At 34.0% G+C, this 144,179-nt stretch overlaps 11 protein-coding genes, 3 long non-coding RNA genes and 3 other non-coding genes across 21 annotated transcripts; 11 read left to right on the plus strand and 6 right to left on the minus strand.

Annotated features, from left to right (window-relative positions):
* Positions 1-6,740: 6,740 nt before the first annotated feature.
* LOC144555018 (small nucleolar RNA R71) lies at positions 6,741-6,847 on the plus strand. Its single transcript, XR_013511938.1, has one exon. It is a non-coding gene; the product is annotated as a small nucleolar RNA R71 (small nucleolar RNA).
* A 4,628-nt stretch (positions 6,848-11,475) lies between these two features.
* On the plus strand, positions 11,476-14,437 carry LOC144554679 (uncharacterized). 2 transcript variants are annotated; one of them, XR_013511701.1, is made up of 5 exons: positions 11,476-11,906; positions 12,204-12,292; positions 12,626-12,668; positions 13,422-13,525; positions 14,205-14,437. It is a non-coding gene; the product is annotated as an uncharacterized LOC144554679 (long non-coding RNA). The 2 variants fall into 2 exon arrangements; XR_013511702.1 differs by lacking the exon at positions 14,205-14,437 and having other exon boundaries at positions 13,431-13,762.
* A 737-nt stretch (positions 14,438-15,174) lies between these two features.
* Positions 15,175-45,049, plus strand: LOC144554754 (monoterpene synthase 8, chloroplastic-like). Of its 3 annotated transcripts, XM_078303080.1 has the most exons (8): positions 15,175-15,383; positions 41,769-41,784; positions 41,877-42,135; positions 42,476-42,857; positions 42,961-43,179; positions 43,254-43,392; positions 44,282-44,530; positions 44,734-45,049. In XM_078303080.1, the coding sequence occupies exons 3-8, from the start codon at positions 41,889-41,891 to the stop codon at positions 45,022-45,024; spliced, it is 1,527 nt and encodes a 508-aa protein (XP_078159206.1). In that variant the 5' UTR covers positions 15,175-15,383; positions 41,769-41,784; positions 41,877-41,888; the 3' UTR covers positions 45,025-45,049. The 3 variants fall into 3 exon arrangements, with proteins under 3 accessions (XP_078159206.1, XP_078159205.1, XP_078159207.1); XM_078303079.1 differs by lacking the exon at positions 15,175-15,383 and having other exon boundaries at positions 41,526-41,784; XM_078303081.1 differs by lacking the exons at positions 15,175-15,383; positions 44,282-44,530 and having other exon boundaries at positions 41,526-41,784.
* Positions 16,469-24,991, plus strand: LOC144554515 (fatty acyl-CoA reductase 3-like). Its single transcript, XM_078302832.1, has 10 exons — positions 16,469-16,676; positions 19,971-20,074; positions 20,694-20,893; positions 21,012-21,112; positions 21,388-21,595; positions 21,892-22,053; positions 22,289-22,370; positions 23,422-23,688; positions 24,387-24,514; positions 24,645-24,991. Exons 1-10 carry the CDS (start codon positions 16,595-16,597, stop codon positions 24,796-24,798), a joined length of 1,488 nt encoding a protein of 495 aa, XP_078158958.1. The 5' UTR covers positions 16,469-16,594; the 3' UTR covers positions 24,799-24,991.
* LOC144554761 (uncharacterized) lies at positions 32,889-45,192 on the plus strand. The gene is made up of 2 exons (XR_013511729.1): positions 32,889-33,258; positions 45,128-45,192. It is a non-coding gene; the product is annotated as an uncharacterized LOC144554761 (long non-coding RNA).
* A 1,254-nt stretch (positions 45,193-46,446) lies between these two features.
* On the plus strand, positions 46,447-46,567 carry LOC144555007 (U5 spliceosomal RNA). Its single transcript, XR_013511928.1, has one exon. It is a non-coding gene; the product is annotated as a U5 spliceosomal RNA (small nuclear RNA).
* An 8,735-nt stretch (positions 46,568-55,302) lies between these two features.
* LOC144554755 (monoterpene synthase 8, chloroplastic-like) lies at positions 55,303-58,606 on the plus strand. The gene is made up of 7 exons (XM_078303082.1): positions 55,303-55,556; positions 55,638-55,896; positions 56,203-56,584; positions 56,673-56,891; positions 56,967-57,105; positions 57,799-58,047; positions 58,255-58,606. Exons 1-7 carry the CDS (start codon positions 55,374-55,376, stop codon positions 58,543-58,545), a joined length of 1,722 nt encoding a protein of 573 aa, XP_078159208.1. The 5' UTR covers positions 55,303-55,373; the 3' UTR covers positions 58,546-58,606.
* A 3,728-nt stretch (positions 58,607-62,334) lies between these two features.
* LOC144554670 (putative laccase-9) lies at positions 62,335-67,244 on the plus strand. The gene is made up of 5 exons (XM_078302986.1): positions 62,335-62,517; positions 64,934-65,088; positions 65,177-65,550; positions 65,745-66,719; positions 67,088-67,244. Exons 1-5 carry the CDS (start codon positions 62,410-62,412, stop codon positions 67,216-67,218), a joined length of 1,743 nt encoding a protein of 580 aa, XP_078159112.1. The 5' UTR covers positions 62,335-62,409; the 3' UTR covers positions 67,219-67,244.
* A 4,250-nt stretch (positions 67,245-71,494) lies between these two features.
* Positions 71,495-73,643, minus strand: LOC144553769 (uncharacterized). The gene is made up of 4 exons (XM_078301968.1): positions 73,381-73,643; positions 72,798-73,323; positions 71,892-72,677; positions 71,495-71,563 (listed from the first exon to the last, which is right to left on the minus strand). Exons 1-4 carry the CDS (start codon positions 73,641-73,643, stop codon positions 71,495-71,497), a joined length of 1,644 nt encoding a protein of 547 aa, XP_078158094.1.
* Positions 73,644-77,341: 3,698 nt separating this feature from the next.
* LOC144555006 (U5 spliceosomal RNA) lies at positions 77,342-77,457 on the plus strand. The gene has a single exon (XR_013511927.1). It is a non-coding gene; the product is annotated as a U5 spliceosomal RNA (small nuclear RNA).
* Positions 77,458-79,256: 1,799 nt separating this feature from the next.
* On the minus strand, positions 79,257-80,855 carry LOC144554597 (Tetratricopeptide repeat (TPR)-like superfamily protein). The gene is made up of 2 exons (XM_078302910.1): positions 80,078-80,855; positions 79,257-79,637 (listed from the first exon to the last, which is right to left on the minus strand). The coding sequence occupies exons 1-2, from the start codon at positions 80,500-80,502 to the stop codon at positions 79,418-79,420; spliced, it is 645 nt and encodes a 214-aa protein (XP_078159036.1). The 5' UTR covers positions 80,503-80,855; the 3' UTR covers positions 79,257-79,417.
* A 56-nt stretch (positions 80,856-80,911) lies between these two features.
* Positions 80,912-85,413, minus strand: LOC144554598 (putative glutathione peroxidase 4). The gene is made up of 7 exons (XM_078302911.1): positions 85,205-85,413; positions 84,619-84,710; positions 84,312-84,388; positions 82,758-82,819; positions 82,382-82,500; positions 81,712-81,879; positions 80,912-81,252 (listed from the first exon to the last, which is right to left on the minus strand). The coding sequence occupies exons 2-7, from the start codon at positions 84,673-84,675 to the stop codon at positions 81,220-81,222; spliced, it is 516 nt and encodes a 171-aa protein (XP_078159037.1). The 5' UTR covers positions 84,676-84,710; positions 85,205-85,413; the 3' UTR covers positions 80,912-81,219.
* A 2,422-nt stretch (positions 85,414-87,835) lies between these two features.
* Positions 87,836-101,945, minus strand: LOC144554794 (ARM repeat superfamily protein). Of its 2 annotated transcripts, none has more exons than XM_078303141.1 (5): positions 101,645-101,945; positions 90,180-90,286; positions 89,581-89,734; positions 88,785-88,979; positions 87,836-88,308 (listed from the first exon to the last, which is right to left on the minus strand). In XM_078303141.1, exons 1-5 carry the CDS (start codon positions 101,891-101,893, stop codon positions 88,054-88,056), a joined length of 960 nt encoding a protein of 319 aa, XP_078159267.1. In that variant the 5' UTR covers positions 101,894-101,945; the 3' UTR covers positions 87,836-88,053. The 2 variants fall into 2 exon arrangements, with proteins under 2 accessions (XP_078159267.1, XP_078159268.1); XM_078303142.1 differs by lacking the exons at positions 87,836-88,308; positions 88,785-88,979; positions 89,581-89,734; positions 90,180-90,286 and adding exons at positions 98,736-99,215; positions 99,755-99,949; positions 100,472-100,625; positions 101,068-101,174.
* On the plus strand, positions 92,926-94,037 carry LOC144554396 (F-box protein At2g26160-like). Its single transcript, XM_078302718.1, has one exon. The coding sequence runs from the start codon at positions 92,946-92,948 to the stop codon at positions 94,035-94,037; it is 1,092 nt and encodes a 363-aa protein (XP_078158844.1). The 5' UTR covers positions 92,926-92,945.
* Positions 101,946-105,969: 4,024 nt separating the features above from the next.
* LOC144554257 (SPX domain-containing membrane protein OsI_17046-like) lies at positions 105,970-109,626 on the plus strand. The gene is made up of 10 exons (XM_078302579.1): positions 105,970-106,044; positions 106,417-106,537; positions 106,633-106,944; positions 107,062-107,166; positions 107,302-107,780; positions 107,901-108,214; positions 108,304-108,491; positions 108,594-108,784; positions 108,876-109,009; positions 109,137-109,626. Exons 1-10 carry the CDS (start codon positions 105,992-105,994, stop codon positions 109,373-109,375), a joined length of 2,136 nt encoding a protein of 711 aa, XP_078158705.1. The 5' UTR covers positions 105,970-105,991; the 3' UTR covers positions 109,376-109,626.
* A 1,743-nt stretch (positions 109,627-111,369) lies between these two features.
* Positions 111,370-112,684, minus strand: LOC144554429 (uncharacterized). Its single transcript, XR_013511611.1, has 2 exons — positions 112,448-112,684; positions 111,370-112,021 (listed from the first exon to the last, which is right to left on the minus strand). It is a non-coding gene; the product is annotated as an uncharacterized LOC144554429 (long non-coding RNA).
* Positions 112,685-118,323: 5,639 nt separating this feature from the next.
* Positions 118,324-122,516, minus strand: LOC144553770 (disease resistance protein RPP13-like). The gene is made up of 4 exons (XM_078301969.1): positions 121,688-122,516; positions 119,408-120,205; positions 118,771-119,157; positions 118,324-118,408 (listed from the first exon to the last, which is right to left on the minus strand). The coding sequence occupies exons 1-4, from the start codon at positions 122,305-122,307 to the stop codon at positions 118,324-118,326; spliced, it is 1,890 nt and encodes a 629-aa protein (XP_078158095.1). The 5' UTR covers positions 122,308-122,516.
* Between the last annotated feature and the right edge of the window lie 21,663 nt (positions 122,517-144,179).

The following is a 144,179-nucleotide window of genomic DNA, read 5'->3' on the forward strand; positions in this document are numbered from 1 at the left end:
CTACCCAATTCAACTACCCAAGGCATGACTACCCGCTAATTAAACCTAAAAATTATAGTTGCCACATGGCTCCCTTAAATTTTGAATAGTCTTCTAATTTGTTCCAATGTTGCACAAATAGCGTTTCAGACCTACACTAGTAGAAAAACTAGAATCAGGATCGGCCTATCTGGATCGCCTATATGAAACAACTGATCCTAATAACTATCTATATCGGTTTTCTAAAAAAAACCGATCCTAAAAACTATTAATATCGGTTTTTGTAAATAACCGATCCTAATAAATGAACTATTAGGATCGGTTGTTTGTTAGAACCGATCCAGATCCTATCAGGATCGGTTTTTACAAACAACCGATCCTAATAGTTCATTAAGTAGGATCGGTTATTTGTAAAAACCGATACTGATACTATCAGGATCGGTTGTTTCAAACAACGGATCCTAATAGTATAACTATTAGGATCGGTTGTTTCATAAACAACTGATCCTGATAGTATCAGTTTCAGTTGTTTCATAAACAACCGATCCTGATAGTTGTACTATCAGGATCAATTTAATTTTTTGTTTTGCTAATTTCATAAAATTATATAATATGTGGTATAAATCAATCTTGTCATAAATTAATATTTTTTTTATAGAATATTGTATAAATAAATGTCATCATAATATTAATGCTCCTATAATTGCCTCTGCAATTAATTTCATTTTTTGTATTTTCCAAGTATTATTTGTTATACTATCAGTTGTTTCATAAACAACCGATCCTGATAGTTATACTATCGGGATCAATTAAAATTTTTGTTTTGCTAATTTCATAAAATTATATAATATGTGGTATAAATCAATCTTGTCAGAAATTAATATTTTTTTATAGAATATTGTATAAATAAATGTCATCATAATATTAATGCTCTTATAATTGCCTCTGCAATTAATTTCATTTTTTGTATTTTTCAAGTATTATTTGTTATACTATCAGGATCAATTTAATTTTTTGTTTTGCTAATTTCATAAAACTATATAATATGTGGTATAAATCAATCTTGTCATAAATTAATATTTTTTATAGAATATTGTATAAATAAATGTCATCATAATATTAATGCTCTCATAATGGCCTCTGCAATTAATTTCATTTTTTGTATTTTCCAAGTATTATTTGTTATACTATCAGGATCAGTTGTTACATATACAATTGATCTTGATAGTATCAGTATTAGTTGTTTCATAAACAACTGATCCTGATAGTAACTATCAGGATCAGTTGTTTCAAACAACCGATCCTGATACTATCAGGATCGGTTATTTCGAAACAACCGATCCTGATAACTCACTAGGGTTCTTATTTTCATTCCGCGCCTCTCATTTTCAACTTAGCGAAAATCAAACCCGCCTCTCAACTCCTCCGTCTCTCTCTCAGTCTCAGTCTCTCCCTCTTCTAGGGTTCTTATTTTCATTTCGCGCCTCTCATTTTCAACTTAGCAAAAATCAAACCCGCCTCTCAACTCGTCCGTCTCTCTCTCTCGATCATGTCAAAAAAAAGGCGAAGAAGAAAAAAACAGACAAGAATGTCCCATCCATCTCTTCCAAGTTCATGGAATGAGATGAAGGATGATGCCCCGGCTTATGCCCTTAAATTATACTTAAGGTACATACTGTTTATTTCCTCAAATCTGTTATGTACATTTGAGCATCTTTTGTATTTTTAATTTACACTAAATTGCATTCATGGTTTCAATTTTTTTTTTCATTTGAGCAAGGCCTTTTGAGATTATTCCATTGGCGGTGAAGATGTACACTTTGAGGTATGCTAGCTAGGTTTTTCTTGTCTTTCAATTTAAATAATACATGTATCGAAGATGCACAAGCAAGAAATTAATGATATAAATATTTGTTCAGATTTGAAGTTTGCACTGGTGGAGACGATAAAAGGGGGAGTGCCATACATGTCGCTGAATTTTATTTTGCTATTGCACCAAATTTCTTCAACTATTGTACTTCTTTTTGTGTTTCATGAATTTTATTTTGTGTTCTTAATTGGTTTTGAGCTCCAATAAATCAATGGTAAATGAAAAAACTATTTTATGCTGGCCAGCAAATATATATGGAAGCTGGTCAAATAAAAACATATATTTTTTTTATATCCAATATAACATCAGGATTGGTTGTTTCAAACAACTGATCTTGATAGTTATACTACTGATCCTGATAGTTACTACACTATCAGGATCGGTTGTTTGAAACAACCGATCCTGATACTATTAGGATCGGTTATTTAATAACCGATCCAGATTAGTGTAGTATCAGTATCGCCTTCATCAGGATCGGTTGTATTCCGATACTAATATGCGTATATAACCGATCCTGATTCCATATTTTCCACTAGTGCTACCAAGTTGAAACAACCAAACAAATTCAAATATAGGTAAATCATCAATTTGCCCTTTGGAAAAAACATATTTCTACTAAATATAGGTAAATCATCCATGCTAATGAAAGTTATGGAAAATAAATGTAATATTAAGTTGTTTATAAATACTTTCAATGTAAGAGTAATATTACCTCGCACTGGACCATCTTGATGTGTGGCACCTCCTTAAGTTAGTCTCTTTTTTAACTTTTAAGTTTGGTACCAATATTATAATTTATTCAATATCAGTTGAAGACAAGCAACATAATTATCAGTAAATAGGAAAACTACATAATATTTCAATGGTTGGAATTTTTTTCTGTATAAATTAATATAAAAGAAGACAGAGAAATAGAAAAAAATACATTAGGTTTTCCATTGATAGAAAGATTAGTAGGATTTTTACTAATTCTAAAAATCAAAATGTTTGAATTGGTAGGAATTTTACCAATTCAAACTTAGTTATCATTTTTTTTTTAATTTGATGCATAGATGGAGGGAATTCTTCTATTAGATCTCTGGTAAAATATTAAATGTTTTTCCAAATGTAGATGGAATGTGTCTGTTATATATCTAAATTTTAAGATACTATATTTCTATTTTAGTAAAGAAAAATTACAGTTTACTGGAGAAAATTAAAAGGAAAGATGAGTGGCTTGATCGGTCCCCTGTGGTTATAAAAATGAATATCTCATGTATAATTTCTTCTATTTTTTTAAATTATATAGTTTCCCTCTCTTATTAATGAAGCATTTGTTTAAAGTAACATATATGTTATCTTGCCACCTATATATTATTTTTATTAAATTCAGCTTCCGTTATAGTAAATTTCTAGTTTCGCATGCGGATTAATTCCATGCATCCTATATGTTTTATCTAAATCTGACTTAATCCGAGTTCTAAATTTTCAAGTAGTCTATTGCTATATGAGGAGGGTTCAAATGCCTCCATTTTTTGTACCTCCACCATGCCTTCATTTTTTAAAACTTTAATAATTCAAAATTTAAAATTTAAAAATCAAAATAAAACCGTTGGATATGATCTACATCATTTTATCTATGCACATGTAAAAAATTATGACATTTCAATTTTATTTTGATTGTCATCAAGAGCTTGTAAAAAATGCACTAATTTGGATGATTTCTAGACGTTGATTTTTGAACTTATTGATTCACATAAAATCAAAATTGAAATGTGATAATTTTTTATGAGCACATAGAGAAAATAACATAGATTACATCTAACGGTTTTATTTTGACTTTTAAGTTTTAAATCTTAAGTTATTAAAGTTTTAAAAAATAGAGGCATGATGGAGGCACAAAAAATGGAGGCATTTGAACCCTCCTCATTGCTATATAGGATATTCCGAATAATATTGTAATTGCAAGCTGTATATAAGATAAAGAATAAGAATAATTATACAAATTCCCTCATCCCTGTCCTCTCTTTATCCCTGCACTCTCTCTCTTTCTCAATATTAACTTTCTTAACTGTCATTTATCTCCCCATTTATTCTGCTAATAATTTTTATTTATCCCCGTATTAAATTAGACTGTCATTTAATAACAATCACTGCATTAATTATGTTGTCCTCTAATAACAATCTCTGCATTAATTATACTGACCTTTAATAACAATCTCCGCATTAATTATGCTGTCATCTAATAACAATCCCCGCTAATAAATGCTCATATGTTTATTGATGTTCAAAAAAATATTTATCATTGTTTCTGACAAGTATTTATCATAATGTTTGAGAAGTATTCATCATTGTCTCTGACATGATAATATTTTGATTTGATTAAACATTACTTATTAACAAGTTGAAGAACAAAGTGTTGGCTTTTGGAGCCCTCGACTTACTCGTTTGACTGGATTTGCAAAACATACATAATTGCAGTTTATAGTTTTCCTTATTGAGACATGTGCAGGTTCATGACAACTGGAGATACAATAAATACATATCGAGGATGAATTGATGAACTGCAATATAACATCGAGGATGTGGTCATGAAGCACAAGAGTATGGATGACAAAAGTATAACTCAAGATTAAGGACAATTAATCTGTAAAATTGGTAAAATAAGCTTGAGACTGAACAAAGTGAGGCTTACCGTTGCAACAGAATAAATCAGGTCACAGAAATGACTGCACCGCATTAAATCAATTCACGCGGTCCCAACCGGAAAATAAGTCAGAGAGTTTCCGTTGTGGGAACCGTTGCAACGGTCCTCTACCGTTGCCTATCCAAACCTGTTCGGACTACCCTATTGTTGTAACGGTCCATGAACTGTTGCAATGGTCAGGGTCACTTCCTTCCTTTTTGGCAGCTCTCTATAAATAGAAGTTATTCCAAGGTTTGGATTGACACTCTAGCCTCTCCCAACTTCAATATTTCGTATTTACAGATCTAGAGAAAGTCATTGTTGCTTGTGTGCTTAAACTTCAATACTCACAATCAATCTCAAGCTTATTCAATCAATTACTCAACTCCTAGAGTGATCCTGTGTGATCAAACCATTTACTACTTCAAGCCTTTGTGCTTACCCGACAATCCTTGAGTCCTCGCGAATCAGATTGACCAACCTGAGCCTTTAGTGCTCCTTGTTAGGGCCGTGTGACTTTCCAAAAGATTGTAAGGGCTCACCGATTCCACTTTGTAATCCTTTCTCATTGGGTAAAGAAAGGCGCGCCATCTCGAAGGTTGCAGGCCCCGAAGACGTAGGCGTTAGTGCCGAACTCCGTAAACAACTCTCGTGTCAAGTGTCTCTAAACTCTACTCTTTACTTTATTTATTTTACACTTTTAGTTTAGGACAAAGTTATTCTAAGTTTCCGCCAATAATAACTTTAGGACACACTCGAACTGTATAACTTAGATTAAAAAGTTTAAAAAGGACCTATTCACCCTCCTCTAGGTGCCTTTGGGAGCAACACAAAGTTCAATAAAGTATTTATCATTGTTTCTGACAAGTATTTATCATTGATTCTGAGAAGTATTTATCGTTGTCTTTGACATACATATGTTTTACTGAAAATTACAATTATGTGTGAGAAGTATTTATCCATGTAATATAAAGTATTTATCCATGTAACTTAAAGTATTTATCATTATGTCTGAGAAATATTTATCATTGATGTTTTACTGAAAGTTGCAATTATGTCAAAGAAATATTTATCCATGTAACATAAAGTATTTATTCATGTAACATAAAGTATTTATTCATGTAACATAAATTATTTATCATTATGTTTGAGAAGTATTTATCATTGATGTTTTACTGAAAGTTGCAATTATGTCTGAGAAGTATTTATCCATGTAACATAAAGTATTTATCATTATGTCTGAGAATTATTTATTATTGATGTTTACTGTAAGTTGCAATTTTGTCTGAGAAATATATATCCATGTAACACAAAATATTTATCATTATGTCTGAGAAATATTTATCATTGGGTGAGGGGATTGTTTATTTAATGGTCCCTAGTTGTGTGGGGATAATCCAGAAAAAAAGGAAATTTTGTGCAGGGATAACTGACAAGTATTTATGAGGAGACTGTTTATTTAATGGTCCCTAGTTGTGCGGGGACGATTCGAATAAAAAGAAATTTTGTGCGGGGACAACTGATGGATTTATTTATTCTTTCATAAACAGAGATCAGTGCAGAGAGATTAATACTTTGCAAATTCAAGATAAATATTTTTGATGCTTCATTTGTTGGGTTAGCTCATCATTCTTTTTACCTTGGGCCTCAATAAAATTTTCCAACATTTTTTCCAAATTCGATTTTTGAGGCACCCCGTACTCAAACTGACTAAAACCTTGATTTGGGCGAGTTTGATTCTGATTCGGTGCATTTTGGTCATTTCTCCATGAGAAATTTGGGTGGTTCCTCCAACCGGGATTGTAAGTATTTGAGTAAGGGTTGTTTTGGGGCCTAAAGTCGTTATTCAAAGCATTCACTTGCTTTACTTCCCCTTCACCCGACATTCCCAAAGTACAATTTATGGGCAAATGGTCTATTCCACCACAGATGGCACAAGGATTGAATTGACTTACATCGGAGACATTCATTTGATCGAACTTCCTTTGCATTGCATCCATTTGCGCACCAAGCTTAGTTAAGGCATCAGTTTCATATCGGCCCGGTGCTCGGATAGTTCCCCTCTTTGATGACCATTGGAGTTGGTTGAGAGCCATCTCTTCGATGAGATTAAATGCATCTGTTTGGCTCCTATTCATCAAACTCTCACCTGCTGGTGCATCAATATTCATCCTAGTGTTATATGTTGACCCTTCGTAAAAAGTCTGCAAAATAAGCCATTGCTCAAGACCATGGTGAGGGCATAGACGCAAAAGTTCCTGATATCTATCCCATGCCTCACTAAGCAACTCTCCCTCCCTTTGTTTGAAATTTGTAATTTGATTTCTCAAAGCAGATGTTTTAGAGGGAGGGAAGTACTTAGAGAGAAATAAGGCAGACATTTGGGGGCCATGTGGCGACTGATGCAGGTGCTAAAGATCTTAACCAATTTTTTGCTTTATCTCTAAGTGAAAATGGAAAAACCCTAAGTTTAATTGCATCATTAGAAACACCATTCATCTTGAGAGTATTGCAAATTTCTTTGAAAGTTGCTAAATGTTGGTTCGGATCTTCATGTGCTAGACCGGAGAATTGGTTCTGAGAAACCATGTTTATCAGGGCCAGTTTGAGCTCAAAGTCATTTGCGGCTATGTTGGGTACTGTGTAACCCATTCGAACTTCTGCGGCTTTAGGTGCCGAGAAGTCCCGAAGCGGACGGTTGTCAACATTCCCCGCCATTCTCAGCTCGTCGAAAGCTGGTTGCTGAGGTCTGATTGGGGTAGGGGAAGTCACCCTTCTAGTTCCTCGTAGTCTTTTCCTTTAGTAGACAATAAGATTGGGATTATCGACCAGAGTGAATCCTGCAAGAGAAAAAAAAGGTGACACAATGAAATAAAAAAATATAGAATAAAAGAAAAATGTCTAGTCTTAATTACTAAAGCTACAACCAATATTTACCGTTGTCCCCGGCAACGGTGCCAAAAGCTTGATGGTATTTTTCTATAGCTAATTATGAACCCTAATACACCTAATTTGGTTGCAAGCATACAACCCTGTCAAGTAGTAGTTCGGGTGTCGAATCCACAGGGACAACTCGCAAAGTACTGGTTCTCGCCAATTCACTAAGCTAGACTACCGGAGTTTGGGTTGGTTTCTAAATCTAATTAAATCGAAAGAAGCAAATAATAAATGTCTTGGGTCTGATTCAAGTGTAGGAGTTCCAGGGGCTTTGGTATTCCTATCCACTAGGGTCTCAATCTACTTGATTCATGTTTCTAAAGCATACGTGGGTGTCCTGTCTAAGGTGATAATAGCGTACACTTCACGGTTAAGTACTTCGTGGGCTATTATCTTACCTTTAGGTTACTTCAGACTTCTCGGTTAAGTACTTCGTCCTAATAACCTATTCTTTACTCTTTTTGTTCAGGGAGTTAACACAAGTGATTTTTAGTCATTGATAATACCGTACACTTCACGGTTAAGTACTTCGCGGACTAATATCGTACTTTTATGGTACTTAGGACTTCTCGGTTAAGTACTTCGTCCTAATTACCTATTCTTTACTCATTGGATAAATCCCTAAATCCATGTATCGGAGGAGTAAGGTTAAACCACCCAATCCATGTATAAATCAAGCATTAAAAGAGCAAATTGCTAATAGTCAATAAAAACCACAAATCGAGTAAGATAGAGTGCACCTAGTTTCGAGTTTCACATGCCATCGCCCCTAGAGAGGAGATTAGCCTCTCATAGGGGCGCAAATAGTTACAAATGAGATAAACAATTTGTTACCAAAGTCTAGAGAAAGGAAAATAGAGTAGAGAATACAAATCCAAGCACAAATCTCTTCTCCCTCAAGCTTTTCCCTCTCCAAATCGCCCTAGATCTGAAACCCTAGCTCTTGAGGTTCTTCCCAGCTGTGGTGAAGTGTGAAAATGGCGGCCTCCCCTTTGGGGAAGGAGAGATAGACTATATATATCGTTCTGGGCCCATAGCAACTCAAAAATCAGAAACTGTGAAGAAATTGCGGGTCGCAATTTAAATTATTGCGGGTCGCAATTTCAGTGCAGAATTATGGCAGTGAGCTACTCCAAGTAGTTCTGGAATTCCAGGTCGCAATTTAAGAGATTGCAGGTCACAATTTTCCTCTGATTCTTGCCTCTTCATGTCGTCTAGGTTCCGATCGCGTCCAGATTTGCTCCAAATTGTTCCCCTTTGCTTCTAATACCTGAAAACACATCAAAATATAGCAGTATCTCGAACTTGGTACGATATCTAAACAAAACGACTTTAAACTAATAAAAGGGGATAGTTTTAGAGACCAAATTCTACCAAAAATGTATATGAAATTTAGGCTTATCAGTTAGAAACATAGCCTTAAATGTTGGATATTAGCGCTAGAATGGAAGTTAGACAACATTGAAAGTTTTTTATGTTAAACTACTTGGAGGACACACTCGGGAATTTTGTCTGGGGTACAATTATCAGGCTCCTATAATAATTACTTTTATTATATTTTACAAATATAACATCAAAACTCATTCATTTCACATATATGCAATCACATTATTATTAAAAAAATATTCAATCAAACTCCAACTAAATTGTTTTTTTTTTTTTGTAAAGCAAGAGAATTTAAAAACACCAATATCTTTTCGAACAAATTCATTATTTAACTAAATAACAAAACATGTAAATAAAAGTAACATGATTAATATTTTTCTTATAGCAAAAAAATATTCACTTAATAACAAAAGAACATCACTAATTATTGCTCAAACATTATATTACGAAGTATCATGCAAATAAATTTTATCATCACTAATTATTGCTCAAACAATATTATATAATTTTATTTTATATAATTACCCTATAGGATAACGGGTACGAAATAGCCTTTACCCGTACCCTTACTCTTACCCATTAGCTAACGAAAAAATCCTTACCCATACCAAACCTTCACTAGTACAAAAAACCCCTTCACCGACCCTTAATCACCGACTATTTTAAGCAAAGCATCAGTGTTGCTCACACTACACTGACTCTTTTATTAAATAACAGTCAGTGTTGTTGTTCAACACTGACGCTTTATAAACAGTCAGTGTTGGTTATCAACACTGACTGTTTTTCAAAAAAGAGTCAGTGTTGAACACCAACACTGACTGTTTTTCAAGTGTCAGTGTTGATTATCAACTCTGACGCTTTAAAAAGAGTCAGTGTTGGTACTCAACACTGACTCTTTTGGAAAACAGTCAGTGTTGAGTACCAACACTGACTCTTTTTCAAAAGAGTCAGTGTTGAGTAGCAATACTGACCCTTTAAAAACAGTCAGTGTTGGTGTTGAAGACTGACTGTTTTTTTTTTTTCAAATATCATAATTAAAAATATATTATTTTGTTTTGAACATTTCATTGAACACATGTAATACATGAATTTATTTAATAATATCAAGTTAAAACTTAAAATCTTTCAAGTTTTTACAAATACGAATTTAATAATCACAAGATAATACAAAAAGACGGAGAATCCTAAAGAAAATCACGAGTTAATTATATGAAATTTGATAAGGGAATCCAATTAAGTAATTTGTGAATATTTTACAATACAATGAAGTCTTCCAAAATTTATAATATATTTTTAAACTTTGATTAGTTGTTAAGAAAGTATGTACATAAATAAATAATATGATAATACAGTTTATGTTGAAGAGCATAAAAATAAAAATATGTTAATTAGAGACTTAGAATTTTGTAAATTTAAAAATAAATTGTTAAATAATTTTGACACATAAAATTATATAGCATTATATGCATGTTGCATATATGAATTTTGCATAAATTAAGGTGGGTTGTTCTAAATTCAATTTAATTCTAACTTCAAATTTTGCATAAAATTATTCTAATGTTGTGTATATATTTATTGCAGAAAAAATTGGATTCACCCCAAAGGGAAGGCAACAGTTGAAATTATGTTAAACACAAGCAAAACAGAGAGCATGCTAAAAGAATTACCATTCAAATTGGATTCACTCCAAATGTCGTCCGTGGGTCGATTGGAACCGTTTCAATTAGTAGTACAATTGTTTAATTGTTTAAATTGATTAAGTAGTATGATATGGACTCCCACCCACAACCTCAGAAATGGACACCTCCTTTGAAATCAAGACCATTCATCTCCTATCAAACGGATATAAATTTACAAATCTAAATTTAGGTAATAATTGTACAGAAAATAGTATGAAAAGAATTAAAAATAAATATTTTCTACTATTTTTACATCTTACATGTCAAATAATACTTATAAATGTCAATTTTATATAATTTTATCGTTATTTGTCTCTTGAAATTGAGCCAATAATTTCATACCGTTCATTTTTACGTAATCAATCAACGATCGATGTGCAATGAAATGAAATTTTATTTTCATTTACCTATCAATCAAGAGGATGAAATATTGAAACATCGAAGCACTATAAACACTTCTAGTTGGATTGAAGCTTAGACATGATCGAACTTCGAAAAATTTTATTTTGATTATGTTTAATATTTTTTATCTCATAAACTTTTGCAAAGAATATATCCCTTAAATAAAATTCAATCTATATAATATAATTCTATATATACAAAATTATTTTGCAAACTTTTTTATTTCTCTTCCTTGCAAATTTTTTAACTTTCTGTCGAAAAAAATTACCGACGGTTTTTAAAGAAACAGTCAGTGTTGGTGTTCAACACTGACTGTTTTCGAAAGCAGTCAGTGTTGCTCTCAACACTGACTGTTTTTCAGAAAACAGTCAGTGTTACTCTCAACACTGACCTTTTTTTTTAAAACCGTCGGTGTTGCTCTCATCACTGACCCCTTTTTAAAACCGTCAGTGATTTTTTTTGCAGATGCCGCTGAAATTTTCGTTCCCGGTTATATGTTTCGATTTTAGCCGCGAAGTCATTTCCCCTTCTAAATTTCATTTCCCTCTTCGCGATAAACCCTCTCCATCTCTCTCGCTCTCTTCAGACCCTGTAGCCGCCAGACCTCACCCTTTTCGCCTAGCCCTAAACCCTCTCCGCACCATCCCTCTCTCTCGCATCAGATCGGCACCATCCCTGACGCACCATCTCTCTCTCGATCTCTCACCAGCACAGACGCATCAAATCGGCACCATCCCTGACGCACCATCTCTCTCTCGATCTCTCACCATCGCTGGTTCAGTTCAACCTTTCATAACATTGAATAATTGGCAAGCATATATTCTAACTCTGGCAACCACCTCAGCCCTGACAGGAACCAGCGGTGACGCCACAACACGATGCCACAGTGCCGGACTCTGACTTCGGCCACCACCTCTATGTCACTGCGTTGGAACGCGCTCATGCCACGCAAGCTGCCTGCAATTGAAGCTGAGGAGAACTTGTCAAGGTTTATCTCCCTTCCTCTATTCTGTTCTTTCCAATTTTGCATGCACAACCCTCTTCCTTTTCTGGCACCAGATTGTACAGTGTTGCACTTTTATTGTTCTTGAACTGTCATTACACCCCTTTAAGGCTCGTACCAGCACCTCCCTTTGTTTGCTGGTACAGGTTTCCATGCCTGCAGCGCTGATTTGAGAGTTCCAGTTCAACAGTATTCTGTACCAGTAAATCTGTCCTAAATTTAAATTGATTATAAATTTTGATTGACAAATAATTTTTGAGTGATTTCTTCACTAAATTGCAGCATTTGCAATGTACTCTCTCTGTCTTTTGCCGTCTCAGCCTTGGTACCGGCCCCTTCTTGCCCCTCTTTGCGATTTGCTCCTCTCTCGGGTAATTAAAAAGCACTCACTTTTATTGTTGCTTGTTGTCGATTTTATTTAGTAATATGATGTTTTTATTTTGTTTGATTAACCATGGATTAAGCTTCACTGTTCCATAGAGACTTTGTTGAGGCCAATGTTGTCTCACCTAACCTATTTTTTTCACTTATGATATGAGGCTCAATCAAGCTTTAGTTTAGTTCTCGCTTTATTATCCATATACAATTAAACACCAAATAAGCCCATGTAACAATCGGTTCATAGTTTCCAAATTTATTTTGCATAGCTCTTTGCTATTCTAGCCATGAAATACTAACTACTGTTATGCTGTTTTTGTAAATAGATGATTATGATCAGCGTATCAATGAAGCCATAAATCAAGCAAAGTAAGTTCCTAAATTGAGTTTCTTGCTTGTTGTGATGCGGGTATATTGTTTTGGTGGTTCTGGATTTATCAGTATATGGCTGTCCCTGTTCCAAATTCAGACCTTGAGAAATAAGTTCTGGGTTTATCAGTATACCGATGAATAATTAAAGGGGTTTGAGGCTGAATCAAGTGCTCAGGGAGGTCATTCAGAACATTTAAAAGGTTTCAATGGTTACAGAGGCTACAATTCAACCTGAACCAGGTTCTGGTCAAGCTCAGGTCACATGACCATGCATTTTCAGATTTGTCTGATCCATTTGCTCATGAATTTTGTACATGGGTTGTAAATTTTGTTTTACGGAACCAAAGAGACATGGATTAAGGGCTTGTATACCAATTTTTACCATTTTAGAGATTTTATTTACATTTTTAGGAATTATTCTCCTGTCAGGGGCATGGACTGTCATTTTGACAGGAAAATTCAGAATTCTCTCATTTTTAAATATGAACTTTGAAAATTCATAACTTTGTGTAGAAAAATCAGAAAAATGCAAAGTTTGCGTCCATTTCATGTATTTTTAATTCTTTATCTGACTGTGGAATTGGTTTTGCAATTTAGTCCTTCAATTTGTCAGTATCAGCTGATTTGTCAGCAGAGGTCAAAATAATGCTTTTCATTGCATTTCATTGTGACAGTAGCAGGCCTATTCTCACTAGTTGTTGTCATTCCTTACTGGTAAAATCATTTTTGGTTTTATAATTTATGCTGTAGAAATTGCAGATGCTGAAGACTCCAGAAGTTGTGGTACATAAACACCGGATGTAGATTGTTTAAGCTATACGCCGAGAGATTATCTACTGTTTCATGTGTCTAAGGTTGGTTAGATACTCCCTGCAAATATCTTAAACTATTATTAACTATCCAACATGTAGATGTAATTAGTTACGAAAGTCTCTCTAACCCTGAGTATTTTATGAATTTAAACAAGAGAACTCTACTCTTATTCATGGTAGTACCTAATTTGTTAAATATTGGTAAATAATTTATTTTGTAATTAGTGGTGTACAATGATACCATTGTTAGTTGGTCAAGGGTTAAAAAAAAGTTCGTTCATTTGAGGCCTCCACGATTAGGATGCTTCCAGTAGAAATAATTTCTTGCATCATTATGCGATTATATATTTTTTGTGTGGAATTGTTCTTATTATATATTTATTGTGGAGATGACCTCTGTGATTATAATTTAGAGTTTTCTTCATTTCATTGTGACTTGATTTTAATTTGTATGCGATTTTACTTGAAAAAGGTATGTTTGAAAAATGCTTAACAAATGTATAGTTCAGGGGCAATTCAAATGTCACGTTCAACTTTTGCCTACAAATTTTCAAAGTTAATTAGTTCAACTTTTGCCTATAAATTTTTGAAGTTAATTATAGGCATGGAGTGAATACACTTCTACGGTATATTGTCATACTACCCTCTTGTCATTCACTTTGTCATTGTGATATTAAATTTAATGGCACAGATTCTAATTTTCACTAATTGCTATCCGTAGGTTGTACTAGGTGAAGTGGCAATGTGAGGTTGATTACGTTGAATAGGCCTCGTCAATTGAATGTCATCTCTTCTCGGGTGGTACTATCCTTTGTATTAGTTATAGGTTGCAAGAAAGAGAAACATTTTTAATTTAAGTCAAGTAAATAGATTTTTGATGGCAATTAACTTGGATAATTTGGTGTCTTTTGTGTGTTTTGTGGATATATGGCATGTAATTTGGATAACATGAAATTTGATAATTTTTAATGGCAATTAACTTTTTTGTTGTCTTTTGTTTGTGATTGTGGCATATTAATTTTTTAATGTCAATAAATGTTGAATGGTAATATATGGCTAGCAAAACAGAATCATGTCAACACAGAAAAACAGTCGGTGTTGATGCACAACACTGACTGTTTTGAAAAGAGTCGGTGTTGGTGCTCATCACTGACTCTTTTTAAAAAGAGTCGGTGTTGGTGCTCATCACTGACTCTTTTTGAAAAGAGTCGGTGTTGGTTCTCAACACTGACTCTTTTTGAAAAGAGTCGGTGTTGGTGTCAACACTGACTGTTTTTTAAAAGAGTCGGTGTTGGTGCTCAACACTGACGCTTTAAAACAGTCAGTGTTGAACCCAACACTGACTGTTTTTAGAGAGTCAGTAAAAGGTATTCTTCACTGGCGCTGGTTTTACTGACGCCGCTATAACAGTCGGTGTAGGGGTATTTTAACAGTCAGTGAAGAGGTTTTTTGTACTAGTGCTTATACCCAATAAGCTAACGAAAAAAACTTATCCATATCCGTCTTATGAAATACAATACGGGTAGGATAAACAGTTAAAATAGTATCATTGACACTCCTACTATTTTCAATGATTTACCACGTGGACCATGTGTCGTAGAGTTGTTGGTTAATCAGTATGGACTAAGACTATATATCTATAAATGGAAGAGTAGTCTAGCAATCTGAAATTTATATATACACAGCCAGAAGTATCTCCTATAATTTAATTACAGCTCCTTGCATTAATGGCTCTATGCTTTGCACTTACATCTTTCATCCCGGGTCGCCAGAAACAACTAAGAGTGATTTCATGTAGGTTTTGTATTAACGCAAATTTACAATCTGCAGGTTCGAGCTAGCGACAGTCGGGACACTATCAACCTACCATATGGAATGATAACTTCATCCAATCATTAAAATTGGAGTGACAGATAAACCGAATACAGTTCGGTGATAACAAAAGCTTAACATCTACCCAATTCAACTACCCAAGGCATGACTACCCGCTAATTAAACCTAACAATTATAGTTGCCACATGGCTCCCTTAAATTTTGAATAGTCTTCTAATTTGTTCCAATGTTGCACAAATAGCGTTTCAGACCTACCAAGTTGAAATGTCATAAATTTTTATATGTGCATAGATAAAATGATGTAGATCATATCCAACGGTTTTATTTTGATTTTTAAATTTTAAATTTTGAATTATTAAAGTTTTAAAAAATGGAGGCATGGTGGAGGCACAAAAAATGGAGGCATTTGAACCCTCCTCATATAGCAATAGACTACTTGAAAATTTAGAACTCGGATTAAGTCAGATTTAGATAAAACATATAGGATGCATGGAATTAATCCACATGCGAAACTAGAAATTTACTATAACGGAAGCTGAATTTGATAAAAATAATATATAGGTGGCAAGATAACATATATGTTACTTTAAACAAATGCTTCATTAATAAGAGAGGGAAACTATATAATTTAAAAAAATAGAAGAAATTATACATGAGATATTCATTTTTATAACCACAGGGGACCGATCAAGCCACTCATTTTTCCTTTTGATATGTGGCATGTTAGTATTTTGGTAAATCTTATATGATTGGTAAACAAAAAAAGTGTATGTTAGATGCTATATGGCATATATGTTAGCATTTTGGCAAATTAATCATATGATTGGTAAACTAAAAGGTGCATGTTTAGATGCTATATGACATATATGTTAATTAACATTTTGGCAAATTTATCATATGATTGGTAAACTAAAAAGCATCTTTTGAATGCTATATGGCATGTTGTTGGTAATCTTAATGCCACCTAAAACATTTCTTAGCATTTAAACTTGAGTATAAAATGGTAGGAGTCTTAATTTATTACTTCCACTCAAAATCCTTCTCTTTATTCATTATTTCCTCTTTTAGAGTATAAAATAACAGGAGTAGGACTTAGCTATAGGAGTATAATTATCAATTCTCTGGTATTCTTTCATACAAAGGCTATATATAAAGCACCCTAAGCATCCTTCTGTTGTATTCCTCAAACACAGCCATCCATCTCTCTTCTCTCTTCTCTCTTCACTCTTTTTCTCCTCTCCCTGTCTTCTCTCTCTTTCTCTGACTGTACATAGACTGATGGATCAAGAAAGTAAAATAGCAGGTTACTTCAAAGGAAAGAGCATTCTCATCACTGGCTCAACTGGTTTTCTAGGCAAGAGTATGTATTTATAAATATATCTCTCTCTGATACAAATTATTCCTAGCTAGTGTATATAAAGTGATCACCAAGTTGTAGAGTTCGTAGAACATTATTTCTTTTAATGAATTTTAGATTTTTTTTTCATTGCGCCATTTTTAATGCATGCAAGATAAATTTTGCTTAGATATTTTATACGTGTGTGTACATGTATGCGTATGTTCAATATGTATACTATTATACGTATATGTATTTAATATGTGTATACGTATACGTGTGCATGTGTGCCTTCAAAGATGTTGAAAAGAATATCAAAGAAGGCAATGTAGCATTTTTCAAACTTTGGGTAGTTTACATTAAATCAAAAAAGATGACAAAGAAAGAAAAGGGGAAAACATCAATGCTTTGCTCCATTTTAGCTTGAATTCACATCCCCAGGTTACCTACCTGAGGACAATTGAAACGGACGGTCCACGATTGTTCTATTAACTTGGCACAAATCTTAAAGCACAAATAATACGGACCCCTGAGCTATCCCGAATAGGCATCGGCTGAGAGTAAATCTTGGCCGTCTTATTCAATTTGCTTGAGTCAGATACTGAGAGGATACAGATCCTTCTAGCTTAGCCATGATGCTTTTGTTTCATTTTTTTCTATCTTATGCATTTCAATGACTATTCTTATGTACAACTATAGTACAATATAGAAAAATAATAATAAATTAAAGGACTTGATAACAGTCCTCCAACTCTTTTTTTGAGTCATCCAACTCAGATTCTTCAACTCAAATTCACCAACTCTAACGGTTAAAGACTTGGACGGTTGGACCACCTTTTAGAATGCCGGCGCTTCAACGCTCACCGTATTCAAGAACGTCAACGCTAACTAGCTGCACAGAATTGATCCAAGTCTTACTAGTTCATTAACCAAGTCTAAATAGTTCCTTAATCCAAGTCTTTTTTACAATGTAAAATAAACTATTAAATTTACAGTTGGTTTAATAGTACTTTACCTAAGTCTTAATAGCTCTTTTCACAAGTCTTAATAGTTTTATTCACAAATTTTAATAGCTCTTTACTCAAGTCTTAATAATAGTTTTCCCAATTGAATATATCGAATAAATAAACTATTACATTTACAAATGACGTCCAGAATTGATTATTTAGTCAAAATATTTTAGCATTCTCACTGATTTCTTAATATCTGTTAGCTTCCTTCTATTAATTCTATTTTCTAGCTTTGTCATTTCTTACGGATAGATCAATTTTTAATTTTTCTTATATAAGGCTGGTACAGTTGCGATATGTTGCAATATTTACTGGTTTTGTCATTTCTTATGGATTGATCAATTTTTCATTTTCTTATATAAAGTTCATATTTGCTGGTTTAGCCGTTTCTTATGGGTTCATCAAATTTTCATTTTCTTATATAAAGTTGCTATGTTAGCTTCGTTCTTATATACAAGGCTAGTACAATTTCATTTTCCTTCCTTCTGTTAGCTTCCTTCTTCTATTCAATATAGTTGTATTTTGTAGCATAAATAATTGTGAGGATTGCAATTTAGCTAGATTATTCTTATTTTTTGTTGCAATTTTACAATGGGGGAATTTCACGTATACCCCTCAAAAACTTCAAAATTACGTATTTCCCCCTCTAAACTTAAAAAACTCACATATTTACCCATTTCATTGTCTTTTATATTAAAACTCATTATAAATTTATAAAATACATATTTTACCCTTCATTAAAAGTATAAAACGCTCCATGGAACTCCAATTTGAATCTGAAGGATTTCTCTACCATCCGATCCGCGCGCATCGCAATAAGATTATTGCGTGTTTGCTTCAAGATTCGTAATTTTGATCCGTGTGCATCGCATTAAGATATGTGCACATTGCTTCAATTTCAATGTTTGTTTGCTTCAAGATTCGTGCTGATCTAGCGTGCACGGATCTCAGAGCAAATCGGACAGTAGATGAACCTTTAGATTCAAATTGGAGTCAGATGTGTGTTTTATGCTTTTTAATAAAATGGTAAAATAGGTATTTTATAAATTTAGAATATGTTTTAATAGAAAAGACAATAAAATGGGTAAATATGTGAGTTTTTTAAATTTAGAGGGGGAAATATGTAATTTTAAAATTTAGAGGGGGGAAATACGTAATTTTGAAGGTTTTGAGGGGTATATGTGAAATTCCCTCTTTTACAATTAATCTGAGCTTGTTTCAGTTGGTACCTGTACTTGTTGCATAGATATGTTAGGACAGAATGCTGATACTGTGAAACACACATCAGCTGTTAATCTAGACTGGTACACTATGATGGAAAACCAAAGCACTCGGTGCAATTTTTTATGTATGATCCGGAAATTATTTATTTTTGTCATGCATTATATTTGTGTGCATATTTTTATAATAATTATCATCTCTGTTTTTTATTAGTACGTTTAATTATTTACAGTAACTTATGTATAATATGTTGGAGAGGATGATTATATTACATGGTAAAAAAATGTGAGGAGGGTATAATTAAGTCTTTACATACTATAATTAAGTCTTCATTCTTAATTTTACTATTTTACTAAAAAATTGCTCCTTACCAAGGATTAAATATTTAATCCCCTCCCTCTTAAGGAAGGTTGACGAACAGCCTCAAAAGTCCAAAGGAGTAAGTTCTAAAACTGATCAATATGTCATTACATCTTTTCATACTAGAGGACACAAGTCTTAATAGTAAAACAAGAAAGTCTTGATACTATATACACACCATGTTTTTGTTTTCTGTATCATCTCTCTCATTTTCCATCTCTTTCTCCCTCTCCTTCTCCCTCTCCCTCTTCATATACAGCTCTTAATTATTTCATCTTGTTCATCTATTATTTCAAATATGAGAGAGTACAAAGATATCGGGGTAGCACGGCGAGGGGCGGAGATGGGCTGTTGCACGGTGAAATTTGATTTGAAATAGAAGTTTTGTAATCGGAGAAGAAGTTGTTTTCTTTTATGGAAAGTTTCTTTTACAGAGAGCCGTTGGGGGTTGGGAAACCGAGATAATTTCTTTTTCCACTAAAAAAACAAAAAAAGGAGTTTTTTTCCATTCAAAAAAGCATGCACCTAGTACAACATGAACTATTAGTTCAAGTACAAAAAAGGGACGAATTAAAGATACACCATAGAATATTTTGAGAGGAACATAAAAAAATATGGTTTAAAGACATACATGAATTATTAATTACATTTGATGTTTTTTAAATTACACTTATTTATTTAAGTGTCATGAATTTAGTACATTTTAATCCTGATTTATAATTTGCAGTTTTGATGGAGAAAATTCTAAGGGTTGAACCACAAGTAAAGAAGATATATCTACTAGTAAGAGCACAGGACTCTGACTCAGCTAAGCAGCGTGTGCAATCTGAGGTTTGATTTTTTTTTATTTTTTAATATATAACATAAAATATAGAAAAAAAGATTACCTTTTAGAAAAGAAGCTTGCAGGAATTTACTTTCATTGTTTCATGGAATATAGCTGTACATACAATGAAAGTAACAGTACAAGCAAAACATTTTAAATATGTATTAATATGCTTTTTAGTGGGAGGTACTTTATTTTTTTAAGGTAAACAAACATACCAACAAGTACTAATATATTATTACCATCATTATTATGAGATGATTGTTTATTTTTTCTGTTGTAAGTTCCAAATCTGATATATTGAGAGAGACAATTAATATTAATTTGTACCAAATCTAGATTTTTAGCCACAGCTTCTTTTTTTTGGGTATCTTCCTAAATGGAAATAGTGTGAGAAATATACCTTTACAAAGTTTTCATATCCAAGGTACTTCTAGAAACAAGATTGCAGATAAGAAATTAAGACCAACCATAGCTATACCAATAATTAATACAAGCAAAAATATAGTTTAGAGATCGAGTCCTCTGTCATTGTCCCAAAGTATACTTCATGCATAGATATGATGTTACAAAACAAAAACTTAAAGCTGTATTATTTAACAGACTCTCTCTAATTTATTATAGGTGATTGGAAAGGAATTATTTAAGGTTTTAAAAGAAGAACATGGGAAGGGGTACAACAAGTTCATGGAAGAAAAGATTTCTCCAATTGCAGGAGATGTCATTTATGAAAATTTGGGAATTGAAAGTTCTCAAGTTGAGAATTTAATCAATGAAATTGACATAATTGTTAACAATGCAGCTACTACAAACTTCTATGAGAGGTAAATATAATATTACATAGCTAAATAATTAATATTTGTTATTATTTCAAAATAAAATTGTTAAACAGCATACCCACTAATGTGATTAATAATGTTATTATTACTTGTTTGTACTTAGGTATGATGTTTCTTTAGATGTTAATACATTAGGAGCCAAGCATGTTTTGGAGTTTGCAAAGAAATGTGTTAACTTAAAGGTGCTTCTTCATGTTTCAACTGGTAAGCACCAATTTATATCAATATTTCATTTACCTTAAGAATTTTTTTGCATGATTTAGCTGTGACAAAGTTGCTACATAGTTTCTTTTAAACTATGTAAACAAATATATATACTAAAGCCTCAAAAGTTATATCTGAATTAATATCTATGTAGATAATATAAAGTAAGTTCAGAGAAATTGTGTTGAACAAAGAAATATTTCCTATATTTAATACATATAGGTGTATATGTGTATATATGACTATATTAAATACATATATGTGTATATGAACAGCATATGTTGCTGGGTTGCAAGAAGGTCTAATTCAAGAGAAACCACTTAAAATGGGAGCAACATTGAATGGTAGCTCAAACTTAGATATTGAGTCGGAGCTCCGATTGGTCGAAGAAACAAAGAGAGAACTCCAGTTGTCTGAGACGGATTCACTTAAAAGTACTGAGAAGTTAGAGAGAACCGCCATGAAAGAACTCGGCATCAAGAGGTTAGAAAAGAGAATTGTTCTTGCAAAGGCGCCAACAACCTCATTAACTATATTTATATTTTATTTCTTTTTTCTCTTTGTTATTTTTTTTTTCAATTACTATTCAATTTAAAAAAAAAATGCAAATATAGCAAATAAGCATTTGTGATTTCTAGTACTATTAATATCATCTACAGTGAGATACATGCATAAACACTGAGCAAATTATATGCTTGGACCACATGATTTGATGTTGCTTTAATTAACATTTATTGAATGTAATTAATTATGTGAATTTACTTTTTGTATGTTTAAAGAGCAAGGAAATTTGGATGGCCAAATACATATGTATTTACAAAAGCACTGGGTGAGATGGTACTAGGTCACATGAGAGGAGATGTACCTCTTGTTATCATAAGACCTACTATTATTACTAGCTTGTACAAGGAACCCCTGCCTGGTTGGATGGAAGGAATCAGGTACCTTTCATTGTTTTTCTCATTTATTATTTAAATAATTGAATGGTTTTTGAAACAAATTAATAATCAGTATAAAACATTTGCATTGATTGCAAGCACAACTGGATTTTACATGCAACAGTAAAAATGCTGGAAATTTTAAAAAATGTAAATAGAACATAATTATGGGTGCAATTTATGAAAAATTATGATTAATTAATTTGTTGAACAGAAACAATTACTGTTTTTGTTACAGGACAATAGATAGTTTTATACTTGGATATGCAAAAGGAAACCTTTCATGCTACCTAGCTGATCTTAAGGAGATTATGGATGTGGTTAGTTCACAATTTATTTAATTAATTAATTGATTGATCTATTCTCAAAGTTTTCAATGAAGAGCTTCAATTTTTATGTATACATTCTCAAATGATTGAGGCTATGTTACTATGCATAGTGCAGATTGGTCCGTACTATAGATCAATATCTTCATTTTCAAAATCTAAACAGTCAATTTGAATTTTTCAGCATAATCTCGATATAAAAATATACTTGTAGATCAAATTTTATATTTTTTATAATTTTTTACTTTTTTTTTACATAGGTAGAAAATCACTTGATGTAACCATTCAAAAGTAGTGATTTCTAACTATCTAAAAAAATAGTTAAAAGTTTTAAGAAATATATAAATTTAGTCTGTAAGTACATTTTCATAAGAAGATCATGTTGAACGATTTCGATCAACTATTTGTATTTTGAAAATGAAGATAATGATCCATAGTACCAACCAATTCGCGCAATGCATAGTACCATATAGAGGTGCTACCTTTACATGATTATCCGGTACCAAACCAAATCCGAACCAGGTCCGATTAATTGGGATAGGATATAGTTTAAAAAATATAACTGGTTAAATTATGGGTACAATTACAAAATTAATACTTAAATATCAGAACCGAAACCGATCGATATTGTAATTGATAGAATATATGAGTTTGATTTAATTTTCGATCCACAACTAAACCCGACCCGATACCCAATACAATTAATGCTAATACATTTTTTATAATTAATTAATAGAAAATCATAGATTAATAACTACGAAAAGGCAACTACCTATAACATTTTTTAGGAAACCAAAATTTAGTTTAGTAAGCTATATATACTAGAAAGATACCGAAAGTTTCCTTCTTTTACTATTTGACATGCAAAATAAAAGATTAGGAATATCTTGTCCAATATTCAATATGATTCGGCAAGTTCGTCTTTCATTCAAGTAAAGGATTGCAGAAAATTAAAATAATCTAATCTAATTAATTCATAGATCATTTTGATTCCATTAGAAATAGCTTGATTGTTTTACAAAGCAAATGAAAAATATGAATGCAGATACCAGGAGACATGGTGGTGAATGCCATGATAGCAGCAATTGTGATGCATTCTGGGGAGGATGCCGAGATGATATACCATATCAGCTCTTCTATGAGAAACCCAGTACGGTTTGTCACATTCGAACAGTGCTTGTACCGGTACTTCAGAGAGAACCCTCGCATTGGAAAGAATCGCATTGTCATCGGATTTAATCGAGTACACGTCTTTAGCACTGTCAGTGCTTTCAAGGCATACATGACTCTTCGGTACAAGCTTCCTTTGGAGGTTCATTTCTTCTTTCTTAATCAATTGCTATATTTATTTGGAAGAAAAAAAAAACAATAGAATGCTTGTTACTGTATTTGGAGCTTCTGTTAGCAAATTACAACAAATTCTTTAAGTGAAAATTTCAAATAACAACCAAAATTACTTCTCTCTTGTAAATGTTGATATATTTACTTGAAAAAACAATAGAATGTTTGTAACTGCATTGAAACTACTGTTAGCAAATTACAACAAATTATTTTAGTGAAAATGTCAAGTAGCAACCAAAATTTCTTCTTTCTTAATCAATTTATATATTTTGGAAAGACACAAAAGAATGTTTAATTGTGACTGTATTTGGAACTTGTGTTAGCAAATTACAGCAAATTCTTTTAGTGATATTTCAAATAACAACCAAATTTTTTGAAGTGTTTGTTTAATCTAACAGCCACAATTTTTTGTATGATTTGAAATCCCAGTTAACCACTGAAAAAGTTTGGGGTTGTCTTCGTGCGTGTCAGCACATATGATAATATTTGGGGTTTTCTGCATAAATGATCCCAATATTCATAAACATGATGTATAAGCACAGAGTTTTACATTACGCTTCCTAATTGAGCAACAGAAATATCATGAAAAGTGAACATTTGCAAAATGGCCATCTAAAATAAAATAAATTTTGTTTCTGCTTTTTGAGTTCACTAGTTACTAATTGGCAGGCATTGCACATAGTAACCTTGCTATTGTGCGGGCGATTTTCACACCGGTATAATGAATTAAGCCAGAAGTACCAGTACATTATGCACCTTGTTGACCTCTATTCCCCCTATACCTTTTTCAGAGGACGGTACGCATTTCTTCCACCGAATTATAATTCAAAATTTATTCAAACAAAATAGCATGGACCAATTCAAAAATCATATATCAACTATATATTATTTTGCATCAGTGTTAATACAATTTTTTTTTCATTTAAGCTTTGATGACATGAATTTGCAAAGGCTGAAGCTTGCGACCGAAAAGGACCTGACGGATGAGCAACTTTTCTGTTTTGACCCGAAAATCATCGATTGGAGCAACTACTTCTACCGAACTCACATTCCTGGAGTCCTTAAGTTTCTCCCCAAGTGAATTACTGTAAGCACCATTTGCTGGTACAACAAACATGGATACATTCTTTTCTTGTAAACTGTTGAAATTCTAGTTGTTTTTATGTTGGTTCTTTTAATTTCATGTAAATGTATTCTTTGATGTTTTCTCATCAGTAATAACTATTACTAATGTATCTTGTCCAAAGAACTTAATTATAATGCAAAATTATTTTGGTGAATCTTTTGGTAGGATTTGTTTGAAGGGGAATTATTTGAGATCATAACAACCGTCATTCCATAGAAATAGCTGAGAACACATCTATAATTTTATTTTAAAAATTAAACAATATTTTTTAAAATATCAATAAGTATTCCATAGAAATTGGATGTACTAATTTCGAATTAAGTCACCAACCATAGAAAAATGAACGATGTTGTATTATAATTAAAGGCGGTGAGAAATTGCTTTGCAAAATGTGTTAGTCCCCAAAAAGTCATCATAATTGGGTCTTCTAAAGATTAGACAAGCCCAAGTTAAGAGATGAGAATAGCAAGGTACTAACATAAATTAGGTAAAACAACTCGTGGCTCGTGGCACATTTGAGATCAGTATGGAAAAAAGCTCGTAATTAGCTTGTTTGATTCTAACTTGTTATGACCTGAACAAGCTCAAGCTTGCCTCAGCTCGGCACATGTTGACTCGGTTCATTTTTAAGCTCGCTGAAGGTCTTTTCTAATTATTTTATTATCACTCTTTGTGCCCAGCACGAGAGGATGAACCTCCTTAAAAAGATATATATATTTCTCAACTCCTGATCTGTGTGCGACTCATAGCACAAAGCAGAGAAAATCTTTGATCTGTGCTGCTCACATCAAGAACAAACTTTTAGCGAGCTGGCTCGACTCTACTCGTTTATTGCCCTAAAGACAAGTAAGAGTGAGAACCGCATATCTGGTTTCTTTACAAAGATATGTATGTTTAAAATCTCTAATAATTATCTGAAAAAAAGTCAATGTCGGAACTAACAAAAACTCTTGTTTCAAAACAAAACCAAAAAAAAAAAAAAAAACAAGTGGTCTTAGAAAGAGACATGATAATAAAATTATTTTGAATTTAAAGTATATTTTTATACTTTTTTCTCCCAAAAAGATATTAGGTTATGATAATCCCAAATTATCTTGTTAAAATTGTCTTTACCCCATTAAAATCCAATCAATTGTACACGAGTACATGACTATACTAAAATTGTCCTTCGCTATTCTTCTCCAATAAATAACATAAGGTACAAGAAAACTAACGGATCAACACCAAACGTTTCATTTCATACCATCTCTTAATTCTACAATGAATATATTGTAAAACATATCTCTGTTGTATGGATAAGACATAAGAATATCTACATTAGTGTTATTTTGAGAAGAAATTGAAGATCAAGTCATTCAACAGTCTAATATCCATATTAGTTTTGTCTACAATCATTTCTCTTAACCTAGATCTTTTAAAACTAGAGTTTAATCCCCTACAATTCCAATTAAGAATCTTCATCTAAGGAACTATATTAGACTCAGGAGTTTGGATCTGATCTAAAGCTAATGTAACTACTTGGTGACCTTTCTTCTGTTGACTAATTAAATCCTTAATTATCTGCTCAAAACTACATCTATCCATCTGTTGAATATTTTGAATAATTGTTGCACTATCCTCCACGTTATATCCTAGCTGAATTTGATATACTAAAAATAGTTCTACTATTTGATCTACATTTAGTCTAGAATAAGGAAAACTAGTTATTAAAGGAATACCTGAGGAGCCACTCCCCCCAGCTTGCTTTCTTTTTGTTGCCTTACTCATAGTTGTGTCAGTATCTGTGCTGATACTCTGAGACTCCTTCTAGGTGGCCTGAGAGGTTGCACCACTTCAGGGGTCGACTGACTGTTGGGTTCTGCTCCCAGGGAGTTGTCAGGTTCAGAATCTGACAGCTGGATGGCCTTATCTGGAGTAGATCCAGTACCAACTCTCCTCCTGAGACTGGCACTTCTAAGTCTGCTGCTCAGAGATATTGGGGCTTTTGGGTGTTGGGTTAAGCGCGGAAGCGTTCAACGAGTGATTTTGTCGAACACCTTGCGGGCATACACCAATACCCGATCAAAATGGAGAAATATGAAAGTCAAATATGAAACTAACACAAACAAGCAATCAAGCACAAAAAAGAGAGACACAAGATTTTACGTTGAAACTCTTTCGGAAAAAAACCACTGGAGCACACTGCACAAATTCACTATCAAGCCATTAACAGTCACTCTAACACTCTCTTACAATTTCATACACTAATCTATGAGATTTTCAAGTGTATAAGTAAATTGTTACAAGCGAGCAAAAACTCTACAATGAGCTTAGAGGAGAAGAGTAGAACTCACGGCTTAGAGAGGAAGTCTTTCTCTGTCTCCACTTTTGTTCCATCGGAAATTCATTTATGTTAATTAGCGACATGGGCCTTGGCCCATTTTAGTTTAGGCTTCATACGACAACATTGGGTTGTGAACTTGTAACTTTAGGTTTGACATCGGACCATTTGCTCCATGAGTGGTTATAAGGGTCCAACCGTCAAGGATTTGTGGTTGTATAGGCCGGTCCAACTAGATTTAATTGAGCTTAATTGGATTTGGGTTGGTTTAGACATGATTCAGATAAATTGAATTTAGTTCGGATTGGATTTGATTTGATTTGGGTTTGACCAGACTTCATATGGGGCTAATCGGTTTGATTTCAGGTTTAATTGGGCTTGGTTGAGGTTCAGAGTTGAATTGGGGCTATTCCTGGTTTATTTGGATTTAATTATATTTATTTGGACATGATTTGGATTTTATATGCCTATGAAATTGTTCTAAATTAGATTAGGATTGTGTAGGATTTTATTTGAGTCAACTCATAGTTGGTTTGAAAACCGTGCACAATTAGGTGATTCTATTTTACACAACTACCGTAGACACGGTTCGAAAAAGGTAAAAACCCATTTTTTTTGCCGTGGTTGGTAGCGTTTTATGTACTAGTGCTATCACTACAAAAACCATTTTTCTAAATATATAGTCTTTGCACATACAGTACTCTTTTAAATGATTGCTGCCATGTGAAAGTTTACTATTGTCCACGTGAAAAAAAGAAAAAAAGATAATCATGGATATCAATTGAGGTGCAAGGCATCCGTCAGTACCATTTACCAAATCTTTTGTTCTAACTGGTTTTCAATCAAGTTATTCAATTTTTTTGGTAAAATATTAGTTAGCCGTACTTAATGTAGTGTGCTACCTTCGAAATATCTAAAATCAATCAAATTAATTACTATTTGCCGCGTCATATCTGTACGTTATGAAAGGTACAAATTAAACTACTGGATATAGTGCCAAAACTATAACAATGACTATTTCTTAAAACCTTGTGAGATAATCGTGAGAAGAAGCTAGTCCACAAGGAAAAAAATATAGTCTTTGCACGTACAGTTCTGATCTTTTATTGCTTTCTTGTGAAGTTTACTATTGTCTTGGCGTATCAATGGTTACGATACAGGTAGGGTGTAAGCATTTTCAAACCCATGTCCACTAAAAATTAATATATCTTACCCATACTCTACTCTTAACCATTAAGAATTAATCTTATTCTACTCTGTCCTTATCCGTTAAAATTATCGGAGTAACAAAACAATAGAGGGTGAATAACGAATAATACTAATATAATAATAAAAATATTATGGTCTCCCAAGCCATCATACCCGAGCGCATCTCTCAAGTAGTTTAACAGAAAAAAAATCTTTCAATGTTGTCTAACTTTCATTTCCAGTGCTAATATCCAAACATTTAAAGTTATGTTCATAACATTTTAAAATGTTACTCGCAACATTTAAATCTCTATGTGAAATCATTTCTAGATAGCTTTAACTATTTAACTACTTTTTTTTTCAAGTCAAAAAAGGAAAGATTCTTTTCACCTACTTTTTTTTTATTTTTTCTCTAATCATTCTAATTCATTTTCCCGACGATCCATAATGAATTTTATGAATCTAAAAATATAAATATTTTCTATTTGATTTTATCTTTCAAATAAGATCCATGAAGAAATATACTTTTGAGTAATTTTGAAGTCATTTATATTCTTTTAAAAGTAAAACTCATGAGCACTTTAAATTTTTAAGTTTTTAAATCTCAGTCTACAACTATAAAAATTATCAAGGCTTTGTACATGAGATTTATATGCTTTGTACATGAATTTTGTACATACAGTGTTATTATTGAGGTTTATATTCTTTGAAGTGTTATTGTTGAGATTTAAATTCTTTGTACATGAGGTTTATTCACTTTATTCTAGAGATTTAAAGTGTTACTAATGAGGTTTATATGCTTGTACATGGGATTTATACGAAAGGTTTGAAGTTTTGTAAATAGATGTTTAAATTATTTTGCACCAAAATAAAAAAAAACTGAAAGTCACAAAAATTTAAAGTGGTAAAAAAAAATTACGACACAAATATAACTCGAAAGTTATTCTTCATGGATCTCATTGGAAAGAGAAAATCGGATAAAAAATGTTCATATTTTTAGATTCACAAAATCCACACGGATAGTCAGGAAAATGGACGAGAATGATCAGAAAAAAATAAAAATAAAAGTGGGTGAAAATAATCTTTCCGTTTTTGACTTGAAGACAAAAGTAGTTAGGAGTTAAAACTATACAGATTTAGAATTTTAATGCTTGCAGATAGAGCTTTAAATGTTTGCGAGTAATATTGTAAAATGTTATAAACATAGCTTTAAATGTTTGGATATTTGCGCTAGAAATGAAAGTTAGACAACATTGGAAGTTTTTATGTTAAACTATTTGGGAACACACTCGGGGATTTTGTTTGGGTACAATTATTAGGCTCCTATAATAATTACTTTTATTATATTTTACAAATATAACATCAAAACTCATTCATTTCACACATATGCAATCACATTATTATTAAAAACAATGTTCAATCAACTCCAACTAAATTGTTTTTTTGTAAAGCAAGAGAATTTAAAAACACCAATATCTTTTCAAACAAATTCATTATTTAACTAAATAACAAAACATGTAAATAAAAGTAATATGGATAATATTTTTCTTATAGCAAAAAAATATTCACTTAATAACAAAAGAACATCACTAATTATTGCTCAAATATTATATTATAAGTATCATGCAAATAAATTTTACCATCACTAATTATTGCTCAAACAATATCAAATAATTTTAATTTTATTCTATATAATTACCTTATAGGATAATGGGTACGAAATAGGCTTTATCCGTACCCATTTAGCTAACAAAAAAAATCCTTACCCATACCCAAACTCATACCCGCTAAGCTAATGAAAAAAAAAAACTTATCCATACCCGTCTGATGAAATACAGTACAGATAGGATAAACAGTTAAAAGCCAAAAATTTTATAAATACCCAAAAAAATATAAAATTACGGAATCTACCCACTGTTTGAATGAAATTCGAAAAATATCCAATCTAGTTATCCAATAACCGGATTTGTGACAAATTTCCGGTCAATGGATTCCCAGACTCAAAACAATATATCCGGTTAACCATTCACTGGAAAGTTGTATTTGTTTTTTGTTTTTTGTTTTTTTTGTAAACAACATATCCGGTTGGAAAGTTGTTCTTTTTTTTTTTAAACCCAAATTTTTTTATTTATTTTTATTTTTTGTATTGAAATATTAGAAATGTTGAATATATTTCTTTAAAAATAGATGGAATACAATATAATTTGATTTATTAGAAAAACTGCAACAAATAACCCGGATCAATATTTTTCAGGCCGAATTTTTCGCAGCTGTAAGAAAAATTAATATATTTCTTTTTGTGTTATTGGAAAAAAGTAAAAATGCTTAGATTCTGAGTTATTGATCCTGGTTCAAAAGTCATTTCTATGTAATCTAGAAAATATTGTTATCCTTCTAGGACATTTAATTTATAAAAAGTTGTATCTATTTTGAGAATTCTTTTTGAATAATAATTATTAAATAACTTAAATTTTTTTTTTTTTCAAAAATAGATACAACTTTTCATAAATTAATAAATAGTAAAACCGTTGGATCAGCGATTTTCAAAGTGGCTTAACAAATAGTAAAAAAAATCAGAAAAATGTAAAATTTGGTCTCCAAGCACATATTAATATGGAGAACAAGATGAACAGTTCAGATCGACTTTTTGGATTTTGAAATTTCAAATTTGGACCGTGTCTATTTCGGCCCATATGCTACCGAAAGCACATGAGCCTATCTCTGTATATATATGTATATGAGGAGGGTTCAAATGCCTCCATTTTTTGTGCCTCCATCATGTCTCCATTTTTTAAAACTTTAATAACTCAAAATTTAAATCTTAAAAGTCAAAATAAAACCGTTAGATGTGATCTATGTTATTTTCTCTATGTGTTCGTAAAAAAATATTACATTTCAATTTTGGTTATATGTGAATCAATAAGTTCAAAAATCAACGTCTAGAAATTATCCACATTAGTGCGTTTTTTACAAGTTCTTGATGACAATCAAAATAAAATTTAAATGTCATAATTTTTTACACATGCATAGAGAAAATGATGTAGATCATATCCAATGGTTTTATTTTGACTTTTAAGTTTTAAATTTTGAATTATTAAAGTTTTTAAAAATGGAGGCATGGTGGAGGCACAAAAAATGGAGGCATTTGAACCCTCCTCTATGTATATATGTATATATGTATATATGTATATATATGGAGGTTGGCTAATGTCAAATCAATTGTTCCTGAAGTCTCATGCAACTAAATCGTTTTTCAATTTTCAAAGTCCAAAAAGTCGATCCAAACCGTTAGATGTGATCTCTATATTAAAATGTGCTTGGAGACCAAATTTTACATGTTTTTGAATTTTTTTACTATTTATTAAGCCACTTTGAAAACCACTAATCCAACGGTGGCTTAACAAAACAGAAAAACCAGAAACCACTGTTGGATCAACAGTTTTCAAAGTGGCTTAATAAATGTAAAAAAATTCAGAAAAATGTAAAATTTGGTCTCCAAGCACATTTTAATATAGAGATCACATCTAATTGTTTGGAACGACTTAGTTGCACGGGACCTCAGAAACAATCGATTTTATATTAGCCAACCTCTATATATATGTATATATGTATATCACATATATACATATATATATACCTCTATATATATGTATATATGTATATCACATATATAAATATATATATACATATTCAGAAAAATGTTCATTTCTTTGACCGCTTGACCGTGTAGCAAATAAAGTCGAAACTTTCAAAATTTTGTATGTACATACATCACTCATGAAGTACATGGATTTTAACGATTTGGTTTCGGCGTTTGAAGTTTTGGAGTTGTGCTCACCACACTTTCTTGGTGAGCACATCACACCCTAGCTTTACTAATATATACATATACATATACATATACATACATATATATGGTTTAGGGTTTAGGGTTTAGAAGAATATAATGGAAATGAAGGCTGAATATATATATAGACATTCGCATTATTCAAGGAGTCAATGATGTATTGGTTTGTAGTGTACATTTATTGTTGGAAACAATTTGGCAGTGGAAATATTTATGCAAATCTTACATAGTGGAAGCAAGATGGTATCACAATGGATATGCACCAACATTGCAGGAATACCTTGAGAACGCGTGGGTCTCAATTTCAGGCCACATAGTTCTTTCCTACGCCTACTACTGTATAAACGATTATGTTACTGCCAAAGATCTGGAGCAGTTCTCATCTGGTTATCCTTACATTGTTCGATATTCATCTATGATTTTTCGGCTTCATAACGACTTAGCAACATCCACTGTAAGTGCATATATTAAAACAATATGGATAGAACAAGGTAATAATAATGAATTTTGTGTTGTTGCCTACCCATCTGAAAAGATTTTTGAAAATGAGGTTGGTATCAAAATTAAAGAAGAAAACAATTTCTTGTATTGTACACCGCATTTCAAACAATTTTCTTGCATTACACATCACAATTTTCATTTCAGGACGAGATGGGTGGCGGGGGGGGGGGGGGGGGGGGGGGGGGGGGGGGGGGGTACTGGCAAATTTAATCAATGTTATATGCGGGACAAAGGTGTCACAGAATCTGTTGCTCGCCAAGAAAGAAAGGAATTGATTTTGAAATATTAGACAATGCTCAACGGTGAAGTCGGATGCCATTCTGCTTTTGAGAAGTACATCAATAATGTTGCTCTCAATGTCTCACGTATGGCACAGCGTATCTTCCAACTTGGCGATGGATATGGCAAGTCCGATAGTGATACAAGGATCTAGTAACCTCAATATTGCTTGAACAAGTTAATTAACAGCATGTTTTCTTTACTTTGTTGCTTTCTTAATTTCTTTCTTTTCTCTTTCTCATTCCTGTAATTTACTTTGAGAAATTACTGGAATATTGAGGTTAACTTCCTTTTTTCTTGGTAATTGTGTCCTCCAAAATAAGTTAGAAGCATTGCTAGTTTTAATATGCACGTGCACAATACTAGTAATTTATAATATGCACACTTATATATATGTATTCCATTACAATTGGAATTCATTTATATATGCCACAATAATATATGCTTAAGGAGAGAACATGACCTTCTACAAAAATATATTAATGATTAGAATAAAGCTAATGTTAATTTTTGTAAGACAAAAGAGGAGATTTAAGAAAACAACTTATTATTGCAATCTTATTTTCAGGTTTGCATGTGTCTCTATTTATAAAAGAAATAAAAATTAGCCATTGCATTATTCCCTATTCTATTTAATTACAAGCACTATTTCTTAGTTTATTAATTACAAGCACTATTCCCTACAACTAGTCGTTACAAATAAAATTTGAAACTAGCCATTTATTTTAATACTCCTTCTCAAGCTAGGAATGTATATATATATCGTACAATTTCTAGCTTGCTTGTAATTTTCTCAAATGGACCCGGATCCAAGCCTTTGGTGAAGATATTCGTGAATTGAACTTCACTTTTTACGTATGGTGTTTCAATTTAGTTTGCTTGAACCTTTTTCTCTAATAAAGTGGCAATCCACTTCTATATGTTTAGTTTGCTCATAAAATATGAGATTTGAAGCTATATGTCTTTCCAAATTGTAGTGGCAATACATTTTCATCGGCTTTTGAGTTTTAAATTCTATGTCTAATAAGAGTTGCTTAATCCACGTTAGTTCACTTGCGGTTGCGGTTGATGCCAGTGCACGATATTCGGCTTCGGTGCTTCATCGTGCTACAACGTTTTTTTTTTTGTTTTTCTATGTGACTAGATTTCCGCCTACAAATGTGCAAAAATCAGTAGTCAATTTTCTATCGAAACTTTCGGCCCAATCTGCATCGTTATAGCCACATATATCATTAGAATTTTTATATTTCATCCAAATACCAGATTGTTTTTTAAGAAACTCAAAATTCTATTTACTGCTTCTAAATGAACCTCATCTTATCCTAAATTCATGCCTCCGTATCTATATATCTCATGAGGAAATAAAATGTGAACTTTCATATGTATATGAACACATGAAACTTTTAGATCATTTGAGGTTCATTTGAGGAAAATTATTTTTTTTTGTAATATTATTTTTAGATCATTTGAGGTTCGAATATCTTTAGTGTTAAAAGATATTCTTATTTTTTTTATGAACAACCATATTAAAAAAAAATTGCCGTACGATCAAATATATTTGTATTTGGAATTTGGCATCGTTGAAAATTGACATTTAGAATAGTTTTGCACGTACAACTTGTATACATTTATAAATATATAATGTACATACACACATAGACGTGAGAGAGATGAAGAGTAGAACATTTTGCATCATATCATGCATATGTTACTTAAAATTTCTTTCACAATTTTTAATAAATTAAATGTACTAGAAAGATCACAATATTTTTTGGATTACCTAGAAGTGACTTTTGAACCGGGATCAATAACTTAGAATCTAAGCATTTTTATTTTTTTCCAATAACACATAAAGAAATATATTAATTTTTCTTACAGCCGCGAAAAATCCGGCCTGAAAAATATTGATCCGAGTTATTTGTTGTAGTCTTTCTAATAAATCAAATTATATTGTATTTCATCTATTTTCAAAGAAATATATTCAACATTTCTAATACTTTAATACAAAAAAAAATTCTGTTTTAAAAAAAAAAATTATGTTTAAAAAAAAAAAAAAAGAGAGGCCAAAACCGGTGCACCATTAACCGGTATTATTTCATTTAAAAAAAAGAAGCACATTTCCGGTTAACCAATAACCGGATCCATTTTCACTATTCTGGGAGTTGGGCCACCGGAAAGAAGGGCTCAATCCAGTTATTGGTTAACCGGATTGGCTAGTTTTCGAATTTTCACCAAAAAGGGGATAGATTCCGTAATTTGTTAATTATTTTGGGTATTTATAAAAATTTCGGCAACATAAGTCTTCATCTTGTTTTTTGTAATTTTAATATAACATACGGAAATTTAAATATAGAAGTGTCAAAATTCCTCAATTTAGACCATTCAGGTAGTCTCCTCTAAAGCTCTGTTTCGTGACACATTTAGGAATACAAAAAAAATTACTGTGAAAGAAAAAAGAAGAAGAAAGAAGAGGAGGAGAGAGAACCTCAATATAAAATTGGAGTAGTGAAAGGGTTGGGACCGAATAGATTATTGGATACAAGAAGATATGGATATTTTTTGTGTTGGGACTGAATAGCTTATTCGGTATATGGAGAATATAGATTTTCTGTGGACACTGTCAAACAAAAAAGTAAAAATGAGAGGTGCCGAATTAGTTATTCGGTATAACTTGAATTTAGATGGGAGACCGAAAAAAAATCATCACGTTGGTTCTATAACTTATGGTTTATAAAAAGAATAATTATATTGATCCCCTCACCCCTGTCCTCCCATTTAACCCCGCACTTTCTCTCTCCAAATTAACTCCCTAAACTGTCTTTTATCCCCGCATTAATTCCTCTAAAAATTTTTATTTATCCCCGCATTAATTACTACCCTTTAATAATAATTCCAGCATTAATTAACAATCTCCACATTAATTATACTGTCATCTAATAACAATCCCCGCATTAATTATACTATCCTTTAATAACAATTCCCGCTAATAAATATTTATCTGTTTATTGATGTTCAAGAAAGTATTTATTATTGTTCTGACAAGTATTTATCCTTATGTCTGAGAAGTATTTATCATTGTCCCTGACATGATAATATTTTGATTTGATTAAACATTACTTATTGAGTACAAGTTCAAGAACAAAGTTCGAGAAAGTATTTATCGTTGTTCTGACAAGTATTTACGATTATATATGGGAAATATTTATCATTGTCACAGATGTTTTACTGTAAGTTGCAATTATGTCTGAGAAGTATTTATTCATGTAACATAAAGTATTTATTCATGTAACATAAATTATTTAACATTATGTCTGAGAAATATTTATAATTGATATTTTACTGAAAGTTGCAATTATGTCTGATAAGTATTTATCCATGTAACATATAGTATTTATCAATGTATCATAAAGTATTTATCCATGTTACATATATTATTTATCAATATATCATAAAGTATTTATCCTTATGTCTGAAAAGTATTTATCATTCATATTGTACTGAAAGTTGCAATTATGTCTAATAAGTTTTTATCCATGTAACATAAAGTATTTATCAATGTATCATAAAGTATTTATCCTTATGTCTGAGAAGTATTTATCATTGGGTGAGGGGATATTTTATTTAATGATCCCTAGTTGTGCGGGGACAATCCAGAAAAAAAAAGGAAAATTTGTGCGGGGATAAATGGCAAGTATTTATGAGGGGATTGTTTATTTAATGGTCCCCAGTTGTGTGGGGATGATTCAAAAAAAAAGGAAATTTTGTGCGGGGACAACTAATGGATTGATTTATTCTTTCCTAAATAGAGATCATTGCATATGGATTAATACTTTGCAAATTCACGATAAATACTTTGATGCTTCAAGTTAAATACTAACAGTTTCTGCAGAGTATTAATTATTGAGTGGTCCCCCCCATGATATTTTTCACAGTTTGTGCGGGGTTTTTTGTGGGGATTGTTATCAGGATCTTTATAAAAAATGATCCCTTATATTGCTGCCATTTGAAGTTTACTATATATTGTCCCACGTGAAAAGAAAAAAAAATAAATAGGGCAATCAATGACATTAATTGAGGTGTACCATTTACCAAATCTTTTGTTCTTACTGGTTTCCAAACAAGAGATTTAATGTTTTTGATGAAATATTAATTGGCCGTTAAAATCAATCAAATTAATTAATTACGTACTATCTGTACGTTATGAAAGGTACCGAAAGACAGCAAAGGTGGATATAGTGCCAAAACTATAACAATGACTATTGTGTGTAATCTAACTTCCTTAATTAAACCTTGTGAATTGTGATAATTAATCGTGAGAATATGTCCACAAGGAACAAAATATAGTCTTTGCACGTCACAGTACAGAAACGCAAAGTATACACTGCATATTATACACATTTATTCAAATATTTCATGCATTAAATCTCAGCGGTGAAAGCAAGAAAACATTGTTCCGAAAATTTGCTCTGAAAATTTACGCACATTATACACTGTTTTAATGTTTACAACCCTATATAAATGTGCTCCTAAATTGTACACGGTTTATTATTTAAAATCGTACGTGTATGAATGTTGGAGGGTATTTTCGGAAGTTCTGGAGCGCATTTTCAAATGTGCATATATGAGATGCTCCAACAAGTTTACATGGTTTTACTACATGTTCCGTGTGTGATAAAAGAAATATAAACTTTTTCACGACATCAATCCGTGCCTTCCTATTATAATTCATCTCTCCCTAGCTTTTTTTTCAAAGTTATTTCTAAAGCATCTTCCCTGTGGGTTGTACATGGACTAGTGTCGGAGAAATAAATCTAAATAGGTGAGGCTAGGGCGAGGGATAAGGCAAGAGAGGCGATATCTTCACCGAAAAGGTGATTAATTTTCGACAAACAAACTCCAAAAAGGTGTATCTCAGAGCTCAAGTGTTCGATTTTACTATATGTGTTACGTTACGGAATTTTAACAATTAAAATTCTAAATGTTTTAAAGGCAAGAATCGAAAATCGTGCTAACGAAATAGAAATTTTAAACCTTAAATTAGGCTTCTCTAAATAAGTAAGCCAAGTGTGAATCGAAACCGCGTCGAAATTTCAAAATTCTGACACTTTATAGGCTCAGTGCTTCCGCACTGGGGGTGAGTGCTGATGGGTGATCCGCACTGACTCCAGTCTCTTTTGTTCGAAATCTGACTAAGTCCTGAGTGCGGGTGTCTTGACCCGCACTGAAATTCAATGCGGACGCATTAGGCTCAGATTTTTTCTTGTTCAGTGTCATTTTGATGAAAATTTGACTAAGTACTGAGTGCGTCCGCACTGTAGTATTTTTTTTGTTTTTGGGCTGCCGAAATTCCGCCAAGTACTGAGTGCGGGTGGCCGACCCGCACTGAAATTGAGTGCGTCAGCACTCGGGGTGTTTTTAACCCAAAACTCATATTTTCTTTTTCTTCTTTCTCTCTTTCCCCTCTGCCCCCTTCCCCATGTTCTGTGTGTGCTCCGCCCAAAGAGAGAAGAAAATAGAAAGAGAGATCTTTCTCCCTCCAAATCACACCAAATCTTGGGAAATCGAAGGTGGAGCCGAGAAATTGGCCGTAGATCTCTCTTAGTCCTCCTATTCGGTATTCCTTTCTCTCCTTCCTTCTCTCTCAAAACCCGAATTTCTCAATTTCTCGGATTTTCATTTTAAACCCGAGACTTGTGTTTGAATTGCTTGTAGACTAGCACCTTGAGCTTCCTTGGTTATTATTTGTCGATTCTTTTCCTGATTTCATCTCGATTTTGGATGTTGATTTTTAGGGTTTTTGTTCCAAATTCGAAAATTGAGAATAATTATGAATTGTTTAGCCTAATCCGACTAAATAGACTTGTAATCGGTAAACCTCTCCCTCAATCATGACATCTAACGGTTAATTCAAATTTCAACCAAATTAGGGTTTAATTAATCAATAAATCGAACTGTTGTGGGAACCAAAATAGGGAACCGGTAAGTGAAGTGTTACCAAATTAAGATCATATATGGTCTAGAGGACCTAGATGTAAATGTGGGAAGTTTTAGAGATTTTTAGTATGAAAGGAGGAATCAAAAGAATCGATACCAAAACATAGGAATTGGTTAAGGAATGTATAAGCCCTAATATAACTCGAATAAGCATCTCAATAGCTGAACAATGGTTAAACCAAGTGTACATGTAATATAGGTGTAGGCTCGGTCGAGCCAGACTTTGCGGGACATTTCGAGACGTCTGAACCATAACTAAGCGATACGCTCGTCGTAAACAGGTGCGGGATTCTTGGACTTGTTTGATATTTCATTTTCAGGAATTAAATTCTTTATTCGTTTGCCATGTTGAATATCTGATTGATTGCATCATTAAATTGTGTAAATCATTTCCATAGCCCAATCAAAGTAAACTCAAATTGTCGTTACTTGAATGATTTGCATGTATGTATGGTTGTCATTTGTGTCGATCTATTATGATCTGATTTTGGTTGGAAGTCACCACGGACTATGTATGTGAGCGGATTTACGAAGTTGAGCTGTATAGCTGACTTGGATCCGACGAATTGTGTGTGTGAGCAGATTTAGGAAGTTGAGCCGTATGGCTGACTTGGATCCGACGAATTTACAAGGTTGAGCTGTATGACTTTGAGCCCGGGATCCTTCTAGCGCTTTAGGTGAACGACCCTCAGTTTTCCTAGTACTGGTTGGGACGAGGGGTGAGTGATTGTATTGATATGTGGATTGAAATCGTGGGTGACAAGTGTAACGTCTGTGGCTCGGTGGCATTCTCCTACGTGTTAATGCGTTTGGACGGTCGATTGAATATTACGATAATTGGAATGATCTCAGAGTGAATTTTCTTTATATGACTTGAACCAGACTTTAGGAAAGGATTAAGCCGACCAATTACAAATGGGTGTCAGATAAAGGGGTCTAGCTCGGTGGAACGTCTGTAGGTGTCAGTAACCCTACAGACGAGGGTTAGATAAAAGGCTCCAACTCGATTGAACATCTGTAATTGTTACAAGCCCCAATAATAATAGGAGAGTTAAGCCAATAGGTGTTGTGTTTGAAAATTCATCTTGGAAATTTCGTTAATTATGATTCAGTTGGTTAAATTGTTGTCGAGCATTTGCATTCTTTTATTTATGAATAGGTATCTATTTGAATTGATATTATATGGATTTCATTTCTGAATATGGAGCTTGATTGCAAGTCCAATAATCTAACTGTGGCAAATTCGCACTAAGAATTTATTCTCACCCCCACCCTTCGGGTTATCTTACAGGTTCTGGTGCGACTAATTCCGGGGAGGCACGCGAGTAGCAGGCCTTTGGTAGTTTACCTTTATATGACCCTAGAGATATTTTGTTGTATAGTTCTAGCTTGGGCCTTATGGTTGGTATCCGGATGAGATACCTTGTTGTATTATACTCTGACCAGACTGTGTACTCTGATTTATATTTAGAACTTGTTTATTATTATTTGGTGGTTTATTTCTGAGCGATTTGTTAATTGCCTTGTAAGCATACACGGTGTTGTATGCTTACAGCAAGGCACTGTCGCGACCTGTGGCCACTTTACAGAAAGCTTGCTAGAACAAGATATTGATTTTGATCCCATTGTGGTTTGGAATTTTAGAATTGCAAAAAAAAATAAAGGGAAGAGACTCAAAACTTAAGTTGAAGTTTCCGATTAGGTTTTTCATTTCTAATTTTCGATTTTCTTGTTCTTTATCAAATTTTTTCTTAGGCTTTGTTCATGTAAATGTATGAAGTCTCATATCTAGGGTTCTTTGTTTTGTTTTAATTTTTTAGTTAGAGTGTTATTCATGTATTTAATAATATGTGATGTAATTGTAATTGTAATTGTAATTGTTGTTTATATATTAGTAAATGTATGTGTTGTGTTTAAATTTAGTAGTGTTTTGAAATTTAATTTAGTGTTTCTGGTATTTGGATCTAGGGTTTAATTTGAATTCAGATCTAGGATTTCATGTGATTTTTTTTAATGTTACAAATTATACATGGATTTTTTATTAAAAACCGTTTAGGTTGTGTACATTAATACACTGTTTTCCTTTAGAAACCATGTATGATATATTTTGGCAAAAAAACGACAAAAAAATATGAATTATACACAATTTTTTAATTAAAAAAAACTGTGTAGAATTTAGTGTTTTTATACACGGTTCGAAAACCGTGCACAATTAAGCGACCCTATTGTACACGATTCTCGTAGACATGATTCGAAAACCATATAAAAGCTCATTTTTAATTAAAAAGTGTGATACTCTCTCAGTATACCCTCGCAGATAGTTACTTTTCTGTACTAGTGTACTGTCTTTTTTTATTGCTGCCATGTGAAGTTTACTATTGTCCAACGTGAACAAAAAATGAAATCAATGATTTACCAAATATTTAATTTGTTCTAAATATAGCACGATATCTTGGTGGATCATGTGTAGGACAGTTGTTAGGTAATCAGACCATGTGTTACATGTGTAGGAGAGTTGTTGGGTACTCAGACTATATATCTATAAATGGAAGAGTAGTCTAGCAATCTGAAATTTATATATACACAGCCACAAGTATCTCCTATAATTTCATTAGAGCTCCTTGCATAAATGGCTCTATGCTTTGCACTTCTACCTTTCATCCCAGTTCAACAGAAACAAATGAGAGTGATTTCACATAGGTTATGTATTAACGCAAATTTACAATCTGCCGGGTTCGAGCGACGGTCGGGACACTATCAACCTACCATATGGAATGATAACTTCATCCAATCATTTAGTGGAAACAAACATGTAAGCAAATAAACATATATATCAGTAAGAAACTGTTCATGAAGCTTATAAACTGTTTGTTTCTGTTTCTGTTTCTGTTTCTGTACATGAAGGAGGGTAAAAACATGGAAAGAGTATGCAAGCTCAAGAAAGATGTGAGTCAAATGATATACAAGGAAGAGTTGCTCAGCGATAAATTAGAGCTTGTTGATACGTTGCAACGGCTCGGAGTCGCATATCATTTCAAGGACGAGGTAAACTGTGTGCTTACCAACATCCATGAATCAATGGGATTTGCAATGCCTGATGACCTTTATGAAGTATCGCTTCTTTTCAGACTGTTGAGGATGCATGGATTTAGCGTACAGGAAGGTATATTTTTAGTATCTTTACATATTTCTATGACAAGATTAGTTGTCAATTCATGTATATTTCACGTACTTTGACAATTAGTGGTTCAACTTTACATGAATTATCAGGTTTGAAAGCTGGCGGAATGCCTAGCCTTCAATATTTTTAATAGAGAAAATTGTACAAACACATTAATTTGTTGTTAGTTAATAGTTTTAATGGAGAACTGGTCTTTGTTGTTGTGAAAATAATCACATATTTTTCGTGTAGAAGATCGGAGATTTTACATGTACAATTTTACTATTTTTTATTTCTTTTAAGAATAATTAAGATGGAAATAAAGTCTTTCAACTTTGGGCAGATATATTAAAAAATTACTTCCACGAAAAAGGAAACTGCAAAGCAAAGCAATATTCAGACATGAAAGAGATGATCAGTTTGTACGAGGCTTCTTTTCTAGCAAAAAAAGGAGAAAATGCATTGGAGATGGCCCGACACTTCACAACCAAACACCTAACAATTTTTTTGGAGAGCTCTATTGTTGATAATTCAAGGATACAAGAACATGTTGCACATGCACTGGAGCTCCCTTTGAATTGGAGGATGCAAAGAGTTCATACTCGCTGGTTTATCGAGCAATACAAGATGGACGAGCAGATCAGACCTGCACTGAGGGAACTGGCTGTTTGGGATTTCAATTTAATTCAAAACTTGTACAAGAAAGAACTAAAGCAGGTGTCAAGGTAAATAACAATTATAACACCTTGTAAATTCAATAAAAAAAGAGAGGAAATGAAGTATATATTAACCTCTTTTTAAATTTCTTTTCACTTATCTTTTATCCAGATGGTGGAAAGACTTGGGGCTTTATGAAAAACTACCATTTATTCGCGATAGGCTGGTTGAGAACTACATCTGGAATGTAGGCTTCGCTTTCGAGCCAGAGCATTCAAGTTATAGAATAGCAATGACACAAGCAAGCTGCCTGATTACAACAATTGATGATATCTATGATATTTATGGGTCATTGGATGAACTTGAGGTCTTTACTAACGCCATCCAACAGTAAGTGTTTTCTTTTAGATTTATTCTAAATTATATTAGGATACTTCAATTATTAATTGTCATTTGTTTTGAAGTTGGGATGTCACTGCTACAAAGGGACTTCCCGAAAACTTTCGGATGTGTATTTTAGCTCTCTTTAAGACCGTCGAAGATCAGGGTAATGATATCTTGAAAGAGAAAGGGCTTTATGTTATTCCTCATCTTAGGCAAGCGGTAATTAATTAATCCATATCACTGTTTTTTCCTTCTGCATAATTTGGGGATTGAATCGTCTGCCCCCCTGGGAGCAGGAATTTCCTGCCCCCAGAGTCACTGTTGGTGGACCCCCTAAACCCTAAACCCTAAATCCTAAACTCTAAATTCTAAACCCGGCCCCACCCCACAGTGATTGAGGAGGCAGGATTTTCCTGCACCCCGGGGGGCAGGTGATCTGCTTCCCATAATTTGTTTGCCATCCAATCATTAAAAGCAGGCGGAATTTCATGTATGCCCCTTAAAAATCTTGAAATTACGTATATCTCCTCTAAAATTCATATATCACATTAACCCTTCTAAATTTCAAAAACTAACAAACTAATTGAATTTATTACCTTTTTCTGATTGAAATCAGTTTAAATTTATGAAGTTCTCATTACCATTTATTAAAAAATGAAAATATGTAGTCCATGTAAAAAAAGTGTGGTCAGTCTTCTAATTTATGAGGTTCTCTACTTGTAACGCATACACAATGGTATTTAGGCATTCGCTTGTTTCATATCACAAGAAGAAAATGAGTCATGTGTCATCATACCTAATGGATTAGAAGACTGAACATTAGTCTTAAATATACTAAATATTTTATTTTTTAACAGACGGTAAAATATATAGATACTTTATAAATTTAAAAATTAGTTTTAATAGAAAAGAAAATAAATTGAATAAATTTGTGACTTTTTGAAATTTAGAAGGGTAAATATAATATTATGAATTTTCAAGGGGGATACATAAATTCAACATTTTTGAGGGGTATACGTGAAACTCTCCAAAATTATAATGAAAATGAAGGCTGACTGAACATCAATTGGTTTTTTTTGTGCATTTATTATTGGAAACAATTTGGCAGTGGAAATATCTATGCAAATCATACTTAGTGGAAGCAAGATGGTACCACAATGGATATGCACCAACATTTCAGGAATACCTTCAGAATGCATGGGTCTCAATTTCAGGCCACATAGTTCTTTCCTACGCCTACTGTATGAATGATTATGTTACTGCCAAAGATCTGGAAAAGTTCTCATCTGGTTATCCTGACATTGTTCGGTATTCATCCATGATTTTTCGGCTTCATAACGACTTAGCAACATCCACTGTAAGTGCATATCTTAAAATAATATGGTTAGAACAAGCTAATACTAATGAATTTTATGTTGTTGCCTACCCATCTGAAAAGATTTTTGAAAATGAGGTTGGTATTATAAACCATCTAAAAATTAAAGAAGAAAACAATTTCTTGTATTATACACCGCATTTCAAACAATTTTCTTGCATTACACATCACAATTCTAATTGCAGGACGAGATAGAGCGGGGGGATACTGACAAATCCATTCAATGTTATATGCGGGATAAAGGTGTCACAGAATCTGTTGCTCGCCAAGAAATAAAGGAACTGATTTTGAAATATTGGACAATGCTCAACGGTGAAGTCGTAGGCCATTCTGCTTTTGAGAAGTATATCAATAATGTTGCTCTCAATGTCTCACGTATGGCACATCGTATCTTCCAACTTGGCGATGGATATGGCAAGCCGGACAGTGATACCAAGGATCTAATAACCTCAATATTACTTGAACCAGTTAATTAAAAACATGCTTTCTTTTCTTCTTTTCCTCATTGTTATCTTAATTTTTTTTGTTTCTTTCTCAATATTACTGCAATTTACTTTGAGAAATTACAGGAATATTGAGGTTAATTTCCTTTTTTTTAGGTAATTGTATCTTCCAAAATAAGTTAGAAGCACCGCTATTTTTAATACGTACGGTCACAGTACTAGTAGTTTAATACGCGCACTTATAGAAATGTATTCCATTACAATAGGAATTCATTTATATATATACGACAGAATAAGACATGCTACATGCACAATGAGAGAACATGAGTTTTTACAAAAATATATTAATGATTAGAGTAAAGCTAAACAAGAAGAAAAAAATATTTAGTTTCCTTGAGTTATTTGTTGTAACTAAATTTGAATTCACTTCTCCAAGGATAGTGCAGCACCAAAAAATATATTTTGAGAGGAGAACATCGGGCGGATTTAATAAGGAGAAATGAATTGACTTCCATCTTTTTTTATTAAAAGTAATTGTTTTTGTTATTATTTTTTTAAATAAAATGCTATAAAGCCTATTTTATTGCTGAAATAGAAGTTAAGTTACATTCAGTTTCAATCTGTTAACTTCTCTCAAAAACAGTAATAAATTCCAGTACTGGAGCTAAAACATAGCACCAGCCAAAATAACCAGATACTGACATAGAGTACCAGACCAAATAGCTTCCAATTAAACTGTAGCTGAACACAAACATATTCCTAAAGGATAGTACTAAGCCACATGATACTGGGCTGACAGTAATACTAACTACCTACTAAGGTTAATTAGTGGTAGTGGCCCCATGTAATTTATGGAAGTCATCTCTGAAATACTCATCATTAGACTGCTGAAAGAGTAATAACAAAAGAGATTGGAAATAAAAAAAATAAAAAAACTGAAAGAGAACATTACTCTAGTTAGGTGACTTGACTTTCAACTTTATTAAAAAATTAAAATCACACTTCTACAAACCCAAAATTAATAACAAAATTCTGATTCCATGATATGCTAATCCTTGTACAAAACCAGTATGCACACTTGTACAACATACAATGGGTTACAATATACCATTCAGGTTATTATATTTATTTGAGATATCCTTATTTTGCAGCTCAAACTAATAATAACAAAAGGCCCATAATAAAATTCAAATGACAATCGATTTTATTCAAAATTCTTAAATGGGTAAAAAGAAAATGCAGTAATAAATTTTAGGAAATCTTACCATTGACATAAACGCCCACAAGGCCCATAATAGATGACACAGCTAATTTGGGCCCAACAGGCCCATAATGAACCATTAAAAAAATTGAAAAATAAAACGCCAGCGGCTTAGTCCCACATTGTTTTCGATAACAATTGACCGCTATCCTTGTTTTATAAGTAGGCAGCGTTGGGATTGAGTGAAATTCATGGAGCTGTGTGGTGAATACAAAGCGAACTATTCTTTCGCCTTTTACTAAAGAATACCGTGTGTTCTCCACTTTTAAGCAGCATACTTCAATTTTTATAGGGTGCTTAACAAATTTAATAAATAATAAATATTTTTATAGCTAACATTTAATTTCAAATCCTATCAAATTGATTTTAAATAATAAATTTAAACTTATTTCAAAACATATCAAATTAATTTTAAATAATAAATTCAAACAGATCAATCACATATCAAATTAATTTTAAATAATAAATTCAAACTGATCTATTTTATTTAGTTATGTCTTTCAATTAGTGAATTGAAAAAACTCGGACGGGTCAGATCTAACCCAGTCGAACCATGGACCGCCTCTGAACCGTCCTGATCCTAGCTAGCCCCTCGAACTGACTCTAGGATCAAATCTAACAAGAATTTGGACCAGTTTTTTGAACTAGACCCCCGACCCACCCAAACCTTCGACTCGACTAGCCCCGACCCGGACCAATCCGAGACCTGTCTAAACCTGGGCGAAACCAAACAGACCGGACTAAACAGTAACCAAAAACAGTGTTGTTTCAGTCAGAAACAGTCGTGTTTCGGTTAAAAACAGTTCATTGTTTTAAAACAAATAAAAAATCAGACCTGGAACCCGACCTACACCCTAAACCATAAACCCTAAACATTTAATTCAATTATATTACATAGTAAGGTACTCGAGTTAATTTAATTACCTCGAGTTTCAATACCCGCTGGAGATTGAGTCATAGGGAAGCGCCGCGTAATTACATTGGTAAAATTGGAGATTGGATGCTGAATTATGCTTTTGTATTTAAACAAGAGCAAACAGTAGAGAAACAGATATCAGAGAAGCCAGGTTTCTGTCCTTGGAAATGCCGATCTAGCGAAAAATAAGTGTACTGTGAGGACTTTGATTCATTGAGGCAGACTCTTTATATCCAGCGTGTAACAAGAATCAAAACTAGCTTCTCTGACTCGTGACACAAGATTGCATTATGTTTATGCACAACAGAGGACTCGGAATAATTAGTGAAGAGAAACAATCGTTTAGGTCCTCTGCAATATACCTTTTTCTGCTCCCTGTAACAGGCATATAAGAGCACGGAAATCACATGCAAGGTGAACAAAAAAGAAAATGGAAAAAAAAAAAAAAAAAAAAAAACGATTTGTGACTGTGTCACCGTGATCTACACTGGAATTTTCCTACACGCAAAGGATCAAGTGCATTTTTCTTATAATCTAAATTTGTAATCTATCGAATTTATATTAATTTGATAATGTTTGAATATCATAAAATAATTAAATGTTTAGCGGTGAAGATTAAACCAAACAACAAAATTCTAATTAGATTAAATATATAATTGTATTTAAATTAATGAATGACACATCTCATAAACTTAATTTTTATTTAGATCATTTGAGAGACTCTTGTCAAAAATAATAAATGGATGCTAACGTAAGAAACAACATTGGATTGGCAAAAACTTATATATTCAAAATATTACAATACCGTTTGTTAATTTCTATAACTGATGGAGAGTATAATTGTATAAACCCCTGAGGTCACAATTTGTAAGTGAAACGAAAATACATTGGATTTGCCAATTTGCCATACATCTCTCTTGAATTGTCATTGCCAACCTGCATCGTAGAGCTCGATCAGTAGCTATAAAAATGATTTGCACCACTAGACAAGCATTGTTGAGCTCATTCGCCGTAATAAGATTCAAGCCTCCAACCTGGGTACACCTGAACATCACTGTCGACAGACAAGGGAAATAATTTTTTTCACTGTTAAAATAATTAGTTGAAGCAGATCTACAATAATGGGAGGGTATCTGCGGGGGATATTGTTGGTATACCGTCGCTAATAGAAAAAACACATTTATGTCGGTATACCCTCACGGGTTGTCACTTTTTACTCTTGCAGATGCTCTCCCGTACCGTCTAGAATTTGTCGGATGTATCGTAGGAGATATGTATGGTGCTATTATCTTGTGAGATTAATTTCGTTCATAATTTTATTTCACTGAACTTTATCTGGGTCATGAATATATGTTGTAATTTTAATCATTTTAAGATTTTTTCAAATATTTTAAATTTATTTATATTTTCAACAATAATTCGCTGAAATTTTATATTGTCTGAAATACATTTTTCTTCATTGTCTTCGCTCAAGAGACAAATAATATCATGCACCGAAAAATAACACAAAACTGTTGAATCATGCCAGAGAACGGTCACATACAATGAGACCCTAACATTAATTATGGTTGATATATTGTGCCATATATAGTTGTATTTAATACGAGGCGTGTTTGATTAATTTGCAATATATACAATTACATTATATATCCAAGGTGTAAAAAAGAATGGCCATTGTCATTGGTAAATACAAAATGGTGATAACAAAATGTTAATTGAATGAGTAAAAATAAAAGGAAGCAGCTAACAGTCCTCCAACTCCAGTCCCCCAAAAATTTCCGGATATTTTCAACTAATCCTGTAAATATCAATACTAAATCATGTAAACTAATTCAACAAATCCTGTAAACATAAAAACGCGTGAAAGCTGTAAAAAACGCGTGACAGCTGTTGAAATTAAACACATGACAGCTGTTGGGGACCACCTTCTGTGAACATACACATAATATCCTGTAAACATACACATATTATCCTGTAAACATACACATATAATTCTGTAAACATACATATTGTATTTAAAATTATAGCAGTTAAAATTATAACAGTTGTGGCAGTTAAAAATGCGTCAGAACTAAGCTAAAAAAGATAAGGCTTTTATACACGGGGATTTTTGGGGGACTGTATCCCGGAGGACATTACATTTTCTCAAAATAAAATAGTGATGATGTCTGTCAGTAGAACTTATTAGGACCAGTGGTCACATTTTTTTCTCAAATTTATGCTACCAGTAAAAATAAGACAACAAGCTTGTCTTTTGGTTTTTGCTACCGTTGTTTTCATCTTGTCAATTACATGGTGCGTTTGCAGTTAAACACGTTACATGTCTGTTAATGTACTGAGCTTATTTTAGTAGTATTTAAAAAAATAAAACCAAAGGAATGCAGTTCCGGAAATGACATCATTTTTTTCCTGTCACATATGATAGGCAATAGAATATGACAAGCAGGTTGAGAGGCCAAATTAAAATCAGGAATTTCATCTAACAAACTTACCCTATAATGTTGAGTAAATTAATTGCAAATTGGAATCTTCTTGATTGGTTCAGAAGCCTCTTTATTTTGGGATAAACGGCTTGTGAACAATATTTTAGCCAACCAAAAGAATAATATCCAATACTCTTTAATATCCGAAGTGGAGCGCACACATCCCGAGAGATGAATTCGAATTGCGAAACAATCTCGAATGCCGGATTCGAATCGGATGGTCTTGATCCCAAACTCAAAGATTGGATTACTTCACTGGATTCAAATCGTAAGAAATAAAATAATAATAATAATTGAACCCCACATCACCTCCTTTTATGTATTTTCTCCTGCTAAGAGACGCCACATTATCCTTTTGCCTCTGTGCATGGATCCTATGTTTTATTACATCAACCATTGATTACTATTTTTGAAAAAGAACACATAACACATGGGTTTCGGTTTAAACATAATATTTTTTGAAAAATAGTGGTATAGCCACCGATTTCATAGAAATCAAGCATACTTGATTTGATATCCAAAATAGGTACCAATATCAAATATGAAAAGTCATACAGCAAGTCAACATCCACAGACATACAAGTATACAAGTAGCAATAGTATCACTTCAAAAGCTAATTTGCAAACAAAATGAAATACTAAGCAAATGAAAATCTCAGAAATCAATCACATTCTAGGAGACTAGTAATCCAATAAATCCTCATTCGATGGCTCGTCTCCAGACATATGACCTGGGGGGTTGCCAGCTCCAAGAGCTTAGATTGACTCCTCCTCTTTCTCCAGTATTTGATCTGGAAGGTCCTTAACATCACATGGAAGCATTAGACTTAATTTTAAGAAAGAATTGTCAGAGCTAGACTTACACCAAAAAGTAGCTAAATAGATTATCTTAAATTCTAATGATTTAGCAGAAATGGGAGTAGTATTATCATTAAAAATAACTCTATTTATTTCTAACCATACATTCCATAAGATAACTCCCCTTAACAATTCTGCAAGGAATCTATCCTTTAAGGGGATAGAAGCATCAAGTAACCATAAATTATCTAAAGAATTACACATAAAGGTAAATAAATTGTGTGTGGCAATCCAATTCCAAATCAATCGAACATACGAACAGTGTATAAATAAATGGTCAGCGCTTTCATGTTGGTCACAAAATGCACAAGTAAGATCGCCTGGCCAACCTTTTTTTGCCAAGTTAATCTTAGTGAGAATTTTATCTCGTCGGACGAGCCAAAGAAATATTTTGATTTTTAAAGGGATGTGAGATTTCCAAATGGTATCATATTCAGAATTTGGGATACCATCATATTCTAACAATTTATAAAAAGAATGAACAGTGAAATGATCATCTTGTGACCACCTCCATATCAATCTATCATCTAAATGAGAAGATAAAGTAAAATGTTGAAATTTGTGATGCAAGGCAAGCAACTCAGTCCTATAAATACTAGTTATTTGCCTTTGAAAAGACAAACTTAAATGAGAATTAGAAAATGCCCCGGCCACAGAAATAAATATATCAGTAACAATAGAATAAAGGTTTGGAAATTGATCTTTTAAGGTATGTTCACTACACCATCTATCTAACCAAAAGAAAGTTGTTTTTCCATTACCTATCTCTTTATTTAAGCCTAAATTGATAACCACATGATATTTTAGGATTGATCGCCAAAATGGTGAACAAAGAGAAGGAGAAGTTCTAGTGCCATATTTACTTAGTAAAATATTTTTCCATCTACCAGAAACAGAATTATCTAGAAACCGATACCACCATTTAGCCAGAAGGGCCTTATTCATAAGCTTAAGATCTAAAACCCCCAATCCTCCCTGATCTTTACTTTTGCACACAATTCTCCAAGAGACTAAAGAGTATTTTCTTCTAGTAGAGTTACCCCCATGCCATAAGAATTTACGCCTAATTTTATCTATTTTATGTCTAATTTTAGCAGGCAATCTATATATGGATAGCCAATATAAAGGAATAGCAGAAATAACAGAATTTAAAAGGGTTACTCTACCCCCTAAAGATAATAAAGAGTCTTTCCACCCTTGCAATCTTTTTTCAATCTTGTCAAGGTTTAAACATAATATAGTGTACAAGTTTATATAGACAACAGAAAGCCAGTTTTTATTTTTTTTTTTTGCATAAAAAACTTTTGTACACTAGTGGAAAAACTAGAATCAGGATCGGCCTATCTGGATCGGCTATAAGAAACTACCGATACTAATACCTATCTGGATTATTTTTATTAATAAAACCGATCCTTAAAACTAATAAGATCGGATTTTTTGGTCAACCGATCCTAATTTATGAACTTTTAGTATCGGTTCTTATTAAAAATCAATCCTGATAGTATCAGGATCGATTCTAACAAACAACTGATCCTAATTAGCATATATTAGGATCGGTTGTTTATAAAAAACCGATCCTGATACTATTAGGTTCGGTTATTTGAAACAACCGATCCTAATACTTTTTTTTTTCAAAGTTGGTTCTGCAAAGCAAAAAAAAAAGAAAAAAAATAGTATTAGGATCGGTTGTTTATAAACAACCGATCCTAATAGTATCAGGATCGGTTTTTTATAAACAACCGATCCTAATATTTTTTTTTTTCAAAGTTTGAAAAAAAAATAGTATCAGGATCGGTTTTTTATAAAAAACCGATCCTGATACTAATTTTTTTTTTTTTTTTTTTTTGCAGAACCAACTTTGAAAAAAAAAATAGTATTAGAATCAGTTGTTTCAAATAACCAATCCTAATACTATTTTTTTTTTTTGCAAAACCAACTTTGTGTAGTGCGCTGTATGTAGTCTACATTCTTTTTTTTTTTGCAGAACCAATCAGTTGTTACATTAATTTTTTTTGATGAAAATTAATGTAATTTATATTAGTAAAATTTATGTGATAATATAATTAATTATTTGACATTGATATTTCATTTTGAAGTCATTTTGACTATTGAATTTTTTTATACAATCATGCATGATGCATCAATGACTTGTGCCATATAATAATATACATAGGACTTGAACCCTTGTTGTGTGGGGTTGTGAAGGAACGAATACGAACATTAGCATTTGGTCGATCGGAACCGTTAAAATGAAAGAATGTCATATTAATTTCACCATTATAAAATTTTATACAATTCGGGATTCGTTTACTAGTTCATCAAAGCAAAACAATATAGCAACATTGCACGGCCGTAAATAGTTTATGTTGGATCAAGACTTACAGTTGTCGGGCCTTCGGCACATTTACGTTATTAATGTTCCATGTTATATCTTGATCATTTTAAAAATTATTACATGTCATTTAATTACAGACCCATCATTGGATGATCATGCAGAAATGAACAGTCTGCATTCCATTTAACAATTTGATGCCATTAATAATAATAAAATTGTACAAAATTGATCTTAGTAGAGTTGATTTGGCCATACAAACACAAATAAATAATTTTTATATTTTTCACATTTTTCTTAATATTTATCCGTGTACATGCATTACCAAACAGAAAAGAAAATAAATGGTAGCCGTTTGATAGTTGATAGACCATCAATATGAGTGGGGTTTACCTCAGTGATTTTTCTTATATATAGTATCAGGACTGGTTTTTTATAAAAAACCGATCCTGATACTAATTTTTTTTTTTGGCAGAACCAACTTTGAAAAAAAATAGTATCAGGATCGGTTTTTTATAAACAACCGATCCTAATGATAACTCCCTATATAACCTGCTTAGGGTTCTTATTTTTATTTCGCGCCTCTCATTTTCAACTTAGCGTCAATCTCTCTGTGTCTCCGTATCTCCCTCTCAAATCCTCAGTACTCTGTCTCTCTGCCTCTGTCTCCATCTCTCCCTCTCCTCCGTGTCTCTCTCTCTCTTTCTCTCCGTCTCTTCCTCTCAAAGCCGAGCCTCTCGCACCTCCGGCTCAATTGTGTCAGTTTTTAATTTTTTTATTGTTTCAAAAATTAATTAATGGTGTTTGTATATTGTTTTATAGTCTTGAGGACATCTCGCTCAAGTTACTTAATCATCCGGCCGATCAACTATCATGGTATTAGTTTTATCTAATTTTCTCATTATTATACTTTTAAAAACACATTTTTTTGCATTTTTTATTGGAAAATGTTTTTCCATCTAATTGTTACTTTTGTTTTTGTTTTTGTTTTTGTTTTTAGGGTTTTTTTTAATCTCAAGTGATGTGATTGCAAAAGAGGTAATTATTGATTTTTTTATTGTTGTGCTTTACATTAATTGCATAAATGTGTGTTAATTGAAGAAATAGCCCAATTAGTCACTTGTATGTTTGTTAATTAATTCTTTTTTGGATTTAAATTTCTTGTTATAATATGTAATGCTTCACAAAATGTTGGTTCTTGAAAAAAAAAAAGGAATTAGGATCGGTTGTTTCAAAGAACCGACCCTAATAGTACTATTAGGATCGGTTTTTTGAAACAACCGATCCTAATAGTTACTATCAGGATCAGTTGTTTAAACAACCGATCCTGATAGTTTTTATTTGGATCGGTTATTTAACCGATCCAGATTATTGTAGTATCAGTATCGCCTTCATCAGGATCGGTTGTATTCCGATACTAATATGCGTATATAACCGATCCTGATTCCATATTTTCCACTAGTGGTATTATTTTTATGTTGTTTTGATTAATATCTGAAATTTGTTTTTCCATGGCAACTACATCACTAATTAGCTCTCACATTTAATTGAAAATTTACTATATATTTAAACTATTTATTGAATGACGAAGATGACTCACATCTCTCATTAATTATATATTGTCCACTGGAACTTCAATTCAAGAGTTCTAAAATATTAATTTAGTACTTATTATCTATCAGTTGGATTTAGTGGATTGAAAAAATCCGACCGGATCAGACCTGACCCGGCCAAATCGAGGACCGTCTCCGAACTGGGCCCGTATTTTGAACTAGACTCCCGAAAACCCGATCTGCCCAAACCCCCGACCTGATTAGCCCCGACCCGGACCAACCCGAGACCCGCCTAAACTCAGACCAAACCAAACCTGGACCGGACCAAACCTAGATCGAGCCGGACTAAACAGAAACAAACCTGTTTCGGCGAGAAACAGTCCACTGTTTTTTAATAATAAAAAAACCAGACCCGGACCAAGACCCGGACCAGACCCAGACCCGACCCGCACCAACCTGTGCTAATTTGGGACCGAGGGTCAAGCACAGGTTTGGTCCAACTCTACCAAATGGTACCCACCGGACCCGAGCACCGTGGGAACCATGGCCCGGGTGGGTTCGGACCGACGGGACCTGACCTGACCCGTTTGGTAAACTACTTCCAATACACGGTTCAAAAACCGTGCAAATTTAACAACCCTATTGTACACGACTCTCATAGACACGGTTCAAAAACCATATAAAAGCCCATTTTTTAACCGTGGTTAGTAGCATTTTGTGTACTAGTGCATACAGTCCTCTTTTATTGCTGCCATGTTAAGTTTATTATTGTCCAACGTGGAAAAAAAATGTAATCAATGATTTACCATATATTTAATTTGTTCTAAATATAGTATGATATCTTGGTGGATCATGTGTAGGAGAGTTGTTAGGTAATCAGACTATATATCTATAAATGGAAGAGTAGTCCAGCAATCTGAAATTTATATATACGCAGCCACAAGTATCTCCTATAATTTCATTAGAGCTCCTTGCATAAATGGCTCTATGCTTTGCACTTCCACCTTTCATCCCAGTTCAACAGAAACAAATGAGAGTGACTTCATATAGGTTATGTATTAACGCAAATTTACAATCTGCCGGGTTCGAGCGACGGTCGGGACACTATCAACCTACCATATGGAATAATAACTTCATCCAATCATTTAGTGGAAACAAACATGTAAGCAAATAAACATATATATTCAGTAAGAAACTGTTCATGAAGCTTATAAACTGTTTGTTTCTGTTTCTGTACATGAAGGAGGGTAAAAACATGGAAAGAGTATGCAAGCTCAAGAAAGAGGTGAGTCAAATGATATACAAGGAAGAGTTGCTCAGGGATAAATTAGAGCTTGTTGATACGTTGCAACGCCTCGGAGTCGCATATCATTTCAAGGACGAGATAAACTGTGTGCTTACCAACATCCATGAATCAATGGGATCTGCAATGCCTGATGACCTTTATGAAGCATCACTTCTTTTCAGACTGTTGAGGATGCATGGATTTAGCGTACAGGAAGGTATATTTTTTGTATCTTTATATATTTCTAAGACAAGATTAGTTGTCAACTATCATGTATCTTTAAATGTATTATCAAGTTGGAAAGCTGGCAGAATGCCTTCAATAGTTTTAATAGAGATAGTAGTAGAAACACATTAATTTGTTGTTAGTTAATAGTTTTAATGGAGAACTAGTCTTTGTTGTTGTGAAAATAATCACATATTTTTCGTGTAGAAGATTGGAGATTTTACATGTACAATTTTACTATTTTTTATTTCTTTTAAGATTAATTAAGATGGAAATAAAGTCTTTCAACTTTGGGCAGATATATTTAAAAATTACTTCGACGAAAATGGAAACTGCAAAGCAAAGCAATATTCAGACATGAAAGAGATGATCAGTTTGTACGAGGCTTCTTTTATAGCAAAAAAAGGAGAAAATGCGTTGGAGATGGCCCGACACTTCACAACCAAACACCTAACAATTTTTTTGGAGAGCTCTATTGTTGATAATTCAAGGCTAAAAGAACATGTTGCACATGCACTGGAGCTGCCTCTGAATTGGAGGATGCAAAGAATTCATACTCGCTGGTTTATCAAGCAATACAAGATAGACGAGCAGATGAGACCTGCACTGAGGGAACTGGCTGTTTTGGATTTCAATTTAATTCAAAACTTGTACAAGAAAGAACTAAAGCAGGTGTCAAGGTAAATAACAATTATAACACCTTATAAATTCAATAAAAAGTATATATTAACATCTTTTTAAATTTCTTTTCACTTATCTTTTGTCCAGATGGTGGAATGAATTGGGCCTTTATGAAAAACTACCATTTATTCGCGATAGGCTGGTTGAGAACTACATCTGGAATGTAGGCTTCGCTTTTGAGCCAGAGCATTCAAGTTATAGAATAGCAATGACACAAGCAAGCTGCCTGATTACAACAATTGATGATATCTATGATATTTATGGGTCATTGGATGAACTTGAGGTCTTTACTAACGCCATCCAACAGTAAGTTCTTGTATTTTGTTTCATTCTGAATAATATATAGGCTATTTCAATTCTTAATTATCATTTTTTTTGAAGATGGGATGTCACTGCTTCAAAGGGGCTTCCTGAAAACTTTCAGATGTGTATTTTAGCTCTCTTTAAGACAGTTGAAGATCAGGGTAACCAAATCTTGAAAGAGAAAGGACTTTATGTTATTCCGCATCTTAGGCGAGTGGTAATTAATAAATCCATATCACTGTTTTTCCTTCTGCATAATTTTGTTGCCATCCAAAAATTAAAAGCGGGCGGAATTTCATTTATGCCCCTTAAAAATCTTGAAATTACGTATTTTCCCTCTAAAATTCATTGTATCACATTAACTCTTCTAAATTTCAAAAACTGACAAACTCATTCAATTTATTGCCTTTTTCTGATTGAAAAATCATTTGAAATTTATGAAGTTCTCAGTAAAAAAACGAAAATATCTAGTCCATGTAAAAAAAAGTGTGGTCAGTCTTCTAATTTTTGAGGTTCTCTACTTGTAACGCATACACAATGGTATTTAGGCATACGCTTGTTTCATATCACAAGAAGAAAATGAATCACGTGTCCCCATACCTGGCCGATTAGAAGACTGAACATTCGTCTTAAATATACTAAATATTTTATTTTTTAACAGACGGTAAAATATACAGATACTTTATAAATTTAAAAATTAATTTTAATAGAAAAGAAAATAAATTGAATAAATTTGTGACTTTTTGAAATTTAGAAGGGTATATATCATATTATGAATTTAAAGGGGGATACATAAATTCAATATTTTTGAGGGGTATACGTGAAATTCTCCAAAAATATAATGAAAATGAAGACTGACTGAACAACTATTAGTTTTTTTGTACATTTATTATTGGAAACAATTTGGCAGTGGAAAGATCTATGCAAATCATACATAGTGGAAGCAAGATGGTATCACAAAGGATATGCACCAACATTGGAGGAATACCTTGAGAACGCATGGGTCTCAATTTCAGGCCACATAGTTCTTTCCTATGCCTACTATATAAATGATTATGTTACTGCCAAAGATCTGGAGCAGTTCTCATCTGGTTATCCGGACATTGTTCGGTATTCATCTGTGATTTTTCGGCTTCATAACGACTTAGCAACATCCACTGTAAGTGCATATATTAAAATAATATGGTTAGAACAAGGTAATACTAATGAATTTTATGTTGTTGCCTACCCATCTGAAAAGATTTTTGAAAATGAGGTTGGTATTATAAACCATCTGAAAATTAAAGAAGAAAATAATTTCTTGTACGTATTGTACACCGCATTTCAAACAATTTTCTTGCATTAAACATCACAATTCTAATTTCAGGACGAGATAGAGCGGGGGTATACTGACAAATCCATTCAATGTTATATGTGGGACAAAGGTGTCACAGAATCTGTTGCTCGCCAAGAAATAAAGGAACTGATTTTGAAATATTGGACAATGCTCAACGGTGAAGTCGTAGGCCATTCTGCTTTTGAGAAGTATATCAATAATGTTGCTCTCAATGTCTCACGTATGGCACATCGTATCTTCCAACTTGGCGATGGATATGGCAAGCCGGACAGTGATACGAAGGATCTAATAACCTCAATATTACTTGAACCAATTAATTAAAACATGTTTTCTTTTTCTTCTTTTCCTCGTTGCTTTCATAATTTTTTTTTCTTTCTCAATATTGCTGTAATTGACTTTGAGAAATTACAGGAATATTGAGGTTAATTTCCTTTATTTTAGGTAATTGTATCTTCCAAAATAAGTTAGAAGCACCGCTATTTTTAATACGCACGGTCACAATAGTAGTAATTTATTACGCGCACTTATATAAATGTATTGAATTACAATAGGAATTCATTTATATGTATACGACAGAATAAGACATGCTATTTGCACAATGAGAGAACATGAGATTTTACAAAAATATATTAATGATTAGAGTAAAGCTAAACAAGAAGAAAAAATATTTAGTTTCTTGGAGCTATTTGTTGTAACTAAATTTGAATTCACTTCTCCAAGGAGAGTGCACCACCAAAAAATATATTTTGAAAGGAGAACATCGGGCGGATTTAATAAGGAGAAATGAATTGAATTCCATCTTTTTTTATCAAAAGTAATTGGTTTTTTAAATAAAATGCTATAAAGCCCATTTCATTGCTGAAATAGATGTTAAGTTACATTCAGTTTCAATATGTTAACTTCTCTCAAAAACAGTAATAAATTCCAGTACTGGAGCTAAAACATAGCACCAGCCAAAATAACCAGATACTGACATAGAGTACCAGACAAAATAGCTTCCAACTAAACTGTAGCAGAACACAAACATATTCCTAAAGGATGGTACTAAGCGTCTAAGCCAAATGATACTGGGCTGACAGTAATACTAACTACCTACTAAGGTCAGTGGTAGTGGTCCCATGTTGGCATGTTGTTTATTTTTCCTTCAGAATGTAGTGATGATAGTTTTTGTAAAAAAATAAAAAGTATGAAGCTGTTGGTACCATTTTGGCTGCTCATTGGTGAGCATGGTGAAGATGAGCTGACCCTCCCTCGTGAGGAGGAGGACATGGTGGATCACTGCACTCTACCAAAAAGGGACTTCTGGTTCACCCTCGGATAACATACTGTTATCGGTTGTCAAAGGGAGTTGATTGATTGTGGAGGAAGTTTAATCTTCTGGCAGGCGTAAGCTTCACCATTAATTACCCCGAGAGCTCATATGGTCTCGAGCACCTCGTCATTCTGGGAATTAAGGCCTTTCATGAACTAAATATTAGAATTAGGGTCTCATGCTTTAATGATTCTATTGGATTTATTAATTGGTACACCCGTTATGGAAAACCCGAATTCAAAACCTAACCCGTTATGAAGAGGTGCTGACCTGTTATGAAGGGGTGCAGACTCTTTATGAAGAGGTGCAGACCCTTTATGAACGTGTAAGTGTAACAGCCAAGAAAGAGAGAAGAGATAAAGAGCACCAAGAAACAATCTGTTAAGAATTGAAGGTTTTAGGTTGTGGAAAACGCAAGGCTTCTGGCTTTCGCTTGTGATTTTTTGCAGAACCAGTGATACTGCTACGCTTGTAAGATCCGCTTCCGCACGAAGATTAACGGAGTAATTTGTAAGTTCTATCCGTAAATTAATAGATTCTTTCACCGATGCAAGTCTGGAATTAAAGATACCATGATGCATAGTACTGGCTAAGAAATATGGTATCCCAGTCTGTCTGAGTGTGAATTCCTCAAGTCCCTTTTAGCATGGATTTCAAAGCTTTAAGGTCTGAAAAGGGTTCATATTCCTTTCAGACTATTGTCTCAGTTTAACCCAAGGGGCTCTAATCCTTTGGTTTGATATGGGTGCTTTTGGGTTGTCAACTTGTAACTTTAGGTTTGATATCGGAGCTTAGGCTCCATGAGTGGTTATAAGGGTCCAACTGTCAAGGGTTTGCGGTTGTATGGGTCCAACTAGGTTTAATTGGGCTTTAATTGGATTTGGTTTGGTTTAATTTAGATATGATTCAGATTGTTGGATTTGATATGGATTAGATATTTATTTGATTAGGGTTTGATCAGACTTGATGTGGGGCAATTTGGTTTGATTTCATGTTTAATTGGACTTAGTTTGAGCTTGACTGGGCTAATTGGTTTGGATTCAATTGGACTTGATTAGGACTTTATTGGGCTTGGTTGAGGTTTAGAGTTGAATTGGGCTTGATTTGAGTCTATTCGGGATTAATTGGGATTTATTTAGATTGAGATGGATTGGGAATTATAGACATGGCCCAAAATATGGTCGGTTAGAGGTTCATTCTTTTGGAATTAAGCAACTAAACACAATTAAGCAATATTAATTCTGTTGTGCATGCTTCATATATGATCAATTATGTTGCTCGGCTGTATGAATCTGCAACTTGCACCCATGCATCGCTCTCATATATATATTTAACTGAGCAGAATACTAACCTTACCGCATTTGGTTCCCACTTAATTAATGCCGCAATGATAGTATTCAATTTATAAATGAACCTGCAAATTATAGTTGCCACATGGTTCCCTTAAATTTTGAATAATCTTCTAATTTGTTCCAATCTTGCACAGACAGGGTTTCAGACCTACCAAGTTGAAGAATCCGCATCCTCTGAGATATCTCATATATTGCGTGACTTTTTGAAAAATCTCAACCGTTGCAATACGTTCTGCGCAAATCTCAAAGCTCAAATAATACTGGCCCCATACGTCACCACACCCGAATAGGCACCGGACACGTCAGTCACGCAAAATATGAGATATCTCAGAGGATACACGCTCCCAAGTTGAAGCAACCAAACAAATTCAAATATAGGTAAATCATCAATTTCCCCTTTGGAAAAATCATATTTCTACTAAATATAGGTAAATCATCCATGCTAATGAAAGTTATGGAAAATAAATGTGATATTAAGTTGTTTATAAATACTTTTAATATAAGAGTAATATTACCTCGCACTGGACCATCTTGATGTGTGGCACCTCCTTAAGTTGGTCTCTTTTTTAACTTTATCAGTAAATAGGAAAACTACATTATTTCTATGGTGGGAATTGTTTTTCTGTAGAAATTAATATAAAATAAGAGAGAGAAATAGAGAAAATACATTAGATTTTTCATCGATAGAAAGCTTAGTAGGATTTTTACTGATTCAAAAATCAAAATATTTGAATTGGTAGGAATTCTACCGATCCAAACTTAGTTATTTTTTTTTATACATAAATGAAGGAAATTCTTCTATTAGATCTCTAGTAAAGTATTAAATGTTTTTCCAATGTAGATGGAATGTCTATTATAAATCTAAATTTTAAGATACTATATTTCTATTTTACTAAAGAAAAATTATAGTTTACTAGAGAAAATTAAAAGAGAAAAAATAAAAACTGGTTTGGATTGGTAAAATTCCTACCGATCCAAACTTTATTTTTATTTTTAGAATCGGTAAAATCCTACCGATCTTTCTATTAATAAAAAATCGGATGCACTATTTTTGTCTCTCTTCATTTTTATTAATTTCTACTCAAAAAAAGTCTCCCAATGGTGAAGTATATGGGTCACCCGTAACCAATAAAACAAACATTTATTAATGATCTTATGAGCATTTCTTTAATTAAACGTTTTAAGTATGATGCATGGGTCACCCATAACCAATAAAAATCGCTGACAAATTAAAGGTTGCTTTATTTACACACTTTATTACACTAATCATTATTGATTATCCATTCTTGGAAGGAAAAGGGGTTATTTTATTACAATATATAAAAAAATTCTTCAAGTAGTCGGTGTGTAGAAACTATATCTCACTAAACCAAATTATTTTTCTTCCTATAAAAACCCATAAATGCATGTTCTCTAAAGCTTACTAAACCAAATTGATTGCAAGTATTCTCCTCGGAGAAAGTAAACAACCCAACAAAATATTGAGCATTGGTTTTGGTTTATTTTTAATTTTCAAGCACCATGTTTTTTAGTAAGCTTTTCTTGTTATGGCCAATAGCCGTTGGTCTAATGCTATGTTGTTTGTTCTCCATCCCTTGTGAAGCCAAGATTCAACACCATACTTTTATTGTAAGTGATTTCTCTGCTATCACAATTCACAATGTTTGGTATAATTGTTATTCTATTTTATTTTTATAAATTCACGAGTTCTAGTTTGAATATTCAAGAAATAATACAAAACCTTCAAAAGAAATATAGGGCTTGAAAATATAACTTACTTTAATTGGGACCTAGGTTTTTTTAATGGGCATCAGATTGAAATTTATTCGATGTCCAATGTAAGTGAATGCATATTCTCTGCATTAACTCAAAAATGAATCTTTTGAGTTAATGAATTTCAACCGTCTGATTTTAAACAGAGCCAATTCGACCCCTGCTTATGATATAGGGAGCCCTTTAATATTAGTGTGAATTTAGTCTGCATGAATTTCAAAACAGATCGGATGGTCAAGATTCATTAACTCAGAAGATTTCCTTTTGAGTTAATGCAGAGGATACAAATTTCAATGTAAGTAGTCCGATACATGTCGAGATTTGTGCGAGCGAATTTAAAATTTAAATATGGGTTGATTGTTTACTTTAATCTCGATATAAACCAAACCAAATGTCTTAAATCGGACATCAGGTGAACTTTGGTCCCCCCCCCCCCCCCCCCCCCCTCGCACACCTATCTCAATTAAATTATCATATATAATATTGATCACATAATACACTTAGGTAAAAAGGACGACTGGGGTTTTTGTCCAAAAAGTTTTAAGACAAAATCTTATTTAAAGCTGGATTTAGACCGTCCGATCTATACCAAAATTTATATAGATATTTTAGATTCACGAGACTGTTTAAATTTATTATGTTATAAATTAATTTGTTATGAATCTCAACACAGAACGGCTGATTTAATTTGACTTTAGATAAAATTTGTCTAAAGCTATAATTGGACAAAACCCAATTCCAAAAAGGAACATGCATGGAAATATATGGCATCTGACGGAAATGCTTTACATTTTGATGTCCTTTTGACATTAATAATGTCATCTCAAGTGAGGAAATGGTATTTTACAAATTACGGATCCATCCTTATTATAACTCCATATGAAAATGTACATAGAGATTAAATTTTATATTTTAAAAAAAAAATTTATTGTTTTCTGGATAGATTGACAATCACTATTTTTAGATGGTTCAAAATCTTTAGATCGACCCGATAATCATATTCTATCTATCTAAAAAATAGTAAACGGAATCTAGAAAATATAAAATTTGATCTCCAAGTACATTTTTATATGGATATTATTTTGAAATGTTTGGATCAATTGTTTAAACGGATATATAATTAATTCATAGTACAGTACCATTTCGCTCTTTGTAAAGTACTCAGAGGAGAATCTAGCCTATATGAATTAATGGAGATCAATTGACGCCCATTAATTTTCAATTTTGTTATATTTAGACTTTATTTTTAATATATTTTAAGATAAAATATTATGGATAGTGTGAAATTAATCATCATTCGTAGTAGAAAATCTTTATATGCTTAACCTCTATTTACATTTGATCCCTATAATATCTAAAAGTCTAACTCCGTCCTGAAAGTACTGTAGCCTCACTCATGTGATCTCATCATGCATGTTGCATTCTTTGGTGTTGTTTGCCGCCTCCTAAAAGTACCTACTGCATGCTCTTTCTTTATCCCTATTCTTTTGTTGGTGCCATAGTGCCACCTAACAATAGACTTCCCAGCTCACTCAGATTAAAAAATTCTGGATTTTCTATGAAATCTAAATTTTTTTTGTTCTTACAAAATTTGAAGAAAAACTATAAATTATAATTTTCTTAAATATTATGGTAAAAAGTGATTTTATTCATATAGTTCAGTGCTACAAATGTACAATACTTTTTTTTATTAATGTACAAGAGTGAGTCTATGGTACTATGCATATCACGATTTGGTCCGTAATACGGATTAATATTTTTGTTTTTTAAATTCTAACGGTCGATCCAAACCGTTCAACATGATTTACATATGAATATGTACTTGCAGACTGAATTTTATATTTTTTAGAATTGTTTTACTATTTTTTAAAATAGATAGAAAATCACTGTTTTTTAATGGTCCAGAATTTTCAGATCAAGTGATTTTCTACCTATCTTAAAAAATAGTAAAAAAATTCTAAAAAATATATAATTCAGTCTGCAAGTAGATATTCATATCGAGATCATGTTGAATGATTTGGATCGACTATCAGAATTTAAAAAATGAAAATATTGATCTGTATTACAAACAAACCCGTGATACGCATAGTACTGTAGATTCACTCAATGTACAATACAATCCAAACATACAAAAAATAATTTCGAGGGTTAATCAAGTATACACACTGTGTATGGAACCAATTATACAAAAATACAATCCAAGTATGAACTTTTTACTTGATAGATACTTTTTTTTTTTACTTAATTATTTGGTTTTTTTTACCTTAAACAGATTCAAGAAGCTACCTACACCCGGCTCTGCAATAACACAAAGAACATATTAACTGTCAACGGATTATATCCGGGACCCACTATCTCAGCTCGCAAAGGCGACATAGTCTATGTCAAGGTCATCAACAGAGGGAACAAGAACATCACCATGCACTGGTACAGTGGTACTATACAGTATCTGCACTATTAAGAAAGAATTATTACAACCATGAAAGACTAACATGTATTCATTTAATTTCTATAGGCATGGCATAAACCAGCCGAGGGACCCGTGGTCCGATGGACCGGAATACATTACTCAGTGCCCTATCCAGCCAACAGCCAACTACACACAACGGATCCAATTTACGGAAGAAGAAGGCACACTCTGGTGGCATGCACATACCGAATATGATCGTGCTACTGTTCATGGTGCTATTGTTATCTACCCGAAGCTTGGAACCACTTTCCCCTTCCATAAACCTCATAAAGAATTCACGCTGATTCTAGGAGAGTGGTGGAACAAAAACATAACAGATGTGTACCAAACTGCAGTTGAAAAAGGCGGTCAATTCGAACTGTCTGATGCCAACACCATCAATGGACAGCCTGGTGACTTCATGCCATGCTCAGAAAATGGTAATTTATTGTTCCCGGTACAGGAAGTTGTTTATTTATAATGCAAGTTGTTAATGGATGTTTCATAAGATCGAGATTCTCTTTGACAGTGTTTGTTGCTTATCAATTAAAAAATATATATATATATTATTTTTTTCAAATATAATGTGGTCTAACTCTAACTACATCAATTTTCATTTTTACTTTTGTTTCAGACACTTTCAAGGTACAAGTCGACCAAGGCAAAATGTACCTCCTTCGTGTTATAAATGCAGCCATGGAAAATGAGTTCCTTTTTGCTGTTTCTGGCCACAATGTAAGGTTGGTTGGAACCGACGCCAGCTATACAAAGCCTTACGTGAATGAATTTATCATGATTGCTCCGGGCCAAACGATGGACCTCCTCTTATCTGCTAATCAATTCCAAAACTCATCTTCCCCCTTCCGTTATTACATAGTGACGAAACTATACTTTGATGGATATTCCGCGGCCCCTAGAGATGCCAATATGACCGTAGCAATTCTAGAATACAAAACTAATCATTCTGCGCCAGCAACAAGACCAGTTTTAACCTCCTTACCATACTCCAACGACACTAAAGCATCATCTGTGTTTACAAGTGGTCTCCGCTCACTAGCTAGCTCAGATCACCCAGCTACTGTACCCCAAACTGTCGATGTCAAAATGTATATCATCATAACTGCGGATGAACAATTGTGCCCTAACAAGTCATGTGCTGGTCCACGAGGTAAAAGGTTCGCTGCTAGTATGAACAATGCTAGTTTCCAAACCCTGAAACCCAAAATTGATGTGCTAGATGCATACTACAATTCTATTGCTGGTGTGTACACCACTGACTTCCCTGACCAACCACCGCTCTTCTACAATTTTACTGATCCCAACATTCCAGAGCAGCTATATATTGTTGAAAAATCGACAAAAGTGAAAGTACTTGAGTATAACACGACCGTGGAGATTGTGTTTCAGGGCACTAGCTTACTAACCGGATATGTTAACCATCCAGTGCATTTGCACGGCCACAGCTTCTATGTCATTGGAAGCGGATTCGGCAACTTCAACAACACAACAGATCCTATGAGTTACAACTTGGTCGATCCGCCACGTCAGAACACTCTGGGTGTGCCGAAGAGCGGTTGGGCAGCTATCCGCTTTAGGGCAGCTAATCCGGGTGAGTTCATTCTTTATTTCTTCCTTTTAAATATCAAATGTATTGAATCTTTTTATTGATTTAATTTTGACAATCAAAGGTGTTACACAACTACAATGAGAACAGCTTGTTTAGTAATATTTGATTGGATATTTTATCCGGGCTAATTAAGTAGCGACGAAGTGCTAACAAATATATCAATAAAAAAAGAAATTTTATTTACAAGGTCTTGAAATGTGAACTCTTCAACCTAGCACTATACAAAAGACATCCAACATGGATATCAAACAACCCTAACTCCTCCACCTAGCACTATTGTTACAAATTGTTGTTTGGAGTGTTTTTCAGACACTAATCCTCCACATATTTTGGTTTTGCAATTAAATTAGGAGTTTGGTACTTGCACTGTCACTACGAAGAACACACAATCTGGGGAATGGATGTTGTGTTTATAACAAAGAATGGTAATAGTCCAGAGGCAAAAATATTGCCTCCTCCTGCCGACAAGCCTCCTTGCTGATTCTACTCAAGAATCACTTTATTTTATGATTGTGATTGGGTTTCATTTATAGCCTACCCCAATTTGTTTGGGACTAAAGACTTGATTGTTGTTGTTGTTGTTTTCAAAGTTTAGTTTGCATTGGTTAATTTATTGTATATTGGTAAATAAAATACTTTTGAAATATCGACCTTTTCCTCGTTAAAATTATGGTTGGTTTTTAATTTGTTATACATTTGTAAATGGATAAACAGATGATCAATAAAGATAATATATGAAAACAATGGCAGAGTATGAGTTGGATTGGGGAACATGGAGATCAAAAATTTAAAGGAGGTGTTAAGAGTTGTCACAAAAAACTAAATTAGAAATTAAGTAGAGTTTTTGTCACTTGGGCTTCTTTTACAGCTTGTACTCCTAGCTTGTGGTAATTAATATTTTAGTGGATTTACTTTGATGGTATACAAGATCCATTGATGAATTGTTTCTAGTAATTGGGTTCCGATAAAGAATTATCTAAGAGAAGAAATATCGGAGTGATAAAATGGGCAAAAGTTTGACTAATTCATACAGTGCACCAATTATATATTTCTTATTATTTCGTCTTTATAGCCTGCAAAACCTTTAGAGTTTTGAGCATACCAGAAAATTCTAAATTGAGAAATATAAAAAGATATATGTTTGTGTTGGTACACAACAAAGTGAGGTACTGAATTAATTGTCATCACAAATTAACAAATTAAAAGACTAAATATTTCTCCTACACATGCTAGGCCTCTAATTTGAATATACATACCTAACGTTTGTGTGATAAGTTTCTAAAATTTAAACCCGATTCGTTATTTTCTTACCCCTTTGACAAAAAATTTGAATCCTCCCGTGTGTATGTATCATAGCTTTCAAAAATCAAGAAAATATTATACTCATGCTGCTTCGCTATAGTCAACTATTTAAAAGATTGACATGTTCAGAAAATATAATTTGGCACCACCATATGCATTAATGCATGCCTACTTTGAATTGCAAAAAAAAAAAAAACTGAGTATATATGACTACTTCAGTGGGTGTACCCAATACCCCAGAACAATATATAACATATAGAATCACACATTCACCTAATACGTACATACATATACAAGGAGAATATGTTTTCTATGGATGATCTTTTTTGAAGTATGTCGTGATCAGGGGCGGAGCCAGACTCTCGAACTATGAAGATCAAAAACATATAGAGATCAATCATATAAAAAATTTCTAAGAATAATGGCGATCAATTTTACAATATCATACTATTTTACTCTAAATTATATAGAAAATCATACCTAAATATATATTTTTTTTTAAATGGAATCAATTTGGCCCCATTTCCTCTGCTTCCCTCCGCCTTGGGTCATGATTGCCATCTGTGCTGATGAGTTTAATTTCTTCCTGGAGGACAGGTACCACTGTTATTGGGGCCACTTACTGATAAATTTGAGTCAAGCTAACAACTTTGAGAAGAACAAGAATATTTATTATTTTTGGAGGAGGTTACAGAGTGTTGTTTGATACAATAGCAACTTAATTGTTTTGAGTATTATGTTGCCCTTGTTATAGCCGCCACATACAGCTCATATATCTTCCTAATTACAACTACTTATATATTTCCTTATTTTGTAATATTTTCTCCTTAATACAATATCTCTAAACAAGCAAATAAATCTAATCAACCTAAACTTCTGCTGGCGCATAAGAGAGCTGCTGGATTGATTGTGGCGTCTCTGACATGTGTATTCCAACACTCCCCCTCAAGTTGGTATACATATATCTGTCATACCCAACTTGTCAATTGAATCATAAAACATTTTGCTAGCCACCCCTTTCGTCAAAATGTCTGCTAGTTGTTCTTCTGATCTTACAAACGGGAGTCTCAAAATTTTTCCTTCTAGTTGGTGTTTGATGTAATGCCTATCCACTTCAACATGTTTTGTTCGGTCGTGCTGAACAGGATTCTGGGAGATCTCTATTGCGGCCTTGTTGTCGCAGAACAATGTCATCTCCTCTTTAGGACCATATCCAAGTTCTTCCAACAACTTCTTGATCCACATTAACTCTTGCAATCCATGCTGAATTCCTCTAAATTCTGCTTCAGCACTAGAAAGAGCTACTGTATTTTGTTTTTTACTTCTCCAGGTTACTAAATTCCCCCCAACAAAGGTAAAGTAACCTGATGTTGACTTCCTATCATTAACATCTCCTGCCCAATCTGCATCTGTATAACCCTCAATTCTAAGGTGCCCATTTTTCCTGAATTGTATCCCTCTTCCCGGTGCACCTTTCAAATACTTTAGAATACGATACACTGCTTCCAAATGTGTCTCATTTGGAGCATGCATAAATTGGCTTACTACACCTACTGCATATGCAATATCAGGTCTCGTGTGTGATAGGTAAATGAGCTTTCCTACTAGTCTTTGGTACCTTTCTCTACATACAGGTGCTTGATCAGGATCATGTTTAAGTTTCAAATTTTGAACAACTGGGGTGTCTACAGGTTTACAGTCAAGTAACCCTACCTCAGCTAGTAAGTCCAAGACATACTTTCTTTGTGATAAAAAAATGTCTTGTTTTGAACGACTTACCTCTATTCCTAGGAAGTATTTTAATCCTCCTAGATTCTTCATCTCAAATTCTTTTGCAAGTTGTGCCTCTAGTACCTGGATTTCTTCTAGATCATCACCTGTAATGATCATATCATCAACATAAATGATTAGTACAGTCAGTTTTTTTTTATTCTTTTTAATGAATAAAGTGTGGTCAGAGTCACTCTGACAATAACCATATTTCTTCATGGCACTACAAAATCTCCCAAAGCATGCACGAGGGGATTGTTTCAAACCATACAATGCCTTTCTTAATTTGCATACTAGTGGCCGTGCACTAGAGTGTTTGTAGCCGGGAGGTAAATCCATGTAAATTTCTTCTTCAAGGTCTCCATGCAAGAATGCATTTTTCACATCAAATTGATGTAGCGGCCAATCTAAATTAGCTGCAAGAGACAACAGAACTCGAATTGTGTTAAGTTTAGCTACAGGTGAGAATGTTTCTTGATAATCAATGCCATAGGTTTGGGTGTAACCCTTAGCAACAAGTCTTGCCTTGTATCTTTCAACCTCACCATTTGCACCATATTTAATAGTGAAGATCCATTTACACCCAACTGGCCTTTTTCCCTCTGGTAAGTCAACTAGTTTCCAAGTACCATTTTTTTCAAGTGCTTCCATCTCAACTTTCATTGCTTCAACCCATTTAGGATCTCTCAAAGCATCATTTACCTTTTCGGGTGCAATTTCTGAAGAGATTCTAATGGCAAAACTTTTTATTGGTTCTGGTAAATGTTTGGTAGACACATAGTTTGCAACCGGATACCTTTTTTTCTCATCTATTCCACACTCTGAAATGAATCTTTTTGGTGGTACTCCTCTATTCTTTCTATCTGGTAACCTTATTAAATTTAAAGGACTTACCTCATGGCGAATCTCAGAAGTTGTTCGAGTTGATGACTCTGTTATGTTATGTTCTTCTCTTACATCCCCCAGATCAATACAGAATTTAATTCCAGAACCAGAATTTTCAGTAGCAGTTTCAACCACCACTTGACCTGAGTCAGCTTCTATTTTATCTTTCGAATTCGAATCTGAGTGTGGATTACTCACTTCGTCCTGCTTATCTTCATACAAATCTGAATGTGATTTGCTGATTTTGGCCTGCTCATCTTGACAATTTTCAATTTGTACACCTTTAGATTTTCTATCCTCCTGAAAGTCAGTTTCAATTGCTGCTGGATTTAAAGGAAAAGATGTGTGCTCAAAAATAGGAACAAATGTGTCACTGGAAGTGTCAGATTTTTCATTCCACCATGATTCCCTATTCACTGCAGTCTCCCCCTGAATAGGAATCTGATTTGGTTGAAAAAAACTTTCAGTTTCAATAAACATGACATCCATTGTGACATACCATTTATTAGATTTAGGATTCCAGCATTTATATCCTTTTTTATTTGTTCCAAACCCTAGAAAAATACACTTTTCTGCACATGGTTCAAGTTTTGTTCTTTGAGTTTTTTGAACATGAACATAAGCTACACATCCAAACACTTTTGGTGGTAAGTTTAGAACAGAAGGAATTTGAAAATGAGAAGAGAAAGTTTGTAAGGGTGTTTTAAAATTATTTGTTTTTGACGGCATTCTATTGATCAAGTAAACAGCAGTAGACACTGCATTATCCCAAAAAAATTGAGGAATGTTGTTTTCAAACATTAATGCTCTTGCAGTCTCAAGGATATGCCTATTTTTTCTTTCAGCGACTCCATTTTGTTGTGGTGTCCCTACACACGATGTTTCATGAATAATACCTTTATTAAAGAAATAAGTTTTTAATACTCCATTAACAAATTCTCCTCCATTGTCACTTCTCAAACATTTAATTTCTTTCCCAAATTGCGTGTGAACTATATTACAGAAGTGTTCAAAACTTTGTGCAACTTCATTTTTTGTTTTTAACAAGTATAGCCAAGTCATGCGTGTACAATCATCAATAAAAAGCACAAACCATCGAAAATTCATTTTTGAAGAAATTGGAGAAGGTCCCCAAACATCTGAATGAATTAAAGCAAACGGAACAATACTTTTACTTAAGCTAATAGGATACGATACACGATGGCTCTTAGCCTTAAAACAAGTCTCACAGTTAAAATCAACTTCATTTAAATTTAAAAACAGAGAAGGCATAAGTTTTCTTAGATAACCAAATGATGGATGTCCGAGTCGCTTATGCCACATCATGAGCTTATTTTTGTTTGTAGTAGAAGGGCCACCTGCCAAATTAGCACACCCAACTGTCATATCTTCAAGATGATACAACCTCCCTTGCTTAGAACCACGCCCGATAATCTCTTTCGTGAGAATATCCTGAAACAAGCAAAATTTAGGGTACATTAGTACAACACAATTTAGATCTTCAGCCAACTGACCTACAGAGAGCAACTTTGTTGATAAAGAAGGCACTAGCAATGTATTTGATAGTGTCATGGATGGAGATATTGGAACATCCCCAGCTCCTTTGACGGGATATGAGACACCATTGGCATTTAGAATTTGTGTTCTTCTTGGCGGTACCATATTCACAAGATCCTTTTCTGAAAACGTCATGTGATCTGTTGCACCTGAGTCAATCACCCAATTGTAGTATGCATTAGTTGTATTATTTAGAGAAGGAGAATTTGACTTACCTTCACTGTTGTTACCATTTTCTAATGCACCTGAACCATTTGCATAAGCTCTACCCATCACATCAGCCGTATTAGTTGGTCCAGAGCCATCTTCATTAACTTGGGTTGGTCCAGCTGCCTGAGCCATTCCAGCCCGTGGTTTAGATGTTTGACCCCATTCTGCCTTCTTTTTCTTTTGATGCTCTTCCCACCAATCAGGGTACCCAATAATCTTCCAACACCCATCTTTTGTGTGTCCATTTTACCCACAATTAGAACATTTGATCCCGCCTTGTTTTGGTTTTTTATTGTTGTAACTTTTATTGTTATAATTTTTTCCATTAGGCCTTACCAATGTCAGGTTTGCTTCTACCTCTTCCTTCTTTGCTAGCATTACAACACTAGTTGGCACCTCCTTCTTTAGCATTACGGCTTGTCTGTTTTCCTCTTGACGTATCCGACCATATGCTTCCTCAACACCAGGTAGAGGTCGTATGTTGAGGACCATTGCTCGAGCACTATCCAACCGATCATCTAGACCATCCAAAAAATCATACAACCGATCTTTCTGGATAATCCTGCTGTATTCTTGGATGTCTTCGGCACATTTCATACTGTTTGGGCATCGATAGTCGATTTCTTGCCAGAGTCCTTGGAGATTGTTGTAGTACTCTTCAATTGACCCACCAGATTGTCGAAGTCGATTGGCTCTCCTCTTCAATTCAAATATTTTTGATTCGTCACTGCCTTCGAAATAAGTACGTTTGAGAGCATCCCAAACAGCCTTGGCAGTTGGATATAGCATGAAATTTCCAACCAGTGATGGATCCAATGAATTTAGGATCCAAGTTTTCACAATTGAGTCTTCAGTTTTCCACCTTTTGAGAGAGATAGGATCATCTGATGGTGGTTATAGGTAGGTGTCATCAATATACCCCAATTTGTCTTTGCCGGTCAAGGTTAATTGAACCATCTGGGACCATACTCTGAAATTTTTTTCATTCAGTTTAATGGTAATGAGAGAGACAGGAATATCAATTGGAGGTTGAACTGGTGGTGTGGGAGGGTTTTGATGGCCAAGTTGTTGATTTTGAAGGACGAGTTGTTGATTTTGGGCTAGGATCATTTGTAGTGTTTTGGCAAGGTCTTCGAAGATGTTGCTGTTTTTGTTTTGGATGTCATCGGAAGAGCTATCCATACTCCTTCAAAATTAAGATATAAATCTGGAGAACAACAAGAGTAAAATATCTTTAGTTTTTTTTCTGTTTTTTGTTTTTGTTTTTTCTTCTTTTTATTTTCTTCTGTTTTTTTTTCTTCTGTTTTTTTTCTTCTGTTTTTTCTTCTATTTTTTTTCTTCTGTTTTTGTTTTCTTCTGTTTTTTTCCTTTTCAGTTTTTTTTCTGCAGTTTTTTTTTATTATTTATATAGTCACACAAAAAAATGAACCAAGAACAACAAAAAAATAAAATAAAATGAGGACAACAAAAAACAAAAAACAAAAGACCAATCAGAATGAAGGAAAAAACAATGTTACCCTTTTTTCTTATTAGATAAATCGCCTTCCCTCTCTTTTACTATCTACTTTGTATACTGGGAAACAAAGTTTGTTATGGAGACAACAAAAAAAAAAAAAAAAAAAAAAAAACAAATTACCAAGATAACCTAAGATTGATATAAAACAACAAATGCTCTTAACCTACCAGAAAAAAATATCCTAACTTCAAAAGAAAATTGAAGTTTGTGTTTTACTTTAATTATGCAAGTATCAAGATGTACCAACAGAAGGTTATTCTTAGAGAGACAAAAAATAAAGATCCTTTGGTAGAGAATTCAAACGTATATTTCTTTTTATGTTTTTTTTCTGTTTTTTTTTTTTTTGTTTTTTTTCTGTTTTTTTTCTTTTCTGTTTTTTTTTCTTTTCTGTTTTTTTTTTTTCTTTTTTTTCTTTTATTCCTTTTTTCCCTTTTTTTTAACCTATTACAATAGTGCCCAGCTGATGTTACACAGCAAGTAAGAGAGAAAAAAAAAATAGTAATAGCAAGAGACCCTTTCTTTCTTTTTTTTTAGTTTTCTTTCTCTTTTTCTTTCTTTCTCTCTGTGGATTGTTATTGAGGAAAAAGTTCCTTCAGTTTTTTTAATAGCAGGGTTGCTTATATGGGTAAGAATGGAATGAGATTCTGTTTTTCACAAGAGACCCTTTCTTTCTTTTTTCTAGTTTTCTTTTTCTTTTTCTTTTCCTTCTTTCTTCCTCCCCCCTTTTTTATTTTTTTATTTTTTTTTTATGTTTTTTATAGATCGGGGTTTAAAGAATCACAAGGATTATAAGGTTTTTGCTGTCTATCAGAATAAAACAAATAAAACAAAAGTTAAAAGCACCAATCGCAGAGATGATACCAGTTAGAAGAGAAAGGTATAAACTTCAATCTTCGAACTTCGATTTTGTTGCTTCAATCTTCAATCTTCAAACTTCAAGATCGTATCCGCTCTGATACCATGATAAATTTGAGTCAAGCTAACAACTTTGAGAAGAACAAGAATATTTATTATTTTTGGAGGAGGTTACAGAGTGGCAACTTAATTGTTTTGAGTATTATGTTGCCCTTGTTATAGCCGCCACATACAGCTCATATATCTTCCTAATTACAACTACTTATATATTTCCTTATTTTGTAATATTTTCTCCTTAATACAATATCTCTAAACAAGCAAATAAATCTAATCAACCTAAACTTCTGCTGGCGCATAAGAGAGCTGCTGGATTGATTGTGGCGTCTCTGACATGTGTATTCCAACACTTACACATCGACTGGAACGACTGCCACTGTTGCTTTAGGCACTACTGCTGGCTGAGAGGCCATAAGAATGAGAACAAAAAGAAAAATAAACTTGACAAAGGTTGTACTCATATTATGGATAATATAAAGTATATGAGTAGAACTAGGGTGTTCTTAAGTTCACCAAGCTTCTTGGTGAACTCAAGTCTAAAATCCATTGAATTGGCCTCAAACGATGAATCTGAACCGTTGAAATCTATCTACCTTACGAGTGATGCATCTACATATAAAATTTTTTAATTTTGAAATTAATTTTGCATAGAGTCAAGTGGTCAAAAAAGATTCAAAAAATGAATGCATTAAAATTAATTTATTAACACTCTAATTTTGACCGCATGACTTTATACTAAATTAATTTGAATATTTAAAATTTTTGCACATAGACGTATCACTCGTAAGATAGGCAGATTTCAACGGTTCGGATTCATCATTTGAAGCCGATTCGATGGATTTTAGACTTCAATTCACCAAAGGGATTGATGAACTTAAGAACACCCTAGTTCTAGTATATAACCAATAATGGCTGCTGTGAGGAGCAGCAAGAGAAAAATAGTGGTATTGATTGGTCTATCATATATATATACTGGTGAGACATGAATATTTGTATGGAGGAAAGTCTTTCTTGAGTGAATTGTTTCATCATCAAGTTCAGATTATCACAAGTATCTTATCCTCTCATGTTTAATCCGAACCGTCCGTTATAAATTGAAATCTGTCTATTCCTTGTTAATATGTCCCGTAATTAAATGTCCATTAATCCGATTTTAGACCTCATTCCTTCATATATATAAGGGAACTATCAAATTTATGTGCAAGTTATCCACTGAAACTTTTTATTTACCATGTTAAAAAAACAACAAATTAACTCTATTTTTATAAAAAATTCTATTTTTACAGAAATTGCAGTTTGAAACTACGGTACCAGAAAAAGAAACTGCAGTTTTAAAAAGCGATTCCCAAAAGATACCACAGTTTGAAACTGCGATATACCAGTTTCATTTTTGTGTTCTGAAAATCGAACTTACTACTTGTCAATTTCAAACGTAAATTAAAAAGAATTTGAAGGAACTTTTGTCGCCTTTGTCATTAAAGCAAACCAAACAATCTGTCAAATGAGTGGTTTGGTACTGCAGATCCATGTGTGGGTTGATTATATGCACAAAACTCGACAATTCTAATACTCAGTCTCCAACTTCCACCCAATTTTTTTTCTTGGGTTATTAGCAAATGACAAGTCCTCAGACAAAGAACCACTTAACTTTAAAAAATTCACATTGTCAAACCAATTTACCAAACAACCAAAAGAGGTAAATCTATTTTTCTTTACACCTGCAGGTCGACTATTTGGACTATGAAAACGGAGATATTGATTCATAATATGGACCAATATGCGCTATGCATAGTACCATAGACTCACTCTTCAGTTGTGCTATTTTTATGGTGTTGGTTGGTTGATTAACAAAATTTTGATTCCATGATATGCTAATCCTTTGTACAAAACCAGTATGCACACTTGTACCACATACAATGAGTTACAAGTATAGTTCTAAATAGTTAATTATAGCTTTTTCGGACCTCAAAAGCTATAACGATATTAATCACTTTTCTTTTATAATGATTTTAAATAGTTAGCTATAATTGTACTATAGCGCAGCTATAACTTTTCTATACCTTAAAATAATAGCGCTATAATCGCTATTTAGAACCTTGGTTACAAGTTACAATATATCATGATAATATATTTGATATCTTCGTAGCTCAAAGTAATAATAACAAATGACAATCGATTTTATTCAAAATTCTTAAATGGGTAAAAAAAAAAATGCAGCTTACCATTGCCATAAACGTCCACAAGGCCCATAATATATAGATGACACAGCTAATTTGGGCCCAAAAGGCCCATAATGAACCATTACAAAAATTGAAGACTGGATGAGCCGGTTTATAAGTGCTAAGAAAAAGAAAGCGCAAGTGACATCTTAGTCCCACATTGTTTTCGATAACAATTGAGCGCTCTCCTTGTTTAATAAGTAGGCAGCTTTTGGTTTTTGCCAAATTCATGGAGCTGCGTGGGGAGCACAAAGCGAACTATTCTTTCGCCTTTTACTAAAGAATACCGTGTGCTCTCCACTTATAAGCAGCATACTTCAATTTTTATAGGGTGCCTCTCTGGTGAGCTGGCCCCAACAAATCTGATAAACAAAAAAAAGCTTTTTATATTTATTTTTTGTTGAGTTAATTTCAAAGATTGAACATAAATGTTGAGTCTAATTTGTTTTAAGTTGATTTAAATAGATCTTTTGTTTTTATAAATTTTAAAATTAACTAAAATAGTTTTATAATTAACTAAATTGTTTTTGTATAATATTTTGATTAATATAGTATAAAGTCGTCAAAAAATATGACAAATAATTGTATTAAAATAAACTTCTAAATTTTTATTGTTTAACTTTATATTAAATTAATTTTAGAATAATGGCTTTAATTTTATACAAAATTAATTTGAACATATAATATATTGATTTTCATGATTTGAATTTGACATTTGAAGCCTATTAAGTTTTGAAATTAAAAAAAATAAAAAAATAAAAAAACTTATGAGCTTAGAAATATCCTAGTTCTATTCTTAATAACATAGGTTGAAGTATACTACCAAAATATATACTCTGAAGAAGGTTGACATTTCTTAAAGTTTTATAATTTCACATTATTATTTTACATAAAAATCAATATATAACTAGGGTTATGGATAAAAAAAGTCGATCTCTTTTCATACCAGAAGAATTTTATTTAAAAAAATATAGAATCCGAAATAATTGAACTAAACAAAAATGACATGGAGAAATTTATTTAAAATATATCGTAGGATGTAATAAATTCGTGTTGTGACTAGTCAGATGCCGTGATCAAGTGAAATTTTTACGTGATGTATTGTGCCTAATCAAATTTGAAGGGACGGTTACAACACGTTAGTCACACCGTGACCACACGTACCGTGTCTAGTCACGTTTGATCACATTTAACTAATTTTTTTTTCGTAATTTAAGTTAGTTTATTAAATATTCATCATTCAATTAATTAAGATCTAACAATCTTGATCACGTGTTGTATCATAACTAGATTAGTTCGCATGCTGTGCTGCGCTAATTAATTTTCTGAAAAATATCATATCATGTGAATAATCACAGCACGCAACATACAAGTTACAATACGTGACCAACACGTGTTATACCGTACTGCAACAAAACTGTGCTAATTTTCTACCCAGTCATGATGTGACTTGCATCCCTATAATATAGGATCCGAAATAATAATTTAACTACAAAAAAAATTTGAGAGACCCACATTTAATTAGTTTCAATTTTATTTTAGTTGTATAATTAAATTCTTAATGTTTAATTATACACCATGAAGTGCGAGGATACAATCCTAGTTGGAGAGAATGCTCAAATTGTTCTATGCACCTTTTTCATCCCAGCCCTCTTGTTTGCTCAAATTGTGAAAATGCTCATTTTTTTTTTGCTTTCTTTCTTTCGTCCATGATGTTAAATAACAAATGTTTTATTGACTGTCAGTGGAAAAATATTTATGAACAGATAAACAAATTACTTGGAAAATACTAAACATTCCAACCTTCATTTGTTTTTATTGTTGGTTTAACTATTAAGTGTAATTAAGCACACTTGAATTCTAGAACACAATCTGCATTCATTGAAGAAAAATGCATGCCAATTAAGATAAACTGAATCACATCATATATAAAATAGCAATTTTGTACACATTAAATCAGATTAATTGGTACTCACTATTGTTGTTTGTCCTAATTAATATAATTAATTTTAATACAATTATATTTGGTTGTTTTATTTTTGTTAGTAACTAGTAGTTAGCGAGTTCTCTCCTACTTAATGCTTGTAACTATAAACACACTAGACAATATCTGCATTCATATAGCAATTTTATACACATTAGATCAGATTGATAGTTACTCTTGTTGTTTACCCTAATTAATATAATTAACTCTAATACAATTAAGCAGAGAAAAATAAAAGAAAATTTGAGCTTAAAAAGAAAGAACACTTGAGCAATAATTTGATAAATGTTGATGAGTCCTGCGATAAATTGTGATTGATCAATCATCAGTGACGGTGACGGTTGTGCGGAATGGGGATCATTCCCGGGCAATTGTAGGAAAGCCGACATGTTCTTCCAACTCTAACCATGAAGTTGTGCTTGGGTTTCACCAAGAAAGGCGGCAATTTGAGCAACACCTCGCACACACAGTCGTTGTCAACTTCCTGCAACCATCGGCAACATTCCTTGTTCGCGCTCGATTCGTGATGCCTTTTCTTCTTTCCCCTATTGTGCATGCATTCATTCATTTTAATAACTATTTGCTAGTTGTGTGTGTCTAATATAATCATTAAAAAGGTTAGGGGTTGATCAGAAAACTAAGATTGAGGTGGCTGAATAAATAAGTGTAATATAATTTTATTTAATGAGAGGGATTAATAGTATTACTTATTGCAAAAACTAAAAAAAAATGGATAGACAAAATGAACAAAATTATTATAGGAAAGACTTGGTTCTCTTTTGCTCATAAAAATAAATTCATATCCTTTGAGGCAACATCTTATTTCTATTTAGATTCAAATTGTCCAATCTGGTCCCGAGGTGGAATGCACGGGGCTCATTTAATAGTCGTGCAGATTCTGATCAGATAGTACGGATCAAATCATAAAGATTTTGTTTCCCCAGAGGAGAGGATATATGGATTCTAAAGAAGGTTGATCACTTACTTGCGTTTCCGACGCTTATGATGGTTGTCATCATCATCCCCACCATGATCATCATCACCGCCATCGTGATCATCGTCACCACCATCGTGATCATCGTCGCCGCCATCGTGATCATCATCACCACCATCATCATCACCACCATCATCGTCACCATCATCACCGCCATCATCGTCATCATCATCATCGCCATCACGAGGAGCACGGTGATGTCTACTACCATTAGTTGCCGCAACAAATGAAGAGGAGATTGCCTCAGGTGATAGGATAGCACACGCTTGATTCGCCGCGGAAATTTGCGTGTAACAAAGTGGTCGTGTCGTTTGCGAACGGGTTACTTCAAGCAAGTTGGCCATGGCAAAGAATACAAGGATCAACAAATAACTTTTAATTACTACATTCCTCTCCATTACTATAGATGTTTTCATGGCAATTTTTGTTATCTTTGTTTCATTTATTTACAAGGCAGAAGAAATGATACACCTATATATGGAGAGAGAATTGGATTGAAATAAAAAGATGGTTTATGCCTTGGCCAAATTCCATGCATGTGGTACGCTATATCAACTTATCAAGAAGAGTAGACAATTAAATTTAATTAAAGGCTTGTAGGTGCCCCATGCGTAATGAATGAAAGAGAGCAGAGTATTAATTATAGTTTTCATTTTATTATGTTTTTCTCTTCTTTTTTCTTTGCTTTTCGAGAGGTAATATTCTGTACATGGTCAATTTATTTAAGGCTGTATAATTTTGTTTGTTACAAGAACAACACTTTATTTGTAATGAGGAAAAATAATTTTGCATATTATAAATAAATAATGAATACAAAAAAGGAAATAAATGGAACATGTTGTTTGTATAGTGAAAATATAAATAAAATATTACAAGTTTACAACCAAAGTTCACATAATATAGATTTTGCACTTCATGAGAATTATGTACACAAAAACCCAACATATCACTCAAGAAAGCACCAAAGATGTCACTTACATACTAACACTGGTAAAAACATGCACTTCCAATACATTAAGCTGCTATACTAACATATATAAAGAAGAAAAATATCTAACACTGCTAGTAGGCATAGTACCAGAGACAGTGCTGATATATATATAATTATATATAAATTATGGCTCTATAGCAACTCATACTTCCCCAAGCGCCTTTTGAATGTCATTCTGAAAAAAAAAAAAAAAAAAGGTAAAATTATAACAAAAGCATAGAAGTTTTGTGCAAGTCCCTGAAACTTTTATTAATTGCTACTTATGTATTCAGATCTAAGAGGTTTAAACTTTAAACTACAGTGTGAGGATATAATTGATTATATTTTAGCCTCTCACCATTTTTTGATCAAGTGATTTTCTACTATCTAAAAAAATGTAAAATTTTATCTACAAATACATATTCATATGGAGATTATGTTGAACGGTGCTGATCTACTATTAGAACTTCAAAAATAGAGATATTGATTCATAGTACGGACCAATATGGGACCAATATGCGCTATGTATGGTAACATAGCCTCACTTATATAAAATACATATTGATTTCTCATGTTTACAATATCTAATTTTCTGAGGGGTAAAAATGAAACTACTCAAAGAGTCAAAGAGAGAAAGAGAGAGTGAGTTAAAAACCTCAATGGATAAGGGTTTCGTCATGGTGCCGTATCTTGCTAGCACTTTTCCATCTTTATCTACAAGAAATTTGGTGAAATTCCACTTGATTCTAGTTCCATAAATGCTCGGTTTGCTTGCCCTGAGGAACTGATATAACGGAGCGGCATTTGGCCCATTCACTTTGACCTAAATAAAATTGCAATTAAATAAAAATTATTAAATCGAATTATTCAACAAAGTGTCCTCTGTATACCCCATTTTTTCTAATTAAACAGTAATTAATAGAGAAAAAATCAAGCATCAGTCTAAATAGCATATATATCATACTAATTTATGCCAATACAGGGTTTTGGAACCACTACTTAAGAGCTACCAAGAAAAATAAAAAATTGAATTGACTCTTTTAGTACAATTGCTATGCTTAGTGTGTGTTTCGTTAGTTTTTTTTTTTAAATTTAAAATATGAATTGAAAAAAATCAACTAATCCATTCTAAAAACTTATTTTACAATAAAATAAAACTAAAAACCAACCTATTGCTTCATATTATCAAGATCCCAAAAAAAAGTCACTATATGATTTAAATATGAATAAATCATATATTTGTAGCAACTGAAATCTCTTCTTTTTTTCTCAAATTCATAGAAAAAAAAAATCTGATTATTTAAGTAAAAATAATCGGATTTTACCTTCTGAAAAACTGGATATTCTGCTTTGTATTTTGTGCAAGCGAATTCCTTGACGTCTTCACTTGAACCAGGTTCTTGTGAAAGGAACTGGTTGCATGGAAATGCTAAAATCTCAAAATCTGGAATTTAAACAAAAACAGAAAAGAAAACTAGCACTTAATAATTGCATTATGATATGTATCATGCATTTTGATAGCAATTGCATAGCAATGTTGACTGATACAAAACTGGTACCAGTCAAATAAGGTATTGGTAACAAGTCTTATATATTGAACTTCTTTTAATTTTCCAACTAAGAAATTACTAACCAGTAAGGTAATCTTTGTTTTTCTTAATTATCATGATTAAGTAGAATCAACGAAAGGACAAAACTAACCTTTGTCTTTGTACTTGTTATAGAGCTCAGTTAACTGAGTGTAGTTGACATCTGTAAAGCCACTAAAAAAAAAGTAACATAACATTAGTTAACCGGAGGATAATAAATAGGTTTTACTGCAAAATTTCTAATTGTTTATTCAAAACAAATTCAAGTTTCTGTTTGGCCATGAGGTTAGATCCCTACATAAAAACTACCTTTTCTTAAAAAAAAAAAAATTCTATGCCCAATTTTTTATGGCCATGCAATTTGCAAATTTCAAAAAGTTAAAGTATAGCCCATAGTATACACAACCCCTAACACTTTTCATACTTTTTCTGTCTAACCCAAACTTTACAAATAATAGCAATAATATCCATGGCTTTGAGAAATTCACAAAAGTATCCTTGTAATCTGAACACAAGCGAAACACTCAAATTTTTGTGTTCAAATCCAGGCATAATTTTTTTAGGGAAAATTTCTACTATACACATCTAAACTTCTAAAATAGCCAATATCGCTATGAAAACGTCATAATATTCTATATTTCCATAAAAACTTCAAAAAGTTTCTTCTATCCCCTTTTATTCATTCCACATTTTATTTAGTTATCTCAAAAACTGAATGGACAAATATACCCTCATATCTCCCAAATAACTTGTGTTATTTTAATGATCTCAAAGTTTTGATTTTACTGAAGAACTTTTATTACGTACAATAGGATTAAATTACGAGTAATACAACATTGGACTTCCATGTTGCAGGCTCTAAGTATTTTTTTTGCATCCTAAATAAAACCATAATTATTTTCAAATAAGACAAAGGGGAGGAAAAGAATATCTAATTTCTTTTTTTATAAAAAACCAAAAAACATGGGTCTGGTGTTGATTTTTCATGAGCAGATTTCCAATTCAACACCCAAGTTAAAAACAAATGCCCAAAGCGATGTGTTCCGCAAAGGAGGTTGATTCAATTCAACAAAATACCTGCTCAAATCAAGAGAATACTGTATCATCTAGTCCTAACTGGTGAAGCTTGTCCTGCTGGGGCAGTCCCAAGAAGGAAAACAAGCTTCCATTGTTTTTCAAAAATAGAAGTACATATACATTGTCTGGTATAGACATTCTATACTACTGGATGATAAAACATACAACAATAAAAAAGCGACTCAACAATCACATCTCAGTCCAGAGCACACTAAAATTGCTTTACCCCCTTTCTTCTTCTTTGCAAAAAATTAAATGTTCCAATTCACTTGGGACTCCCGGTGGTATTCAGTCTTCACTCTTCAGTCTTAGAACTTTGAGGTTATTAAAATCACACATGTCATTTGGGAGAGACAAGGGTATATTTGTCCATTTAATTTTTAAAAAAGGCTAAATTAAAGGTTGAATTAATAAAGGGCATGACAGAATTTTTTTGAAGTTTTTATGGGGGTATAACTAGTTCCCTTTATATCAAAAAGAAAAGAAGAAATAAAAAAACAGCCTCGAAAAGTTCAAGATTTAGCAGAAAAAGTCAAGAAAAAAAATACATCATTTCAGAAACAATTAACAAGAGATGCAGATTTTATACCATTTTGATGCTACATTGACCACGAGAAGAACTTTTCCCTTGTAAGTGCTGAGATCAACTTCTTTTCCCCTTGCATCCTAAAAACAACCCAAGAAAAGAAATCTCAGGTTCAACAAAATAAAACAGGGTTTTTTTTATTTAGAGATAAAATCTCATTTTCTACCGGAAAGAGAAGAAATTGAGTTTATTTTCAAAACTCAACTCGATTCCTTAACTTTCCAGCAGAAAATAATATATTATTTCTAAATAAAAAAATGAAATAAAACTGCTAGAGAGAGAAATAATTGAGAAAAATAAGGAGAATTACATTGACTTTAAATTGGTGGATAGAGTTCTTGATCGGGACAGAGGCCGATAAGCCCATGTCTCCTTCTCCCTCTCTGCCTCTCTCCTTTGGTGCTGCAATATATAAAATTGATATTTGTTCGGTGTTAGTGGCATATATTTGATCACAACTATTGATAGAAAAACAATTCAAGCCATTTGATCAAATCAAACGGACCAGATTTACAGGTGCTAGCACATTAAGTAAACCATTTTATAGCAAACTAACACTACAGCTATAACTTTTCTTCTAAAAAATTAATAAAAGTGAAAAAATTCTAAGTAACCAAAAAACCTAATAATTATTCAGCACAATGAATACAATTTTAAAATCACAGGAAATTTTATTTAACACATACAAAAATACTTGAAAAAAGAAGGACCTAATTGAAAAATCCCTGACCAATGAACCTAATTTGCTCCATTGAACAAACAAGAATTTCATAAAAGATTGCCACAAGAACGCATCTCAAACTCAAAACCGTTCAATCAAGCAAGACCTTAACTTTTTAACCCCCCCCCCCCCCCCCCCCCCCCCCCCCCCTAATTGAAAAGGTGATTGATGATACCTTGGTGAGGAGCGAGAGGGAGAGCGCTCAAGTGCAAAAGGGGATGACGAGGTTGAGATCTAAAGAGAGAAAGACACACTTACTGGGTAAATTTAAATCGAAAAAGAGGGGTTCTTAATTAGGAATTAAATCCGATGGAGCGAGAAAGAGGGCAAAGGGCACCGCGGGTCGTACGCTGATCGGTCGAATGGAAATGGAACAGATAGATCGATAATTGGGACAGAAAATTAATCGGCTATCGTTCAAAGGTTTTGAACTTATTTCGTCCAAATCGGATCTAAGCCGTCCGATCTACGTTGATATTCGTGTTTTCGTTATTTTGGTGCTGATCGGACGGTGTTCGTTCGGATTGGATGAGGTTTTGTATGAAGCCATTTGGATGTAATTGTACTAGGACAAAAGGTGCCGTTATTGCAGATCGGTTCAACAGGGTCTTTAATAAGATTCCTTTTAAGAAAGACTTTGGGTGAAGATATTGACAGAGAGTTTTCTGCTTCGTGCAGTGCAAAAGTTATACGCAATACTGTTTTGGTGCTATTGTCTGTGTGCTGCATGAAGTAAAACCTAGTCTGTCAATATATTTATCCAAACTTTTGGGATTACTTGCTGAGATATATCTCTTTTATGTTTTGAAAGAGATAGATTGCTAATTGAGACAAAAGTAATCTGTTCTCGTTCAGTCTTTCAACGTATATTCCATCCAAACCGGGTCTAAATCCGTTTGATTTTCATTAAGATTCGTGTGAATGTCATTTTGGTACTGATTGGACAATTTAGGTTCGGATTGGATGAGGCTTTGTACGAAGATCTTTGGATATAACTCAACCAAGACAAAAGCTATATCAACCATTTGTCCGACCTATACCGTATTCAACAAGGTTGATATAGATAATTTTTTTTTTTATTAGCTTATCAAGTCTGAGTATGGACAATAATTTTTTTTGTTAGCTAAACGGGTAAGGGTACAGATAAAGTATATTTTGTATCCATTACTCTATAGGATAATTGTATTAAATAAAATTTTATAATAATATTTGAGTAATAATTAGTGATAGTGAAATTTATCTGTGAAATATTTCATATATCGTACCCTTGTCTGACACGTATCTGACACTGACGTGCCTCAGATACGGCCACAATACGTATCAAATACGCCAGCTGACGCGTCGCCTTACGTGGCGTGTCCTTAGTCCTTTAATACGGTCTCCGACACGCTCTGACTCGTCTGGATACGCCCTGGATACTGCGCGCCTGGTCCATCGATGCACCGTGCACCGCGCCTGCTGTGGACCGCCCGAGAGGTCGCTGCTCTGTGCACCCGGTCTGCTGTAAACCCCGCCAATTTTTTTTTTCTAGCGCTACAAGCTGGATTCGAGCTGGGATTTTGGCTATAAACGCCTAAGGCCTTAACCACTGAACCAATTTACATTTGATGTTATAAGCTATTAGCTTTTATATTTATAGTAATCTGGAATTTTGATATTTAATTTATATAATAAGCGTGTCGTATCTATGATTTTTGAAAATTGTTGTATCGCTGTACTCGTGTCGTGTCCGACACAATACCCGTATCCATGCAACATAGAGTTTGAACAATAATTAGTGATGAGCTTTTGTTATTTAGTGTTTTACTATACAAAAATTTATTATTTTTCTTAAAAGGAAAGAAATAATTAATGCATTCGTCAGGGTGACCTTGTTTTAATTTTCAATAATGTTGAATTATGAATTGTTTTTTATTTTAAACTTGTGATCTTGAAGCATGATTATATTGTAAATCACATTTCTACTTAGAAGGGTATTATATTAGCATAAAATGAACAATACTATATAAAAAAAAATGAATACTTATGTGAACCTTTTTTTTAAGAATTTTTAAGTGAAAAAAATAAGAAATAAGAAATATATCTAGACAGTGCAATGCCTAAATCTCAATGTAATTTGTGCCACAAAACTGCAAAAAAAAACCTAATAATGTTAGATATTAAATAAAAAATAAAAAAAAACATTTTCAGCAATCCGAGCATTTTGATTTCTTAGCACAGATATTTTTTTTCCCATCACCTTACTATTGGTTATTCCTTGAGTATAATTTTTTTAAATAAAAAAAGGTTCAAAGATGTCAACACAAATATATCACCTTAATTTAAATTTTAAATATCATTAGAAAAGTAAAGTGACAACTAAAGTGGTAACTCACCTATAATAAAAGGCAACCTATCAGATGAACAAAGTGTGTAAACGAGTCTGAAAACTTAAGACCAACGCGACCTCTTTTTAGTTGGCCAAAAACCATTACAAAAGTGAAGCATATTGATTATATTCTATTCACTTCTAAGCTAGCTTCAATTAATACTTTGCAAAGGCGCATCAATTAGGTGACCGCTCTATTAAATGAATTCATATCACCTAAGGTAACTCAAATTTTAGTTCAGATCCAAACCGTCCGATCTGCTTTGGCACGAATATTGAAGTTACCTTATACTTTCCACCTCGGACCAGATTAACCTCGATTTCCAAACTCAAAATTTGAGTTACTTTAGAGGATCTAAACTAAAATTTGAGTTCAGATGACCTAGTAGTCTTAGTACCAAGTTTCACATTTGAGTTCAGATAACCTCTTGATTTCTTTTTCATGCAAATAAGCACTCAAACAGTAACTCATGAACAAACAAGTATCATTGGATTTGTTTACCAGAAAAGAGAAAAATACACTCCAATTAGCACGTAATATCACGAAACAAACTAGGAGCTTACAAATAAGCAAAGCTCTCAACACAACAAAGAAACAAACTAAACTAGTAGATGAAAACCGAGAAGGTTTCATCAAGCAACATATCAAATCAAATTTAAGAGCGTTTTTCAGACAAAATCTTACACACGGATTGTGCTGCCACAGTAGACAAATTTGAAGAACAGAATTGCTCCCACAGATCTTCTGTGGCCTGCTCTGCACTCTCGGTGGTTTCTGTTGAGAAGGCACTGTAGACCGAGTTCACCACGCACCTAGCTGCCTCACGTGCCTCTGGTAGTCGGTCATTTAGCAACTGTGATCCGATTTTGATAAGTGCTGCTAGCCCGAATTCTTTCATTGTCTCATGCCCCTAGAAAAGGAATCAATTTAATATGAAATTGAACTCAAATGGTAACATTGATATACCTTTAAATGGTTGTTAGTGGTGTTCATTGGGTCGGTTCGGTTTTTTCATTGTCTCATGCCCCTAGACAAAAATACAAGTTGTTAATATTATATACATTATATATGAAGCATGGATTTAACCATATAGAGTTTGGTTGGTTCGGTCTTTTTGGTTTTGAAAAATCTAAATCCAACCAAACATAAAAAACAGAAAATATAAAAATTCAACTGAACCAATGCATTTAAACCAAAAAACCAAACCATTTAATCCAAACTTTACAGTTTGGATGAAAACCAAATAAACCAGAGCCAATGAACACCCCTACTGGTTGTTACTACATTTTTACAGCTAGGATTTTAGAATGTAGATCAAGTGAGTCTCTAGACACAAATTACAGCCACAGATCAATAAAAGAAGGCCAAACTAGTGTTGGTTCTTACCATCCTTTTGGTACACTTTGAAATAGCGACAGCAGCTTTAGCCCGAATGCGGAGGTTAGAATGGGTAACAAAAGAGTGCAATTTGTTGAGCAAAGGAAGGGGTGAAATGGAGGTGGCCATTGCCTCCAGTGCCTTCTCTGCCTCTTCACATACAAACCGTTTGTCTTGAGATGCTTTAAGTAAAAGCTGCAACAGCTGTAAATTTCATCAAAAAACAAACTAAAATGTTAACAATATTTCACAAATTGCATCAGTGTGTACCAATCAAGGCTATAGAGTACAGGACTTTTTTTTACGTATACAAATTTTACATTTTTTTATAGTTTTTTACTGTTTTTTTAAATAGGTAGAAAATCACTACTTTTGAATGGTCCAGAATTTTTAGATCAAGTGATTTTCTATCTATCTAAGAAAATAGTAAAAAAATTGTAAAAAATGTAAAATTTGATCCACAAGTACATTTTCATATGAAGGCCATGTTGATCAGTTCAAATGAATTTTTTGGACTTTGAAAACAAAGATATTGATTCATAGTACGAATCAATCCACGCTATGCATAGTACCATAGCCTCACTCCTTGATTTCTCAAAATTCATAGGATGTTAAAACCAGTCATGGTGTAACCAGAGATATCAACACTGTAATAACAGTTCTCAGCCTAAAGACCTACAAAAGCTGATTTTATCACCCGAGTCGAATTAAAATCCCAAATGAACCTCAATTTGTTTTAAATAAACCAAACCAACACAAACTTTTGAATTCTTTTTCCCTTATAAAAAATGGTTGTTTGATTTACCAAACTATCAAATGCCAGGTTTTCTTTTTCTTCTGAAGAAAGAAGCGTGTGGCCAAGGCTAGAGAAGACATCTGTGCAAGCCATTATAGAGGTCTTTATAAGTGCACTTCTTGGATTCTTCATTGTTTTCACAATTACTGCCATTACCTTCTCCCTAATAAAAAAAATAATAACTCAACATACTATCAGCATTTTATCCTATAGTACACAGAATTCAGATTTCCTAAAATAACTCAAAATTTGAGTTTAGATCTGAACCGTCCAATCTGATTTGACACGAATATTAAAGTGACCCCATGAATTCCAGACCCTAGTACACATGGTAAGACTTTTCCTATTGTAACAAGCAATAAAAGAAATATGGATGGTTATCTGATAATTTCTTTACCAGTACCGTCTTGTCATGTATACTGATACAACCAGCCAAACAGATATTCTAACAAAAATGCATATAGTCATGCCAAGCATAAAACAAGTTCTTCACCATTTGTGAACTCGATTTAAATTATTTCAATATAACAGCTGCTGAAGGAATAGGCTACGAATTGAAAACCGACATGATATCAAAATAAGGAAAAGAAAAAATTAAAAGAACTCACAAGATTGGGAGAAGAAGAGGAGAGTGAAACAATGCAAGTCTTCTCACATCATTAAGTGCCCCACAAGCCTTGACCCAGTCTTTCAACTCAAGCTCAATCAACAAATCCTCAAATCAAGATACAAATGTATAAAAGACATTCTATAGTAAACGTTGATAAAGTTAAAATTAACTTGGATTTAAATTGAACCACAGCCTCTTGTAAAAGACAAAATCAATCTAATTTATGTCTTTGATCTCATAAAAAGAAATGACATCACTGTGTACAAAAATTCTATAAAATTGGATCAAAATCAAATCTGAAATATGTACATTTTTGTCCCATGCATGCCTTTGTCAAATATAATTTCAATGAAAACCAAGTCTTCATTATGTCTAGATATACTCTACATGACATATGAAACTCTTTGAAGCATTTGAATCAGCTTCAAAACCTTTGTACCGATCATCGGTACCAAATCGATGTTGATAAGTAATTTCTGATACCAAAGTAATTTCATATTTTGTTTGATACCACCACCACGGCTAATTGGTAAGTAATTTCATATTTTGTTTGATCACATGAATGGATACATCAAAATATCATTCATAAGTTTTGACTAGTATCATACCCGTACGTTGCAACGGTGACATACTATAAGAAAAAAATATCAATGAAAATAATAATAATTATCCAAAAATTAAGATACATGTTAATAGAAAATTTATATGATTTTGTATTTTTAATTAACTTTAATCGTGATCTCTAATAACAATTTGATGATGGGATGATTCTTTATTTTTAAGTACCAATGATATCAAATAATAGCTCGATTCGAATCTAATATCAACTATCGTACAACAATTCAATATCGACATATAATATGATATCAAAATACATAAATAAAAAGTGTTATCATATGTATGTATAGGATATAGATATACACACACATTATAAGAGAAATATATATTCACACACACGTTCCAATTTATATTCTTCTTTGTTTCCAATTTATATTCTTCTTCTTCTTTATTTCCAATTTAGAATATATATACACACACACACATTGATATATTCTATATTGGAAATAAATTCTAAATTGCCCACAACATTATGTATAGAAACAAAAAAAAAGAAATAAGGAAATAAAAAAATGATTTACATTGTGATCCGTATAGAAACGAAGAAGAAGGAAACAAAGAAATAAAAAAATGGAAGGTGGAGTATTCTCAATTGAAGAGGAGAAATATGGAAAGAAAGAAATAAGGAAACAAATAAATATATCTCTAAATTTCATAAATTGTTTAATTTTAATTGTAAAGTATCATGTAGCAGCACATGTGGTGAGTATGTTTTAAACTAAATTTAGACTTCTATACATAAAACAGATGTATTTAATCAAAAGAAGACAAATTATGTAATTGAAGGGCTGAAATCAAATCCGAAGTTTCATCTTTCAATCACAGCCGTTGATTGATCGGACACCCAACGTGCTTAATAATAGAATGGAGATAACCATACATCATAAGCAAATTTTATTAGCAATTTTATATGAACTTATTTTAATTTTAAAAAAAAGGTATTAAATAAGGCCAAAGCAGGTATATGTGTATATATATATATATATATATAAAACGAGAAAAAAAATGTTATTTTAATGATAATTTTTGGTATTTTTGTTAAGATGTCGTGTTACTAAGATCATCTATCTATATTTTAAAAATCATGCAATTTGTGTCTTTTCCAATTATAAGCTACACTTTAATTGGCATCTAATTAAATCCTGTTGTCATTAGGAAAGTTATAGACCAAATATTTATCTTATATATAGTATTACAGTATAAAATGAAATTTTAATATATTTAATAGGATGATACTGTTGTTTGCATGTTTGAAAATATTAAATTTAACCTCGCTTAATGGAAATATATTTTGATAGGGTAGCCTTATTTCTCGTATGCTATGCATTTCACCACTAAAGATGTCTTATCCTCATTCATTTATTTATTTATATTATTGTCATGATCATGATTAATTATATATGTGAAAGAAGAATCACATATTAAGTTTATCTACACAAAGGAATAATTAGAATCAAATAAATTATTATTCATAAAAAATAGATAGTTATTATGTGAAAATGTGAATTGATCTTTTGAGTTATTATTGTTTTAAAAATTGAGGCATGATGGAGGCACAAAAATGAAAGCATTTGAACCCTCCTCTTTAAAAAAAAATGCTTATATAAAATGTTAAAAAAAACATTAAAAGTACTATAAATTGATAGAATTTATCTATATTTTGATTCATTTTCATTTTTGTTTAGAAAAAGAGCAATAAATAATTAAATTACAAAATCAGCATGAAATTTCGAAAAATAAAAAGGTAAGGTATCTATATTTTGATTCATTTTCATTTTTGTTTAGAAAAAGAGCAATAAATAATTAAATTCTAAAATCAGCATGAAATTTCGAAAAATAAAAAGGTAAGGTAAGATCGATATTGAAATAGACATATATATATATTCGGTCATTGATTTCTTTCAACTTATAACCGATTATTTAATTACTATCCTAATTATAACATATATAATTTAATATGAAAGGCAAGAAATAGTTAAATTTATGCTTTGAAAATATATAATTAATTAGGTAACCTTGCTGCCCGCTTCCTATATAAATACCAATCCGTCGCACTAATTAATTAGCAATTACTTGAGAATTTTCTTTAATTAATTAGTCTGCATCAATCCTCATTTCTGTCCTTGTGTTAATTAACTAGAATTTCATGACTAGCTGGTCGGACCTCGACTACGATGTGCTTGGGCACATCGTCACATTTCTTCCCCTGGCAGATCATCATCGATTTAGTGCTGTTTGTCGCAACTGGCGATGGGTGGCAAAACACAAGCACTGCTCTCCTTGCGCGCAGCTCCCGTGGTTGGTGATGCGTCAGGAAGCTTCCGGCGTGAGACGCAAATTCTTCAACCTGACAGAAAACAGGGAGTACTACATTGACATCCCACACTTGTACGAGCAGTATTGCCATGGTTCATCGTATGGTTGGCTTTTCATTGTTGACCATAAGTTCAAGGGCCGTCTATTGAACCCTTTCACTAGCGAGTTGTACGAGCTACCTGAATTTCCAAAAATGGATGCAGAAATGAACCGGGGTAGGATCGTTAAGGCTATCTTATCTGATGACCCAAGCGTAAAATCAGATTTCACCGTAGTATTTTCATATGGTATGGATCGGCAGGCAGTGTTTTGGCGCCCTGGTGATAGTGCCTGGACATACATAAGGTGCATGCTGGGGGCTATAAAAGATGCTGTTTTCTTTCAAGGAAGATTGTATGTTGTTTATTCATTGGGTTCGATTTATACAATCAAACTCGGACCAAATCCAACAGCAAGGTTGGTGGGACCTAAGGGCCCGCCTCCCCCGCCTCTCAATGGAGTTTGTTATCTTGTGGATTTTATGGATGAGTTACTCCTGGTGCATAGGAGTGTAAAGAATATAAGAGATAGCTCAGATAGGTATGTAGTCACAAAACATTTTGATGTGCACAAGGTAGATCTAGCGACCAGAAGGTTGTCTCCATGCATGGACCTCGGTGATTATGCTATCTTTTTGGGTGTTAGTTCACCTGTGGTGGTTGATTCTAAGCAATTTCAAGGGTGCAAAAGAAATAGTATCTATTTCACGGACGTGCATGTGGTTTGTAAATTATCAGAACGTGAATACGGGTGCCATGATCTTGGTGTGTATGACATGAAAAAGGATATCGTTGAACCATATTATCCACCTGAGATCTTCCAACCAATTTCTGAGCCGCCAATTTGGCTGACACCAAATTGCAACAGACGTACTTTTAATTAAATGATTTGATTAATTTATTCCCAAGAGGGTGAGAGACCAATTAATCAATTATGTTTAATTATATTTAGTTATATATCATAATGAAATAAGCTATTTGTAATTTTTAATTTGGAAGAAACAGCTAATTGTTTAGCAATTATTACTTAATGCAATATTTAATTTGTATGAATATTTATATTTGACCCGAACGCATATTATTGTTAGGGGGTGTCAATGGCACCTTTTACATATTTGTAATCGTTCAAAAAACAGTGATTTTCTACTCATCTTAAAAAATAGTAAATAAAAATTTCAAAAAATATAAAATTTTCATCTCTAATCATATTTTAATATGGATATCACGTTGAACGGTTTGGGTCGACAATTTAGACTTTAAAAGCAAACATATAGCATATGAAGTATGATGAGGTATGAAAGACACGAGGCATTGGAAATCTCCTCCTAATATAATAATATAATATAAAAAATAAAAAATAATATAATATAATAATATAAAATAAAAATAAAAAATAATATAATATAATATAATAATATAATATATAAAATGTTGGATTCTTCATCCTTTCCGGTCTGTTTTTTTCTTTTCTTTTCTTTTCTTTTCATTTTTTTTTAACAGAGAAGGCTCGGACAGGTCTTCGTTTCCCGTCCGACTTCTCTCTCTCTCTCTCTCTCTCTTTTCTTCCGCCGCTAAGCTAGTAATTAGATTAAGAAATCTGGACGGGTTAATTAGTCCCGTCCCATGGAACGAGATATTTGAACCCGTTATACTCATATTTTAAAAAAAAATCTAAAAACAATTCCGTATTTCGATATTTTATTTATTTATTTTCTATTAATAAAAAAAATCGATGCTATTGGCTGGCTAGCTTGCGAAGTAAAACGCGTTTATACTTCACGCCATATTTTTATTTTGAAAGTCCAAACGACCGATCCGAACCGTTAGATGTTTAATTCATATTAAAATTGTTGTTTTGCTGTGAACAGTAAAAAAACAGTAAAATTTTATGGACCATCAAATCAGCGACTTTCAAAATTGCTTAATAAATAGTAAAAAAATTCCAAAAAATATAAAATTTGGTCTCCATGCATATTTCAATATGGAGAACAAGATGAATGGTTCGGACCGACGTTTTGAACTTTAAAATCGCAAAATATGAGCGTGAAGTAAAATAGTCGCTTTACTTCGCAACTCACCGTAACCCATCTCTCTCTCTCTCTCTCTCTCTCTCTCTCTATATATATATATATATATATATATAGAAGTTACGTGACTACAATTTGACAATCCCTAATGTTTATATTAAAGTCTTGTTAGATCACTTTCACATTTTGGGCAATTATTTGTTGGTACTTTGAACAAATATTAACTATCTGAGAAACTTGTCATTTTTGATATAAAAAAATAAAGTTAGGATAGTTAGTAATGTTTTGCAAAATTTTGATGGTAGGTCACAAGATTTGGTTAAATGTCACATGTTTTGCATTTTTTTTAATTAAAAATGGGGTTGGTTTCATGAAAAAAAAATGACCACAAAGCTACTTTTATATGGTTTCATGCAAAAAAAAAAAAAAAAATGGTATTGTACAATTTTTTCATTGTAAATGGGGGTGTATTTATGCAAAAAATGTCCATTTAACAGCCACAAAACTACTTTTATATGAAATCACTTATTTTATTTTTAATGTTTTAATTTTTCTGAGTGAAAGAAATGTGTATATATAATATTTTTTACATTACAAATGGAACCTCAAACAATTCGAACGTTACACATGCTTCATTTTGCTTGCACAATATTATCATGAGATTTTAACGGAAATCAAAAATAACAAACATAATCCTCCAGTTAAGTAATATTTCATATTTTTCTAAATAATCAAATAATGTCTTCATTTTGAAAATTTTGGATCAAATTAGATATAGATACTTAGACATTTTCAACAAAATTCCACGAGCAAGTTTCTACTTTTTTTTTTTTTGAAATATGAGTTGGAGGGCCACCCAACACATTTCAAATTTCTACTTTCTTATTTTATAATTTTTGTATTTTTTTTTTTTTTTAAGATTGGAAGTTTAATCTTCCAACGGATTGATTGATCATAAAAAAATTATTCTTACAAAATCCTAGTCTATCATTTATTTACACTCTATGTACAAATTGTTCTTTCTCAAATCCTAGCTTAATACACTCGATTATCTCCTGACTGACTAATCTAGACGGACATAATTTTTTCAACCTTTCCTATTTTTATTCCCACCGCAATTCCTGGAATTTTTTTTATAAACCATAATTAACTAAATTAATTTTAGCAAAGCAACATGATTGCTTTTAATTTTACAAAAATTATAAAGACCAAATCCCTAATTCGGTCTCCCTTTATTTTGAAACATGAGTTGTCCCTGAAAGAAACAGCTTGTTCCTGGCAGAAACAAAGGCTGTCTCTGGCGGAAACAGCTTGTTCCTAGCAGAAACAGGGGATGTTCCTGACAGAAATAGACTGAAACAGGGACTGTCCTTGGACGAAACAGGTCGAAATAGGGGCGGAAATAGAGAAAATATATCACAAAAATACAGGGTGTTCGAGAAAAGACGAAACAGGGGACGAAACAGAGGAAATCCTAAATCCTAAACCCTAAAATCCGAAATAGGCCGAAACAAGAGCAGAAACAGAGAAAAATGTGGAGACCGAATCTCCAATTTGGTCACTCCAAAAAGTAAAATTTGGAGACCGAATTGGAGATTCGGTTCTTGTGGTTTTTCTAAAAACAATAATCATGCTGGTTTGCTAAAATTAATTTAATTAATTATGATTTGTAAAAAATTTCAATTCCTAAATCAGTGCAAATATGTAGGAAATAAAAAGGAACTCATGTTGAATTTATTTTTTTCCTATGTCTCTCTCTGCGCAAGTTACATCACAATTAAAGATCAATGCTTTTGTCTCTTTCCTCCAGTGCTTTGCATCTGTCTGGTAAAGGGTATTATATAAGCATGTTGGCGCTCTCTCTCTATGTATTTTATTCATTGTATAATGCAGATATTAAAAATTAAATCATGATAACGCTAAACTAAGTAATAAGAAGAAGAGGAGAGTTCAAATGTATCCAAATTTTTGTGCACCCAAATGCACTCTATCATTTTTCTCCGTTTTCAAAATCCGAATAGTCAATCCGAACCGTTAGATGCGATCTATATATTAAGATGTGCTTGGATACCAAATTTTACATTTTTTGGAATTTGTTTACTATTTATTAAGCCACTTTGAAAAATCGCTGATCCAATGGTCCAGAAAATGTAAAATCAGTGATTTTCAAAGTGACTTAATAAATAGTAAAAAAATTCCACAAAATGTAAAACTTGGTCTCCAAGCACATCTTAATATATAGATCGCATCTAACGGTTCGGATTGACTATTCAGACTTTGAAAACGGAGAAAAATGATTTGAAAGATAGGATGCATTTGAACCCTCATGTTGAATTATGAATTGTTTTTTACTTTAAACTTGTGATCTTGAATTATTTCATATAGTTTGAGCAATAATTAGTGATGAACTTTTGTTATTTAGTGTTTTACTATACAAAAATTTATTATTTTTCTTAAAAGGAAAGAAATAATTAATGCATTCGTCAGGGTGACCTTGTTTTAATTTTCAATAATGCTGAATTATGAATTGTTTTTTTTTTATTTTAAACTTGTGATCTTGAAGCATGATTATATTGTAAATCACATTTCTACTTAGAAGGGTATTATATTAGCATAAAATGAACAATACTATATAAAAAAATGAATAATTATGTGAACCTTTTTTTTTAAGAATTTTTAAGTGAAAAAAATAAGAAATATATCTAGACAGTGCAATGGCTAAATCTCAATGTAATTTGTGCCACAACGGCAAAAAAAAAAAACCCTAATAAATTTAGCTGTTAAATATAAAATAAAAACATTTTCAGCAATCCGAGCATTTTGATTTCTTAGCACAGATATTTTTTTTTTTGCCCATCACCTTATTATTGGTTATTCCTTAGAGTATAATTTTTTTTAAATAAAAAAAGGTTCAAAGATGTCAACACAAATATATCACCTTAATTTAAATTTTAAATATCATTAGAAAAGTAAAGTGACAACTCAAGTGGAAATGTAACTCACCTAAAATAAAAGGCAACCTATCAGATGAACAAAGTGTGTAAACGAGTCTGAAAACTTGAGACCAACGCGACCTCTTTTAAGTTGGCCGAAAACCATTACAAAAGTGAAGCATATTGATTATATTCTATTCACTTCTAAGCTAGCTTCAATTAATACTTTGCAAAGGCGCATCAATTAGGTGACCGCTCTATTAAATGAATTCATATCACCTAAGGTAACTCAAATTCTGAGTTCAGATCCAAACCGTCCGATCAGCTTTGGCACAAATTTTTAAGTAACCCTAAACTCTCCACCTCGTACCAGATTAACCCCTATTTGAAACAGACAATTGAGATTCAAATCTATGAACGGATTTGAATTCAGACAATTCCAGATCCAAACTCAAAATTTGAGTTACTAGAGAGCATATAAACTAAAATTTGAGTTCAGATGACCTAGAAGTCTTAGTACCAAGTTTCACATCTATAACCAGCTCTTGATTTCTTTTTCTCTCTTTTTGCATTTTCTTTTTACTTCTGATATTTGTTAGCAAGTACAAATTACCAGCTAGAATTTGATCTTTCATGCAAATAAGCACTCAAAGAGTAACTCGTGAACAAACAAGTATCATTGGATTTGTTTACCAGAAAAGAGAAAAATACACTCCAATTAGTACGTAATATCACGAAACAAACTAGGAGCTTACAAATAAGCAAAGCTCTCAACACAACAAAGAAACAAACTAAACTGGTAGATGAAAACCGAGAAGGTTTCATCAAGCAACATATCAAATCAAATTTAAGAGCATCTTTCAGAAACAATCTTACACACAGATTGCGCTGCCACAGTAGACAAATTTGAAGAACAGAATTGCTCCCACAGTTCTTCTGTGGCCTGCTCTGCACTCTCGGTGGTTTCTGTTGAGAACACGCCATAGACGGAGTTCACCATGCACCTGGCTGCCTCACGTGCCTCTGGTAGTCGGTCATTTAGCAACTGCGATCCAATTTTGATAAGTGCTGCTAGCCCGAATTCTTTCATTGTCTCATGCCCCTAGAAAAGGAATCAATTTAATATGAAATTGAACTCAAATGGTAACATTGATATACCTTTAAATGGTTGTTAGTGGTGTTCATTGGGTCAGTTTGGTTAAACCGAATTAAAATAGTCAAACCAAAACTTTACTCGTTTTTCAGAAATAACCGAAGTGAATTTTGGTTTGGTTGAACAAGAGAGATGAAAGTTTAAAAAGTCAAAACTCAATACTTACACAAATACATTTAATTATTATAAAAATAAGTTGTTGACATTATGTACATACATTGTTCAATTCCATACAAAATACAAGTTGTTGATATTGCATACATTATATATAAAGCATGGATTTGAACCAAATAGAGAGTTCAGTTGGTTCAGTTTTGAAAAATCTAAACCAAACCAAATATAAAATCCATTGAAATTCAAATTTCATACAAAACCAATATATTTGATCCAAACCTTTTCGGTTTGGTTAAAAACAAATAAACGGACCCAAAGAACACAAATTACGACTAGGATTAATAAAAGAAGACCAAACTGGTGCTGTTTCTTACCATCCTTTTGGTGCACTTTGAAATAGCGACAGCAGCTTTAGCCCGAATGCGGAGGTTAGAATGGGTAACAAAAGAGTGCAATTTGTTCAGCAAAGGAAGGGGTGAAATGGAGGTGGCCATTGCCTCCAGTGTCTTCTCTGCCTCTTCACATACAAACCGTTTGTCTTGAGATGCTTTCAGTAAAAGCTGCAACAGCTGTAAATTTCATCAAAAACCAAACTAAAATGTTAACAATATTTCACAAATTGCATCAGTGTGTACCAATCAAAGCTATAGAGTACAGGAACTTTTTTACCAGTCAATAGTATCTCACAAATTTTACATTTTTTAGAATTTTTTTACTATTTTTGTAGATAGGTAAAAAAAATCACTACTTTTGAATGGTCTAGAATGTTTGGATCAAGTGATTTCTACCTATCTAAAAAGAATGTAAAATTTGATCTACAAGTACATTTTCATATGGAGGTCATGTTGAACGTTTCAAATTGACTATTTGGAGTTTGGAAACGAAGATATTGATTCATAGTACGGATCAATCCGCACTATGCATAGTACCATAGCCTCACTCTTTAATTTTTCAAAATTCATAGGATGTTAAAACCACTCATGGTGTAACCAGAGATATCAACTTTATATTAACATTTCTCAGCCTAAAGACCTAGCAAAATCTGATTTTAGGCTGTTTGATTTACCAGACAAAAAGGTTGTTTGATTTACCAAACTATCAAATGCTGGATTTTCTTTTTCTTCTGAGGAAAGAAGTGTGGAGCCAAGGCTAGAGAAGACATCTGTGCAAGCCATTATAGAAGTCTTTATAAGTGCACTCCTTGGATTCTTCATTGTTTTCACAATTACTGCCATTACCTTCTCCCTGATAAAGAAAATAATAACTCAAAATACTATCAGCATTATATCCTATAGTTCACAGAATTCAGATTCCCTAAAATAACTCAAAATTTGAGTTTAGATCTGGACCATCCGATCTGATTTGACACAAATATTAAAGTGTCCCCATGAATTCCAGACCCTAGTGCACATGGAAACACCTTTCCTATTGTAACAAGCAATGAAAGAAATATGGAAGGTTATCTGATAATTTCTTTATCAGTACCTTGTAAGGTATACTGATACAACCAGTCAAACAGATATTCTAACAAATATGCATATAGTCATGCCAAGCATAAAACAAGTTCTGGACCATTTGAAAACTTGATTTAAATTATTACAATATAACAACGGCTGAAGAAATAGACTATGAATTGAAAATTGACATGATGTCAAAATAAGGAAAAGAAAAAAGTAAAAGAACTCACAAGATTGGGAGAAGAAGGGGAGAGTGAAACAATGCAAGTCTTCTCACATCATTAAGGGCTCCACAAGCCTTGATCCAGTCTTTCGACTCCAGCTCAATCAACAAATCCTGAAATCAAGATACAAATATATAAAAATCCTTCATAGTAAACATTGGTAAAGTTAAAATTAGCATGATTGATGTTAATCAAACTCAATTGGATTTAAATTTAAATCTAGCCTCTTGTTAAAGACTAAATATCAATCTAATTTAGTTTGCATGTGGAATATTATTTCAACATTTCAGTAACAGAATACTGAAATGTCAGAAATTCAATAACAGAATACTGAAGATAATCTAAATATCCTAATTTTATTTGCAAAAGAGAGGGATTTTCACATAACCTTTCCAAACAAACAGGATCTAAACACATTAGAGAGGACTAGTTCTCAGTGACCTTACTTGTACAGAGAAGAAATAATTCTCAAATTGAACTTAATAAATTGTGATCGGCAACTAAATTATCACGATATTGCTGCATTTTCAGAATAACCTGACATAGAGCAAACATAAATAGCTCAAAAATCAAGTTTTCTAACCTGGATTTTAATTTCTGGATCCGTCAAGGGTTTGAGATCCAGAGAAGAGACGTACTCCACCGATTGTTCTGTAACATTAGTCGGGATCGCGATGGCCGAGTTCTCGTCGTTCTTGCACGAATCACGATGCACCTCTTCAAGCACTGTAGCTTTCGATTTGACGGTCGGAGATGGAGATCCGATCTTGGCGATCTTTTTAGGCCGGTGGATCTCCTCCGGGAGAGCGTTATCAATTGACCTGAGCGCCATTGATTTTCAAAAACAAAAGAAGAGGGAGAACTGAGAAGGGGTTTAGGTGTTGTTGAACACTTGAACTGCAAGTGAGAGAGAAGTGAGAGGTACGCGGTGAGTTTATTCGAATTAAAACGAGTCGGGTTGAGTATCAAATGTTAGTTAAACCTGGTGTATGGTCTAACCAAAGATACTGTAACGTGGGCCATTGTTGTCATTGAAACGATCGGGTTGATTATCATATGATAGTTAAATCTGGTGTACAGTCTTACCTAAGTTTCTTTTATGTGGGCCATTGTGATCTGTCAAACGTCGGGTTGAGTATAAGTTATGTTACTCGTATGTTTCAATGTATTCTCCGTAACTGTGTCGGATAGGTGTTCGATACCCATACTCGTCCGATACAGCATTGATACATATTTTATTACTTAATTTGTATAATAAGAATTAATAATATAATTAAAATAGTAAAAAATTATATATATAATAGATGTATTGTATTGTATTTTTAATTTTTAAAATTTGCCGTATCATTGTATTCATATCGTACCAGCCACCTGGTACGATACTCGTATCTATATCCATGCATCATACTGTATAAGATGTTAGTTAAACCTGGTCGGGCCACTGTAATCAGTGAAACGATCTTATTAATCAAGGCTGCATCCTGGAATTCGAAGCCCTAAAGTAACCCATTTTTTAGTTTGGATATAGACCGTCCGATCTTCATGACACGATACTGGGACCATATGCATTCGGCATTCCAATTTCCAACTCGGACCAGATTCTGATCGGACGATCCAGATTGAAAATCAAAATTTGCGTTACTTGGGGGTTCTCGACAACGTGGCAGATAATTTTCATTTTTATAAAAGCCCTTAGGATACACGTGGCAGATTAGTGAACAATGAGCGGATATGATGCTCCGCGGGTGGAATTCGTATCCTCTAAGATATCTCAAACTTTGCGTGACTTTATGGAAAATCTCAACCGTTTAAATACGTTCTACACGAATCTCAAAGCACACATAATACCGATATCCTACATCTCCCCGAATAGGCACGGGACACGTCGGTCAACAAAATTTGAGATATCTCAGAGGATACGCACTCCCGCGGGTGAGTGGATTCGAATTCGAATTAGTCGGGGTTGAGAAACAGATCTCGGTTGAACCTGGTGTAAGGTCTTAAATAAGGTTATCTAATGTGGGCCATGGTAATAATTGACACGGTCTACATATTAATCAAGGATGTGTTCTGTATGGGAAATTCTTCCAATCGAAATTAACGTAACCGAATATTTTTGTTTAGATCCTGACCGTTAAATCAGAATCCATCCGAATATTAAAGACATACTGTGCACTCTATTTAAGATCGGATTGATTCGGATTTTCATTAGACAGTTTGAATCTAAACAAAAATATTTGTTACCTTATAGGACATGGACTCCGAGTGGAGAGGGTTCCTTTTTTTTTAAATAAATAAATAAATCACTTTTAGGATATATTTTATGTTCAAATTAATTCATATTCCATGCCTATAACAAAAAATAATAAATGAAGTTTTATTATTGTTATATACAATATTTGAACATATGAATATATTTTGTAACCGGTACTAGGTTCTTTTTGTTCAAGAGAAACGAAATGAAAAGTTAATTTTTGAAATAAAAAAAAGAGTATGCTTTAAGCTAAAAAGTAATGAAGATGACAACATTGCTTGTGTCATATGTGTTGCGGTACTTTTTCCTCAAGACAACTTCTCTCCTAAAACCCGCTCCACAAAAAGTTGCACAGAATTTGACTTGAAAATATTCATCATAATCCATGCCTCAGGTCTGAAGACCCAGACGAATCTACGGTGGAGATACGAGCAAGAGAGATTTGGTATTCCTTTTTCCCGAAATTTTTATTCATAATAAAATGGAACAAAGAAAAATTAAAAACAAGAAATGCCCTAGGAAAAAATCTAAAATGGAAAGACAGGTAGATCTCATGGAGTCGATGCCATGACATATCTCCAAGTCAGAAGGAAACAAAAAAATATAATGAATGAAAAAATTATAATGTCGGATGCCATAAGGCATTGAAAACCGGGAAAACGAAAAAAAAATAATATATATATATATATATATATATATATATATATATATATATATAGAATTAGGCTGCGTGCTATGGATAGCATAGTGGCCTCTATGCTACGGCTCAATATTCGAGTTTTCAAAATCCAAACGGTCGATCCGAACCGTTCATCTTATTCTTCATATTAATATCTGCTTGGAGACCCAATTTTATAATTTTCTGAATTTTTTTACTATTTATTAAGCTACTTTGAAAATCGCTAATCCAACGGTTTTACTGTTTTGTGCAGCCACCGTTGGATCAACAATTTTGTAAAATACTTAATAAATAGTAAAAAAATTCAGAAAAATGTAAAATTTGGTCTCCAAGCAGATATTAATATGGAGAATAAGATGAACGGTTCGGATCGACCGTTTGAATTTTGAAAACTCGAATATTGAGCCGTAGCATAGAGGCCACTATGCTATTCATAGCACCCCAGCCTAACTCTATATATATATATATATATATATATTCTAACAGGAACGCCATAAGCCATCATGACCGACAGAAAGAAAAAAAAAATTGTGACCACCATGGCATACTATGACCACTACCACAGCTCATAAAAGACAGACATCCAAGTCTGTCTCTTTCATCTAATTTTTTCCTTCTCATTTCTAAAAATTGAGAGGGCTCTGAAATTTTCTTGTAATAATTTTTTAGTTAATTTATTTACAATAATTTTGAACTCATTTTGTTGTAAACAATAAATTTTTACATTTTGTAATTAATATTTATTGTGTAGGTTATTTTTTTGGAACAATCAATCATGGTATTAGTAAATGTATTTATCGGTGGTGAAATTTGACAAGGTGCAAGGGCCACGGAGTATAGTATTAGCCATCGGTATTCATTTCATGCTACCATTCAACAAAATTTTGATGATTTGAAAGGTATGATTTATAGTTATGTTATCCAGATACTTCGTTTAAGGTCTCATACCCGTGTTAGACACGTATAGATTGCTGATACGCGCCCGATACGGCCCTGATATATACGTATCTAACACGCCAGCTGGCGTATCGGCTTATGTGGCGTATCTGTTGATACGGCTAGGTAATGGCGGATACATATGGGGGCCCACATTTTTTTTTCTTTGGATGGGCTATGTAATGACGGCCCACTTTTTTTTCGTTTTTTTCTTTTTCCGGTTGGGATATCCGAAGGCATCCCAGTTCGATAATAATATTTGTTTTTTGTTTTTTTCATGGTATTGAGATGTGACATGGCGTTCCGCAAGGATGCCTGACTTGTTACTGCCTTCTCATTTTTTTTAATTTTTACACAACAATTCTTATTTTTAATTTTTTTTTTTCTATGAATAAAAATGTCAGTGCTTTTTAATTAAGTCCGAATGGGAATTAATAGTTAGATCAACACATAAAACAAAAGCAACTCATTCCACAGAAATTTCTCACGTGACAGTAGACCGGTTTTACTGTATCAGTTGCCATCATGTGCTTACTTGCTAACAATGTTGTAATTAACGGTATACGTTCGTGAAACAGACAGAGTATTGTTAAGTGATTAATCAAAAATAATTAAAAATAATTAATTATAATTGGAATAATCCACCAAAATCCGTAACGGGTCATTAATCGGCATTGTCTAAGTGAAAATACTTTAATTATGAAATGATAATTTATGTCGACTATATATGATTGGGATTTGGGACACGTGCAACGAAATGGGAGGAGATGTCGTTATATTTTGGCCAGATTAAACCCTCATATGTGGTCATATGTCGTCATACTTGTCACGTAATGTAATGTAATATTGTAGCTATTTTTATTTTATTTGAGGCTTGCTTGGTAAATAATAAAATAACTACAAATTTCAATTATACAGAGACAGACCCTATAAATATTTAATATATAAGCGGAGGCGCAGAAACCTCAGAAGAGAGTAGAGACTGAGGAGAGAGAGAGAGAGAGAAAAGAGGTCAGCTTTTCTATGCTAGATTTGTAAATTCTCATTTATTAGTGATCAAGATGGTTAATTTTGGGAAGAAGTTGAAAGCAGAACAGGTGGAAGAATGGAAAGTGTATGCACTTCTTTTCCCCCCTTTCCCTTTTCCTCTGTTAAGTAAACTTGTTAAAGGAATTAGCATGGCTTTCGGTACATTTTTTATATAATATAGTATGATTAATTGGAATTGTCAAGTGTTGAATATTATTGGCCAGCAAATTTGTGGTGGCGACATTACAAAAATAATTTGCAAAAAAAAGAAAAAAAAAAAGAAAAGAAAATGGAATCAAAGTCGTCTGATCCTGATTAGTAGTACTATCAGTAACACCTGGATCAGGATCGCACGCAAGTCCGATCACGATGGCTGTTTTTGATTGATCCTGATGGCTGATTCTCCACTAGTGTTTGGTACATTTTTCTTGAACTTTTGGATTCATTTCAACTATAGATACTACATTAACTACAAGTTATTGAAGAAGAAGATCAAACAGTATGTTCAGCAAAACCGCATAAATGGAAAAGATCGCCGGCAAGTTTTAAAGGAATTCTCAACAATGCTTGACGATGAGGTTTTAATTAATTCTTACAACCATTTTTTTCTCATAAATTGAACCCGGCTAACTAAATCAGATAACAACTTAATTTCTTCCCAAATTTTATTCAGATAGAGAAGGTGGTACTATTTATTCTGGAGGAACAAGGCCGGCTCGCAAGCCAAATCCAAGAACCGGAGTCGCAACGTGATGCTATTTTAGAAACATCTGACATATCAGAAGTAAGCAAGGTGAAGGAGTCTTACAGGGAAGTCGGCCGTGACCTTCTTAAGCTTCTTCGATTTGTTGATATGAATGCCACAGGCATTAGAAAAATTCTGAAGAAATTTGACAAACGGTTTCGTTATAAGTTCACCGATTATTATGTTGGCACTAGGTCAAACCATCCCTACTCTCAGCTTCAACAGGTGTTCAAGCTAGTGGTATATATATATATATATGTTTAATCTATTGATTTTGCTGTTTAATTACTTAATTCACTCACCTTTTTTGTATGAGTTTTAATAAAACTACTTTATTTGCCTTATATATATGCAAAGGGCATCGGGGCAGTTGTTGGGGCCTTATCTCGCAACCTTGCTTTTCTTCAAGATCATGAAAGCAGCTATTTGTCTATCTATGATCATCCAACTGCTCTTGTGAAGGTTTTGATTCTCTCTTAATTTCATACAAATGCTATTAATTTGTCTATAATTCATGTAATTTCTTGTGAAGGATTTGATTCTCTCTAGTCTTACAATATGTGTGTGTGTGTATAACTATGTATATATTACATGCAGGATCCAGTGATAGAACAAATAAATGCGTCAGTGAGAAAGCTAAATCACTCGACGAACTTTTTAGAATTCTTGGGGCAACACGCGCTGATCGTCCCGGAAGACGCAATCATACTGTGCCCAAGCCCAACTGAAGAGCAATTAGATTTAGTGGATGATCACGAAACGTATCACTTGATGTCTCTTCTGCTTAACTTGGTGAACACTTTCCTATACATGGTCAACACATACATCATCGTGCCAACTGCCGATGACTACTCAGTGAGCCTTGGTGCTGCTGCCACGGTTTGTGGTGTCATCATTGGGTCAATGGCAATGGCTCAAGTTTTCTCATCACTCTACTTTAGTGCATGGTCTAACAAGTCCTACTTCAGACCCCTTGTTTTCAGCAGCATTATGCTTTTTATGGGCAACTTATTGTATGCTTTAGCTTATGACCTAAATTCTTTATCACTACTTCTCTTCGGTCGCCTCCTCTGTGGGTAAGCAACAGAACTAAGTATGCATATATGCAGTTGATTTAATTATTCATGTAAAGTCCATCACAAGAACTTACTAGCTATTGTGTAATTAATTCATACATACTAACTAATTGCATGCAGGTTGGGTTCAGCTAGAGCTGTGAATCGCCGTTACATCAGCGATTGCGTGCCTCTCAAAATTAGGCTTCAGGCATCTGCAGGCTTTGTCAGTGCGAGTGCTCTGGGAATGGCATGTGGACCTGCTCTGGCAGGCTTACTCCAGATCAAGTTCAACATATATTCTCTGACTTTTAACCAAAGTACTCTGCCCGGTTGGATCATGGCAGTTGCATGGCTGCTCTACTTGATCTGGTTATGTATTTCTTTCAGAGAACCTGCTCGTGATAATCAAGGAGATCATATTCATGAAAACACATCACAAAATAACACTACAAGTATGACCCTGCATGCATGCATATATACGATATATATGATATTTTTATGAAATTTGAATTTGACACTTAATTTCTTCAACTCAAAATAGGCCATGAGGGACATAATACTGATATAGAAAATGGTCTCAACCAGCCATTGCTATTGGATGCAAAAGAGAGAGATGACGAAGAAGACATAGAGGAGTGTGATGATAGTGAAGAGGTACCATCTAACGACTTACAGAAGCCTGTAAGCTCTATTGGTGAGGCTTACCGATTGCTCACACCTTCTGTAAAGGTTTTAGAACAATTTCTTAAAAAATTAACTTCTCTTTTGATATAATTTGACCTTATTACCAATTTTAACTTGTACTGTTTCATTTTTCTGTGTCATATATAGGCACAACTACTGATTTATTTCATGTTGAAATATGCAATGGAGATCCTCCTATCTGAGTCGAGTGTGGTCACCGCTTATTATTTCAAGTGGTCAACAAGCACAGTAGCCCTCTTTCTAGCTATACTTGGGCTCACTGTTTTACCAGTTAATGCTATAGTAGGAAGTTACATTACTCGACTTGTTGAAGACAGGTAAATTAAATCTTTGTGCCATGATAATTAATTTTCTCAGTTTCTTCAAAGGACTAGGCAAATTTCTAACTGGAGTGTATCATTGCTGTAGGCAAATATTACTGGGCTCAGAAATATTGGTCCTGATTGGTATACTCCTAAGCTTTAAGTTCACGAGTCATTACTCGGTGTCACAGTATATCACCTCCGCTTTCATTACTTTCGTAGCAGCTGAAGTTCTAGAAGGTACTTTACCTTTATAATTTATATTCAGTCATTTCTAATTGTTTTCTAAAATAGCAATACTAATTCACATTTGTTGATTGCAGTATATAGCCATGTTAACTGTCATTAATTTGTTAACTACTTGTAGGGGTCAACCTCTCCCTGCTATCACAGGTAATGTCATCCCGTCTAGCTCAGGGAACATTCAATGGAGGGTTGCTGTCTACTGAGGCTGGTACACTTGCTCGAGTAGTAGCTGATGCCACTATTACATTAGCCGGTTATTTAGGCCAAAGCTTGCTTCTAAATATCACGCTTCTGCCTTCTTTATTTATTTGCATCGCCTCCATTATTGCAACCTTGTATACTTTTAATACTTTATATTGATAATCTATCTAGTGTTATTATATATGCTGTCAACTTGCTATCTAGTATCTACTGCGTAGCCTGAATTTCCATGTCAAATAAAATTATCTCCTTCGGGTGCATGCCTCAATATATATGTAGATATTCAACAACTAGTTCTGTAACTAGATTGGAGGATAAAATTAGCCAAGTGCAAATGTTTGTAGGACTAAACTTCCTACAAGATAGAAATATTTTACATATATACTTTTTCATTATGTTGCTTGTTCCTATACTTTTTTGAGGTTGTAATCAAAATTAAGAGATTTAAAAGTTAGAAATATGAGAATGTGAATACTAAATAGTAATAACATACATACTTGGGGTGTTCTGACGCCTAGGCATCTCGCTAATTCATATCCTAATCTTTCTGATTGTGTTGCCATTCGGGAAGAAGCAATTTTGATTACAACCGCACCCTTTTTTGTGATATTTTCACTTTTCAAGGTGTCAAATATAGCAATGAAAACAACCCCACCAGAATTCAATGTCACCTGAAGTATATATGCAAAGTGCAAGGCATTCATCATGGTCTTCGTAAATAGTTGAATTTACATCTTTGAAAAGTGAAAAGTTTATGCAACTAAAAAATAATGTGGATTTGCAAATTTTCAAATAGGATAATAGCCTTAATCTAATTCAATTCCAAATATTATCATATGATAAATTATCATGCTGTAAAGATGAGAAAAAGGGTACATATATATGCAACTCATTTGGCTACTGGAAAAGCAGCAATATTTTTCAATTTTCTCTATTATGTTATAAACAAAAAAAATAATGTTAAGTTTGTTGGCATTTATTTTAGGTTAAATATATATGGTTTTACATTTCAATTATTTGTGTCCAAATAGTAGATCTATACAATATAGTATAATATATCTTATAAAAAAAATATGTTCTTCATCATTATAATTAGATAAATATTATGAACTTTAGTATTTTAATAATATTTTTATATTATTTTAATAAATATCTGATCCGTATCTGTATTCAAATTACAAAAAGATATGGATATCCGCCCCTTATCCTATCCGTTTTCACTCCTTAATCATATCATATATATGTAAAAGTTCCATTTAAAACAAGTAGTCATGGCCAAGGTTGACGAAAGACATGCGCAACATGCTTAAAGTCCGGCCACCGTACTGGCCATCGGTACAGCCAGACCAACTAACTGTCTGTACCAAGCTGACTATCCTGATTATTACTTTCGTGTTACTAAAAGCAAGCCTATGACCGAGCTTAAGGAGAAATTCAAGCACATGTGTAAGTGTGTGTGTATATATATATGGGAAAATTTCTTCCATGCCACTCAAAACTTGAAAAATACCAAATTGCCACCCTAAAACTTAAAATTACTTATTTGCCACCCTAAAATCATCAAAATTATCAAAATGCCCCATTTATACATCTAATATACATATCTAATTAATTTTATTCTGAAAAGTGTAGTATAAAAAATGTATTTTTGTAATTCAGCCAAATTACAGTGCAAGTCACAACATCCAGCTTGAAAAGGCCGAGATATCAATTAGGATTCCATGTGCCGTCAAAGTTTTATTTTAAAAACTATAATCAAATATCTGGTAATGTACCACAAAAGGAAAAGGCTGACTTGCTGGAAGTGTGAAGGTAGATTGTACCAGTTGAAGAAGCAATTTCTAGACTTGTACAATTATTGGATGCAATTTGGAATCTATGCCTTGCTGTATTTTGCAAGTCAATCTATTTTTCTTGTGAGATAATGATACAATACCATGACATCTTATAATGTTTCAAGTGGGTAATAACAAAAATATATAACAAAATTTGGCAAAGTGAGTTCACCAACCCCTTTTCTTATCGGGGGAAAAAAAAATGTCCAGTTTTCAAATTTTAAAACACCTTTCCGGAGATTTATTATACAAGGAATTAATATAGCTGAATAACCAATTTTTTAGCCATGAAATCCAAAGAACACACTAACAGATAAGTATAACAACTATCATGAAATCTGGTTTTGCTGACTTTTAGATATAAGAACAGAAATTAATATATTCTAAAAAAAAGAGAAGCAATTAATATAATATTTCTTTCATTATAAGAAGGGACAATATTAACTTGCTAAACTATCTATATCATCACAAGCAAAACTGTCTATTTACATATTTCCAGCCACCTGAACCATTACATATAGCAAAAAAAATTGTCTACATCTTTCAGCCTTCCTAAAAATATTGTATTAACAAAGACCCAAGCTGCACTGCATAGGAGAAAAACCAAAATTTCTGATAGAGAAGAGGAGAAAATAGGAAAGCAGGAACTTTACGCCGAGTCTGTACAATGAAACAGAAAAAACAGCTCTACTCTATTTTACTCTGTACATCAGGCTATTCATTCATGATGTAGCTTCTGTATACTAAGTGTTTGACAAAAAGCTTCAAAGAGCAAAAAGGGATAATTGTACTCTGGATTAGACTAACAGGTCCGAGAAGAGGAGAGATGAAGAGCAATTTCTGAGAGGAGAATTTTCTGTTGGGAGGCATCTATGATGCCTTTGCATTGCGCGTTTAAAAGAACATCGGTCATGATAGCCGCACAATGGGCCTTGGACCTGTCCTCTGACACTCGCTTTAGCATGAATACCTGCATCCATAGTTTATAGAGAATGCATCAGTATTATTAAGTGGGCATTATAATACCAGTCTACTTTGGCTACAGACTTGATTTTGAATATCGGATTTTCCTTCAAAATTTGTTGCAATTAAGGGGTAAATGAATAGCAATTAAGAGATATAAGAGACACTATCTAAATAGCAATTATGGCAGTGCCTAGACTGATTGCAATTAAGGGGTAAACTTCCTCACGTTAAACTTCCTCAATTCCAGATAGGCTCATTTGGTCACCTGCTAAAAATGGCATACCCACTGTTAAGTTAAAGGCAGTGTACCAGTACCTTACAGCCCGGCCAAGCAACCTAATTCAAACATTCACTCAATTCTGACAAGCATCTGGTAGTCGAACATCATTATACCAAAAGAAAATTGAGTTGGATATAAAAATTCGTATACCTTGGTGAAGTAGGCGTCAGTGGAGATCTCCAATAACCTTGGTGAAGTAGGCGTCAGTGGAGATCGACGGAGGTGGATCGTCAGTGGATAGCGACGAGAGAAAGAAAGGCTACCGGAGATGAGAGCGACGGATCTGTGGGGGGGAGGTGGCAAGGACGAGAGGGGTGGATGAGAGGAGCAGGAGACGGGAGGGTTAAAGAGAGGCATAAGGAAGTTGAAGGAGGCGAAGGGGACGGATCTGTGGGACTGGAGAGTCAAGTTCTAAATTTTATCATATGAATTGAAGGGTAAAATTGGAATTACAAAAATACGTTTTTTATACTACACTTTTCAGAATAAAATTAATTAGATATGTATATTAGATGTATAAATGGGGCATTTTGATAATTTTGATGATTTTAGAGTGGCAAATAAGTAATTTTAGGTTTTGAGGTGACAATTTGATATTTTTCAAGTTTTGGAGTGGCATGGAGGAAATTTTCCCTAGATATATATATATATATATATATATATATATATATATATATAGAGGTAGGCTAATATACAATCGATTGTTCCTAGCCTCCCGTGCAACCAAGTCGTTTTCTGATTTTTAAAGTCCAAATGATCCATCCAAACCGTTAGATGTGATCTTCATATTAAAATGTGCTAGGAGACCAAATTTTATATTTTTTGGAATTTTTTTACTATTTATTAAGCTACTTTGAAAATCACTGATCCAACGGTGGCTTAACCAAACAGTAAAATCAGAAGCTACCGTTGGATCAGCGATTTTCAAAGTGGCTTAATAAATAGTAAAAAAATTCCAAAAAATGTAAAATTTGGTCTCCTAGCACATTTTAATATGAAGATCACATCTAACGGTTTGGATGGATCATTTGGACTTTAAAAATTGAAAAACGACTTGGTTGCACGGGAGGCTAGAAACAATCGATTGTATATTAGCCTACCTTTATATATATATATATATATATATATATATATGAGTTAGGCTGGGGTGCTATGGATAGCATAGTGGCCTCTATGCTACGGCTCAATATTCGAGTTTCCAAAATCCAAACGGTCGATCCGAACCGTTCATCTTATTCTCCATATTAATATCTGCTTGGAGACCAAATTTTACATTTTTCTGAATTTTTTTACTATTTATTAAGTATTTTACAAAATTGTTGATCCAACGGTGGCTGCACAAAACAGTAAAACCGTTGGATTATCGATTTTCAAAGTGGCTTAATAAATAGTAAAAAAATTCAGAAAATTATAAAATTTGGTCTCCAAGCAGATATTAATATGGAGAATAATATGAACGGTTCGGATCGACCGTTTGGATTTTGGAAACTCGAATATTGAGCCGTAGCATAGAGACCACTATGCTATCCATAGCACCCCAGCTAGGGATGGCAAAAAAGCCCAGTTGGCCCGGAGGCCCGGTCATATCCGCCCGGCCCGGCCTTTACCCGGTCAGCCCGGCACTGTGATGGGCCAGGTTAGGCCGGGCCTAAAGATAGGCCAGGCCAGGCCTGGGCTTGGATCTAAGCCCACAGGCAGCCCGTTGGGCTTTTATATTAATACAACAAATTCATTTAGGGTTTTATCAATGTACAGCCGCTCCTCTTTGTCACTCTCTCCGTCTCTTTGGCTCTCTTGCTCTCTCCGCGCCTCTTTGGTTCTCTCTCTCGATCTCTCTGTCACTCACTCCGCCACCACTGCCAAGATCTACTTCGCTCTCGGCTCCGCCTTCACAGCCGCGGCGCCTCCGCCTTATCTCTCTCTTCGCCGCTCTTCTCCCTCTCTTTCCACATCCGCCACGATGCACCAGTCTTCCGCCTTCACAGCCGACCTACTTCGCTCTTCCTCGCACCACGGCACCAATCTACCTCGCTCTTGGCTCTTCCATCAGGTTAGATATTAGTTTCCTCCCTCTCCTATATATGTCATAATTTAAGTACTTAACACAGATTTGATTGCTTGAAGTCGTTGAAATCGATGATTTTGAACTATTGTGATGAATTAGGTACTTTGCTTAAAATCGATGATTTCTTTGATTTTGCAGGAATACCAAAGTTTCATGGAGTGATAAGAATTTGCAAAGAGTTGGCATCTTTATAAATACTGAACCAACCTCTGGGCACTTGGTATGTAAAAGAAAACAAAATGAAGGAAAGAAAATGTTATTTTTCCTGATCAAGTAAATTTTAAGAAATATTATTATGTTTCTATAATTGATGTTCAGGTAGTCTTGTCTTGCATTGAGGGAGTCAAGCTGACCGTGCTGGTATTCATGAAGGAGAAGAGATTGTTGAAATTAATGGTACCGAATATATATTTCTTTTTGCTACCAATATATTGTAACTGTTTTTTTTTTCAGAGCCCTTATTGTCTAGTCTTATTTATTTATTATTTTCATATAGACATGTGTCTTTGCATTTGTGGAGATGAGCATATATGATAATAGAATCTGCTTTTAGTCATATTTGTAAAAAATAAATTAACCATATTTGTGGATCCTATTATTTGTAGTTATGATGACCCCATCAAATATGAATGATGATATAACAAAAAAAATCAAGTCCATCCCAAGCTCTCAATTCCCTCGAATCAAAGGTTAGAATAGAAATTAGGACCTTTTTGTGTTTTTCTTCCTTCAACTTAACTTTGTTAAAAAAAAATAGGTTGTCTGAAATATTCTGTATTGTAGGTGGCAAAGGTTGTGGCTGATGAGATGAACGATTGCTTGCTATTTGAGCTTAATCTTCAGATTCAACTTGTACCACATGAGAAATTCCATCCCAAGCTGCAAGTATAATGAAAGTTATTTATTTCTGATACAATGTTTTCATAAAAAGATTTATATGTTGATAAAATTAAAGTTGAGTAAATGAGATGATAGGTGCTGTATTGACAAGATACTGTTAAGAGAAATCTGATACTGGTAATAACTGGGACCTTCACTGTTGCTTTAATTATTGATACTTGACATTTGCTTCCTTCACAATAATAAATGATTTATGTTTCCTTTTGCTAAATAATATTTGTGTAACTGTTAAATTTTTATTTTTAGCTTAGTATTAAATTATATTTGTGCTAAATTATACTTTGTTGTGTTGTTGTTTTGTTATGCTGGAACTTTTGTTGTTGTGTTGTTTTGCTGTATTGGAACTTTTGTTGCCGTGCTGTTTTGCATAGTATTAATTATGCTTAGTGTTGTTTTGTTTAGGGCTTTGCTACCATATCACCTTGGATATATATATTTTTTTAATATATGCTTGGTATTAATTTATGCTTATGTTGAACTGTTGATTGTACAAAAAATTGTTGTTGGTTTGGTTGGGCATGGTAGGGCCGGGCCGGGTAAGGTAGCCCATGGGCATAAGCAGGCAGGCACGGGCAGGCCTGGGCCTAGAAGAAAAGCCCATGGGCAGGTCGGGCCTAAAATTTTAAGCCCGCCAGTTTGGGCCAGGCAGGCGGGCCATTGATTTTTAACGGGCAGGCCAGGCCTGGGCTTGACAAAATACCCGTGGGCTCGGCCCATTGCCATCCCTAACCCCAGCCTAACTCTATATATATATATATATATATATATTAACTAATATGCATTCACTTCCAAAAGATCGAGTTCCAGTCATTGATATTTTTTTTGTCACCAATAATGTGGCAATTAGAAAAAGTATATAAAGTTGACCCGCTACATTGAGAGCATTTAAAAACAGCAGTTCCAAATGGACATATGTAAAAGACAAATTAAATGTGTTCAGTTTATCGACGCGATCATGGTGTAGCTTGAACCATGAAGCATATTTAAAATTGTTAGGCAATAACATAGCGAAACGAGTCTACGCAGATAAACCATCTCCTTTCGGCCCACATGCTAGTGAAAACATGCTAGTTCTAAACATCAACTAGTCGATTCTTATACGTCTGTCCATTCTGCTACGTCTTTTTTTCTTCTAAATGTCATGTGTATCTCCTTATATTATGTACGTTATTAATTATTGTAATATTTTATTATCTATGTAATATGTAATAAATTCTGCATGACTATTTTCACTATTTATGTACGCTTTTATTTTAATTTATTATACTAGTTGATGATTATATAAATGGAATTATTTTAGCATATTTGAATAAATTATTATTTTTATTTTTCTTATATTTTTATACTATGTGCGACTATTCATATATTATCTGATTAGCTTTGAATGTTTATATTTCATTTTATTAGTGGATTATGTTAATGTAAAAAGTGATCTTAACATCATTTTTAAACTAATTATTTTATTATATTTTTTTACTTATTTTTTAATACAAAATAAGCTTTTTTTCGAATAAATCCGAGTTTCCGAGTTGATAATCAACTACCCAATTCCGATTCCGATTCTAATTTTTAGAACCATGTTTTCACCTCTCGGCATCAATGACTGGAACTCGATCTTTTGGAATGCACATCCGGGAGGCCCGTCAATATTAGACCAAGTGGAGGCCAAGCTTCAACTAGAAAAGGAGAAGATGCATGCTACCCAACATGTCTTGAGCGAGTGTGGCAACATGTCTAGTGCATGTGTATTGTTTATAATGGATGAGATGATAAAGAGATCAGAGCATCTACATCCCTAAAACTCAAAAAGATTTCTAAATAACTGTTAACTACTTTTTAGAAATTATGGTCTTTAAAGTTTCTAACTCTCACATCCCTGAAACTCATTTTAGAGTTTCTATTAAGCCACGTCAGCAACAAATTAAAAAGGAGAAACAATTTGAGCCAATCATTTGACCAACATAGAGTTTATAAACAGTTTCTTAATAATAAACTTTCCTGCATAGTTTCTAAATAAGAAACTCTCCCACATCACTGAAACTGAATTAGAAACTGCCACGTCAGATTAGAAACTCTAATAGTTTCAGGGATGTAGATGCTCTCAGCTTTGGAAGGCAAGGCAACTACTGGACAGGGGCACCAGTGGGGAGTGCTTTTTGGTTTTGGGCCTGGGGCTCACACTTGAGACCGTGGTAATGCACAGTTTACCCATTACGGCCCAGTAAAAGATAAACACAGGCCCAAATATACCCGTTCCTTATATTTATGTTCTATGACTAAGGAACGGGCTTATGATGTCAGATCTAACCTTTTAAGAGTTGTCAGCTTGGTGCTAAATATTTTGTAATTTTAACATTTGCAGAGTGGAATTGTTGGTTGAGTCACATTCACTGTGTTGCTTCGAGTTTCAGCCATCGAATTCCCCAATCAGATCTTGTGGCTCTGGTACCAGAATGTTGAGTTATGAAAGAATAAACATCAGTAAAAACAACACAGATTTTGTTGCTAATTGACAGTGCAATAAATAATAAAAGGGAAACCAGGATACTGTGATGTTGTGCAAGTATTTTTTTTTTTTTGAGTAAAAATAAAGATCTAGCCCTTATTTGTATGTTGATTGAAAATGTAATATTTTGTGGTACCACTAATCAGGCCTTGTCATTACTGTAATATTTTTTTGTCAATATTGGATCATACCCATGCATGTACGTGTTGCGTGGAAAATTGGTATTTGAGTAAAGAATTTACTAAATGGAACAACTTATTCCGACGGCTCGTTTGTAAAAATTACAATTTTTTTAAAAATTTCGAAAAGTAATTTATAACAAATTTTATTATATTATTTCTTCTAATTGACATGTTTGATATACTATATTTTGGAATCTAAAAAATTAATTTGTTCTAATTGTATAATTTCATATATAATGAAACTTACTAATAATATTAATATGTTTTAGTTGTATAATTTTTCTGTGCGTTGAAAAGGATGTATTATCTCGAAAATTTTCCAATAAAAATTATTTATCTAAATATTAGGTAGTAGTTAAAGTATTATGGTCAATTAGTGATGGTTTAATCGCTTGTCTGACTCCACAATAGACCCTGGTTGCTCCTGGTTCAGTGTGGACCCAATGGAATTCCTATTTCTATACACAATAGAATAGTTCACCATGTCTATCTAAAAAGATGCATCTATATGCCTTTCTTCTCCAACACCAAATCCGCAATTGCAATTTCTCAAAATTGATATTGCATATATATTTGGAGAGTTATCAGGATTAAGGATAACTATGAAAAAATATGATTCATTTCAACCTTGAACAATGTTAATTTTATTTATCGAAAAGAAAAAAAGTCCATATAAAAAGTAAATCAATGATACAGAGTACACAAAAAAAAAAAAAAAAAAAAGCGACGATAATGATAAATACGGAAAAGAAAAAAATAAAATATGCGTTGTAGGAGTCCATGGCTCCATCAATCCAAATCTAGTGATGGAACAATTTACTGTTGTTCACCTATAGCCTCTAGCGTCCCATTGAGTTTCAAATATCTTAAATAAGGCAATCCCATAAACATCTCTAGTTCTGTTTTGGTATCGTAACCGTCTCCGGTGCTTACCACTTTGAGAAGTCTTTGTTTAGAACAATTCGGCATGCGTCCATTACCAAAGCACAACAAAGTGCGGAGATTTTTACTTAACATTACATCACAATCTAGATTGTGAATTGCCACACGGCGTGCTCCAAAGTTCCATTGATCATCTGGATTCAGATACACCACAAGAAAGTTCTTCTTCTTAGCTTTGTTGATAGCAAGATCCAGAAAGAGATTGTTTACGCGTATAAACTTGATGGAACCATCCTTAGATCTATAAACAAATTGAACCATGTTCCTGGCATACAATGAAAAATATTGATTTTAAATGGTCAAGTCCAATTAAGGGGCTTGGACTTCCAAGTTCCAAGCTAAGCACTTAAAAGAAAATACTGCTTTTGTACTATAAACGTTCATAAAGGAAAATAGTTAGCATTGTAAAAAAAAAATTAATGCTTAATATGTAAGCGGCAGATGTTAATACTATTGAATTGGAACCAGCGTGTTACATTAAACATGTCTAAAGCATTAAATGAAGAAAGTGATACCTTCCTATGATTTCCTCCAAGACTTGCTCTGCAGATTCTTCCAATGTTCTGTCATTTACATGTGGTATGAAGTCCTCTGCAATCCACATTTGAATTAATGATGGGGCATGGATATTATAGTCTTTGGGAAAGGCCGCGAAGTACATGAAACATGATTGGACAACAGCTGGTAGGTCCTCATAGCTGATGGCCATGAGCGGAGTAAAAAGGATTTCTTCCAAATACGAACTCATATTACCGAGCACTGTACTCCAAGCAGGATAGGAAGGATACCTTACTGATAATACACCACCTAAATTCTTCAAGGCGAGAGGCAAACCATCACATTTTTGGATAAATTGATCTAGGATATCTGAAAGATCTGGAGGTACAACATTTAGATCACCCCAAGGAAAAGCTGATTTTACCAAAAGCTCTTTACTTAACTTATCAGTTAATATCCCAAGTTTGTAAGGTTCACACATGAAATCTGTGGATTTAGTAAACCCATAGGCAACCGGATACATCCTGGTGGTTATAAGTACTCTACTCCCATTATTTTCATCTGGCAAAGCAAACTGAATAATATCTCGTATATCATTTGTACTCCAAACATCATCAAGGATGATGAGGTACTTTGTGTCTTTGAGAAACTTCCGAATTTCATCAAAAGGATCAGTTGTTTCCATAATTTTTAGTTCGTGTTGATTGTACCTCAAAGTCAGTTGTCCTGCTATCTGTCTCAATGTGTCAGTTAGATCAAATGCTTTGGAAATAACTACCCATATGCGAACTCCAAATTGTGCCTTGACATCAATCCTGTGAAAATATATAAAAGAATATATTGGACATCAGGATAATCAAAATACAAAGAAGAAAGGCTCCATAAAATTTTATATATAAGTGGATGGGTTTACAAGCTGAAAAATTAGGATCTATCGGCATGTATATATAGGTGTAGATGCTACCAGAGAGAAGAAATATTTACTATTTTCTCTTCTTATATTTTCTTTTGTTCTTGGCACCACACTGCAAAAGCTGTTGGTGGGTCTACTAAAATATTTGACCCTCCAAAACCTAGATGTTGATCTTATTAAGCTTTGTGCAATTTCAATAGAACCCATGCAAAAGTGCAGACGCAGATATGCACATAAGCATGTACATCATTAAATCCAATTCATCAAAGTCATTATATTTCTTATATAGTAACTGGCCCACGATGAACCTGATTCCATCTTTGTAAATTAATTATAGAACGGAGGCTTCTAATATAACTTTTGACTTAATGCTCAATTTTAAGTATGAAAAGACCATACAATTGTTTTTCATAATATTTGAAATGTTATGATTTGTTTTTTTTTTTTATTAAAATACAAGTATTAATATTCATAATTAATACATGAGATTTTGAACATTATTTTTTATTTTACATTTTATATGATTTAATTTATTATGATTGGAAAATTATAGTTTTATAACTAACTAAAAATTTGAAAAAGTATTATTTACATCAAAAGTAGGAAACATTATGAAATAAGAAATTATAATTAGTTTAATGGCTTGAAAATTTGTAAAATATTACAGTTGATAAAAAAATTTAAACAAGGAAAACTCTATCAAAGATATTATATTACAGTCATTTAATAGTTAAAATCAAGCATTTATTATGTAAAAAAATAATTAACTTATGGGGTTGCGTCTGTCATTGATTGTAAAGTTTGCGGGTGATTATCAAAATTAAAAGTTTGAGTGCTATCTTCTCACATTCGAAAGTTCACAAGGCACAAGAATTTGAGAATTAGTAAATGTTTAGTACTTATTTATTGTTATAACTATAACGTACGCCACAAACAACTCTTCTAGAGGTGAAATGTTTCTCATCTTAATTAATATGTCACTAGAATTAATAGCGCACTTTATTTAAATTTATCTTACGTTAGAAAGTCAATAAAAAGTACCGCCAGAGATACAATATTCTGTGACCTCTTCTCATATATTAAATATAGGCAATATATATTGACAAATTAAGCATGTTTTCCATTTTAATTACAATAACTAGAATTTGTACTTTTTATAAACAAGGTCACTAAAGTAATACAGAGAATGGAATAAAATTTGTTAAAATAAATATACATCATGTAATCAAGTTCAAATAGAGAGTATGGTTTGGTGAAAGGAATTCTAAATTAACCTTAAAATAAGTCATTGATATCAAAAGAAATGGAGATAAAATAAATCTATAGTTGCACAAATAAGAGTGTAATATACTAGAATCAAATTAGTAAATTTATAATTGCGTACCAATTATACACTTTTTGTGCAAGAGTAGACTTTCCAAGTCCGCCCGGCCCCCAAATTGAGACCCCAGAACGTCTCTTGATGGTCTCATCAAGCAACTTCTTGACTAGGTAGTCCCGGTCCGCCTCAAAACCAACAATATCAGGATCGATGTTATATAGGACCGATGGCCTCACGTGTAGTCTGTTTGGTCTATGATCCTCACCCGGAAAGGTTATTCCATATGTGACTCTGTCAGCCTGGATCTCATGCAAGTTTGTTTGGATCTGCTTTATCCCATCCACAAGTTTGTGTACAGGGATTTTTTCTTTGATCTTTTTTAAAATCCAATTCATCATGGTGTCCTTCGTTCGGGAACTTCGTGGTTTTTGAGGGACCTCCAGGAGAAAGGTGTCTAGGACATCTTCTATGGAGTAGGTGACATTTCTCACCTCTTCCAACCAATCCTTCTGACGAGCATCTGTTATATGCTTCCAGTCAGCATCCTTAAGAAAACACTGAATCCTGCTGAGTTCATCACTCACTTTCTCCATTTCCTGATCGATGCCATGTCGGCATGAAACCTCCTTAACTACGACATCAGCCAGCTTGCCCAGCACAGAATTTACAATGCCCTCAGTCATCTCACTTCTGTATTGTATGTGTCAGCTGATCAGCGAGAGGTTTTAGAAAGGCGTGTGGGATTTGAGAGTGGATTTATCTTTGGGTGGTATCTGTATGAGCTTGTGAATATAGCATCATAGCATTAGATTTGTTTTGCAGTACATACTTGTAAGAAGCTCGGTGGATTTTAAGAAAAATTGATTGATACTGCAGAAATTTTGGACCAGAACGGGCAGCGTTGTACACCATATTAAACTGTATTTCTCACCGCATCTGATGGAACAAAACTGATTCAAATAATATTTAATTAGTGCGGACTGTTCAAATGCCTCAATTGTTTGTCTCTATCATGTCTCTAGTTTTTAATTTTCTAATATTTTTTTTAAATATCCAAAATAAGACTATTAGATGTGATATATAGTATACTTTTTAATATGCATCCAAACAATAGATATCTGTGCATTTCAAATTGCGTGAATTTTTTTGGAGTGTTTAGGAGTGAATTATGATGACAGCTATCAAATACAAAGAACCGAAACAAAAGGACAAAAATATAAAAAAGAAAAGGAAACACATACGTCATGGCTTACGTACACCAATTAATAAGGCACTTCACGGAGGAAGCAGATCAACTGTCCTCCGGGGTGTAGGAAAATCTTGTCCCCTCAGTCACTGTGGGGTGGGATCGGATTTAGAGTGGGTCGGGCCGGGTTTAGAGTTCAGAGTTTAGAAGACCCACTAATAGTGACTCTGGGGGCTGGAGATTCAATCCCCTTCACGGATGGCCCATTGTTAATTATAAGTGTCCGGGTCCCAATAATTATGGCCTATTGTTAAATATTATCCTAGTTTAATCATATTGTACCCAAAAGATTGTTGTCATTTACAAGAAGAATATATATTTTGCATAGGTTGTATTTTTGTATTATTGGAATTTTGTTTATCATCTTGCACCAAATTATTTATTTGTTGGAATTAAGAGTAGAGTATGAGTATTGAAATTTAAGTTACAAATTCAATAGTACTCTATACTATTTATTTATTTACCCAAAAATTTCACATCATTTTTACCCTTATCCTAGATCAATACTTATTTTCATTATAACGATAATTTATATAACAAGTTACAAATCTAAAATTCAGACAAATTATTTATTTACAATTTTATAAGCAACATAGACATTTCCACCGAATGGAATATGATTGTCACACAAAACAAAATTTCATTAATTTGTAACTAGAAATGTAGATAAAAAGAACTTTTTCATGATTTGTGCTAAAGTCACATTCCCCATTAATGCTTTCTCGGCACAAAATGCTTCCCTTCCTAGTCCAATCGAGAGCAAATCAATCTTTTGGGCCAATCCAAACTACTCTATTCAGAAATTATGTTTTCATTATATAAACAAAGTCTCGTGACTTGAAATGTAATTGAATAATTAATACTACTCATTTATGGATAGGGTAAATTATGGAGTATATTAGCAGTAATTCTTCTTTTTGATAAATTCCATTCAAAAATTACATAGCGCTACGCATCCAATGCAGCATTAAATTCTTTCATTCATGACCCAAAAAAAAAGAAAGAAAAGAATTCATTCATGCCTTCTTTGATACTTTCTCATTTGCTAAAAGCATTGTGCCACATGGCACTATGGAAATGAATTTTCTTCAATTATATTTATATATGATTTTTTTCTCATATAAATTTAAACATAATATTGATTTTATTGCTTTTCATTTCTTTCTTTGGTGACATCTTTTTTTGAAAATATCTTATTATTTATCATTTAATTAGAGATAAAAAATTTAGAAAATCATTAGAGATGAAAAAAAAAAATTGAGCTTGTGGTTGGTTAGATTTGAATAAATTGGATTTAATCATGCGCCTGGCTGGAATTTTGGCAGTAAAGGATTGTATAATTTTGTCATCCATTTATTAAAATATTGTCATATTTTTTTGGGAGAATTTCATGTATATCACTCAACAACTATGAAGGTATGTATTTTATTATTCAAATTCTATAATTTGTACGTATTACCATCTCAAATGTAACCCACATATTTACCCAATATAATTTCAATATACATCAAAATATTCTCAAAATTCAAATTAATTATATGTTTAAGATTCTGAAAATTTTAATTAATTAAGAATTAATTTAAACTGGACTCATTCTCTCTCTACATGTTTGCAAAATTATATTTAAAATTTTAGATACCATAATTAATCAACAATTGATCCAAAATAAATTGGAAGATACTCCAAACGTAAAATCCAAAATAAGAAGATGTGATATATAGTATACTTTTTAATATGCATCCAAACAATAAATATCTGTGCAATTCAAATTGCGTGAAATTTTTTGCAGTGTTTAGGAGTGAATTATAATGACAACTATCAAATACAAAGAACCGAAACAAAAGGACAAAAATATAAAAAAGAAAAGGAAACACATACGTCATGGCCTACGTACACCAATAAGGCACTTCCCGGATAGCCCATTGTTAATTATAAGTTTCCGGGTCCCAATAATTATGGCCTATTGTTAAATATTATCCTAGTTTAATCATATGGTTTTGATATTGTACCCAAAAGATTGTTGTCATTTACAAGGAGAATATATATTTTGCATAGGTTGTATTTTTGTATTGTTGGAATTTTGTTTATCATCTTGAACCAAATTATTTATTTGTTGGAATTAAGAGTAGAGTATGAGTATTGAAATTTAAGGTACAAATTCAATAGTACTCTATACTATTTATTTATTTACCCAAAAATTTCACATCAATTTTACCCATATCCTAGATCAATACTTATTTTCATTATAACGATGACTTATATAGCAAGTAACAAACCTAAAATTCAGACAAATTATTTATTTACAATTTTATAAGCAACATAGACATTTCCACCGAATAGAATATAATTGTCACACGAAACAAAATTTCATTAATTTGTAACTAGAAACGTAGATATAAAGAACTTTTTCACGATTTGCGCTAAAGTCACATTCCCCATTAATGCTTTCTCGGCACATAATGCTTCCCTTCCGAGTCCAATCGAGAGCAAATCAATCTTTTGGGCCAATCCAAACTCCTCTATTCAGAAATTATGTTTTCATTATATAAACAAAGTCTCATGACTTGAAATGTAATTGAATAATTAATACTACTCATTTATGGATAGGGTAAATTATGGAGTATATTAGCAGTAATTCTTCTTTTTGATAAATTCCATTCAAAAATTACATAGCGCTACGCATCCAATGCAGCATTAAATTCTTTCATTCATGACCCAAAAAAAAAGAAAGAAAAGAATTCATTCATGCCTTCTTTGACACTTTCTCATTTGCTAAAAGTATTGTGCCACATGGCACTATCGAAATGAATTTTCTTCAATTATATTTATATATGATTTTTTTTTTCTCATATAAATTTAAACATAATATTGATTTTATTGCTTTTCATTTCTTTCGTTGGTGACATCTTTCTTTGAAAATATCTTATTATTTATCATTTAATTAGAGATAAAAAATTTAGAAAACCATTAGAGATGAAAAAAATAAAAATAAAATTGAGCTTGTGGTTGGTTAGATTTGAATAAATTGGATTTAATCATGCGCCTGGCTGGAGTTTTGGTAGTAAAGGATTGTATAATTTTGTCAGCTCCCACGGAATTCTCACCTCCTCCTCGACATAACTACGTCGGGCTCCATCCCACCAGAACCTCGCACCGCTCTCCAACTGCTGATTTGCCTGCTCCACCATATCTTGTTCTGGCGCTCGACATAGAACCAGCTTCGCATTCATACTCGCGAGTCATTCTTTAGCAGCGTCATACTTACCAGTGCCGTCAAAACGAGGCGGATTAAGGCGCATGAAGGAGTCATACAACCTTATGAACTCCTCAGGAGCACCTCTATGAACCTCGGGTACCACCTCACGTCTCTCTGCCTGGCGGCCTCTCTCGTAAGCCGCAATCAACCTATCATCTAGGTCTCGATCCCGGTCCTGCCCACCTCTAGGTCCGAGATCAACTCTCTAGACCTCAGGCCCTGCAGATCCGGCCTCACTCGTTTGAGTGATTTGCTCATTCAGTGGATCATGAATAGGATCACGATTCCTGATCCGAGGTCGTCCCCTACCTCGACGTCCTTCCATAACTCTTAAATAAGAAGAAAATATTTATTAGACTTGCATATACTTATCTCATAGAACGAACAAGTTGATAGCCGTGACGACCCCAAGTATAACGTATCCCACTCACGTATCCTATCAGTCTGGTTAGGGTTTAAACCTTGAGCTCTGATACCACCAAAGAGAACTGTCACACCCTGCAGTCACGAGTCGTAACAGTCCCCCGCCGTAAGCATACAACGCTGTGTATGCTTACAAGGCAATTAACAATTTAGACCAAACAACAAGTAATATAAAGCAAGTTTATAAATATATAATCAGAGTACACAGGCTGGACAGAAGATAATACAACAAAAGTATCTCATCCGGATACCAACCATGAGGCCTACCCTAAATCTATACAACAAAACATATCTAGGGTCATGTAATGGTAAGCTACTAAGGCCTACTACTCTCGTGCCTCTCCGGAATCAGTCGCACCAGTACCTGTAAAGTAACCCGAAGGGTGGGGGTGAGAATAAAATTCTCAGTGCGAATTTGCCACAGTTAGCCTATTGGACTTGCAATCAAACTCCATATTCAAAAATGAAACCCAAACCAAAATAGTTCAAACATATAAATATTCATAAATAACAAAATGCCAATGCTCGACAACAATTAATCAGATGAATCACAGTTAACGGAATTTCCAAGATGAATTTCAAACACAACACATATTTTGGCTTAACTCGACTCGTTAGGGCTTGTAGCAACTACAGATGTTCTTTCGAGCTGGACCCTTTATCAAACCCTCGTCTGTAGGGTTACTGACACCTACAGACGCTCCACCGAGCTGGACCCTTTATCTGACACCCATCTGCAATTGCTTGGCTTAACAGTTATTAAGGTCTGGTTCAAGTCACATAAAGAAATTCTCTTTATAATTGTTTCCAATATTCGTAATATTCAATTGACCTTCCAAATGCATTAACACGTAGGAAAATGCCACCGAACCACAGACGTTACACACTAGTCACCCACGATTCCAATTCACACATCATAACACAATCACCCTCCCTCGTCCCAATCGGTACTGGGAAACATTGAGGGTCGTTCACCTAAGGCCATTAGGATCCTGGAATCAAAGCCAGTATACAGCCCGACTTTGCAAATTCATTTGGATCCAAGTGCTTAACTTCGTAAATCCATTCACATACATAGTTCGTGGTGACTTTCAATCAAAATCAGATCATAATAGATCGACACAACCAACAACCATACCAGCATGCAAATCACTCAAGTCACATAAATTCGAGTTTAATTTGATTGGGCTATGCAAATCCTTTACTCAATTCAATGATGCAATCAATGATATTCAACATGACAAACGAATAGACAGTTTAATTCCTGAAAATAAAGTATCAAACAAGTCCAAGAATCCCGCACCTGATTACGACGAGCGTACCGCTTAATTAAGGATCAGACGTCTCGAATTGCTTCACGAAGTCTTGCTCAACCGAGCCTACACCTATATTACACGTATACTAGGTTTAACCGTGGTTCATGATCGAGGTATTCACTTAAATTATATTAGGGTTTATACTTTCTTATTCCTCTTTCTTGCTTTAAAATCTCTAACTTCGCACAATTTCCATTTGGGTATTCTAGACCATACACGATCTCAATTTGGTAACAATTCATTTATTAGTTCATAGTTTTGGTTCCCATAGCAATTCAATTCACCCATTGGTTAAACCCTAATTTGGTCAAAACCTCAAATTAACTGTTAACCGTTCTAAAAATCCAAGATCAAGAGGTAACCCTACCGATTACAAGTCTAATCGGTCGGATTAAACAAATCAATTCACGATTATGCCCAGTTTCAATTTTGGCACGAAATCCTAGAAATCAAAATCCACAAATCGGAAGAAATCGGGAAAAAGATTGACAAATAAATAAGCAAGGAGTGTAGAGGAACTAATCCTCAAGCAATTCGAATACAAATCTCGAGTTTAAAATGAAAATCTGAGAAATCGAGAAAATTCGAGGTTTTGAAAGAGAGAAGGAGAGAAAAGAATACCGAATCGGAGAGTTAGGAGAGATTCACGGGCACTTACTCGGTTCCAGCTTCGATTTCTCGCAACAATCGGGTGTTTGGGAGGGACGGGAAACTCTCTCGCTCTTTTTCTCTCTCGGGTAAAATTTCACTTAAAATAGGGAAAGGAATGAAGTAGGAGAGAGAGAGAAAGTTGGATTTGAGTTTTAGGGTTAAAATTATCCTGAGTGCGGACGCACCCATCTGCAGTGTAGGTGGCTTCACCCGCATTCAGCACTTAGTCGGTTTTCAAAATATAAAATTTAACACAGAAATTGTTAGATAGTGATCTAGCAGTCAATCAGAATTATACTTTGTTCATGAATTGGATGATTAATAATAATCATTTTGTTCCATGAGTTTTATTGCTTTTATGAATCATTGTAGGTTGAGAACCGAAGTTGTGAAACTTCATAATAAAGATGATAAATACTCTAAATAGTCACTAACCGAGGTAATTAGCAGGAACACTAATTAGCCATTATAAGGTTAGCATGTGGATTAAATGATGGTTAAGTTTCACAAACCATAGACAAAGAGTTGTCATTTAATCACATGGATACATGTTATGAACATGGTATTTGACTGACCCAGAATGAAACGTTATATGGTAATGTGTTTGTGTCATTAACAGTTTCATTCGTGTTAAGTTCTATAGTATGAGGTGTGGTCTTTCCTACATAAGAAATGTGTATTCGTAAGTGTTATCAAACGCTGTCTATAAAAAGGTAGTTATAAAGGTGACATTTCAGTACACATGACTTGTGCGGAGGAAGAGATGCATACCAAAAGTACTATCGTCCCTCGTATCATTATACGAGTGATAGTAACACTGGGCCCCTTGATAGGAGTAGGATTATACGTATACGGTATGATTAATAGAGATTAATCATATAAAATAATCTACTCAGAGATCAAGAAAAGATTAGGTTTGCAGGGATGACACATACCTATCCTGAACCTGATCTGTTACTATGAGACGATGGAATTAACACAAGTAAATTAATAAGTTTACTGCAGGATCGTGATATTGTATTGGACAACATCATTTGTGTAATTGGGGGTCACAGTGCACTGCCAGGTGCCAACTATGATATGTAGAAATTTTGACTCTACTGCCAACATAACACAGATCCTATCGGGTCACACCATATAGGAACGGGATCAGAGAATCTTATTATTAATTATAAATAGTTATAATTAATAAATAAGATGGCAAAATATTAATTATAAATGTTATAATTAATATAGAAATATCATAGAGATGATAGGCTTAAAAAGATTAAAATTACAAGCGCGTTTGACACGTTGTGTAATAGTTATTACAACCGCAATCGCAAATATATATAACTGTTTAGAACAATTATATATATATATATATATATATGGGCTAACATATTTGGGCCTTAATTATATTTGGAATATAATTAAGAAACCCAAAAGATCAAAGCCCAAAACTCCAAGCCCATTACTATTCATTTCTTGGAGCACAAGTAAGCCTGTTACTTGGAGCGCAAGTAAGCTGTTACTTGGAGCGCAAGTAAGCCTGTTACTTGGAGCACAAGTAACCTTATTTCTTGGAGCACAAGAAATCTACTCCTATATAAAGGGGTGGAGGGGTTGGAGAAGAAACACACCTTTCCATTCTCGTTCCTTCCTCGGATTTCCTCTCAAATAGTGATTTGTGTGAGGTTATAAATATATACGTATAGACGTATATATTTGAGGGATAAGCGGTTGTAATCTTGCGTAGTCAGCGATAATTCTGCTTTCACAAATAAGTTGTGAATTAGAGTATCTGCAGAACGTGAGATAACTTGTTTAAGCTGAGTGCTGCGAGTATAGTATTTCTGGCAGAAGAAATACTCACTCTCTGATCATTCCTAGTGTGCTACTGATAGAGGCACTAGACATCTGGTGCTGTTGTCCGAGGAGGAGGAGCAGCAGCAGCAGCAGCAGTAGCAGCGAGACAAAGCCGTCAGCAGTTCCAATTCGAATTTGGAACCAAGGTATAATGTTATATTCATTTATTTAATTGTTAAATAAATTTAGTTTTAGAAATCAATTATGGAGATAGATCCTCGGCTGAGGTTAGACGTAAAAATTTTTGTTTTATGCCTTTTTCCGCACCTAAGCCAGTACAGGGTTTTACCAGTTTTTCACCCAAAAACCCAACAGAAATCATCCGCAGTGCGGGTCACTTCACGCACAGTGGGGGTCACTTCACCCGCACTCGGAACTTGGTAAATTTTCGATAGAATTTCAGAAAAAGTCCGAGCGTAATGCGGACGCACCCACCCGCAGTGCGGGTCCTCCCATCTGCACTCAGTACTTAGCCAATTTCAGAAAAGTTCAGCTCAACACAGCAAATCATAAGTGCGGACGCACCCACCCGCAGTGCGGGTCAACCCATCCGCACTAACAGAAATTTCAAAATAAATTTTAGGAAAACAGAAGCCAGTGCGGGTCAGTCACCCGCACTCACCACCAGTGCGGACGCAGTGGACCTATAAAGGTTCGAAACCTCGAAATTCCGACGCGGTTTCGATTCACACTTAACTTACTTATTTAGATGAACCTTAATTAAGGTTTTTAACTTCCATTTTGTTAGCAGGATTTTCGATTCTTGCTTTTAACTCATTTGAAATTAATTGTTAAAATTTTGTAACGTAATATTTCTCCCCCCCTTAAAATAAGGTTCAGTCCTCTGAACTAAATTGCGTACCTGAGTCGTTGAATAGTTCCGGGTACTTCTCACGTATACTTTCCTCATGTTCCCACGTTGCTTCCTTAGTCGAATGACGTCCCCATTTGACTAGGACAAGTTTAACCATCTTGCTCCAAAGTTGCTGTTCTTTTCGGTCCAATATCTGCATTGGCTCTTCTTGATAGGATAAGTCATCTTGGACATGCAAGTCGGAGTGATCAATACAATGAGATGGATCTCGTACGTATCGGTGCAATTGTGACACATGAAATACCGGATGAACCCGGTCCAACGCTGGTGGCAATGCAAGGTCATATGCCACCGGTCCCATTCGCCGCATTATCTGAAACGGTCCAATATATCGAGGACTCAACTTACCCGATACGCCAAATCGATGTACACCCCTGACGGGTGAAACTCGAAGCCACACGTGATCCCCTTCTTGAAATTCCAACGGTCTTCGATGCACATCCGCATATTTCTTTTGTCGCTCTTGGGCAGACTTAAGCTGACTCAGAACGACTTTCGTCTTTTCAGCAACCTCTTCTAACATCTGAGGCCCGGTAGATGAATATATACTTGCAGGTCCCCACCATAGCGGTGTGCGACACTGCTGTCCCGTAAGTGCCTCATGTGGTTACATTCTAATACTCGAGTGGTAGCTATTGTTGTACGCAAACTCTACCAAGTACAAATGATTGATCCAGGATTCTCGGAAACTTAAAGCACAGGATCGAAGCATGTCTTCCAATGTCTGTATCGTTCGCTCGGATTGACCGTCGGTTTGCGGATGATGGGCTGTACTGTTGGGTTTTCGACGGTTCAAACCCATTGATTTAGCTTAAGGTGCGGAAAGAGTAAAACAAAAATTTTTACATCTACCTTAAGCTACGGATTAAATGAATCAAAAAGATCCATTTAATCCTATTTACAGATCTACTCCATAATTGATTTTCTAAAGCTTTAAATCTATTTATCAATTTAATAAATTAATATAACATGTTTATACCTTGTTTCCAAATCACAGTTGGAATGCAGACCGAGCGAGAAGAGCTACACCAGGGAAGGAATCGACTCGGAGTATCACACGTGTGATACCTCTATCGGTTATCCACCAGGACTAACCGGAGAGCAATTTATTTCTTCTGCCAGAAATACCGTAAACTGCGAAATTCTGTAGAAACACTATTCACCAAAAAAGGAACAGATTAAATATATTTAAGACTCCAAGTTATTCCGTTTCACTTAAAAAGCAAAACAAGAAATACCGCAGAGTTTGCAAAAATATATTTTTTCGAATCTCGTAATAAACGAAACCGGGGAAGAGAGAAAAACAGATTAACGAAGTAATCAGATTAATACATGAATTAGTAAGTTTTCTCTCTACCCTCACCTCTCTATTTATAGTGTTTTGAGGAGGTTCGCAAAAGACCGAAATACCCCTCAAAACAAATCTATTTACCAAAATACCTTGACACCTCATGTTTTAATATGTGAAATGACCATAATACCCCTTCCACACTCTTCTCCATGCTTCTACACCCTAAGGTGTCATGCAAGGTGGCATAGGTGTGAAATGACCATTTTGCCCTTGGCCCATTAAGGCATGAATAGTAAAAAGCTTTGATTTTGGGCTTTGACTTTGGGCTTTTAATTTTAATTAAGACTTTGATTATTTTTGGGCTTTTAAACCCATAATTCAAATCCATAATTAACAAATTAAAATTCAAATCAAATATATATAATTGTCATATACAATTATATTTCTTTTCGGTTGTTGTTCGGTAACTTTTATACAACGTAACGTGTACGTTTATAAATTAACCGTTGTTTCTACTTGTCATTCTAAATTACATTTATAATTTAATTATATCACGTATAATTAATTATAACCATCTTAATATTAATTATAATCAATTTATAATTAATCATTAAGATTCTCCGAGTACCTCCTATATGGTGTGACCCAAAGGATCTGTGTTATGTTGGTAAATAGAGTTAAAACTGTTCTGACTTCTATAATCATGAGTGGTATCTGGCAACACATCATAACCATCCAATTACACAGATGATGCTGTACTGTACAATATCACGATCCAGTAAACTATTTACTTGTGTCTGTTCTTCTGTCTCATAGCTATCAGATCAGTTTCAAGGTAGATGTGTTTCATCCTTGCTAACTGAATCTTTTCTTGATCTTGAGTAGATTATCAAATATAATTACTCTTGTAATTATACCGCATGCAGATAATCTAACTCTACCAAGGGCCCAGTGATGCTATAGCTCGTATAGAGATACGAGGGACAAATAGTATTCTTGGCAGACTATCACTTCCTCAGCTAAGCTATACATATGGAAATGCTACCATTATGACTGTTTTTTACTAACAACGGTGGATAACAATCTCACATACACATTTCTCAGTGGGAACGATAAATACCTCATACTGTAGAACATGACACTGAATGAAAACATAAATGACACGAACACAATTCTATATAATGTCTCATTTGGGGTCTGTCAAATACCATGTTCCTAGAACATGTATCTATGTGATTAAAATAACATCTCGTGTCAAGTAGTTTGTAAAACTTAACCATCTTTTTATCCACATACTAACCTTATAGCGGTAATTAGTGTTCCTGCTAATTACCTTAGTTAGTGACCTTTTAAGAGTATATATCATCTATATTATGGAGTTTCACAATTTCAGTCATGAACTCGAAATGATCCATAAATGCAATAATACTCAAGACAACAAAATGATATAAACATTCAATTCATGAACAAAGCTTTATGATAATTTATCGTATTATTGACTTCTAGATTATTACAAACTAACATGTACTGAATCTCAATTTTGTGCCCATGGCTTCTTGAAAGCTTTCCCAAAAGTGAGAGGTAAATCGAGTGTCTCGGTCAGAGACAATGTTTCGTGAACATCCGTGATATTTAAACTGGTATTGCAAGAACAGATTAGCCAACTCTCTTCCGGATGACTCGATCCGAAATGGAATGAAGTGTGCAATCTTCGTCAGCCTATCCACTATCAGCCATATGGCATCGTATCGTCTGACGGTTCTCGAAAATCCAGTCATGAAGTCCATGGTAATTGACTCAAATTTCCGTGTGGGTATCTCAAGAGGTCTTAGTAATCCCGCCCTCCTTCGTCTGTCTACTTTGACTTGTTGACAGATCTGACACTTCTCAACATAATTTTGCACGTTTCTTTTCATCTTTGGCCACCAGAAATGTCGCTTTAGATCTTGGTACATCTTGACTTCACCAGGGTGAATGGTATACCCCGAGTCATGTGCTTCTGATAGAATTAGATTCTTCAGTCCTAAGTCGTTTGGAACGCATATGCGGTCATGGAATCGCAGAATACCGTCTTCGCAGAGTTGAAATGGCGAGTCTGCATTTGATTCGAAATATTGTCGGAACTGCTGGCACTTTGGGTCCTCTTGTTGTGCTACTAGAATCTGCTCGTGTAATTCTGGTCGAACCTCGACCGCAGCCAAGATAATCAAGGCAACTGTAGATGTACCTGCACTATTGCTATCTCCAATCAATCGAGATGAGGTTTCTAATGCAAACTCACGGGATGTGCCTACGTGGAGATTCATTCTTCTCATTTCCTTAAGAAGATGTGTCTCGCTGGTGATAATCGGTGCCAGATTGATCTGACTCTTCCTGCTCAACACATCAGGTACCACATTGCCTTTCCTGTATGATACTGAATATCCAGATCATAGTCCTTCATCAGCTCCAACCATCTCCTCTGCCCCAAATTCAACTCCCTTTGAGTGAAAATATACTTCAAGCTTTGGTGATCCGTGAAGATACGGCACCTCACTCCATACAGGTAATGTCGCCAAATCTTTAAGGCGAAGATTACTGCAGCCAGCTCCAAATCATGGGTCGGGTAATTCTGTTCGTGCGATCGCAACTGCTGAGAGGCATACGCTATAACATGGTCCTTCTGCATCAGTACACATCCCAAACCAGATCGAGATGCATCGGTGTAGACGGTATACTCCTCGTCTGTAATTGGCATGGCAAGAACTGGTGTAGATACCAACCGATTCTTCAACTCCTCAAAGCTTTGATCTTGAGTGGCACCCCACTCGAACTTCACACCTTTATGCAACAACTTCGTAAGGGGAGCAGCTAACTGTGAGAATCCAAGTACAAACCTTCTATAATAACCTGCTAGCCCCAGAAAGCTGCGAATCTCTGTAACTGTCTCTGGTCTCTTCCAATCAGTCACCGCCCGAATCTTTTTTGAATCTACTGCCAACCCTTCTCCTGATATATAATGACCGAGAAATGCCACTTTCTTGAGCCAGAACTCACACTTCGAGAACTTCGCGAACAGCTGATGCTCTCTCAACCTCTGCAACACTATCCGCAGATGTACCTCATGTTCCCCTCGTGATTTCGAATATACCAGGATGTCATCGATAAACACCACCACTGTTGAATCCAGTAGATCATGAAACACTCGATGCATCAGATCCATAAACGCATCTAGAGCATTCGTTAGTCCGAACGGCATCACCAGATATTGGTAATGCCCATAGCGCGTTCGGAAGGATGTCTTCTCTACATCACTTGGACGTATTCTCAGCTGGTGGTACCCCGTCCTCAAGTCTATCTTGGAATAAATTGAAGATCCTTGCAACTGATCAAATAGGTCATCGATTCAGGGTAATGGGTATCTATTCTTCACGGTTACCTTGTTCAATTTGCGGTAGTCGATACACAATCGTAAGGTACCATCTTTCTTCTTTATGAATAACACGGGAGCACCCCATGGAGACATGCTCGGCCTAATGAACCCGATTTCTAGCATTTCTTCTAATTGCGCCTTGAGTTCTTTCAACTCCGCAGGAGCCATACGATACGGACTCTTTGAAATTGGAGTTATGCCCGGCATCAACTCTATACCAAATTCCACTTCTCGTTCGGGAGGTAGCCCGACTATCTCTTCCGGGAACACATCCACGAATTCTGACACCACCAGAATCGTATTTATTTCTCTAACTTCCGTAGTGGTGTACACTACTGCCGCCAGATACGCAGTGCACCCTGAATCGATCAAGTGCCTTACTTCCACAGCTGAAATGCACGATATTAACCCTCCAACTTTTCTACAATTAAGCATGCACGACCTACTACCCCTTGTGGTAGCAAAGCAAATTTTGTGGTGCAGGCAGTCGATCGTCGCAGCATGTCTAGTTAACCAATCCATCCCCAATAGGACGTCGTATCTCGTGATCTCCATAACCAACAGGTCTATCTCAAGCTCTCTTCCATCCACTCTGACTTTTCGGTTATGGCATGTGGTGATTTCTCGGTCAGTCGAACCGAAAGGGGTTTGGACACTAAGGACTTGGTTACCAGTTTCGGTTGGCCATTTACACTTTTCTACCCAAGCCTTTGATACAATGGAATGGCTACACCCGGTATCTATCAAACAATATGCACACTGATTCGAGATAGAAAGTATACCTGTCATCACATCAACTCGAGAGTCAGATGGTTTCGAGCCTTCACCTTCCTCCAAAGTCCTCGTTGCATCATATGCAACCTCTGTTATACCAAGTGCGTGGGCAGCCACTCGACCTCCAGTCCTGCCTCCACTGTACTGAGGGGCACCTCGACCACGGAATGGCGGTCTACCCTGTCCACGTCCCGCGGATCCTCTACCACCGCTATCTCTCGGAAACCTTAGTGCCGCATTCGGAGACTTTCTCGCCCAATGCTCCATACTACCGCAGGTGTAACATGCTTGGTTGCGGCGTCTGCAATCGATCTCAGAGTGTGCCTGGTTGCATGAACGGCACCACACCGAAACAAAACCCGGCCAGAGTACCTGTGCTGCTATCTACCTTAGAGGGGGTCTAGGTGCCACAAACTGTCTCAGGGGTGGTCTAGCTGTCGACGGTCCTCCCCTTGACTTAAACTGCCTGTTCTGGTCCTCCCTCTGCTTCACACTCCTCTCCGTCATCTGCAACCTTCTCCTCTTGCTGTGCAACTCTACTTGCTCAGCATGATCCATCATGGCCTGCAGCTCAGTAGTCATCGGGGTATCCACAATCATAAAGATCCCCCCATCAAGTCCATCCAGGTACTGCCTATGGTATCTCACCACATTAGTCTGCACGTCAGTCGCATACCTGGATAGGGCAAGAAATTCGTTGTTATACTCTGTCACTGCTCGCCCATCATGCCTCAAGTCCAGAAATTTCCTCCGCAGCGCCTCTCGCTGTATGTTACTCAAAAACCGTCGGGTGAACTGTTGCTCGAACCACTCCCACAGAATTCTCACCTCCTCCCTGACATAACTACGCCGGGCTCCTTCCCACCAGAACCTCGCGCCGCTCTCCAACTGCTGCTCTGCCAGCTCCACCATATCTTGTTCTCGCCCTCGACATAGAACCAGCTTCGCATTCATACTCGCGAGCCATTCTTCAGTAGCGGCATACTCACCAGTGCCGTCAAAACGAGGCATATTAAGGCGCATGAAGGAGTCATACAACCTTCTGAACTCCTCAGGAGCACCTCTATGAACCTCGGGTACCACCTCACGTCTCTCTGCCTGGCGACCTCTCTCGTAAGCCGTAATCAACCTATCATCTAGGTCTCGATCCCGGTCCTGCCCACCTCTAGGTCCGAGATCAACTCTCTAGACCTCAAGCCCTGCAGATCCGGCCTCACTCGTTTGAGCGATTTGCTCATTCAGTGGATCCTGAATAGGATCACGATTCCTGATCCGAGGTCGTCCCCTACCTCGACGTCCTTCCATAACTCTTAAATAAGAAGAAAATATTTATTAGACTTGCATATACTTATCTCATAGAACGAACAAGTCGTTAGCTGTGACGACCCCAAGTATAACGTACCCCACTCACAAATCATATCAGTCTGGTTAAGGTTTAAACCTTGAGCTCTGATACCACCGAAGAGAACTGTCACACCCCGCGGCCACGGGTCGTAACAGTTCCCCGCCGTAAGCATACAACGCCGTGTATGCTTACAAGGCAATTAACAATTCTGACCAAACAACAAGTAATATAAAGCAAGTTTATAAATATATAATCAGAGTACACAGTCTGGACAGAAGATAATACAACAAAAGTATATCATCCGGATACCAATAATGAGGCCTACCCTAAATCTATACAACAAAACATATCTAGGGTCATGTAATGGTAAGCTACTAAAGCTTACTACTCTTGTGCCTCTCCAGAATAAGTCGCACCAGTACCTGTAAAGTAACCCGAAGAGTGGGGGTGAGAATAAAATTCTCAGTGCAAATTTGCCACAGTTAGTCTTTGGACTTGCAATCAAACTCCATATTCGAAAATGAAACCCAAACCAAAACAGTTCAAACATATAAATATTCAGAAATAACATAATGCCAATGCTCGACAACAATTAATCAAATGAATCACAGTTAACGGAATTTCCAAGATGAATTTGTTGTACCCTAAAATATTGCCAATTAAATAATAGAAATTGGTAATAATTTTAGAATACTTGGAAAGACGCCAAATGATTTAAAACCTTCCCAAGACAAAGGGAAATGACATATTAAAATTCATGGTAATATTCTACATTTAAAACCATGAATTTTGATATAAGATCCAGATTCTAACTCCAAATGGTTAAGGAGTTATGAATTTTCAAAGTTTCTGCTGACATGGCAACCTCTGATTGGTGCCACCTCAGCTTGGGTACCCATAGCAATAACCCTAAACATTTTGGGTACAAATCAGGAGCCGCAAACCCCTATATTACAGGTGGGACCCTCTGGTCAGCAGCAGAAGCGAAATTTCGCTTGAATCCAGAGATAGGCAGACTTGGAGCATGGAGACTGAACTCTGTACACCGGACTGTAAGGGTTTAGGCTCACACTATGCCAAGTCCATTTGAATAATCGGGTTTAAATTAAACCCAGCACCTTAGCGCTTCTGACCCCTTCAATTGGCGTGGACCTGGCGCTTTGTACACCGTATTCAGGCCTCTACATGGCTCACTAAGCACCAAATGCACCCAAACGGACTCAAGAGGAGTACTGTGCCCTAGAGCCACTGAATGGTGGGGCCCGAGTTCTGACATCTTCTTCTCCCTTCAGCCGGCAACCAAGCTCGATTCTGAGCTTCAAATTCGCTGAAATTAGAAGATAATTGAAGGAAAGTTTATGAGGGATCGAAAGAGGTACCTTCCCTCTCCTCTATGGCCAATCCTCAGATATTATCCCTCTCTCACAAGCTTCAATTTGAGCCGAGAAGAGAAGGAGGACAAAGTTGTGAACTTGAGCTACAGATGCAATCAAGCTTTGAAACTCAACAGGGATGCCAAATAAGCATAGGCGATGCTGTCTATGCTCTCAATTTGAGGTTTAATGAACTCAGGAAGATGAATTGAGCAAAGAGTACTAGCTCACTTCTGGCCATGGCTAAGAGCATCAAATTGGTTATGCAAGTGGTAAAATAGACCTTAGAACATTATAACAAGGTTAACACGATGCTATCTGTCAACTTGATAGGCCTTGAAACACAATAAGCAAGAAATGGACCATGTTAAGCTCAAGAATGCTCGGGTCCAACACAACATGGCATATACAGCCGTTGAGACGTCACTTGGTCCCCAGGACACGTGCCTAGAGCACCTGGGATCAGTCCAAGATAGAGGAATATCCCTCATGCACCCCAGGAGTCATGCAAATCAAATTGCACCTCAGGAGCCATGAAATCAAGGGCTGCCATGCCATGCAATGCCTACACATCAATCCAAGGGCTACAAATCATACAACACACTCAAGTGACATGCCAAAACATGATTGGGTGATCCCCTGCACAAAACACATATGGAATGAAGCCAAATAGCAATGAAGCCAAAAAGCCAGAGGCATTTGATCAAACACCTCTAGTCAAGATGAGACCACCTCAGCTAGGGCAATTCAAAACCCTAGCTCTTAGCCTATAAAAGGGCACCTCAAATGAAGCTTAACAACCGAGACAGGGAGAGAAAAAGGATACACACACACAAGTTTAGGCAGCTACACACAAATACACACATTTCACACACATCAAGTGGTGCACACACACACCACAAGCTTCCTCTGTGCTTGGCAAGTCTAATTCATAGGTAATTAGGGCTTGTATTCAATGAAAGGCCCCTAGGGGGCTATTGTATGCATCAATTTTCATTCATAAAGTTTATTTCCTTGATTTTGATCTTCTTTTCTTATGTCTATTGTTTCTTTTCTGTTCTGATGTAATAATCTCCTTAAAAACACCTAAATAATGTATATAAGCATTAAAAAACATAAAATATGTTGTTTTAATACAAAGCCTTTCATAAAAATCACATTTTTGTACATTTTTCTCTATTTTCTTTCATTTTCTTCTCCTCTGCCTCCCTTGATCATTTTTGTAAATTAATTAGAGGTAAAGATGAGTGTAGTGAGCCACAGGCATCCTTGCTCATCTGCTCCTTTGATTTCTTTACAAAAATAATCAAAATAAGGGAATAAAGTGACTTTAAATAAAAGATAAATGCACAAGAGTTGTTTAAAGTGAGCCACAGGCATCCTTTGCAACTCTCAACCTAATGATCACTTGAGAAGGCCTAATTGCAAATGAAATCAGAGAAATAGTGAAGTTATGCTATCAAAAATAGCTAATTTCATTATTTTAAAGGGTTTATTTGCAAATAGTGAGAAACTGAGGTTCAATGTGTAAAAAGACAGCAATCACATTGCTACATATCATTTACATCCTTGAATCCATGCAGTTTTGATGATAATGCCTCTCGAAATCAAGTGAGAAGGTGTAAAAACATGATTTTAAAACAATCAGGGACCTCCCTGCATATTTCCAGGTTTTGACATGTTAAAAATATACTAAAAATGATGATTTCATGACCTTTGAACTCTTTGATCCTTTCTTTTTTGTTACTGGTACAAAAACAGTGGCTAAATGCCCTTGAAAACCTGTTCTGAACCAAATCAGACCTTTGATCTTGTATAAAGTGACATATACCAGTCCCTAATAACACACCAAGTCCAGACTCAGCAGTATAAAGCACTGAAAGCACCACTGGTGCAATGGAATTCATTGAAATGTATACAAATGACCTCTGCTGACAGATCAGCTATGTCATAACAATAGAAGAACCAAATTGAAAAACAGACTTCACAGTCAGATAGAACACATCAAAACACACAAAATTGATATAAAGTTTGTATCATTTGGACTTTCCTACAGAAAGTTATGGACTTCCAAAGTTCATCTTTTAAAAGTGAAAATTCTGTAAATTAAAATGGCAAAATTACCTCCAATGCCCCTGGCACCTGATCAGGTCATTTGACTGAGCAAATGACCTCAGAAAAATCTTAAATTTGGAACAAAAATCCTTAACATATATATTTTTGAGCTTATGAAATAAAAAAGGTACATCACATACATAAATTATGAGAAAAATGGATCAAAAGGAACTGAAATAATAAATTTTAAATGTCAAGTTAATCTAGAATCCATTTCAATCTAATCTAATGCCTCTGGTATGCCTGAATAACTTTCAAATGGCCTAAATGAACTCCTTGGATGTCCAATTAAGCTTTGAAACCTCTGTACCACCCTTCGGTACCACTTCGGTATTGAAACCAACGTGATAAAACCCAAATCATGTCCTAGCCTCCTCCAAACATAAAATTGATGCTCCTGATATCTTCAGTAGCCTCACACGATCTCAAATGACCGATTAATTGAAAGAAATCCCAAAGAAATCGACTAGGATCGATCTGGAACTTAATCGGTACCGATAGGTACTGTAGATGCCTGTTCCGCCGCCTCCGATGGCCGTCGACGGCCGACAACGATACCAATAGACTCCTGAGAGTCCCACGATCATAACCATGCCCTTGGCCGACGTCGCCGTGGCCCAGATCGGCCGGAAGGAGTTCATCGGGGAAGAACCCTAGCCGGAAAACCCCCTTGCACGAATGTTAAAGCAAGGAATACGAATCTTAAAGCAATCTGTTCAATCCAATGAACTAGATTTAAAAATTAAAACCAACGGCTCTCTGACAGCATGGGGTCCGCTTGTCAGTTTAAAATAAACTCCTTTTACACCAATCTCAAAGCCCAACGAATTAATCTCATGCCTTGTACATTAATTGATAGGCCAGTGCACATTTCAAAGGCCCAAAAGCCCAAATCTCAAAGCCCATTTAATTAAATCGTCTCTGCACTCATATTAAAGCCCAATGATCTCAATCCAAAGGCTTGTACACATTTCAAAGGCCCAAAAGCCCAAATCTTAAGGTTCTGCATCAATCTTAAAGTCCACATGTGACTAAAAGATTCCTTTTTACATGTAAACCCCTATGTTTATTAAAATATACAGAGGAGTCCCTGTAAATTTACACAAAGACCCTGTCAGCATAAACCTTCTCAAATAAACCCTTAAAGGCCCAAATTGCACTCCAGACCCTATTAAAAGCCCAAATTATAGCCTCAGGTCCCTGAAAATTTACAAATAAGTCCCTGAGAATATAAAATCTTCACAAACAAGTCCTTTCAAGTCCTTTTTGGCCATAACTTTTCCATACTAAGTCCAAATCAACTCAAATTAGTCCCAAATGAACCCAAATTGAATTCTCTATGATTTCAAATAAAAATTGAATATGTTCAAGTCTCAGACATAACCTGAAATGATCAAAATGCCCCTCTCTTGACATGTTTCATAAATAAAAGTATAAAAGAATGACATCCAAATACTCCTTTCATATCAAAAACACATAAATAATATTTCTCAACAATGTTCTTACATTTTGAACCTATGAAGTCCATGACTTCATGTATACATCACGACAAATAAATAAAACATGCTTCTAAATCAAATGAGAACCAAACGCATGACCAAAACAAACCATACATGAGCCTCTTTTAGCCTCATTATTCAGTTCAATTCAAATAGGCATACATCCCGGAATGCATGAGGTATTCAGTATGACCCGAAAGGTCTTTCTGATGTAATTAACGGCGGGTGCTTGCCCCTGTCGGGAGTAAAACGTCCTCACAATCGAAAATAATAAAACCTCCGACAACTGATCATGACCGTAGGTTGTCACAAGGGGTGAACCAGGAGGAATGCAGAGAGAAATCCCGAGTGAATGCCTTCCCCTGAGTTCGGTGACCTGCTCACATTCAAAGAAGCGGAGCACTGGACCCAGCCGGGAGCATTTCCACTCACCCACATGTAAAAATCCCGCACTGTTAGCTAACCTGACGCCGTGCAACTTTCTGCGCCCTACATAATTTGAAACACAACACATTTTGGCTTAACTCGACTCGTTAGGGCTTGTAGCAACTACAGATGTTCTTTCGAGCTGGACCCTTTATCAAACCCTCGTCTGTAGGGTTACTGACACCTACAGACGCTCCACCGAGCTGGACCCTTTATCTGACACCCATCTGCAATTGCTTGGCTTAACAGTTATTAAGGTCTGGTTCAAGTCACATAAAGAAAATTATCTTTAGAATCGTTTCCAATATTCGTAATATTCAATTGACCTTCCAAATGCATTAACACGTAGGAGAATGTCAACGAGCCATAGATGTTACACACTAGTCATCCACGATTCCAATTCACACATCATAACATAATCACCCTCCCTCGTCCCAACCGATACTGGGAAACATTGAAGGCTGTTCACCTAAGGCCATTAGGATCCTAGGAATCAAAGCCAGCATACAGCCCGACTTTGCAAATTCATTTGGATCCAAGTGCTTAACTTTGTAAATCTATTCACATACATAGTTCGTGGTGACTTTCAATCAAAATCAGATTATAATAGATCGACACAACCAACAACCATACCAGCATGCAAATCACTCAAGTCACATAAATTCGAGTTTAATTTGATTGGGCTATGCAAATGCTTTACTCAATT

Source organism: Carex rostrata, chromosome 5, assembly GCF_964058835.1.
Source record: "Carex rostrata chromosome 5, lpCarRost1.2, whole genome shotgun sequence".
NCBI lineage: Eukaryota > Viridiplantae > Streptophyta > Magnoliopsida > Poales > Cyperaceae > Carex > Carex rostrata.

What these genes read in the sequence shown, in the direction of transcription:
- LOC144554515 (XM_078302832.1), top strand. Translation starts at nt 16,595, where the DNA reads ATGGATCAAGAAAGTAAAATAGCAGGTTACTTCAAAGGAAAGAGCATT. An exon ending in GCTTCTTCATGTTTCAACTG is followed by an intron (nt 21,113 to 21,387) that starts GTAAGCACCAAT and finishes GTATATGAACAG; the next exon opens with CATATGTTGCTGGGTTGCAA. An exon ending in GGTTGGATGGAAGGAATCAG is followed by an intron (nt 22,054 to 22,288) that starts GTACCTTTCATT and finishes TTTTTGTTACAG; the next exon opens with GACAATAGATAGTTTTATAC.
- LOC144554754 (XM_078303079.1), top strand. Translation starts at nt 41,602, where the DNA reads ATGGCTCTATGCTTTGCACTTCTACCTTTCATCCCAGTTCAACAGAAA. An exon ending in CATTTAGTGGAAACAAACAT is followed by an intron (nt 41,785 to 41,876) that starts GTAAGCAAATAA and finishes CTGTACATGAAG; the next exon opens with GAGGGTAAAAACATGGAAAG. An exon ending in ACGACTTAGCAACATCCACT is followed by an intron (nt 44,531 to 44,733) that starts GTAAGTGCATAT and finishes TTCTAATTGCAG; the next exon opens with GACGAGATAGAGCGGGGGGA.
- LOC144554755 (XM_078303082.1), top strand. Translation starts at nt 55,374, where the DNA reads ATGGCTCTATGCTTTGCACTTCCACCTTTCATCCCAGTTCAACAGAAA. An exon ending in CATTTAGTGGAAACAAACAT is followed by an intron (nt 55,557 to 55,637) that starts GTAAGCAAATAA and finishes CTGTACATGAAG; the next exon opens with GAGGGTAAAAACATGGAAAG. An exon ending in ACGACTTAGCAACATCCACT is followed by an intron (nt 58,048 to 58,254) that starts GTAAGTGCATAT and finishes TTCTAATTTCAG; the next exon opens with GACGAGATAGAGCGGGGGTA.
- LOC144554670 (XM_078302986.1), top strand. Translation starts at nt 62,410, where the DNA reads ATGTTTTTTAGTAAGCTTTTCTTGTTATGGCCAATAGCCGTTGGTCTA. An exon ending in CATGCCATGCTCAGAAAATG is followed by an intron (nt 65,551 to 65,744) that starts GTAATTTATTGT and finishes CTTTTGTTTCAG; the next exon opens with ACACTTTCAAGGTACAAGTC. An exon ending in CTTTAGGGCAGCTAATCCGG is followed by an intron (nt 66,720 to 67,087) that starts GTGAGTTCATTC and finishes CAATTAAATTAG; the next exon opens with GAGTTTGGTACTTGCACTGT.
- LOC144553769 (XM_078301968.1), bottom strand. Translation starts at nt 73,643, where the DNA reads ATGGATAGCTCTTCCGATGACATCCAAAACAAAAACAGCAACATCTTC. An exon ending in ACCGGCAAAGACAAATTGGG is followed by an intron (nt 73,324 to 73,380) that starts GTATATTGATGA and finishes CTCTCTCAAAAG; the next exon opens with GTGGAAAACTGAAGACTCAA. An exon ending in TAGAAGCAAACCTGACATTG is followed by an intron (nt 72,678 to 72,797) that starts GTAAGGCCTAAT and finishes GGGTGTTGGAAG; the next exon opens with ATTATTGGGTACCCTGATTG.
- LOC144554597 (XM_078302910.1), bottom strand. Translation starts at nt 80,502, where the DNA reads ATGAAAACATCTATAGTAATGGAGAGGAATGTAGTAATTAAAAGTTAT. An exon ending in CATAAGCGTCGGAAACGCAA is followed by an intron (nt 79,638 to 80,077) that starts GTAAGTGATCAA and finishes CATGCACAATAG; the next exon opens with GGGAAAGAAGAAAAGGCATC.
- LOC144554598 (XM_078302911.1), bottom strand. Translation starts at nt 84,675, where the DNA reads ATGGGCTTATCGGCCTCTGTCCCGATCAAGAACTCTATCCACCAATTT. An exon ending in TAACAAGTACAAAGACAAAG is followed by an intron (nt 82,501 to 82,757) that starts GTTAGTTTTGTC and finishes TTTAAATTCCAG; the next exon opens with ATTTTGAGATTTTAGCATTT. An exon ending in CGAAACCCTTATCCATTGAG is followed by an intron (nt 81,253 to 81,711) that starts GTTTTTAACTCA and finishes TTTTTTTTTCAG; the next exon opens with AATGACATTCAAAAGGCGCT.
- LOC144554396 (XM_078302718.1), top strand. Translation starts at nt 92,946, where the DNA reads ATGACTAGCTGGTCGGACCTCGACTACGATGTGCTTGGGCACATCGTC.
- LOC144554794 (XM_078303141.1), bottom strand. Translation starts at nt 101,893, where the DNA reads ATGGCGCTCAGGTCAATTGATAACGCTCTCCCGGAGGAGATCCACCGG. An exon ending in ATCCAGAAATTAAAATCCAG is followed by an intron (nt 90,287 to 101,644) that starts GTTAGAAAACTT and finishes TCTTGATTTGAG; the next exon opens with GATTTGTTGATTGAGCTTGA. An exon ending in ACCTGGCATTTGATAGTTTG is followed by an intron (nt 88,980 to 89,580) that starts GTAAATCAAACA and finishes TGAAATTTACAG; the next exon opens with CTGTTGCAGCTTTTACTTAA.
- LOC144554257 (XM_078302579.1), top strand. Translation starts at nt 105,992, where the DNA reads ATGGTTAATTTTGGGAAGAAGTTGAAAGCAGAACAGGTGGAAGAATGG. An exon ending in AACAGGTGTTCAAGCTAGTG is followed by an intron (nt 106,945 to 107,061) that starts GTATATATATAT and finishes ATATATGCAAAG; the next exon opens with GGCATCGGGGCAGTTGTTGG. An exon ending in ATCCAACTGCTCTTGTGAAG is followed by an intron (nt 107,167 to 107,301) that starts GTTTTGATTCTC and finishes TATTACATGCAG; the next exon opens with GATCCAGTGATAGAACAAAT.
- LOC144553770 (XM_078301969.1), bottom strand. Translation starts at nt 122,307, where the DNA reads ATGACTGAGGGCATTGTAAATTCTGTGCTGGGCAAGCTGGCTGATGTC. An exon ending in TTGGAGGAAATCATAGGAAG is followed by an intron (nt 119,158 to 119,407) that starts GTATCACTTTCT and finishes ATTGTATGCCAG; the next exon opens with GAACATGGTTCAATTTGTTT. An exon ending in GAGGCTATAGGTGAACAACA is followed by an intron (nt 118,409 to 118,770) that starts GTAAATTGTTCC and finishes TATTGTGTATAG; the next exon opens with AAATAGGAATTCCATTGGGT.